The sequence below is a fragment of the Eretmochelys imbricata genome, chromosome 7 (assembly GCF_965152235.1).
Source record: "Eretmochelys imbricata isolate rEreImb1 chromosome 7, rEreImb1.hap1, whole genome shotgun sequence".
Classification (NCBI taxonomy): Eukaryota; Metazoa; Chordata; order Testudines; family Cheloniidae; genus Eretmochelys; species Eretmochelys imbricata.
In genome coordinates, this window is record NC_135578.1 from 55,555,589 (window position 1) to 55,699,767 (window position 144,179).

At 48.1% G+C, this 144,179-nt stretch overlaps 1 protein-coding gene across 5 annotated transcripts; it reads left to right on the forward strand.

Annotated features, from left to right (window-relative positions):
- The first annotated feature begins 14,205 nt into the window (after positions 1-14,205).
- On the forward strand, positions 14,206-113,993 carry PAX2 (paired box 2). 5 transcript variants are annotated; one of them, XM_077821371.1, is made up of 11 exons: positions 14,206-14,308; positions 17,740-17,908; positions 19,067-19,264; positions 55,498-55,583; positions 57,561-57,680; positions 66,351-66,434; positions 82,115-82,290; positions 84,037-84,163; positions 103,697-103,798; positions 112,272-112,358; positions 113,872-113,993. In XM_077821371.1, exons 1-11 carry the CDS (start codon positions 14,266-14,268, stop codon positions 113,991-113,993), a joined length of 1,314 nt encoding a protein of 437 aa, XP_077677497.1. In that variant the 5' UTR covers positions 14,206-14,265. The 5 variants fall into 5 exon arrangements, with proteins under 5 accessions (XP_077677497.1, XP_077677498.1, XP_077677494.1 ...); XM_077821368.1 differs by having other exon boundaries at positions 14,266-14,308; positions 113,853-113,929; XM_077821372.1 differs by lacking the exon at positions 66,351-66,434 and having other exon boundaries at positions 113,853-113,929.
- The last annotated feature ends 30,186 nt before the right edge of the window (positions 113,994-144,179 follow it).

Consider the following 144,179-nt stretch of genomic DNA (forward strand, 5'->3'; position numbering starts at 1 on the left):
ATCCGGGGTGCGCGTGTGTGTTGGGGGGAGGTATTTGGAATTATTTAACTATCTCCCAGTGGAGGCATGTTTCAAAGCAGCGATTCTGCTTTGCTCGGAGCAGGATTCTGCCCGGGTGAGGGAGCTGGTGAATTTCACTAGACAATAACACAAAGTAGCCTTTGTGATGATGACTTCGGAAAATAATCATTCCTGCCATCATTGACTTCTTATTGTCTCCTATTTTAATATTTAAAGGGCAACTTTTTTCTTTGCTTGAAGCTACAATCGATTATTTTTAACTGTGATGAGACCAGCGTCTCATTCCACCCCTGTATTTTATACAATCATCTACTTCGCTGCAATTGGTCCCCCTGTATCTGGTGTTAACATTTTCCTAAAGACTTTAGGGAAAAAACAACAACTCAGCCTCATTGTGGGGGAAAACAATCCCAAGCTTTTAAATACTGTTTGCCCAGTACTGTCGGCCCTGACAAGACAATAATAACAGGGGAAGCTTTTTAAAACCAATTTAGCAAATGCAGAAATGCAATTTTAATGAAGAATCGATAGGAGAATGGTTCATTTTCCCTGGGACTCCTTGTTGGAGCTGAGAGAGATTTTCAATCAATGCAAGGATGGAGGGGGGAAGCGAAAGAGAGAAAGAAAAACATTCGCTCAGGGGTGTATTTACCCCTGGGGATTTTTCTTCACCGCGCTTAGGCTTTGAAACCGTGAGGTCTTTAGCAGGGCTTCCAACATGGGACAATCGGATATAGATAGATAGGTAGACGGGTGATTTAAAACCTCTCGCTGAAACACACAGCCAAAACTCCATCATATCACACAGAGACTTTACAAAACTGCCTGCATATGTACCCAAAGTGAGCTTCTCCCGCTAAACGAGCGAGCCCCGGGATGTCTGGAGACTGAAGGGGCAGGGTAGCCCCTCAGGCCAGCCTCCAGAGTTGGCCATCTGTTTAGATGAGCTGCATTGAACCCCGTCCTCCTTGTCCACTTCCCAGCCTCCCCACCCCCTTTCTCTCCGGCCGGGAAACCTGCCTGGCACCACGCCGCCTTCCCTTCGCTTGCACCCAGTTCTCTCCCCTCCCCCGCTGGCCCAGCACCTCCCTGTAAACTTCCAGGAAGTTCCTCCGCAGCCCTGCCTCACCTCGCGCCCCTGTCCCTGCCCAGCCCCGCTGCCGGGGTCAGGTGAGTCCCGCTGCACTTTGAGAAGCGGCAGCGCTGCATTGGCGTCGGTTGTTATTTGTCCCCCCCCCCCCCCCCCCCCGCGCCTGCCCCGGCTCAGTGGAGCGGCGGCTCTCTCTCCGGGGCTGGCTCTTTCCGTGTGTGCGCGGGGCGGCTGGGTGCGCGCTCTTATCGAAACCGTTTAGTTGTGGGTGGTTGCGCCTAGATCCTGCGAGTCCGCGGGGGAAAGCGGGACACCCAAGCGGGGAGGAGGCGCAGCAAGCCAAGGCCGCGGCGGATCTCCTGGGCTGCAGCCGTCCCGGGGAGACGGACCATTAGGCAAAGGATCCATGGCTCAGAGCTCAGGGAGAGCAGGTAAGGGGGCGGGGGCGAGAGGGTGCAGTGAGGGGGCGAGCCCTGAATATTCAGGAGGGAGGGGATGAGCCAGTCACCCCAACTCCCTCCCTTGGCAGGAGGCAGCCGCCTCACCGCCTGGGCCTCCTCTCCTCCACCAGGTCCCCCAACGCTTCCATCCCACCTGCTAAATACCCCTCCCCCCGCACACTTCCTACAGCCTCCGCGCTTCAGACCACGTCAGGCTTGGTTTCTCACCTTGCTTAGAGTGGGTGCTTTGCAGGCAACCCCCAAGAGAACGTCCAGATGGGTGTGAGAGACATACACGCCTCCACTGTGTCTGTGTGTGTGACATGCATGCACTTTGTGTGTGTGTGTGAGAGAGAGAGAGAGATGCATGCGTTGTGTGTGGCTGGCACACATGCACTCCGTGTGTGTGACATGTATGTACTGTGTGTGTGTGTGATGCGTGCACGCTGTGTGTGTCTGTGACATGCATTGTGTGTGTGTGACTGTGCGTGCAAAATGCATGGATTGTGTATGGCTGGCATGCATTCACTCTGTGTGTGTGTGTGTGACATGCATGCACTGTTTGTGTGACATGCACTCTGTGTGTGTGAGTCTGTGACATGCAGTGTGTGTGTGCTTGTGTGTGTGTGCTCAGCACACTGTCTGGGCTCCTGGTATTTACCCTCGCTCGCTCTCCCCTTCCCAGTCTAGCTGGCTGCGTCTGTAGCAAACTGAACCCCCGCCCTACCCAGTAAATAATTTTACTTCTGAAACTTCTACTTTTCCTAGCACGAGTTTTGTCCCGTCTGGAGAAGGTTAAAGTCATTGTATCCATCTCCTCTCGGACGCTTTTCCCGTGGGCTGCTTGGTGCGTGTGTTGGGTTTCCCGCGTGTGTTGAAGGTTGTTTGCGCCTTGCCAGTGGGAGTGTGGGGTGTGAGGAGCGAGCAGTTCTCGCGTGTGTGTGTTGTGAGCCCTGAGTGTGCTGAGCTTCTTGTGAGTCAGTGCATTGGTTTGGGGGAGCGGCATTGGAGAGTCCAGGTCTCAGCGCTGGGATCTGGAGCTCGGAACAGGGATTGAGAGGTTTACACTGGGAGCTAATGATTTGGCTTCAATTAGCTACTTCACATCCACCTTCTGCCCCCAAACCATGCCGTGACAGGGAAATTTTCTTTTCCCATTGACGGGGTTTTTTTGTTTTTGTTTTTTGTTTGTTTGTTTATTTTATTTATTTTTTTATTTTTTACTGATTTGCAAACAAAGCTTCAAACCACCCCTTCTGTGCAGGAGAATTTCCTCGGGGCTCCTGACCGGCTGATCACGGGCTAGGCGCACAATTGTGCAGTTTGATTCTTTCAAATTACATCTAGAGCTGGGGGTTTTAATTTCATTGTGAAAAACAGAACCCGAGTTGAGGTTTATGTGACAAACCTTGCTGTGCGCCAGAGCTGACTCGTTTGCTGTCTTAGCGTCTAGCTGCTGCTAAGAGCCAGGATTTGGGAGGGGGGGGTTGGGGGGGTTGGGGGGGGGGAGGATTCCATGTTACGTTTGGTAACTAATGTTTGTTGCTATGATTTTCTTTTGCCATTTCTGATCGAGTCATAAAATGCAATATCCACGAGCTAGGAACCTGGGAATGCGGGCGCGCATGTATACAGATCTAGGCAGAGAGATAGAGAGATACATCTACATATATACATACATATGCACACACCCCTCTGGCAGGTCTAGTACAGATATATGAGTAGGATTATATATATCCATAATATAGGTACGTTCATTGTGCATATATAGTGGATTTGATTGTGAATATATACCCTGTGTTCCTTTTCCCTTCTGTGTTTTTAAAGGGTCTGCCGAAGTCCCTTTGCATCTGAGGTTTAAGTAGGGAGATCAATAGCAAACAGTTGTAATGATCTAATTAATTATGGCAAAATTAAAAGCGAGTAGAAAATCAATCTCTGATGGTGTTGAAGATGGAATTAAATTGATAGTCCATCTGTTCACCTCCTAGACCGTATAAATATGCAACCCAAGGACGGAGCTAATGGGATCAGGCTGCCTGGGAGACTTTCTCTCTCTCTCTCTCAATCTCAATCTCTCTCTTCTTTTTTACTTCTCTCCTTTCTGAAGTGCAAACCTGTAAAATCAGCCTCCGCTGCGCTTTCCCCTCTGCTCTGTGTTGACACCGCACATTAGAGACTCGCAAAAGTGGCTTTTGCCCCACCACCAAAACCAGGACCAACGGCCACCGTCCCTGAGTGTAAAAAAATAAATCTCGATTTTCAGGGTGAAAGCACGTGCAATAATATGAATTTTCTCGTTCGCTCCCCTTTATTAAGACAGGCGGCTGGGTTTTTGTTATTATTGTGTATTATTTCTTTATTTAGCTATTAGTACCCAGGTTTCTCGGGAACCTCGCGCTCTGTTTTAAGGGTCCTTTTGACTGGCTCAGCTTTGAGAAAAGTGATCAGTTCCTTTAGCACTATTAGTCTGAAATGGCATGTGAGTGCTTCCCTGGAGGGAGGCGAGGCTGGCAGGAAGGGACTATGCAGATAGTTGTTGTCTGATTTTGTTCTGGCCATATGGAGTAACCTGGAAATGTAGCCAGTTAGGGGGCTTCACAACCCATAACTGCCCCGTCACCCACCCTCTCCCACCTCCACCACATACCTGCACCTGTCCCAGCTCCGCCATCCTCCGCCAAAGGGGCCGCTCGCCTGGCTGGGAACTTCTTGTGGCTTCCTACAGCTACACAAATATTCACAACATTTGTTTTGTTTCGCATTAGCAGCGTCATTTCAAAGAAAGGAAACCCGATGTCACGGCTACATTACAGAGCGAGCATCGAAGTCCTACGACACAATCCCGTATGCTCTACGTTTACCCGTTTCTTTTAAAAAATAATAAAGCCACTATTCCCCCCCCCCCGCATTTCCCCTCCGATTTGTATATGTGGAGAGCGTAGCACCAGGAGAGAGAGCAACCAACCCACCTAGGATGGATTGCCAGCTTGGAGGAGTTTGGTAGCTTCCTGGCCTCCTTTTAATTATGAAAAATGAAACCTTGGGGCTGCCGTTCACTTTGAAATTAACCGAACAAAACCGATGATGTTTATTCCCCGGGTTAGAGTTGCGTGGCGTGGGGAAGGAGAGGGGGTGTAGTTTAAATAAGTGCAGGCTAAATATAAATAAAATAACGAGGGGAATTTACAGGCCCTGTTCTAATCGCGTGTGTATACACACACACACTCACAAAATATTCACCACTGAGCTATCTCACTAAAGTGTACTAATTTAACTACACGGGAGGCTTAGAGACTCATCCTGAAGGCTCCACTTCGGGAATTCTCTCTCCTTTTCATCACCCCCCCCCCCCCAGTTTTCTTTCTTTCCCTTCCGTTCTTCTGTGTCCCCCTTTCTAACACCCGGCTTGTTTCCCACCGGCCAGGGCTTTATACTGGCTCCCCAAACCTTTGCCTCGCCTGAGATCTCATTCTGGTTTTGGCTGGGAGATCCTTGTACTTATTTTTAAGCTCAGGATCTGAATGCTTCTCAGGACATGCCTCGAGGAGGGGGGAAAGGGGTCTGGCTGCTATTTGAGGACAGTTTCCTTCTAACTTCGCCGTCCCCACTCACTTACCCACCCACCCAGAGAGGTACCCTGGAGGCGCTATCACCAATCGGATTTATTAATTGGTGTATTGAAAAGGATTGATTGGCATTTCCTAATGGAAAGTACAACCTAGTTTTCTGCCGGACGCTGCGCTCCCGGCTATCCCTTAATAAAGGAGCCCTGGAGGCGAAAGGTAGATTTTCATTTAAAGTGGCCCCGACCTCAATGTCACCGAGTAGATACATTTTAAACACACAAACACACACTCTAAATTAGTGCTAATTTAATTAGAAACCAAACCTTGGCATACATGTGTATTCGCCCCCAAAGAATGAATGCCACAGTCTTCCCCCTCAGCCTGGTCAATTAAAGATTTCTTTCGGTTAATCACAATTCATATAATTTTTTAAATTATTGATTCTGTATATTGTTAACAAAATCCACAGGGGCTGTTTTGTTTGCCCACTTTGGGGCGGCAAACCTGCGTGTCAGAAATTAACTGATCCCCTGCTGGTTGTTTCTCTCCCTCCCTCCCTCCCTCCCTCCCTCCCTCCCTCTCAGAGAAAGGATACGCTTACAAAGAAAAGTTTGCATAGAAGTAGAAGGTTGTAATTCTGAACTTACAGGTAGTGAACGAGTCGGGAGCGGCAGATTTGGGAGTCCGGCCGGTCAGGATCACACACACACACGCACACACGCACACACAAACACACACAGCGAGAGGCTTATCGATTGGTGACGTTTTGTTTGTAAACCTCAGAGAGAGGAGAACGGAGGGAAGGGAGCAGGGTGGCAAAGGAGAGGAGCGGCAGGCGAGGTGGGCAAAACCTTCCGCAGCTCAGTGGAGATCCTTTCTTCCTTTGCCTGGCTCTCTCTAGCCCGGGTGGTTTTTCCCCCGATGTCTCTCTCGCTTCTCTGATCCTGCAGAGGCAAAGGGGGGATGGAAAGGGTTGCTACCTGCTTACAGTTTAGATCTGGGGAGCCGGAGTCTGTCCCCCTCATCCTTCCCTGCCTGCTTTCATCCAGTCACTCCTTTTGGGGGGGGGGGTTCGTTTCTCTTTCCTCTCTCTCTTTCCCCTTCCCCCCCCGCTCTGTAAATTCTCCTTCCCTTTCCCAGTGGCTCTGATTAAATCCGTTCTCGCCTGCTTCTCTCGACTCCCCTCTCTCACAGTCCTGTCCTCGGAGTCGCTAGAACTGCGAGCCCGTTAGCAGCTGATGCTAAAGATGAATGACTCTCGCTGCCACTCTTTTTAATTAGGCGTCAGACTCGGGCTTTCGCTCTGACCGGTGGTGGGAATCGTCACCTTCAAAACAATAAAGACGATCGAAAATCGCCATTTCTCGCTGCTTTCCCAGAAGGAAAGTGGGGGCTCCCCCAGAAACTTACGGCCCGTTTGTGCCCGGACCCTGAAAATGCCCCCATATGCAAATACACTCCCTAGACCGGAGCCCCTGACTGCTCCTGGCAAATTTCCCCAAGCCCTCTCCTCACCTGCGTCTCCCTCACTGGGGAGGGGGATCCCTTTGTTGGTTCGTTTTCATTCTTTGTTCAGTGGCGAAACTGGGCCTTCCTTCCCCAAAGAAACTCCCCCTCAGATCCCCTCTGGTTATAAACCCAGCCAGTTCCGAAACGGGACCGGGGGGGCGGGGGAGAAAAAGTGTGGCGGGGGGGTGGGGGAGCGGCAGGGTTACAAAGAGACTGGAAAGAGCTGCTAGAAATGCCATATTTTGAAACTTTCTTTCTTTCTGATGGATTCATTTACCTAAAGAATTGGCCTTTACGTAGCTCTGAAAGAAAGAAAGAAAGAAAGAAAGAAAGAAAGAAAGAAAGAAAGAAAGAAAGAAAGAAAGAAAGAAAGAAAGAAAGAAAGAAAGAAAGAAAGAAAGAAAGAAAGAAAGAAAGAGCAGTTACTGGGAAATATGTTACTTTCTTACGAGTGTGAAGAAGTCTCCACCAAACTTGCTCGCCTGGCCCTGTAACATGGGGAGCCGACTGTGGCGCCGGACGCAGTCGCTGCCTTTCTGTCCTCAGGTCTCTTTGTGCGATGATTTTTGGAAATGAATTCCAGGCAGTCATTACCCACCTCGGCCCCTGGGACTGCTGGAATTACCCTTTCCAGGGACTTTAATGGGAGAGCGAAGGGGTTTTCGCTGATCCGCAGCACTTTTCGCTCTCTCCCCGTTTTATGGGTGCATTATAGTGGGGTTATAGAAATGGGTTTGTGTGTGAGAGAACTGTAAATCCGAGCATTTGCAAATGCCCCTAAGGCAAACTAGCCTTGGACAGGCAGAGAGAGAACCAGAGACGAAGGGGAGAGAGGGAGGGTCTCCCCTTAACGCTGATTAGAAGGAGACTTTAAAAAGCGTCTAATTCAGTCATCTGGAGTTTTATGGAGAAATTAGAGGAGGACAAAAAATACCTCCAGCAGGGGAAAAAATCCCAGGCCCTACCCCTACCTCCTGCCCGGAGCAAAGGGAAACCCAGCACAGGCTGACTTTATGGCTCCCAGAGCTCCATACCAAAACCAAGATACATTTGGACCCAGTTTGTCTGGGACAGCCGAGCAGCGTCCACCTCTCTCTCTCCCCGCACATACTTATAAGAAGCACCCTCCGTCCTCCCTATATCCCCAGGGGAAGGAGAAATGAACTAGGATTTCAAATATTTTGATATTCAGGGGAAATATAAGAGATCCGGCAGGGTTTTATCCCTACATCTCCATATGCCACAGCTTTGGGACTGTGGGTATGCTGTCTGCCTCTGCATGCATGTTTGCTGTATGTATGTGCAGCAAGGGGTCTGTCTAGATGCATGCAAGTTTGCAATCTGTTTGCAGGTATGTCTGGTATCTGTAAACATTTCACCGTAGTCATGATAAGTACACACAAGATCACAGTCAGCACCCCTCTCACATGCATGTGATGTCTGCATGCATGTTTGCCATCCGTTCGTGTGCCGGTGTATTGGTGGTGTGTCTGCAGGAAAGTTTGCAGTCCATCTGCGTGCATGCACCGTGACGAAGGGCACACATGCATGAATATTTACAGTCCGTCTGTACACACGTGTGTTTGGTGGTGTATGTGCATGATGCTATTATCTGCAGACTGTATGTTGATGGACGTTTGCAGCCTGTGTGTCTGCGCGTTGGTGGTGTGCCTGCATGCATGTATCTCTGCTCTCTAGATGCACGCTCAGTAGGGGCTTATATCCATGCACGCAAGTTTGCACTAAGGCTGTTCGTATGTCCATGGCCTGGGAGGCTACTTGCTGTGTTTTTTCAGCCCTGGCCAGGGTCTGCCTCCAGCTCTGGCCGGCCCAGTGCGTTAAGAGGTGGCTTTGTTGCAGAAGTGTCTCTCCACAATGTTGGCTCCCCCCACCCCCGCCCAATGAGGCTGTAAAAGGTCTCCGGCTTGTCTCGTTTTTGTGGCAAACGCTCTCTTGTAAAGAGGAGAGGTTAAAGTGTCGGTTACTGAATAAAAAGCAGCACACGTGGGCTATTACCATTCAGGGCAAACAAATGCAGAGAGGGGAAAGCCAACGGTAGCAGCGGCAGGCAGAGCAAAGGAGCAGAGCAAAGCCCCTTCCTTCCTTTTCTGCCCAGTGCCAGGATGCCCAAGGAGCCTGTCCCCCAGACATGGAACCCACCCATGAGTCACAAAAGAGAGAAAGAGAGAGGGGGTCTTAGATGGGAGGGGGGAAGAAAAAGAAAGAAAGTAGCTTTAGGGGGAATGTGCTGTGGAGTGTGAAATTGCAGCCCATGGTGCTCCATATTGTACCAGAAGCTCTCCAAAAAACTCATCCTCCAACGTGACCAGAGGTGCTTAGAGAGAGGGGGGCTCGGAGACACAAGGGGGAAGGGCCGAGACAAATATTGGGCGTTTTTAATTGTTCGTTTGAAGCTAACATTATTTCAAAAGGGAAGGGGAAAAAGCAGTGGCCTCTTGTCTCCCCGATGCATCGATTTCGGGGTCTGAATGAGAGAGCGCCAGGGACTTTAACCAGCACCCCCCCCCATTCCTTTCCCAGGGCCCCTTCTCTGCTCCAGCTTCCCTGAAGTCCGGAGTCCTCCCTTTGAGCCGCCCTTAAATTTCGGAATTTCTTGAATGCAATCCTCTCCCTACCCCCACCCCCCAAAAAAAATCCCCCGAGGGCAGCTCCCTAGTTGCGTTGTTGCAAAGAAAGAGGAGAAAGCAGATAAACGAAAAGTTTTGGGTTTGGGAGTTCTCACACACCCCTCCCCAGCGTGTGTGAGGGGGATACGGGCCGGCGTGGGGGGTATCAAGGACAGATCCAAGGTGTATCCCCATCCCTACCCCTCTCAAATCAGACTCTAACTCGGGGGATCAAATCCAAGTAGCCACACAATGGTTCCATAAACCCTCAAACACCTCACCTTGAGGCAACCCCCTTCCTCCAAATTGACTCTCTCCCCAGAAGCAACCTACAGGATCGGGTTTTCTTCTTCCTTGGGAATAAGGTTCTTGACCCTCCTTTTCCCACTTGGGGTGAAAGGAGTTTGCAGAGTTTGGGAAGGGAGGGAGGGTAGTCAGGGTGGATTTTAATGTAAAATCATAAAGCGTGTGTGTGTGCGTAGGCCCCCCGAAATAAATCATCTAGCAACGAAGGGTATTTACAATGACTCATTTCACAAGCCTGCAAAAACAAAAGTTGATTTTGTGGCGCTCGGGAGTTCGCAACATTTTTCGATAACATAAATATGAGAATTGTCCCCACAACAAGCCGATTCCGTAGCAGTAGATTCGGCGCCTTTCCAACCCTAGAGCCGTATATACAACGACGAGACAACATGGGTGCGGGCTATGGGTTTGGATGTAAGGATCCCAGTCAAAACTATTTTTTAAAATAGGCCCGAATCCTCAAGAGAACTGGACAAAAAGGCTCGGGTCATGAGTCCCACCCTCCTCGCTTTCAGATTCGCAAATCGCTTCCGCTCCCCACTTTTGCGGGACGGGGAAGAAGCGGTTGTCCAAACTAACGTTTCATTAACTCCCTTCCAAGAGAGACTACAAACCTGCCACCCTTGAGGAACAGCCCCAGAGCATTCAGCGAGAATTTGAGGGGAGCTGAGCAGGGCATTGGGGGGTGTGCGGGAAGGGGGGGGATGAGTGGGATCAATAGGAAAGATTTGGGCTTGATCAGTCGGCGAAAAGCAGCTAATGAAGCAAATCCAAAGATCGGTATCACTTCAACTCCTCCAAAAGTTTATTTTTCTTGAAATTTCCGCAGAGAGGCGGTCGCCTCTTTTGAAGTGTAAATGTTTCTAGCTGGGGGGGGGGGGTTGGGTTAGGGGAAGGGGAGAGACTCTCTTTGGAATAAAAAAAAAGAAAGAAAGAGACAGAAAGGTTCATTTAAAGTCGGACGGGGAAAAGCACCCAACCCTGACTGAATGGGAGCCCGGTTGGGGGGGGGGTTCACCTAAAAAGAAGAGTGAGAGCTCTCAACAGACCCTACAGTTCTGCATTGTTCCTGATCTCGAATTATTAAACGTGCGCGGGGAATATTCTCATAGATCCTCGTGGATATTCCACCCTCCCCCCGCAAATAGAAATTGTTCTGTGGATTTGAATGTTGACAAAGCAATTCTTCCAGGAAGCCGGGGGAGGGAAGGGGCACCAGGTGACGATGCGATATGGGCAGGGGTGTGTGTGTGGGGGGGGGGGAGAGCTCTCTGAGATTATCTCCTCCCCTCTTGGGGAAGCAAAAGACTTCCTTGTCCAGATGGGAAAATTGACCCGATTTAACTGGATCAAACACTGGTTTCGTTAAACTGGGCGAGCCACTGGCGCCGACGCGGCTCCGGAGTCATTGCTGGTTCCTGGACCCCTTTCTTAATGCGGGGACTGTAGTAGGGGAACAAGGTCAAAGTGACAACTCCCGCAGGCTCGGGGGGAAATTCGTCTGCTCCCCCCCCCGGCCCCACCCGAGGAAAGTTGCTGTGTCCTTAACACACAGCCAGGAGTGATAACGCCCCAAGAGCATCTGCGTCGCGGAAGCTCCCACAAAGGACTCCCCGAAGCGCTAATGTCTCACAGCAGCGGAGGCCTTTGGGGCGCGGTGATCAAGGAAAGGAGCTATCAGACAGGGAGCCAGCGGGCTAAAACTAGGACAGTTACTGGGTCTCCCAGTCCCCAATGCAAACCGAAGTTATTGGAGGGGGGAAGAGTTCATGGCAAATGTCTTTGTAATTGTGTGTTTATCAGTCTCCCTCCCTCCACCCCTTTCCCTTTCCTTCTGCCCAGCGCTGGCCGGTGAGTGTCAGAGGTTTGTCAGCCATTTGCTAATATTTGCTGCGGCTACTGGGTGGCAGATTAAGTTCAAATCCGGTTAGTCTGAAACTTTTCCCCTGCGATAGAAGTTGATGTGTATCAATTTGGAGCCGTAGACAAAAAGCAAACCGGAGAGCGCCATCTACAGGCAGTGGGAGGGAAAGGAACGCCCTCCCCCTTCCCGCACACCTTACACGCGGGTTGATTCTGGGCAGTGAGGCCCGCTTCACCTGCAGCCGTCCAGTCCTGAACGCTGCCCCCTTCCTCCTCCCTGCCCGCCTCCCCCACATGCTCCGTGCGTGAGCGGGGAAAGGATTCCTCTTTGATCTGCCACCTCAGCCGGGCGAGTGGAGAAAGGCAGCTAGCAAAGTAGGAGGCAATGAAAAGAGGGGAGGTTTAGGGTGGATGGCAGGGGTGGGGGTTCAGCATGGGGAGGAGTGAGTTTGCCGGTGGCAGACTAGGGCTATGTGAGCTGCAGAGGGGAGAAATGAATTCTACAGAAAGGGACACAGATGCCCCCCTCCCCCAAACCAGAAGCAATAATGCTCAGTACGGAGTATTTCCCTACGCACACACAGGGGCTCTGAACCAGAACCGCTCACAAGCCTCTTCCAAACTTTGCACCTGGTGGAAATTCAGTCCTGGGATTTTTCTCCAAAAATCAGGGAGGGAAATCACAGTCATGCCGGGCTTGATAACAATAATAATGAGCATTCATAAAAATTAGCATTAACTGTAACAGCAATAATAATTATTATTACTGATCCGACTACAAATACTCCAAACCCCCATTAAAAACAGAAGAAAAACATAGCCTTCGGAGGGGGTGTTTGGATATTTTGGTTTCCGCTGGTTTAACCTTTTTCTTTCTTTTTTTTTTTTTAAATGTACACACTGGAAAGAGGTATTGTTGTCTTTCTCTGCATTTAACCATATATAGTGTCGGAAAGATTTTTAAATCAGGCTTTGCAAACTCAGGGGAAAGAGAGAGATAAAACATCAGCTGAAGTGCCAACATGATTTATGAGATGGTGGAAAATATTTCATAAAGATCTCTGGGAGATTCTTTACTTAACCAGTTAGAAAACAAAGGGGGTATTTTGTGACAGATAAGCAAAGGGGTGGGGAAGGAGGGACCAAGAAAGGAAGAGGGGAAACGAACAGCGTTTCATATGATGATAATAAACACATATGGAAACAAACATTGAGCTCACTGCAAATTGCCCCATTTTCACGTGTGTGAATTTATTTATCCCGAGGTAGGCGTTTCTCTTCTGCTCTCTTGTTAGGTCAAAGCCGTCTCTTTTACTTCTCGACCCGTTTCCGAAATACTTTGTAAATCCTCTGCCTGAAAGGAAAAAAAATAAACAAATAGTGGGGTGGGGGGAGACTCGGGATTGTTTTATTTTCCTTATTTTGACACGCGCGCGCGCAAAACCAGAGAAACTTTGTAACCCCCGGATTTGTCATCTCTCAGTCCCAAATATGCCACTTCAAAGCGATACTACAGCAGGTTTTTTTGTGGGTTTGTGTGTGTGTGTGTGTGTGGTTTTTTTGAAGTTAAACACCGAGAAAGCTTTGATGTGGATCAAATCCCAGCCGCTTTAGCTCGAGAGATCTCCTGGATCCGGAAGGCGGAAAGCACTTTCATCGGCGGGTGAGGGTGCAAAAAAAAAAAAAAAGAAAAAGAAAAAGAAAAGAAAAAAGAAAAAAAAGAAAGAAAGAAAGAAAAAAGAAAAAGAAAAAAGGCCGATGAAACTGACAAGCGCCGTGTATGCGTGGGGGAGAGAATGTGCTTAAATAGGGGAGTTGGAGGCGCCGGAAACAAAGCAGGGAATCAGGCAGTTTAAGCTCAGCGCACCCTCCCGTGTCCCCTCAATTTCTGATCCCCGTCCCCGCTGCAGCCCTTATCTGGAGTTTGTCTTATCCGCTAGTTTCGTTTTTCTCTGTAGTTTTGTCCCCCCCCTCCCCGCCCCCCAGCTCCCCGGCACTCCCCCCTCCCCCTCTCCTCTGCCCGAGTGACAGAAGCACGGACCTCCTCGCCCGGGCTCCGTCTCCGCGCGCTGGCGAATCAGAGAGTGTTGGAATCTATTGCCTTTGTCTGACAAGTCATCCATCTCCCGGCAAAGGGGGAGGGCGAGGAGGGGTGGGGGTGGGGGGTGGGGGGGGAGAGATCTGGAGGGGGCTTTGCAGCTTTTAGAGAGACACACGCGGGGAGAGGAGGCTCCATTCTCCAGCCAAAGCTCCTCGCAAACACATCCCACCTTGCCAGAAAGTCTGCCAGGAGCGGGACCCTCTGCCTGGGGAGCAGAAGGAGGCGAGGGGACGCAGGGAGGGGGCTGCCGGTGCTCAGAGATCCCGGGGATTTCTACTCCACTTTGAACTTAAATGAACTAGCCCCAGACTTGGCGGAGGAAGAGGAAGGAAGCCGCATCATCCTCTGCCGCTGCTGCTTCACCACCACCATCATCATCCTCACCTTGCTTCAGACGCGCCCAAGCCTCCAGCCCCTTGCTGACCCGGCTGCCAGGGATGATCTGACCCGAGCGCTCCAGCCATGACATCCACCTGCCCCCCGGCCGCTGCCTCTCGCTGCCCGCTGGGACCCTGCTGACCAGAACCATCAGGCTCCGCTTGCTCTGCCCCAGCTCGAGCCAGCTCCCCGTCCACGGCCCCCGGAAAGTTCTCCGCTCCCCGGGCAGGGCCGAGCGCCCGCCCCCCGCCTCCCCTCGCCCTGCTGGCTGCTTTTTTGTTTTCTCCCCTAAGTCTTGAAGTTGAGTTTTAGAGGCGACACGGCGGCTTCAGCCGACTTCTTCCCCTTCCTTTGCCTCCCCATGGATATGCACTGCAAGGCAGACCCCTTCTCAGCAATGCACCGTGAGTACCGGAGCCCAGCTCCTTCTCCTGCATCCCTCCATGCCTCCTTCCCCAACCCTTCTTCCTCACCTGATCCTCTTTCCAGGCCATCCTCCCAGCCGTCTGCCGCCTCCCCCAGCCAAGGTGGGCTCCGAAACCCCTGCCTTGCTTTGCCATCACCGGCCACAGATGCTCCCTATCTCCTTCGGGGCTAAGATCCCCACCAAAGGGGATCCCGGAGCCTGGGAACCCCCTAAACTTACTGGAGGGAATTAGTGTGTGTGTGAACGGGAACAACAACAACAACAAAATCAGGTCTTGCTCCAAATCCACTTTGCAAATTTGTGCCTCCGAGGGGGAGTAGTTGATTCCGACGCGTGTGTCCACTTGTATTTTCGATCGTTTATATTTTATTCTGCGACGTGGGTCAAAGCTTTATTTTTTTAAATTTTAATACATATATATGTGTGGAACCACAGTTCTCCCTGTCATTTTTTGTTCTTTAAACTGAAGAGGGGGTAAATGTCATTTTTAAATGACTGGGAAGGTGATTGTTTGTTTTAAGGATGAATTAGAGGAAGAAAGAGGACAATTATATTGTTTGGAAATCCGGCATTTTCGAGGGTTATTAAGAAGTCACAATCCCCCTCTTTTTCTTTTTAATTTATTTATTTACCAGATCCCTCGGGTGCATTTTAAATGCATTATTGACATACAAGAAAGTGGATTTCTGATATGTTTTCAGTCTAGAATCTCATTTCAATCAAAGGAGGGGGGAAAGGAAAAAACAACAACCCATGACAATTATTGTAATAATGAAATTGCAATTCATTTGAGCTAACCGCAGGCAGGGAAAATAATTCAGGGATTTAAAAAGACAGAAGTAAAAATAAAAATCTGAGCTAGAGACCATACTGAGTCAGGAAATGAATAATTAAGAACAATTTGTAACTTTCCACGGCGAAACTTTTCAAGACGCTGCCCTGCCAGCTGTTAAAAATAACACAATATTTAAAGGATACACAGTACAATATCTGGGGTTTTAAAAAATGATTTGCAAGAAGAAAAAGAGCAAACATATAAAGCCCACGAAGAGGGTTGGATGCACCTTTATTTCTTTTTCAAAATTGCTTCTTTCTGAGAGATTTTGTTAGGCGAAAAAAATATTGTTTCCCAAGTATATTCACTGAAAATACGCCCAGCGTTTGGAAATATTTTGTTTGCACGGCGGCGGCTTTCTTTTTAATTGATTGCAATACCTTTGCATTTAATTTAATTTGGAAAATGTATTTAATCGATAAAAATATTTCACAACCCAGCGGATGATTTAAAGAAAAGCCAGGCAGATCTGGGAACGTTTTATTTTTGCTGCCGAATTTTGAAAAGAAAGCGTGATTCAGTTTGGGCCCTATATATAATCCATATATGAGCGGGCAATTATAACACACATAAGCGCTGATTTCCTCACGCGCTCACACATGTATACAGACTCCAGACTGTGTTCTGTTCAAAGGGACAGATGTGTGTGTATATATAGAGAGAAAATAAGGTTTGAAAGGGACCGATCTAAACTAAAACAAGCCCGGGGATGGGGGGAACCACTGGGTGCAATAATTTGAATTATTAATTTTTTAATCTTTTTTGCATCTGCTGCCTTTTAATATTCTGTAATGCGAGTTATCCAAGGTGCCTTGAATTATTTATCAGCGAGGTGTGGAAGAAACGGCTGGCTTGTAACTTTAGAGGCAACATGTGCAAAAGGTGGTCTGGACGCATGGAGACAAAACCCACCCGCACCATTCCTGAAAGACCCAAAGGATCCCGGGGGTGGAGGGCAGGAAGAAATGCCCCACTACCACCACCCAACAATCCCAAGTATTTTTTTTTTTTCACAAAGGGGTTTTAAAAAAATCTAATCGGGCCGAAAAGAGCGGTCTAAAGAAACCATCCCGGGGTTAGGCTCATGGCATTTTGGAGGGTGTTTCTTGGGTGTTGATGGGGGGCACGGGGGGGCGGTTGTGAGAGATGAAAAAACTCTGTTTGTGAAGAAGGACTTGGATCGATCGCAGGGCAATGAGAGTTCCCACTAAGTTCAGAGCCAATGAGTCAGTGTCAAAAGCAGGAGAGAAAAAAAACCCAGCAAAAATATAAACAGATCATTTTTCAGCCAACTGCAAAACCAGCTGAAGATCTCTGCAGCAGGTTAGCTCTGGGTGAAAGGAAGGCTCTAAACACAGTAGACACACACTCCCCAGTTCTATCGCTACAGACACCCAGGGATCGTGGCAAATGAAGATATACCTTCTCTAAATATTTATGGGCACACACACATATCTACGAATGCGCATTTGGAGCTCTCGCGCACACACTTAGGTGCGAGCGTCACAAATACAGCTCGTATTTTGCTAATATCCGAATGAAGAGATTTCCTCATTCCTGGCAGCCGCTTCCTGCCTGAAACATTTAGCAGGTGCAAAGCCCCATCCTTCCCATATTCATCCAAATGATTACTGAAAAAAGGCAACTCGGGCACCCCATGGAAGACCGAGCTGGGGTTTTCTCTGAAGAGGGGCGAATGGGGAATTTTTATTTCCCCTTGAACAGAATCCTTGTTTAAAAAAAAAATCAAGGCGAGTTTTTTTTTCTGGCGGATTTTCCCCCCCTAAAAGACCGAAAGCTTATGAGAGAGAGAGAGAGAGAGAGAGAGAGAGAGAGAGAGAGAGAGAGAGGTTTTGTTTATATAAACTGTAATCGTTTGCGGGACACAAAGACAGCTTTCTTTCTTTCTTTCTTTCTTTCTTCTTCTTTCTTTCTTTCTTTCTTTCTTTCTTTCTTTCTTTCTTTCTTTCCCTTTCACCTTTAATTCAGAGCTATCCGAAAATAAATGGAGAAAACGAGCTATACCAGGTAAAAATTCTCCGGGGTGAGGGGTGCGGAAATAAAAGCAGCAGGCAATGTGATAGAAAATCATGGCACAGGAATGAAGTGAGAGGGGAAGGAGCAGCTGCAGGAAGAGGGCTCTGCCTGGAGCCTCTAGAAGGGAAACTCAAGCGTTTGGGAGAAAATCTCTTCCCAACTCGCCGAACCGGCACGAGCCTGGGGATCTATGCTCGTCCCCAGAATAATGACCCTGACATTCTGCTGCTCCATCAGAGATCCTGGGAATAAAGGGGCACAATCGCCGCAGGAAAGTAGCTGGGTGTGTGGAGAGAGGAAAGTGACATTCGTAGGAAATTCACTCCTCTGGGTTAGGGTGTGTTTAAGAGTCTTTCTTTCTTGCTTTCTTGCTTTCTTCCTTTCTTTCTTGTCCTTCCCCACACCCTTCTCCCCCTCCGTCGCCTCCATTCATAGCTAGTCACTGGAGATGTTGCCCGCGGGTCGCTAACTATCCCCGACTAACGGTCTGTTTCTGGGGTGCGTGGGTTGTTGTGTTTTTTATTCTCTCTCCCCAGCAGGGCATGGGGGAGTGAACCAGCTCGGGGGGGTGTTTGTGAACGGCAGGCCCCTACCTGACGTGGTGAGACAAAGGATAGTCGAGCTGGCTCACCAGGGAGTGCGACCCTGTGACATCTCCAGGCAGCTGCGGGTCAGCCACGGTTGTGTCAGCAAGATCTTGGGCAGGTAAGGCTCGGGCGAGCAGCGGGTGCATCCCCTCCCCTCCTCCAAACTGCCTCCTCTCCCGTCCCCCTAGGTCCCCCTCTGCGCCCCCAGGTTGTCACGCAGCCCGAAAGGGGAGAAGAGCAATTTGCAGGACAAACAGCCCCCCTCCCCACACCCAGCCACCTCTCCCTCCCCTTTGCCTGGGAAATAACCTGAAGCAGGAACATTTTGTGAGTAGGAAAGAAAAGGGAAAAAATCCCCACCCCACCCCCACTCTGCCGAGCAGCCTTAAAAAAACGGTCGCAACCAAATTTGGTGTGAAATCTCCCGGGAGGCAGCTCGGGTGGGGGAACCTGCCTCAGCCCGGCCTTGGGGTTCAGGAAACAGGCTGCCTGTGCCGGAACCTCCCGGCCATCCTCCGACCTGCCCTTTGCACAAGCGGTGTCCAAACCGTGCCGAGCTAGTGGCCATGCGGGGACGTGGGGGTGCCAGGGCCAGAGATGAGCCGAGAGGGCGGGGAGCCCCGAAATCCCCGCTGCGCACCCAGGCCAAGCAAACCGCTCTCCGCCTCCTGCGGCACAGCCAGGCCCTTCCAGCGGGGGAGAGAAAATATGAGGGCTGGGGTGAGAATGGGGGGGCCAGGGAAGGAGGAGAAAACATCAGCGAAAAGGGCGGGGGGTAAGCTCAGCGATCGGCTGTGTCCCTGGGCCCCTCACTGGCCCCCATCCCTCTGCATTTTATCCGGGGGGCGGTTTCCGTTTTGTTTCCCCATCGCTGGCTGGGCCTGGAGTTCGGGTGGAAAAAGGAGCCGCCTCCCTCCCCCCCCCCACAACACACCCCGCTGCCCAAGGGCACAGCCCCACCTCCCCTGCCCCCGGGCTCCCCAGCACACCCCGCTGCCGCACAAGGGCACAGCCCCACCTCCACTCTCCAGGTCCCCCCGCCCCAGGGCAGCCGCCCAGGAGGCAGGCAATGGCGCCCCGAAGCCGTGCGCCCCCAGGCCCCAGGCGGGGGAGGCTCCGCTCGGCAGCAAGGGCAGATAGAGTTGCGGGGCGCGGGGGCGGCACGGGGCCGCGGGCCGTGGGGAGGACATGGCATGGCAGCCGGTGGCCAGGTGCGGGTGAGCTCGGGCAGGGGAGCGCAGGCCCCGGGCACTGACCGCGCTCTGCTCTGGAGCAGGTATTACGAGACGGGCAGCATCAAGCCCGGCGTGATCGGCGGCTCCAAGCCCAAAGTGGCGACCCCCAAAGTAGTGGATAAAATCGCCGAGTACAAGAGACAAAACCCGACCATGTTCGCCTGGGAGATCCGGGACCGGCTCCTGGCCGAGGGCATCTGCGACAACGACACGGTGCCCAGCGTCTCCTCCATCAACAGGTAAGGGCGCCCCTCGGCCCGGCACCCAGCGCCCTGCCCCAGGGGCCGGCCATGCGCTCGCTGCCCCCGGGCCAGTCCCCGCTCCCCTGCGCCCAGCCCGACCCACCTTTCCCACAGCTCCCCTCCCCCCACGGCCACTTCCCTTTTATGGCCCCCATAAAGCTGTCCCAGCCGGCAGCCAGCCAGTTCCTTTCGCCTACGGGTTACCCGGGCCGGGGGGCTCTAACATTCCCCCCTCCAAGGCACCCGCCGCCTCTGCGGCCCTGGAGTTCCCCGCTCCCCCAGGCCCGGGGTGACCGGGCTAGTCCCTGGAGGCAGCGCGCCCCATCCGTGCCCCTGCCCCCGCGGCGAAGCCCCAGCCCGGGGCTTTCCGCTCCTGGGGCCTGCTGGTGCTGGAAGCCTGCTCGGAGACGGCGCGCGGGGGCGGCCGCCGGAGGGGACCGGCTGGGCAGGGAGCTGGGTGAAATGACTGGGTGAAAGTGCGCGTCGCGGGGTGTTGCATGGCAGGGCTGGGAGTGCGAGGGTAGGCACCTGGCAGGAGACTTCCTTCCTTCCTTCTGTCCTGCTTCTCTAGCGCTCTTTGCCTCGTGTCAATGGATGCCAGTGTTTTCAGTAATTAAGACTGTGAGATTAAAAGCGCCCATATCTAAAGACAATCACAGCCCGCACTCCTGAGCCATTAAACCACCAAATGTTTGTTTATCTTAAACAAACAGACTTAGCTTCCCAAATGCGAGGCTCCTTCCCCCCACCCCCAGGGGCAGCTGCTAAGCCAGCAAGGACGCCTCTTCCGAAGGCAGGGAAGAGCTCCACGAGGCGTCTGGCTGCTGTTTCGAACCTGCACAGATCACAGCCCCTTGCAGAAGTTTTGATTGCAGCGGGATGGATGTAAAACAAACCACCCACCCCTCCCCACCCCTTAGGGAAAGAATCCCTTCTTTGGTGGCAAAAAGGATATATTCCAGGTGACAAAATGGGGAATGCTGCAAGATGTTGTGATGCATATAATCATGTATAAACAACACACACGCATGAGAGTCACACATTGGCATCACACAGGTAGACACTTACAGGCGCATATACAAATATCACACCGACCCAGGTAGAATAACACAAAGATACAAACACACACAAGACTGTAGGTACTTACCCACACATATGCCACACTATTAGAAATATTGTAACACATATAGTCAGGCACTTACAAAAACATACACATTTATGCACTCGGATACAAATACCACTCCAATAGAATAATATATATATATATATACAGTCTACACACTCACAAAAATACACACACTACATGGAGTATATATACACATACCTTAGAGACACATGCACACTGACCAGCATGGTAGTATCTGGTGAGTGCATACATGCATATGCCTGTATATTTACACTTAGGTGTAGCCAGGATGTTGAAAAACCCTGTATGTTCACACCAACATCAGGAAAAATAAACACTGGGGAAACACTACAGTATTTTTTGTCTTGTGCTATCCATGGGAGATTTATCAAAATAAGTCTGATAACCCACGCAGCATATATATCCCAAATTCACATCCTATATAAACAGCTTTACATATTTTGCAAATGATATGGAATTATTCCACATCATCTTGAAAACAGCAGGTAGAATTAGCTGGTAGAATGTACCTTGGCTAAAGAAGATTCCCTCAGACACACAGTCTCTGTAATATACTGCTAGGCTACCCCAGGAAATTATCCCTGTGTGTGCCATCTGTATTAAAATGGTTATTAAGTTATGAACAGGGTAACATAATACTGATCGAGTAATTATACACCCTCCTAAAAAACCTCCAGGTCCCTGTTACTCTCTCAGTCAGGTATTGAAATAATAAGAGTTTGACATTCAGACACCTTACAAGGCAGCTGTGGAAGGACAGCCAGATATCCCTGAAAGGAATTAAGCCAATGCCCCAGAAGTCCAGAGGAAGGGTTTTAGGTTCTTTGAAGGAACAGCACATTCTTTCAGAGAGGAGCAAAGATGCAGTCTGCTTAGCTGGAACATGCATGCTGGGTTAACTAGCCAAAAGCAAATTGACATCCAATAGCCACTGAAGGCAGGGACTTGTAACCTATTTGGGAAGAGTAGCACATTGCAGCGGGCCGCACGGTGTCGTATTCATGCACAAGACCAGAGCCACATGCTTTCCAGGTCTAATCATACCTTTGCTGCTGATTTATTGTGCTGCCTTGATGTTACTGTGCCTTAGTTTCCTCGCTTCTAAAATGAAGATAATAATACTGACATATCTCAGAGGGGTCGGGGACATTGTTCGTTAGCTAACTACAACTCTTTGGGGATGTATATTGATTTATAAATGGTAAATATTATTATATCAGATAGGCCCAACTGTGATGCCCCAATTCTCACCACTGTGATATTTCAGTGTGAGATTGCCAAGGAAGAATGGGATCTTTTCAGTTTCTGCTGATTAAGACTCTCTTCAATCTCTTTCATAATGCAGGCCCAACCTCCTTCTTGTTCACCTATTAACTTTGTGTGGGGCTCCCAGAATCCCAGACTTGCAAGGAAATGATTCCTTTAGTGGCTGCGGACAATGATACAAAAAGCACCATTTTAGGATGTGTGCTGGGGAGGAACACAGCAGTGTGTTGTGAGAGAACCACAGCAGAACAGGAAATAGAAAGAATACAAGGGCCCAATCCTGCTGCCATTAACAATGCAAGTTTCACCATTCACTTCAGTGGGAACAACACTGAGAAGATAGTAGAAAGAGACAGGACTGCGTTTACAATTAAAATGCAAATTCTCATTCTCTTCCATTGTCGAAACAAACATTTTGAAATAATCAGATCATGTAGACATCGCATATGTGTGATAAATTCCCGAGTCATGTGACAAACTGCATTTATCATGCACCTGTGTCCACCTCACCTGCTCTCTGATCACCAATTTGGCCCTCCCTGGATTTACTCTAACATTCCAACTCCCTGAGCGGCTTCAGACAGACGCCATTTCTTAAAACCAGCCTGACACAAAAAACATTTAATTTCCCCTGCAATGTGGAATTTACCCCCAAAACTGTATTGGCCCAAAGTCCACCGCGGGCAGTTTTCAGACGTGCACTAATGACAAGTTTAAAGTCCAGTGTCTAGGGGCTCTAGAAATTAGATCTTTGCAGAAATGGCAGAAGCCCGGTTTTCTAGCAGGAAATGAGAATAGCGTTTGTCTCTGGAAAGACCAAATATATTAGACTTTAAAGCCATGTGTGACATTTGTATGTATTAAAAAAAAGCTATTCTAGGGCATTTTAAGAGGTTCTGAAAATGTATTAATTACATTTTGATTTTGCTCTTTCTGAATTCTGTACAGCTGGACTAAGACTAACAAAGGCACATGAGTTTCTAGGTGCAAGGATACAAAAAATAGTCAACGTGAAATTTTTAAAATCTTCCTAAAACCGTTTTAAATAGATTTTCTGTTAAATTTGTGGCACCTACAGAATACATGTTGGACTGTAAAAGTCTGATCAGCATGCATTTGGGACAACACTTATAACTCACTCTCGGCTGGGCCACTTGTGACTAACACAATCATCCCAAACTTGTGCCGATGTAACCCCTATGCTGCAACACTGTATTTTAGCTCCTCATACAGAGTATATTGAAAAACCTATCGTAACCCTCAAGACATCAGCAAAAATCATTTGCCTACCAGTTGGTGGTCTTCTGTTAACGGTGGCGAATAAATATACACAATGCTTTAGTCAATGGACAAAATAGACTTCAATTGGTAGTCTCAAGATGGGTGGTTGTCTAATATGGGAGATTTCCAGTACACATTTCATATATTAAATAAAATAAATTAGTGCAGGTTTAATGTATTATATACCTATAAGTCAGATATTGTATATGTATCATTGAGAAGCAATTAAGTGGCATAAAGTTCTAATTCCATCAGCATAGCAAACAATGAATGTTGATCTCAAATGACTAGAGAGATTTTCCATTATCACATGGAAGCAGGCTGGTTATCTCTGATCACTTAAATATGGACTATTTAAATTGGGTTTGCGTCCGCATTGCTGTTAGCAGTACAGTGGCGTTTCTAGTATGAATTGGGGTGTCAGATATCACTTCCCACTGGGACGAGGCTATCTGATGTCAATAGGGGTGTTGGCTTTGTTTTGCTGCTCTTGGAGAACCTTAAGAACCCAGGTTGTGCATGTTATGATAACCCACTGAGATCTGTACGAGTTATGCTGTGTGCTTTAGTAGGAACAGCACATCATGGAACCATGTTCAGAGTTCCGTAATTAAGGATTCAACCCCCATTCTATTTTTTTACCTACCTCTAACACTCAATATATTGTACAGTCTCCCAAGTGTGGACCCGGCCCACAGACAAAGTGCCCCTCCATTCCAGTACTGAGGTAGCTTTCAGTACTGTTAGATTTGCAGTTTGGGAGAAACAGGCATGATCCCTATCTGAGGAATGCAGGAGTCACAGGCTTGTGGAATAATATTATAGTCAGTTTGCATGCTTATGGTTACTCTTTGGACTGTGTGTTTCTCTGATTCGTATAGCAGGGTGTGCAGTTCGCTGGACATGATAAACCTCAGCTGGGTTGTCACATGCTAGGTGGCAGGATAAAGCTTTTTCAGTCCCTCCCAAGAATCTGTGTCCCTAGTATATGTTCACTTCTAGAATTATGTGATTGGTTTTGGAAAATGTTTTCTGTTACGTTATTTAATAATTGGCCAATGATTCCTAGTTAGTGTAGATCTTCACACTGCCTCCTTTTATGAGGTTCTTTTATAAATACAAATGGAAAGACAGACACTGATTCAGGTGATATCATCCCTGGAACTGTGTTTGTTGTATTGTGAAATATTGAGCATGTGGCTATAAACCATCAGTGTCCACAGGCAGCCTTGTCTAGCAATCGGAGCAGGGGATTTAATGTCTGAAGACTTTGATTCTCTTGCCGAAGCTGCCACTGACTCAATATGTAATCTTGGGGAATTCACTTCATCTCTCTGTGCATTAGTTTCACCCTCTGTAAAATGGAAATGAGATACTTAGTTACCTTTGTAAGCCACTGTTGAGCAGTCTTTGCCTAAAAGATCCTATATACCTCAAAGTAGAATTATTACAGATCCAATCCTGGAGCACTGCCGATTTACATCAGTCAAGGATTGATCCATCCATCCATCCATCCATCCATCCATCCATCCATCCATCCATCATTTTATCTATCTGTCTAATCTCTATACACACCCATCTCTCTCTTCCTCTATAGGACGCAACTTTTGTAATTCAATCTGTGAGTTTTCCCAAAAAAATCCCGTACCCATCTTTGTCACTTGTGGCTGAGTCCTGGAGTCTCTGCCACCTTCCTCATCCCGCTAAGTAGATGTGAAATCTGGAGGATGGATAATGATTTTTCTGAGGACTCTGGATTGCTGAGAGCATCAGTAATGTGAGTGAGGTCAATAACGACCGAAAGTAACAACTACTGGATGGTCTATATTAAACGAGTTGGTGCCTCTCAGTCCAGTTCCTAGTCAGCAGTCCACATCACATAAACATAGTGCCATAGCTGGTGCTAATCTGCCACTTTCTTGGTTGTTTTAGCAGAGCGGCCAGGGATTAACCCGCCCAGGTACAACGAACAAGCCTCTGACTCGAGGTGGGTTCTTGTAATCCAGTGACGGAGGGCAGGGGTGGGGAATGCTTGCCCTAATGCTGTATCTGCTGTCTGGATAAATAGGGGCCGTGGCTCTCAGGTCTCTTAATCTGGCACCTCTCCTCACACACAAAAGTAACTCTTTCTGGATCCCAGCAAGGGGCCGGCACCTTTTATGATCTCCCCATTGACCTAATGCTGGATACCAGGTTTCCATTCAATTTCCCACCCCAGGGAGAGCAGCTCCTATTCCCAATTGCTTTCAACTGAGCGGAGAATGTGATTGGGTCATGTAGGACTTCATTACCTCCTCCTTTTAAACCCAGATTCCCCTAGTCACACACAAACCCAGTGTTACCTCCTTTCCATCATTGCAAATAAAGGACAGGCCCATAAAACTGAGGTCATACACAATGTTGCTTCAGTTAAAGGAGTATATTTTTGCTTGTGGCACCATTACTTGTCGTATTCCTCACATCTGGCCATTGGCAGTTTGTATCGTGATGCATGGACTGAGTTAATCATATTCCCTCTGATTTTCCTATCTGGCCCAATGAAGGGCTGGAAAGGAGAGATCTTAGCTCTTGGCATTTATCTTTCCTGCTCTGCAATACTGTATGTTCAGAGACTGCATGTACCTTTTGCCTTTTAAAAGTCCACCCTTTCAGTCTAGGATGGACTAGGGTGTAGTACAGCAGCCATTTGTTATACGCAAAAACTTGCACAAGCTTAACTCGCAACAACAGTGCATTGTCGTTGTGAGTTAAGCTTGTGCAAGTTTTTGTGTATGGTGAATGGCTGCTGTACTATACCCTAGAGGCAGCTGCATTTCAGTGTTGGGTGAATGAGTCCTATGCCGTCAAACCTCATTTATCAGAACCTCTGTTATCCAAAAAACTCATTTGACTTTGGGGGAATGAGTAAAGTAATAAGTAGCTTGGCTAAGAGACAAATAAATAGGGGGACAAGATAATGATCTGCAAATATCTGAAGGGTTCAGACCCTCTGAGGGAGAAAAGGAGGTATTCAGGCTTGTACAAAGTGGTATACTAGGAGTAAAGGGATTAAATTAAGAAAGGAAACATTTAAATTAGTAGCAGAAGGAATTTCCTGGTAGTGAGATCTATTAGGCTGTGGAATTGTCTCTCACAGGAATTCTTCACTGTTTAGGAATATTTAAAACTAGATGGGATAAAAACCAGAGAAAATGTAGGGGACACTCCTGCCTTGGCTAGAGAAATGGACTGGATGATTTAATAGTCCATCTGTAACCTTTATAATAGGATAATATGATTGATTCAAAAGGAAGTCATGTAGCAAACACATGGAAAAGCCCCTGCTTCTCCATAACCCCATCTAATCAAATGACTTTCATGTTATAGCAAAAAAAAATCCAGGACTTAACTTTGAAAACATTTAAACTAGGCCAGATCTTGGCCTGAATTAAATTGGCATTGACTCCAAGGGAGGTGTGTCAGTGCTCAATCTGAGGGTCTGGCAGGCAGGGTTCAGTCAGCAAAGTACATGGGCATCCTTCTTGATGCGAGGGGCCACTTAAACATAAGTGCTCAGCATCGGCCTAACTGTGCCCTCACTGAGGTCAATGGGAGTTGACATCAATAGGAGCTGAGTTAGGCCAAGGATGAATGCTGTAGAAGACCCCACCCAGAGTATGGATGATTAGGGCTACTCAGAAAGGTTCTGCTTGGCTTTGTCAATCCATCATTGTTGAAACTGAAAAAGCTGATTAGAATGTGGGGGGGGGGAGAGGGGATCTCACCCATCCCCAATTCCTTTGTCATATGCTATCAATCTACAGGCAGATTTGTCAAGCCCAGGTGCTCAGAAATCATGAGTCAGGGCCCAAAAGTCATGAGAGTGGCTTAAAAATCCTGAGTTTAAAAAATAATAATAATCCATTTGGGGGGTGTTTTTATTTGCCTTCTGGTTTCAGAGCCGTTGGGTCACACTTGGGTCACTTTTTCCAGCTTCTCTCAGGGCAGGTCTACACTTAAAACACTGCAGTTGCCCTGCTCTAACGCGCCAGTGAAGATGCTAGCTATGTCGGCAGGGGAAGCCCTCCCCTCTGCATAGCGCTGTGTACACCAGGGGTTAGCTTGATATAACTAAAAAGAAAAGGAGTCCTTGTGGCACCTTAGAGACTAACCAATTTATTTGAGCATGAGCTTTCGTGAGCTACAGCTCACTTCATCAGATGCATACCGTGGAAACTGCAGCAGACTTTATAAAGTCTGCTGCAGTTTCCACGGTATGCATCTGATGAAGTGAGCTGTAGCTCACGAAAGCTCATGCTCAAATAAATTGGTTAGTCTCTAAGGTGCCACAAGGACTCCTTTTCTTTTTGCGAATACAGACTAACACGGCTGTTACTCTGAAACTTGATATAACTGTATCACTAAAGGGTGTGGGGGTTTCCTGAGCTATTTAGTTTTGCCGATGTACGTTTATAGCGTAAACCTGGCCTGTGCAACCACAAGGGCTAGCAACTCACTATTTTTTAAAAACTGAGAGCTGAGCATCTCATGTAATCAACTGACCCCAGGAGCTGGGGCTTTAAGAAGAACAGCAAATACCATGGCACCTCTGATAAAACACTACAGGGAGCGATTTTTCAGAGGCAACCTCCCATTTTCACAGTGCAAATATCTGGGAGCACGTTTCATACCATGTAGACAGCCATCTTCCTGATTGCAACCTGCAAATCAGATCACAGGGCACCCAAGTGCTTCAGAATATGCCTGGAAACATTCGCACCCAGGAAATTTATGCTTGCAATTATTTCTGGGCTCCCAAATGTGGGTACCGACTCAGAGGCTGTTACTGTTGTTATTTATCGTTTGAATTGAATCCCATTCACAGATCAAGACCCCATTGTGCTAGGCACTGTGCAAACTCTGCATTTGCGTGGGTCTGAGTTGAGGCTGTTCTGGAAAATCAGCAAGTGGACCTCAACATTCCTCTCGCTGGCAGTCCAGAAAAAGTCTAGCATTTTAAGGGTTAAACAAATATACATGGCTAGCTTCCGGTCAGATCTGCAGAATAAGGGAGCTGTTTGTGGCTAGGGCTCTCCCACGAAAGCATCATCAGCATCGGCCTATAAGGAAGAGCAAAACTGGAGGGGTCCCGACCATTCCTGTTCCCCTAGGGCACATCTTAGAAAAAGATCAAAGGTGGACATTGGCTAGTGCTACAAAATAAATAAATAAATGGGGTCCTAACTGTGCTGAGAACTCAATAAAACAATCACATCAAATACGAGGCGGTATAAATCCACGTCTGCACAGGTAACCCACTCAATTGCTTTTATTATGGCTCAGCCTGGCTCCATTTATTACTATCCGCGGTCTGGGTGAAGGATGCTGGCGTGGAGGGTGGTCTCTTTGTGCAATCCTATCCCCGGAGCTGCAACAATCAGCCCACAGAGAGGTGGGTTTCAATGGGCGACCAGGACGGATCCATCTGTCTGCATGAAAACCAATCAATAACCCTGTAACTAGACCCCTTGTCACTGGGAAATGGACAACACAATAGTTCAATATCGGGGCCATGGAGGAGATTAGCTGTTGTTGGGGGTGAGGGAGAAAAAAGAAAAAGATCATGTGTGATGTGTGGACAGCACATGTGCGTGTGTCCCTATAGATATGTGTGAGGAAGAGTGAATGAGTGTGTGTGTGTGTATGCCTGCGCATGCAGATGGGTACATTAGTGTATATGTATATGTAAACTGTGGGTGAGTTTTTGGGGGTGTATGTCTGTTCTGTGAGCGGCATTGTGAGTATAGTGGACGTGTGTATAGGGACTGCATGTGGAGTGTGTTTGTGTTGATTGGATTATATGCGTGTATCTAAGTGTCTGTACGCAGGGAACATATAGTCATTGGGAGGTATATATACATACGTATGGGGAGAGGGAGTGCAAGTAAATTGACAGAAGTAAATACCTTGGCTATGTATGCTTGTGGGGAGTGTATATGTGGCTGGATGAGTGTATTCCTTGGGGCTTTCAGTGTATGTGTGTGTCTGAGGGTGGAGAATGTATGACTGATGTTGTAGGTAGTGTATGTGTGTGCAAAGCAAGAGGGAAGTATAACATGCTTGCAGGTATAACCCTGAGCTCGCAGGCTGTTACACAGAACATGCCATTCAGGAACATCGCCAATGAAATCTACCCAAAGCTCCGAGTGAAATTGGGGAAAACCAGAGAAAGTAGGTTCTCATCTCATGTAATCCCCCTGTCCAAAGACCAGAAATTTAACATTGCCTGCTCCTCTCATCCAATAGCAATGCCCTTCCCATAATCTCACTGGCTGTGGGCAGCACCTTCTCTCCAGGGCCCTTAGCAAGCCCCCCAACACACACACACACACACACACACACACTGGGGTTTGCCTCCATTAGTTGTGCTCTCTCTGGAGTCAATCATAGTCTTTACCTTGCACTCTCCCTGCCTTGTTCCTGGCCCCCACCTGAGCAGCTTTTCTTAATTTCTAAGGCTAAATTCCCTTCCCTCTCTGTAGACTGCAGGGCACAGGGTTAAACTTTCATCTCTGGCGGGGGAGCAAATCCCACCAAGGTTCGATGTGGGCCCAGGCCAAAACCCCAGAGCCAAACAGCCTCCAGCTTTGGCTGAGGGGGAAGGTGTCCAAACTTTGTTGATCAGGCTCACCTCTGATCAAGCTATAGAAGGAAAAGTGAATAATGCAACAAAAAAAGGGGAAGAAGGGACAAAATAAACAAGCGAGGCACAAAATGTGTTAACTTATTCCGTAGCAAGTTTGCTCGACACAAAATCCTGACTCTCTGATTTCAGTTGTTTAGCTTATTCTGTCAACAACAACAAAATCCCCCCCCCTTTAATTAGAAGGATTAGCAGCTAGAACTGCTCAGAAAAAATTACTGAAACAGTTCTCCGTCAGAAATGCCATTGCTATGCGATTGATTTTTTTCCAAACTTGTATTGATTTGGGTGAAATTTTGTTTACTTCCAATTTTTTCAAAACATTTTAGCATTTTCAGAATGAAAAGTTCCATTTGTTTGTTTTTGTTTTGAAAACATTTTTCCATTGGCAATGTACTTCCTTTTATATTGGGAAAAAATAAAAAAGGACTGAACTCAAAACGAAACGTTCTGATTGACCCAAACCAACAATTTTTCAGAATTTTGTTTTGTAAAAAAATTCAAAATTTTGGCTTTTTGTCCCAAACTCCGATGGAAAAACCCTTCAAAATGTCACCATTTTTTGTAGAATAGAAAACCCATTTTCTGACTGGTTCCATTAACATCCCAGTCCTTTGTTTGCTACAAAGAGCTGTAATTTTTGTGATGAACAATTAACAGACCTACTGTTTCCTTTGGCTGGGGCTGAGATACAATGCAGGGTGACCTCACGCAAGGTCTAACTGATTCTCCTATGTGGGGCGGGAAAGAATTTTTCCCCAGGTCAGACTGGCAGAGACCTTGGGGTGGGGTGTTTGCCTTCCTCTGCCACATGGAGTGCGGATCACTTGCCAGGATTATCTGGGTATGTCTCCATTTCTCTGCCATAGTAGGGCCTCAAGCACCACTGCACCTCCGTCCCTCCTATTGTCTCTCTGTGGCACATAATAGTCTAGTCTCCTGTGGGCTGTAATATTTCGGTCTAATTTTAGTTGTGGGGTTTAGCTTGAGGGCGATGGGTGGTGGTAGTGGCCTGTGAGATATGGGAAGTCAGATTAGAGTTTAGATCATCTGGTGGGCCCTCTTGGCCTTATACTCTAAACTGATGTCCATTTCCAAGCTCTTTCTTTCAATTGCCATGGAACCTTCAGACATTAACATTTGGATGCCTTTTAAAGGGACCATCACCTTATAAAGAGCCATTGCTCTTCTAACAGATTTTTAAAGGATCGTTTCTGGCCAGTCTGCCTTTAGAAAACACTGCAGCCCAATGCAGCTGCATAATACTGTTTATGGCTAATATTTCCAAAGCATGGTGCCTGAAGCTAGGCTCTCAAATTCACATTTAGTTGCCTGAATACAGCTATAGAAGCCCAGCTTTAATTCTACACGACTGAAAGTGTTGACCTTTATTTATAAAACGACTGGGGAGGAAAATGATATAGGGGGGATGTGGAGGGGATTATTTTTGCGTGAAGAAGGATTTGTCGGGGGAGGAGAGAGTGTGTTTGTGTATGCACTGCCTACACAGGGACCACGCCTGTGGCAGTGGAGGGAGACTGGAATAGGAACAATGTGATGTAGGCCCTCCTCCCACTGATCAAACAGCAAATCAAAAGTTTGAAATAGACAAAGCATGTGGGGTTCTGTCCCTTTAAGAGCCGCTAAATTGAACGTTGGGGGTCTGACGGTTCTGTAGCAGGTGGGAGAAAGCAAAGGTGGCTGCTGGGTGGGACGGGCTGAGAGAAGAAAGAAGCATCTCATGAAGTCAAGGGGGTAGGAACAGAGTGAAAGACTGAGCAAGATTCGGCCAGATTATTATCACTGAACATAAATCTGGGGTGTCTGTACATAGCATTGCTGTGGCCACCATCCAGTTCCTCTCAGGGATGCGTGAGATGCGGAGAGGGAATGTACAGTATTGGCAGATGGAATGTTGGTGCCTGAGGGTTCCCAGGCAGCTGTAAGTGGCAGGGCTGGTGGGGACAGTGACCCTGCAGCTCACAGGGTGTGTGTGCAGGGAAACGATCCCTGAGCCGGGTAGGCAGGGGCCAAAGTGATCCTTGGGAATGCAAAGGGTAAAGAAGCCCTGGAGAGCAAGAGTGGAAGGAAGAGGCGGGGGCATTCAGGCTAATCATCTGTATAACTCAAAAGACCACCTTTGCCAAAGAGAAAGTGCTGACTGCACCACTCGTACATGCCACTGCGTACTTAGATGCACGCCGACTGATCTGTGTCAGTGTGTCCGTGTGATCTGTGTCAGGCTGACCTGTGGCGTGGGAACACAACAGACACATGCATTTTTGAGGGCTCACCCTGGGGCCTGTAATGTTTGATCAGATGTTCTTCCCTGTAATGGATATTTAGGTGAGGCATGACCTCTACACCACGACGTGTAAGAGAAAGGGTGCGTGTGGGTCTACGAGGAAATGTGTCTGTCTGGGCGTGTTATGTTTGTAACTAGAATGTGACTGTATGTATGAGGGGTCCATATGAGGAATGGGGAGGGTCATATCTGTGAGACTGTATCATGCGTCTGTGGGCATATGCTAGGAGTCTGTGTTCATGTGGCATGGGCATAGATACGTGCTAGGAGGATGGTTTTGTGGGGATCTGTTTGTGTTTCTGTCTGAGTATGTGTGTGATATCCTGTCACTTGGGCAGCAGTGTGAATGTACTTGAGGAGTTGGTTAGTGTCTGTTGTGCCACAGTTGTGTGTTTGGGGACAGCACATGCATAGCAGTGTACAGTTAGTGCTGGCGGTGTTTGAGGTAGTCTCTGTGTGCGTTCGGGGACAGTGTGTGTTGTAATATGGAAATCACATCACATATATGTGTGAGGGGGGTAGTGGGTATAATGCAAGTGTGTATGTGTAGTAGTGTGTGCATTGCAGTGTGTGTACGTGGTGACATTGCCTGGGTGAATCTGCGCATGCTACTGGGCATGGTAGTGTGTGCATGTGAGAGAGACTGTATGGGTGTGCATGTGCTGAGATTGTATGGGTGAGCGGGTATGTATGCAGCCGTGAGCATGGTCGAGTGTGTGCATATTGAGATGAAGTGGATGGATAAGTGTGTATAGCCCAGCCGCTATGTATTTGTGGGATATTGTGCATGAGGGAGTGTGCGTGAGTGGTAGGGCCTAGGACAGAGTGGGCATGTTAAGGCATTATGTTCGGAAGAGTGTATATGTGTGGTAAGGAATTCTTGTGTTGGTGGATTATTTGTGTATGAGGGGGAGTGTCTTGGTGTTTGCAGGGAGGGTACGAATGGGGGTAGGGGTGGTACAAGATATATCAGACTCAGCCCCCACTCTCCCCTCTCCTCTCACACTTTCCTCCTCATTACCCAGGTTATCTTGTTTGGGTTAAGAGGCCAGTCTCAATAGACTATAATTGAAGAGCGAAGAGAAACTGATAAGATAAGGAAAGGACATCATTCCTCAAGGGACCAATAGAGGTTTCATATTCCCCCTTTCTCTGCTGCGTCCCTAACACTCTCTGTCTGTCCACAGGCCCAGTTTAATCACTCTGCGTGTCTGCAAGTCAGAGAGAAAGACGTGGACGTGTCTGTGTGTGGGGTGGTGGGGTGGCTGCAAAGCCCCATCCATCACAGAATTGGGGCAGGAAAAGAGGAAGCGGGAGGGAACAGTCAAGAATATCTGTGGCAGGTGATAAAAGGCGATTGGACAGGTGTAGTACTCCTGGCTCCAGGAGGAGGCAGGGATGCGACAAGTGTGATTCTCTCCTGATGCTGGAGTGGGGCAGGGAGTATAGGTTCACACAGTACTTAGGACAGGTGGAAATCCTTGACCCTTTACCTCTGTGTCTTACTCTGTCAGGGGAAGGTACTGAGCAAGAGCAAAAAATCAGCTATCTGGCTGTTTCTCTACATTTCTAATGGGCCCATCACCGTGGTTTTTAGGATCATTCTTCTAGAATGCCTTCCATCAGAGGATTTCAAAGCACTTTACAAACATTGATGAATTTCACCTCACAGTGCCCCTCTGAATTAGGGAAGTGCAATTATTCCATTTACTAGAGAGGGAGGCAGTAACTGGACTCCAATCTGGATTAGATTTAGGTTAGGGTTTGAGTTTCAGGCAAGAGGCTGAATCAGCCCTATGGGGTTGGGAATAGATTTGATGTGCTGAAATCTCACAAGCTGTTCTGATCCAAAATGTCAGAAATCTCACGATGGAAGCTGCTCTAGAAATATCTAGAACCCAAACCACTGAGCCAGGCTCAGATCCAGAGATCTGGATCCAAGATCCCCTGAAATGCAAAGGGCTTTGGATATGAGAGTCCTTGTTTTGGCTCATTTCTCTTTTAAAAAAGCACCTGGGGAAACGGACTCAGAGAGCAACTCAGTCACACAGCTAGTGTGCGGCAGAACTGGGAATATAACCCTGATCCCCTGACAACCAGCACTGTGCTTTAACCACTAGACCATGCTCCTTCCAAGCCACCTTGAACTTGTCTTGGTATCTAGGGGCTGCTGAGCCTCTGAGGGCTGCAGTTTACCAAGCTGTCAGGAGTGTGCTCACTGGACCGCCTCACCAGAGACAGCCTTCCTCACACACGCTAAAAAAGTTGAAAAGAAATTCATTTCATGGACGGTGGTTGCTTAAAAAAGGCGACTCCAGCATATGTATGTGATAAATGTTAACCGTGCATTAATCGCATTAAAGAGGGCCCTATAAACTTTTCATTTCTAATTAAATTCCGGCCGGTGATTCTGGTGAAGCCGGCACACACTGGGCCTTTGTTTATGTGGAAAATTAAAATGCAAATATAATGGAATTTATTTCCATTACCCGAGTGATATTCTGCGTTCCTCTGTTTAACAGCCTCAACATTATTTTCAACCAGGTCTCTCCCCCTGCCCACCCACCCCCATGCTGCTCCTCCTGAGTGGGGTGAGGGGTGTGTGTGTGTGTTTAATAGGAGGGAGGACTAAGGATAGAGTTGCATGTTCAAGGTCAAATGCAGAAGAGAGGCAGGGAGAGTAGAGGCGGAAGGGAAAAAGAGAGTGGGAGAGAATGAAGAGGAGAGAGGGAGGTAGCAGAGACAGTCACAAGGACTTAGCTAATGCAAGGAGGAGTTGCCCTGTGAAAAACTTCGTAGGGAAATATCAGCCAGACTTACTGGCCTGCTGAGTCCGTACACTGCAGATGGCTCCAGAGCAGGGTATAGGCCATCTCCCGGTGGGCTACCTCGGTGAAGGAAGAAATCCGAGAGCTCCCTCAAACAGTTTCCAGCCCTCTAATGCCCCTGTGATGACTTTGCTTCTAGGCCAAACCCTGATGGCACCAAAATGAATGGAAAACCTCAGTGTCAAACGCACTGGCAGTATGTAGCAAATAGACAAACAAAATAAAAGCCCTCATCATCGACATAAAAATAAACCATGGAGATCACTCACTGATTTCCATGGGACCCGGATTTCAGCCCTGTCTGAGGCCAAGTTGTCATGGGACAATGGATCATAATATGTCTACAAAAGCGAAAACACATTGCACGCACACACACACGCATATATCTACATTCACATATATTGCATCTTTTAAAACATACTAATATATATACACATATAACACAGGCTTGCTGACACAGAGACGGACACATGCATTCTTGCATATACCTATAGTCCTCTACACAAATTCATACATATAGTTGTATATGTGTGCAACAATCACACAATCACTCATGCCATGTAACACACGCACGAACACGTATGCATTCATACATGTACACACAGAGAAATACATATGTACATGCACACACTGGGCCTAGAGACATGTACAGGCAGCCATACGGACCCACATATACACAAGACATACACACAGTCATGCAGATGCACACAATTAAGTGACTTCACAATATTCAGTGAAGCAAGCAGCTGCAAGCCATGTCCTTTCTCACACACAATCCTATTTGTACACACATATGCAAGCTCTGTAGTCTGAGCACAGCCCAATAAAGAGGACAAGTTGGGTGCTGAGGAGACATTTATACTTCATGTGAGCACCTTAAAGAATCATCTAGTGTAAATTAGCCAACCCCAGCAGAGACATGGAAACAGGAGAAGGACACATTCACTCACAGCACTGAAACGAGGCCATTAGTCAGTCAAACAACAACACAAGCCCTGTCATCATTATTCAATACACAGGAGTGCTGAGATGCACACTAACTCAATCACGGAGACACACAATTACAAAATCATCCCGATCAAATCAATGAAACAGACATGCAGTCATACAAAGCGCACACCTGGGGATTAATACACAATAATGGCCGCCCAGCTGCCTAACGCGGAGCACAGCCATTCAAACACACAGTTCCAAACCGTGTGGGCTACATTTTAAAGGGAATCCTGAAGTGTGACCACAAAAGCCGACATAAGCACAGGGGCCTGTGGGTGAAAATTAGTGCCCTTGCAAAAGAAATACAAACAGTGACAGAGAGCCTGAGCCAGAAAGGTGTTGAGCACACACAACACAAACATATCACAGCTACACCGCTACATGACACAAAAACCATCCCTCGCAACACAGTAACACAGACATCCCCATGCCACTGTCTCCCCCATGCACCACATCGGAATGCAACGGGGCACCCCCACAAAACATGGTCACAATGACACAAGCCTACACTCCAACACAACAGCAGACCTCCCTCAAGCTCATCAGTGCTCCCCAACGCTAACACAACCGCACGGGTGCCCTGGCCAGCGCACACCAGTGCAACCACGTAACACAGAGTCAGCACATCCAGTCTTTGCAAGTCCTACGTGATCTTAGTGAGAGTGAGAGAAGGGAACCAGCCTCTGAGTCACTTTTCAGGCACTGGACACATCAGCTGTAACCAGTTTTTGTGCATAAAATGATTTTGCTGTTATTGGAGATGACAACAAGGACAGGGGAGGAGCGGATGCTGTCGGCTGTGTGCGTGTGTGTAGGAATTCCCCTTCCTCTACCAAACGCTTCTGTTCATAGCCATTAAAAAGCCCAGCTCCCAATGCTGGGTGTTCAGTGGGTATTGATTCAGTCTGCAAGCAATTTTAATATTTCTTCAGGGACTTTCCAGCAGCAGCACAAGTCATTAATTCACCCTCCCAAATTGCTTATTCAATAGCGGGAACATGGCTCCTGAATAAAGTCCCAGAATTTATGTGACTCGCCTGAGTCAGGAGGTCAAACAACTGTTATGGAGCGAAGTTAAAAATCCAAATAAAATATTGACACTTTTTTGGGGCGCTGGGGAGGCATGGGGGGAGGGGAAGCAAAGGTATTTAAAATAGGGCTGTGGTGCAATGCCCCCAGGATAAAGAATAGAAGGAGACTGAAGACAAGTTGCAGTTTGTAAAATCAATGGGATTTATTGCCTATCCGTTTGGCATTTAATAACTCTTTGATTGCCATCTCCCCTTGCCCTGCACATACGCATAGGGAGATAAACACCCGTACAAAGCTAGGAACACACACACACACACACACAAGTGAACACATACACACATTCACTGGTTTGTGAGTGCATATGCACACAGAGATGATGATTATTATAATGCAATTACATTAGCACCTAGAGGCCCCAGTCAAGATCAGGGCTCCATTGTGCAAGGTGCTGCACACGTGCAGTGAGATTCAGACCATGCCCCAAAGATATTTGTCTAAATAGACGAAAGGTGGGAGGGGAACCAGAGGTGAAGTGATTTGCTCAAGGTCACACAATGGATCACCGGCAGAGCTGCACCTCCTGATTCCCAGTTCCGAGCCCTGTCCACTAGGCCATGCTGCCTCTCAGAGCTGTGAAGGGTACATACAAACACAGAGATTAATGCAGAAGATCCCCCCTCACAACAGAGACACAAACACACACCATCTATAAACCAGTAAATATAAGCACATCCAGATGCATCACACAAGCGCACACATATACAGCTATATATGCACACAGAGAGAGATGTACACAAATATATAAACGCATACACTGCCATTATCCCTATTCATAAAACACAGAGGCAGATTCAATGCAGAGGTAGAAACATACATACAGATTGACACACAAACACAAATGGATGTGTATACAAATGCATATACAGATACAAATTAAATCTCTGTACATACAGATGTATATACACACAAATACACCCAGATGTTCATGCAAACACATGAAATGATTCAAATACATATTTTATTTATTGCTATTTCTGTTCCTCTAGATGCACATGTAGCTATAGATATATTGTATATACATATATGAACACGATGGACCAGATCCTCAGCTGGTATAAATTGGAGGAGTTCTGTTGGTTTCAGTTTACACTACTAAGGATGTGGCCATTATACTGAGCCTGCAAAACACACAGTGATATAAATCCGTAAGCACATACCCCTATAGAAACATAAGCATGTATAAACACAACAACAGATATGCACGAAGTTTCATAGCCCTGTAAATAGAGAGCACATGATGGTGTGGATGATACAAAGGGTAATCTTTTCAGCCAGAGTTCAGGATGGGTGCATTGCTCATGAATAAAACCGGTTGAAATTTTCTAGATTTTGATTTTTAATGAAATTTTTCATTACAGTTTTGAATTTTTGATGAATTCCCTCCAAAATCCCTCTAACAGTTTGACAGTTTTTTTCACGATTTGGTGGGTTTTGACCAGATGCAAAGGTGTTTTTTTTTTAATTTCAAAAATCTCATGAAAAATTTCAAGAGTTTGATGGAAAAATATATTAAAAAGTGAAAATTTTGGCAAAAAAAAAAAAAAGAAGTTTTCTTTGTATTTCCCAACCCGCTCTGCTCATGGTTGATTTTGCAATTCCTCTTTTAAAAGTGCAGGTAAAATCTTCATGCCACCCCAGACCTTCAAGTATTCTCTTTAAACCACATATTTTGCAGAAAAAAACAAATGTAGAAATAGCTTAGGGTGGTTTTACAGATGTCTTTGCCCCTGTTCTTTTATATGTCTTTACTTACAAATCTATCTTCTCAAGGCCTGTCTACATGCTAAATGGACTAACTAACAAAATAACTAAATCAGTTCTCATTCACACCCGTAGTTATTTCAGTTCAATTCTGTGAGCAAACACTCATTTCTGAATAAGAGCTCCCCATTTGGAAATAACTGCATTAGGTAAAAATGACCTAATCCAGGTCCTCTACAATGTCATGATTTTAAGAAGCAACTTCTTGTGACCTGTCGGGACTCAGAAACAAGTGCTGTATCCCACAGGCAATGGGGACATTTTCAGCTCTTTAGTAGTAAAAAGTTTACAAGTCAGATCTTCATCAGGGAGCCACTGCAGTCAAGATTTACACCTGTGAAGACTTAGACCCACTGAGCAGCCGGTCCATTATTTCTAGCCCTGGTGGCTTGTGACATATCAGACCTGATACCTGTTACAAGTCCAGCATTGAGTATTGCCTTTGTCATGCGTCTCAGACCAACGTCATGTTGGGGGAGAAATGCCACATTTTGGAGGAAGAAGGGGGGGAAGGAAACATTTTGGAGTATGTAATGGGGTGGCCTGGAGCTGACCAGCCCAGTCTAATTAGCCCTGCCCCCATATCTTGGGGGAAGTGTGGGGCTTAATTAATAGGAACTCCCCTATTCCAGCTGGGTGCTGGGAAAATGATTTCCCTATAAAGAGCAGCAGGAAGGTGCAAACCAGAGTAGCTGCTAGAAGTGTGTAAATCCTAATAAGGAAGCCTGTGGTACTGGGGGGAAATAAGAAAGGCTTTGCTGGGAGTGAGTAGGATGTAGGAGGGATCCAGAGGTGAGCAACAAGGATAATCAAAGGGATGGAGTGCAAGCCATATGAGCAAAGGCTGAAGGAACTGGGTATGTTTAGTTTGGAAAAGATGAGATTAAGGAGGAACATGATAGCAGTCTTCAAATACTTGAAAGGCTGCCATAAAAAAGATGGAGAAAAGTTGTGCCCTCTTGCCACAGAGGGCAGGACAACAGAAAATGGGTCCAAACTAAGCACTAGAATGGGTTACCAAGGGAGGTGGCAGAATCTCCATCCTTAGAAGTTTTTTAAGGCCCTGCTTGACAAAGCCCTGGCTGGGATGATTTAGCTGGTGTTGGTCCTGCTTTGAGTAGGGGATTGGACTAGATGACCTCCTGAGGTTTCTTCCAACCCTAATATTCTATGAGTCTATGATTCTACAGCACAGCAGATTTAGACTATACCTCAGGAAAAACTTCCTAGCTGTAAGAACAGTAGGACAATGGACCAAGCTGCCCAGGGAGGCTGTGGAAGCTCCTTCCCTGGAGGTTTTCAAAAGGAGGCTGGGCAGTCATCTGTCTTGGATGGTTTAGACCAGGGGCAGGCAAACTCTTTGGCCCGAGGGCCACATCTGGGTATGGAAATTGTATGGTGGGCCATGAATGCTCTTGAAGTTGGGGTGTGGGAGGGGGTAAGGGCTCTGGCTGGGGGGACAGGCTCTGGGGTGGGGCCAGAAATGAAGAGTTCAAGGTGTGGGATGGGGCTCTGGGCTGGGGCAGGGATGCGGGTGGGAGGGTGAGGGCTCTGGCTGGGGGTGTGGGCTCTAGGGTTTGGAGGGGGGACTGAGGGGTTTGGAGGGTTGGAAGTGGATCAGGGCTGGGGCAAGGGGTTGGGCTGTGGGAGGGGGTCAGGGGTGCAGGCTCTGGGCAGCGCTTACCTCAAGCAGCACATGTCCCCCCTCTGGTTCCTATGCAGAGGCATGGCCAGACGGCTCTGTGTGCTGCCCCATCTGCAGGTGCTGTTTGCTGGCCAATGAGAGTTGTGGGGGTAGTGCTTGGGGCGGGGGCAGTGTGCAGAGCCCCCTGGCTGCCCCTATGCATAGGAGCCAGAGGGGGGGACGTGCTGCTGCTTCCAGGAGCCATGCAGAGAAAGCCCCCAACCCCACTCCCCGGCAGGAGCTCGAGGGCTGGATTAAAACGTCTGAAGGGCCGGATGAAGCCCCCTGGGCAGTACTTTGCCCATCCCTGGTTTAGAACCAACAAATCCTGCATCTTGGCCTCAATGACTCTTGTGATCCCTTCTAATCCTATGGCTCTATGAGGCGAGAACCCTGAGCCTTCCTGGAAAAGGCTCAAGGCTGGGAGGGCCTGGGAGACTACCAGTAGAAGCACAGACTTGATGTAGCTCCCAGAACTTTATTTTTAGGAGTGAGTTTGTTTTAATAAATCCAGCCCTAAGGAGGAGTATTGCTGAACAAGGAGAGAGAGAGAGAACCCTGAAGAAGGGAAACTGAGGCAGGACTGCTGTATTGTGAGGCCATAAGGGGGTGCTCAGGAGTTGGCCAGCCCTGTCACAAGGCGGGTTATTTTTATTTAAGTATGGCAACTGTTTGAAAGGTGTTCAGAAGTTTGGCATTTTAGAAGTAGTTTTTGGTAAGATGGCTGTGTTGGCAGAATGCAGTCTTGGACTGCAAACTCCTAGGGCAGGGACTATATTTGTACAATGGCTAGCACAATAGGGCCCAGATCCAAATTGGGCCCTCTAGCTTCTACTGCAACTGGAACAAGATGTGTTATAAACAATAGCACAGTTGTCCAAGGTGCAAGTTGTTATATGGTTCTGCAAATTAGCAGAAGGATGCATTATATGGGCTTTTAAAAAAAATACAGAAATGTATGCTCACAAACGTGCACAAATATCAGACCTTCTATATTAAGATTCCATTTAGAGCTAGCACATAACATCCAAGTCATTTATTAACCTTTTATCACCATGTTACAGACTTGAATTTCAAGTATTCTAGAGGGTTATAAGGACATATGTATAAACTGCTCTTGATGATTATAAGACATCCTGTTAGAAACAACCTATGGGCCTCTTGGACTCTGACAACTGAGCATTTAGTAAAGCATCTATTATCTGCAGTGTTGGTCCCAGGATATTAGAGGCAAGGTGGGCTTCTTATTGGACCGACTTCTGTTGATGAGGGAGACAAGTTGGACTCAGACCTGAAGAAGAGTTCTGTGTAGTTCAAAAGCTTGTCTTCTAACAACAGAAGTTGATCCAATAAGAGAGATTATCTCACCCACCTTCTCTGTTTAACTCTTTATAAAGGGGATCTTAATACAAAGTGTGACCCAAATGTCTAACTCTAGATAGACCCAGAGATCATGGAAATGTAGGGCTGGAAGAGGTCATCAAGTCCAGCCCCCTGCGGTGAGGCAGGGCTAAGTAATCCCAGACAACCCTGACAGGTGTTTGGGTTTTTTAATTTTTTTTAACAGTGATGAGAATTCCAACAACCTCCCTTGGGTGCCTATTTTGAGAGTTTAGCTATCCTTAGAGTTGGAAAGTTTTCCCTAATATCTAACCTAAATTTCCCTTGCTGCAGAGTAAGCCCATTACTACATGTCTTACCCTCCGTGGACATGAAGGAAAAATGGATCCCCATCCTCTTTATAGCTGCTCTGACCATATCTAATTACTGTGATCAGGTGTCCCTCTCTTCTCTCTCCCCACCCCCCATTCCCTTTTCTCAAAACTAAACATGCCCAGGTTTTTTAACCTTTACTCAAATATCAGGTTGTTCTCCTCTGGATTCTTTCCAACTTGTCCAAATCTTTCCTAAAGTGTGGTGCCCAGAACTGGACACAGTACTCCAGCTGAGGTGTCATCAGTGTTGAGTAGTGTGGGACAGTTACATTACCTCCTCTGTCTTACATATACCCCCCCACCCCACTCCCCCCCCATTAACACACAAGCCCTCCCAGCTAGGGGTCCTCTGCAAATATTATAAGTATACTCTGTACTCTACTATCAAAGTCATTAATGAAAATATTTAAAGGTACCAGATCCAGGACCCACCTCTGTGAGACCCCCCCCCCATTATATAATCCCTCCAGTTTGATAGCAAACCACTGATGACTAGACTACTCTTTGAGTACTGTCTTTCAACCAGTTGTATACACACTTCATAGTAATTTCATCTGGATCTCATTTTCCTGAATGTCATTTGGGAGTGTGTCAAAAGCCTTACTAAAATCAAGACTTATCACATCCATTGCTTTTCCCCATCCACCGGACTAGTAACCCTGTCAAAGAAGAAAATTAGGTTGGTTTGGCATGAATTGTTCTTGATAAATCCATGCTGGCTATTCCTTATAACCCTGTTATCCTCTAGGTCAGTGGGTCTGAAACTTGTTCCACCGCTTGTGCAGGGAAAGCCCCTGGTGGGCTGGGGCAGTTTGTTTACCTGCCACGTCCGCAGGTTCGGCCGATCGCGGCTCCCAGTGGCTGCGGGTCGCTGCTCCAGGCCAATGGGAGCTGCTGGAAGCGGCGCGGGCCGAGGGACGTACTGGCTGCCACTTCTAGCAGCTCCCATTGGCCTGGAGCAGCGAACCGCGGCCACTGGGAGTCGCGATCGGCCGAACCTGCGGACGTGGCAGGTAAACAAACTGGCGCAGACGCGGCAGGTAAACAGACCGGCCTGGCCCTGCACAAGTGGCGGAACAAGTTTGGGAACCACTGCTCTAGGTGCTACAAATTGTTTATTAATTTGTTGCAGTATCTTTCCAGTTGTTGAAGTTAGGCTGGCTGGTCTATAATTCCCCAGGTCCTCTTTGTTCCCCTTTTTTAAAGATAGGTATGGTGTGCCCTATCTCAGTCCCTGGGACCTCACCCATCCACCATGAGCTCTCAAGGATAATTGTTAATGATTCCAAGCTGGCTCAAGCTAATTCCTTAATTACCCTAGGATGAATTTCATCAGGCCCTGCTGACTTGGATACATTTCACTTATCTAAATATTCTTTAACCTGCTCTTCCCCTATTTTAGTTTGTGTCTCCCCTCCCCCCAGTTGTTAATATTAATTGTTGCATATCTAGTCATCACTAACCTTTCTAGTGAAGACTGAAGCAAAATAGGCATTAAACAACACAGCCTTCTTGATGCCATCAGTTTATTAGCTCTCCTTCCCTGCTAAGTAGAGGGCCTACACTTTCTTCATTGTTCTTTTGTTCCTAATATATTAAGAACCTCTTCTTATTGCCTTTATGTCCCTTGCTAGGTATAACTTATTTTGTGCCTTAGCCTTTCTGACTTTGTTCCTACAGGCTTGTGCCATTCTTTTGTAAACATGTATGCACAGATACACACGCACCCATATACACTACATAAAACATACACTGGTTTTTCTCCCTATGTATTTCCATACACAAACACAGTGCATACTTCTCAACCTTCATTCCTACCGATGATTTCAATGGAGTGAGGCAGATTTCCATCAGCTCAGGATCTCTCCCACAGTTTAAAAAAAACCCAAACTAGTGCTGGTTAGAACTCAGAATTTCTGTTCTGTGGGAAATTCTGACATTTCAAAATTTGTTTTTTTCATTCTGAATCTGAATTTTTTTAAGTTTCCTGCCAAATGAAATTTTAAAATTTTTGGTTCAATCAAGATATTCTGTTTTAAGACTATCAAAATGTTTCCTTCTGTTTTTGACTTTTTAAGTATAATATAAAAATTTGAACTGACTTGGTTTTGAAATGAAGAATTGAAATGTTTTGTTCTGACAACAAGGTTGAGATCTTATCTAGATGCTTCATCTCAGTTTGGTTTTTTTCCCCAAAAAGCCTTAGGTTGAAAGCAACACATTCTGCATCAAACTTCTATTTTGATTTTGACAATGGCATTTTCTCACAGAAAAACATTTCATCAGAAAATCTTTGACCAAATCGATCAATACTCAGACACGCTCCTTTACATACACACAGAGATACAACCAAATACAGAGATGGAGGTTACAAAACCAGCACATGATCCAACATGCAAAAATACATCAACATTTATAATATATCCACTGCCATCTATTTATTACCTGCAGTGTTCCAAACCATAAGCATTCAAAAGTCACAAAATTGGCTTAGAAATCATGAGATTTTGAATAATAAAAATTAATTTGGGGTTCTCTATCTTTGCTGTCTGGTTTGAGCCAGTAGGGTACAATTATGTCACATTTTCAAGTTTTTCTTTACAACCATGAGGGCTGGACGTGTCTTTTCCTTTAATAATAATAAAAAAAACACCTCAGATTCACACAATCAGTCGCTTCCAGGGGCTGGGGCTTTATAGAAAACACCGAATCACGTGAGACTCCGAATAGAATTGCAAGAGTCGGTAGCACTTACCTGCTTCTTCCTCGTTCAGGACTCCCTTCGTAGCATGCACCTGTCTATTGTTAATCAAAATGAAATGTCCATGAGGAATTCAGCACTTTAAATGTGAACTTATTAACTGGAAATGGGTTGAAAGCAAAAATATTCAGGTAATGTTCCAAGGCTCCATACCAAGGCATTTGATTTTGGAATGCCTCAGAACATCTGCAAGTCTTCTAAACTCACCTGCTGGCACAGCTACTGTCTGACACTTCCAGGCTGTCAGACTCTCCCAAAAGGATTGACTCGTCATTCCTCAGAGACAAATCAGGAGCCAGCAAAGCCCATGTCATTTTTAAATATTTCCTCAGTTTCCTTTCTAGTAGGGATGCCAACCACTCAGCCTCATGGCTGAATGCAGCCTGCTTCCCATACTTTTGTGGCTTGCACAGCATTCTGTATGTTGTGAATATGGCCATTTACTTTTGTTTAATAGAAGTTTTCAGCATTCATGTTTGCAAAGAAAACTTCTCAAATGGAAACTGAATGTAATCAAAGCACTGACTGCCTGAGTCTGCAGCCAGCCTGAAATAATCACTTTGAGATGTGTGAACTCCCCTGCCCTCTATTGATCTCTCGAGTGTATCACCTCAAACCTAATCACAACACTAAATTAAACACAACATTTAAAAAAAATTTAACCGTTTACTATTTCACTGCTGGTACTGCTCACCAGGCAGTCGTGAGCTGAAGAGAAGGAAATGTAGACCAAAGAGCAGGGAAAATGTAGAGAGATGGGAGAGAGAGAAAACCAGCAAAAGGAACAGAGGGCAGAAACAGAGGGATTGAAAGGAGAGCATACTTTCCCACTGAGCAATACTAAAGGTACCAACCAAGCCAATAATAAGTAACGAGAGTAATTAAAAGTTAAGTTCCTGTACAAAAACAAAATATTCTATCCTGGGTCTTTGTGTAAACTACTGATTGACCCCAGTGGGAATTCTGGGGTGGGTTGATGGACAGGGGTGGTCCTAAATGTACGTCCCAGCCCATACCTAAAATAATTAACCCATCCTTCTCCCCAGAGTGATTTTGACACCCTGCTTTGTCATCTGTCTTTCCCAGTAGTATCCCCCCGCATTGCCTGGATTCTCTAGCTATTCGGTGTGCCAAGTCCTGGATGCTTTATAATATCCCAATGCAAATAGAGGGGCTGCTGGGCTAGTGATTCCAAGGGCTTGGTGTAGGGTGGGTCCCTTTCCCAGCTCCTGGCACAGAATTCACAGAAAATTAACCCAAAGCAAAACTACTCTGTAGGGCCAAGTAGAGCCAGGGGTATGGCCAGATAGGACCAGATCCTTGCTGGTGTAAATCAGCATAGATCCATTGACTTCAGTTAGTGGAGTTATGCCTGTGTTTACAGCTAAGCATCTGGCCTATTGAGTGTATAAATACAAACATACCATGACCTGTCAGATAAAATAAAAAAAAAAATAAAAAAAAAGTTGATGGCAGTTATGGTAGCGAGAGCCTGTTTCCCATAATATAACACAGCTGTCTATTCAGCCAGACTAGCGGCTACATGGTGCAACCTTTACGTGGCTTATGCCATGTCTCCACTACGGGTGCTGTAGCGCAGAGGCTTCCTATGTGGATGGAAGGGGGTTCTCCATCAATGTGGACAGGCTTGACAAAGCCCTGGCTGGGATGATTAATCGGGGATCGGTCCTGCTTTGAGCAGGGGGTTGGACTAGATGACCTCCTGAGGTCCCTTCCAACCCTGATATTCTATGATTCTATGAATGTGGTTAATACACCTCTCCAAGTGGTTGTAGCTAGGTTGATAGAATAATTTTTCCATTGACCAAGTTGCATCTAAATCAGGGGTTAGATCATCTTCACTATGCGGCTCAGGGGGGTGAATTTTCCCCCACCCCTGAGCAATGTAGCTAAATTGATCTAAATGTGAAGTGTTGCCCAAGTCTTATGCTAACTAGACCCACTAAAGCCAATGGGATGCACTTGGATCACTGCTCGCCCACATGAGTTAGAGCCCTCACAATCCAGCCCTACAGAATTGCTCCCCCCCCACCCCCGATCTGGCTGCTGCTCTTCCTTTCCTCCACCTGTCTTCTCTACTTGGGGACCACATAGCAGAGCCGGGATGGCCAAGGAGCTGCTACAAGCTGATGTTAATGCTCTGCTCAAATTAAATGAAATAAAACCGGATGGTGTCATCACGGGTCACCAATTTAAAACAACAAAACTCCAGCCCCTCTAAGCCCTTCAGATGGTAAAACTGCCGAGGATTCTGCCTGTCTCCGGCATGCCAGGAGCCTTCTCAGTCTGGGGAAAATCTCGTCAGAGACTTGTGGGGGAAGGGAAGGGAAGGGATTGGGCTTCTCTCTTGCACATGGGTTGGGTTGAGGCTAAGTTGGGAGAGACTGGTTCCTTTTTCCCAGATCTTCAGTTGGTGTAAATCAGCATAGTTCCATTGAAGTCGGTGGGGTGACAGTGAATTACACCAGTCAGGGATCTGGCACCCAGAGCTTATCTACAAATTATTGTTTGCCAAGCCAGGGTGTGACTCTACAGCACACCAGCTTGCCATGTAGCAACGTTCTGTGTGGACACCGCCACAGTGCAGCATCTCAGAGTGCAGTTCGGTGCATGACTACTTGCAAGTGAAGTAGGACATGCTGCATGGCGGGACTTTCGCTGTCCATGTGGAATGCTGCACAGCAAGCTGGTGGGTGTAGATTCACACCTTGGCTTGCCGCACAGTAACTCACTGTGTAGACGTGCCCCTAGTGTGCAAAGCCGGACAGGCAGCACAGTTTGACTGATGTGCACAAGGAGAAGGTATGAAACTTGGGTGTGTTGATCAGAGACCACTACTGAATTCCTTCCCCACCCTCAATCACCTCAAAGCTTCAGAAAAATACATCCCCTCTGCCTGTCCTCCCAGATCTAGTAGTTACCCATTCCATGCTTACCACCACAGTATCTGAGCTCCCTTCTTGTCTCTCCCCACCTCAGCAGTAGGAAGAGGTGTATTTGTTTTTCATTGTCAGGGAAAGTTTGGGTGAATACACGGGTCTTGTGTTTCCTCCACAATCTGAACCCAGGGCAGGGTGTGCCATAGCCTCAGGCCAGCTACCAACTGTGTCTGCTGCTCCTATCAGCATCAACCACTGTTCCTTGGATCATGGGTGTCACGGTACATCTTAGCAGCAATGGGAGAGACTATTAACCATGTCACACCATGGTGGAAAATACACTATGGCTATAGTACTTGGCCATGCTGCCATCTGGGCCCTCTTCTGTATTGCCCATGATGCAGTGGTGCAGACACATGCTAATTAAGCACTGAGACGAGGTAGGGTGCATGTTCCTCAGCCATTAACTCCTTCCTGGGGTGTGTTGTGGAGAATGAGGCCGAAGGCATCGCAACTTTAACCTCCCGAGAAGTGCTATAAATGCCCAGTAACCCACACCTTGAGGGCTTCTAATGGGCTGAATAATATTTTACATACATACTTTAAAAAATCAAAAATACTTTGTGCGCTCTGTTGAATGTATCCTTCTGGCCTGAAAAATAGAGCATGGCGGAAGGGTCTGATGAAATGGGGGGGGACTTATTCGAGTCAGCAGCTCTGTAGAGACCTTTCTTTGGGTGGACGGGCACTCTACTCCTCTGCTGCCCCCAGGGGATGCTACTTAGTTCTGGTAGGACCACAGGAATTGCCAAACTGGATCAGAACAGGGATCCATCTAATACAGTATCCTGTCTATGACAGTGGCCAGGACCAGAAAATTTGTCCATAGGGAAATTTCTCTCCTAAGCCCAATTGTCTAGTGGTTGCTTTATGCATAGAAGCACAAGGATCTATCTTTTCTGTCATCTTACCCTGACTAACATAACTGTGGATGTTTTCATTGTCTGTGTAAAAGTGCAAAGCATTTCTGAGTTCTTCTGTGAAGGAAAAGTCCTTACGGTCTACTTCCATAGAGCAGGGTCTCTGAGTGATGGCGATGGCTTAGTCTGCTGTGCGCTGTGTTGTACACGCACCACACTGTTACGCCCACCCTGGTAATAAATGGGGGAGGGAGAATGTGTTTGGTTCATCCATTTTAAATCACCTGAAGGAAGGACGTGCGAGAGCTACGGTGACATAACATGGCCACACTGCATGGCGTGCGGATTTTAGAATATAAATAGCCTAGTAAATTACTTATTTAGGCCTCAGTTCATGCAAGGTGCAGAGCACTGGCCTCTCAAGCCCTTGTTTAAAATAAATAATACTAATAATCCATAGTTGAGCACCTAAATAAGTAAATTAATAAGCCGCTGAGCGTCTTTACTTCCCATGCAAGTAAATGGGAACGGTGGGTGCTCACTGCTGCAGTAACTCAGGCTATTTATGTAAATGCCTACATGAATGTAGGTGCCTAGCTTTTGGCATCCAACTTTGGAAACATTGACCTTCAGTTTTGTAAAGAAAAAGACTCTGAAGCATACTGCAGAATGCGGCACAAGCTGCAGAAACCCTGAAATTCTGGACTCCACAGTTTTCTCCTGTGGCCAGCGCTGTGTCAGTTTCTGGCAAGATTTGACTGTGTGTGTGTTTTCCACCGAGGCACTTACCCATTTCCTTTCACAAACCATCCCAAGCAGCAGTAAGATAGAAGTCCTAGGGCCTATCAGGCTGGGAAGTGAGAACATGTAATGATGTCACAAAAGGAGGTAGGGCCTTTCTTACAGTCGATCACAATCTTGGATTCTCACTGAACAGAAGGAATTTTTCAATCACTTGTTTATCGGGGGGAAGGGGGGACGGGAAATGCTCTGCAGACAAAGCATAAGTGCTACACTTGAGTGAGGATTATGGCCATGCGGCTGAACTTCACATTTTATCAATCGTTTTTGTTGTGTAGCCCCAATCAGATAAGCCAGCTTAGCCGATTTATGCTTAATAACAGGAGAGGTGAATTTTTGTAACTCTCTGAACTAAAAAATTAGCCAAAGGGACGTTCCAAAAATAAATTTAACCTCAACTTTAAACTTAAACTTTCCAAAAAAAATAATCACCTCTGGGCAGAGGCCACGCATGGAAAATTTCAGTCCAAACGATGAATGTTTCAGGAAGTTATGAGCATTTGAAAACGGGGTTGGTTTCAGTGGAAACTGTTTTGCAATATAAACTATAGAGGGTGATACCAGGAATCAACTACAATAACTCACAGGTTCCTGAAAGAGACACTATTTCACAGTGTGATGTCATGTCCTATAATGATGTAATATACCATCACTTAACATAATATTGCATATTAAACTCAGTTGGCAAAATGAATTTCAGTTTCTTTATTGCCATCAAATGTTTTTAAATGTCCCAAAATTTAAAGCTTCAGAAGCTTATATATTAAATCTTGTGCATATTCTACTAAACTTGAAGGAGCCGTGTTTTCAAAGACCAGTGTCAGAGTTGCACCTGTGCAATTTGCACACTCACTGCTTGTGCAAAAGTCTCCCATTGGAAAATGAAAATGGGAATTTACAATAACTACCAATTTGCCCATGTACTGGTAGCCAGTTTGCCCTCAGTTAAACACAAATGACGTTACTACATCAGTCATTGACTATGAGGGGGTGAAACCAGGGATGGCTCTAGCCCAATGAGACACTGTCTCAATAAAAGAACTTTGAAAGGATTCACATGTACTGCAAGGAAGTTAACTGCATTGGCTGGGTGACAACCACTGATTTGAGTCATTGAGAATTGTGGCTTCTCCCCATTTTGGAAGGACTCAGGGAGTAGTTGTGCAAGAAGGTCAAAAGCGTGGCTGTTTCCAGCTTCTTGGCTAGGGAATGTCAATGTGTCAGCAGCAGCAGCAAGAGGTGAACTGGACTTCTGCTCTCCCGTAGCAGTAAGCCAGAAGGCTCAGGTTTCAGGGACACCTAGGGATCACATGTGGAAGAAGTTTCAAAGTTCAGAAAAACCCTGGTGTGTGAGGGTTGCATTGTTATGCTGTGTGGGTTGCTGCTATGGCCAGGATTGGGTCAACTCTGTTCAGCTTTCATCGGCTGTTTCCCTGGGGACCATGCTTCAGGTGTTCTTGTTCACAGCGGGCTTACTTTACCTCTTAAAGTGACAGAAGTAGTAGTTAGTAGGGCTGGGCAAAATTTCTTCATACAAAAATGCTGATTTGACAACACCAAACCATTTTGTGAATTTGTGTCCCGTCCCCCCCACAAAAAAGTGAAAAAAGGATACATTTCTTTATGTCATTTTCTAAGTGGAAGGTGTCAATGTTTAGGTTCAAGACAACTTTTTGCTTTCAAATGTATTTCAATTTTATTAAAGGAACAATCAAAAATGTTAAAAAATGCTCCAAATCAAAACAAAACATTTTGTTTGAGCCATATTTTTTTTTACACTTTTCAAATGCACTGAAAATTATGGAAAAAATCGTTCAACCCGAGATGATATTTTCCTCCTGATTTTCCAGAATTGGCAGAAAACTGGAAAAAAATGAGTTCTTCACCCAGCACTAGTTGTTAGGGTGACTATTTAACTCCATCCACAGATAGACTGCAAGGTAATGGAATGGCCACATCCTATATTCCAATTCAGAGTTCTAGTCAATCCCATCCAAAAGCTCCATTCTTTCTTTTCCAACAGCGTCGTACTGCAATATGAGGGTTCTTTCAGGGTTCCAGGCTGTTTTTAGCCATAGGAAATGTCTTCCATTCTGACACCTCTACTGGGTTTATCCCTGGTATGCCAATAATTACTACGTATGTAGCGTTGTTATAGCCATGTTGGTCCCAGGATATTAGACAGACAAGGTGGATGAGGTCATATCTTTTAGTGGACCAACTTCTGTTAGTGAGAGAGACAAGCTTTGGAGCGGACACAGAGCTCTTCTCCAGGTCCTTCAGCACTGTGTCAGCTTGAAAGTTTGTCTCTCTTACCAATACCACCTTGTCTCTCTAAGAACTACTTGGATCAGATTTATTGGTGGGTTGCAAAAACACAACCTCAGTGCTTCTACCCACTTCCTCGTGAGCCTGTGACACAAAACCAGCTTCATTCTTGAGATAGGAATGTTTTCTACAGAGCCGGTCACCTCCAGGTCACTGACTGAACTCTGGTCCTGGTTGGTAGTGACCAAAAATGATCAGCTGCTGGTGAGTCTAGATCCAGTTCCTAATGGACACATCTCAGCAACCACCATCCCAACTGGGCCTACCTGGCAACCTTGTAATGGCACTCCCAGTGGAAAGTCCAAGGTGTGGGTGGATATGGAGACTGAGCTTCCCTTCTCACCCCTGCATGGGTTGGTGGGACATCGCGGGGGAATCTTGCATGGCTATTGTTCCTGTTTTGTGGATAAGGAGGCCTTTTGGCCCCTGGACTGTCAGTCCAAAATCTTTCACCGTGCTGAATTCACTAAAACCTCCCAGAGAGTGACATGAATATTACATGTCCAACCAAGCTATGAAGGATGGTGTGGTAGGGAGGGAAGGGTGTAGTTCTCTGGAGGCCTGAGTTCAATTCTCAGCTCTGCCATTGGCTTTCAGTGTGATTTTGGGTAAATCACTTTGTCTGTTTGTGGCTCAGTTTCCCCTCTGAGAATGGGGCTATAGCTTCCCTGCCTTCCAGGGGTGCTGTGAGGTTAAATATGCTAATGTTGTGAGGTACCCAGGTAATATGGTGGTGAGGGAGGGAGATAAGTTTCCCTGTAGGACAGCTTCCCACCCTGTGAGATCAGAGTTACTTCACTGGTATGTTAAATGCCTCATCCGCTCTTTCCCTCTGCCCAGCTTTCATCAAGACTCTCTGGAGCAAGGTGAAAATCTTGGGAATCAAACTGAATAGAAAACCAACCATGTAATACCAAGAGTTGGTGAACAGAGCTTATGAGAGAGGCTGCCCTCAAATCAGAGGGGCTATGTCTTGTAACAGCAGGCCAGGATATTTCCGTTTTAAATTTAATTTGTTTATATTTCTCACTTCAAAAAAGTCCTGCTGGCATCCCTGTGAATGGAAGCATTTCAGGTCACCTTAGTATGAATGAGGGCCTCTGATGTCACTCCAATGCTCTTCTAACTGTATTTAGGGTAAGACTCAAAAGAAATTGTTTTCACCTGTACAGAATAACTTTGTATAGTATGAGGTCATCTCAAAATATGAATGGGGATGTCTGATGTCATCTCCCTGCTAATAGGACTTTTTATGGTATGTCATCTAAGGCTGCAGGGGAATTCTTCTAACTCGCTCATTTCAATATAGTACAATACAATGTAACACAGTATAATGTGTAAGTTAACTCAGACCCCACCTGCGTCCCCCCCCCCCCCACCCGGGGCAGAATTTGAATGGATGGATAGATGAACAGATACACATTTATACTAAGCATACATACATTATATCACTCTATTGATTTTTAAAAAGTTCCAGGTCTGCCTGGCTGTAATGAGATTTTTTGAACTTTGTGTTGCGATCAATGAGAGGAATATTATTGGCCTGGAGAATTGATATACCCGCTCTGTGTGGCTTGTTCTGCTCCCAGCCTGCCCTTGCCCCCTAGGTGTACGATTCCATCAGACACTTAACCTCTTTTACAGTGTCATCAGGCTAAAAGGAATCTAATAGTGACACGGGACTTGTGCTCAGCTCTCTGGCACTATTGCTTTCCTGTCACAAATAATTTATAGCTTTCTATTTCCAGCCCTGTGCCTGCACCCCAGCCCCACTTTCTGCTCTCTCTGGGCTGGACGGAATCAATAAACTCACACAAGCACAGTGGCACTTCAGGGTGCTTCGAGGGAATGGGGGAGAGGGGAGAAAGAAAGAAATTACAATACCTGCCCCTTCATGAGGTGAGCTCCTCAGCTGGTGTAAATCAGCATAGCTTCAGGATCTGGCCCCATATGTACAAGGTCCTCAAATACCTCCTGATCAGATCCTCAATTGGTGTAAATCAGCACAGATCCATTGACATAAGTGGAGCTATACCAGCTGGGCCTCTTCAGATACAAACCTTTACATTACCTGCGTCCACATACATCCTCTGCAACACCTGCCCCTTCCAGTACACTTCAGGCTCCATCACCTGCAACGCCTAAACATCCTGATGCTTCTCAGGTGCTCAGCCCCACAATACCATTTTCTGGCCTGGGAACAGCCCCCATAATCTCGGCCTTACCTACACTATCCTGGCCCTGGCCCGGCCTCCCCCTAGCCCACACTGGGCCGTGGAACATGCCTTTTCTCTTTGAAGTCTGGCCAGCTTGTTCTGTAGAAGAGCTCTGCCACGTATGCACCTCCCACCTTAGGTGGAGCAGGGGAGGATGCCAGGCACCTTCAGTTGTTTGCTCTCACTTTTAGGAGGGACTTTAGGGCACGATTTAAAGTGAATTTAATACAGGATTGACAGTCCTGGAAACCAATCCCTGAACAGCATGGGCAGCCCTCGCGCAGCCCCCCACCCCATGGGTCAGCCCTGACCTGGAAAGACCCCCATTTAGGGTCTGAGGGGGATTCAGCCTTCATGGCCTCTCCAATTCTTGGTGGCTTTGCTGAGCTTGCCAGCAAGAGGGCTAATAGCACAGGCTAGGAACCTCTCCAGCCCTTTTCACCAGCAGCCATCAGGAGGTAACAATTTTCTTTCATCACTGACCTCAGCTGGATTTGAACTAGTGATCTAGTGGCGAAAAACTTCATGTAACAAGGACCGGAACATAAACTCAGCTTTAACTTTCCATCTTCATTCTGGGATGTCTCCTCTGCTCTGTCACATTCCCCAACACAACTTCTCTATGCTTCTGAGTTATGTTCATTCACTGCCCGATAAATGCCGAAGCCACATACTTGTGGGAGCTTTGTCTTTGCTTATGATCTATATCCCACTGCCAGTTCCTTCGACTGCACTGTGCCCCCAGTCACTCACTTATCCAGGGAAATGCCCTTGGTAATACTTAATTGGTTAATAAGTGCTTTACTTTATTAAAAAAAAAACAAAGTGCTTTGTATTTCTAGTCTCTTGCTCTCTTGGGTCAGAGCTTCTTGATCATGTAGTATGATGTTGACACCCAGATGGGTCATAATTACACATTATTGGGTTCAACACAGGGGAAAGTGGGTGAAATTCTATGATCTGTGACATACAGGAGGTCAGACTAGATGAATTAATGGTTCCTTCTGCCCTTTAACTCTATGAATCTATGTCCTTGGGCCCTTCACACGTATTTCCCTCTCAGTCACACTACAGATCAGATCTGCACCACTCACACATTAAACAGTGATCCTGCGAGTTGCTAAGGCTGCTGGAGTCTGGCAACTGAGCTGGGTTCGTCCAGCCTCTCACAGCATCACCGGGAATAATGGTCCTGAACAGTCAGTACATCAATGATAACATAGTTGCTGACACACAAGACAGGCTGCTACTCCTGGTGCTCGTTCTGAGCTGTGTTAGCTCTGCAGTGAAAACTCCCATCCGAGAAGGACTCAGAGGGACTCTCATTGACATGGCTGGCGAAACCCCCATGACCATGTTGTGGCCATGCTGAGTCAGAAGAAGCCATTGCACAGGGTTATTTCCTGCTCCGGGCTGCGCATTGACAGTAGATTGGGCCTCCTGTTTGGCAGTTGGGGTTGGTGAGGGCCGTGCCAGCATTTGATGGGCTCTGAGGGGCTGGAGGAGCTGTGGAAGGAACTGAGTTCTGACCCAGTTTCACTCTTTTACAGGATTATCAGAACCAAAGTTCAGCAGCCTTTCCACCCGACACCAGATGGGACTGGGACTGGAGTGACTGCACCTGGACACACGATCGGTAAGAAGGCCGCGGAGGGGCCGGCACAGTCAGGGATGGGGCAGGTGGATCTAGACATAAGGGAATAAGGATGCGGGGGGGGAGAAGCGAAGAAAGACAGATACTAGGGCAGACTAGCGTGAGAGAGGCACCAAACAGCCAGCACAGCTAAAGGCAGAGGGACGAATTCTCCACCGGCCTCACTCCAGTGGGGTCAGTGGGTTATGTCCAACTCAGAATGCGACTCAGCAGGTAGACGGGGTTGGAATCTCATACAGTATTGAGTCACTCTTTATCCTTCTACCTCCCTTTGTCTGTCCTCTCTCTCCTTTCCCTCCCTGTATATAAAGCGTCCAAGCACATTTCTCCCTGTCCTTCCGTTTTCCTGCCTCCTTCACACTCTTCCTCTTCTTTCACCTCTCTGTTTATCCATCTCTCCCATCCCTGGAATGAGCCCATTTCTCAGAGACAAGGATACGCATGTAGCAGGAAAAGACATTCCCGAGAGCTGGCCACTGAGTCCAGCAGTGCCGGTATTTCACTGAGATGTTAATGGGAGATGGTTTGACTATGATGTGTGCAGGATTCTGAGCCTGTAATAATGTCTGCAGAGAGTTTGCTAGTCTATAGTGTTACCAAGTCTGTGCTAAGGGCGTCAAAGGCATTTTTTACTGTTGGCTCTGTGGTCTTGTCTGTATGTTCTGCTCCTGCGGGTACAGGGTCGGGTTGCTAATCTGTGCTGGAAGAACAGTGCTGTATGCTGGGGAAGTTGTGAAATGTGATGGCCTGTCTAGAGAGGGGTTGGTGGGTGTTTGTTCCTGGAAATCAAGCACCATACGGGGATCTCTTGGGAAGTGCTGGGGTCTATACTGGACGGGGCTGGTGGGTTCTGTTCTGTACTGGAAGAAAAGTGCTGTGTCCTGCAATGTGATAGAATGCCTTGGCCTGTATGGAATGGTGTTGTGGGTACTGTCACTGGAAGTGTAATGCCATATTGGGCTGTACTGGTCTATACTAGATAGGGCTGGCAGAGTCTGTACTGTACTGAAAGGCTCCGAAAGACTCCTATTGCACAGAGGGGTGTTGATCACACCAGTACAATGTTTGTGGGGGGTGGGGGCAGAGGTGTGCAGGGGAGGTTGCACAAGGGAGCACCGATGTATATCTGGGCTGGGCTGCTAATTGCTAGGACGCATACAGAAAGTGGTGGCATGCCTCCTGGAACGCAGAGTACTACCCTGCACACCTGCCCTCTTTCTTCTGAATGAGTTTTCTGAGCGGATACTGGGCTATACTGGAAACTGTTGAGAGATGATGGCCATGATTGGGTTGCAGTGGGAGACTTCTAGCCTATACTGGAAGATGGTCCGTACTGGGATGCACCACAATGGTGTTAATCTGTACTGGGATACGTACTGTGAGCTCTTGATCTGCACTGGGAGATTGTAGAAGGTGTTGGCTTGTACTGAGATGCACTGAAATGCTGTGCACCAGTGCTCGGCTGTATCCTGGAGGGGAGGCTGCACTGGGAGGATGTCTGGGATGTGATGCGACAGGTACCTCTTGAACGGGGCATACTGGGAGAGAACGCTGTACACTGGGCTTTCCTGGGAGGCACTTGGCTGAACCTGGACAGACTGGGTGGCCATTAGCTTGTGTGGCACATGCAGACCTTGCATGGGACTCCACTGGAAGGCATTTGGGGAGCTTTTGTTGCTCTAGACTGGGATCTACTGGCAGGTTGTAGCTGCTTGACGGTATGCACTGGGGTCTGTGGAGCTACTGTATGGTGAGATATGTGGCAAGACTGAGAGGCAGCAAGAGGCCGTGTCAGTCTATGGAATATCAGTCTATGGCTCCTTTGCTGACACGAACTGGGGTCTGTTTGGTGCCAGGGGCTTTCCTAGGAGAGCGCGGGGAGGGGTAGCTTTCGTCTGGGTGCTCCCTGAGTGCTGTGCTGCTCTCCTCATGGCCCTTTTCCCTTTTCCTTTTGTCCAGTTCCCAATACAGCATCCCCTCCCGTCTCCAGTGCCTCCAATGATCCAGTGGGTTCTTACTCCATTAACGGGATCCTGGGCATTCCTCGGTCGAATGGCGAGAAGAGGAAACGTGATGAAGGTAGGGGGAGGGGAGAGGCTCATCCTCCCCTTTTATATTCTTTGTCCCCATGCACAGGCTCCGATTTCAAACCAGGCCTTGCAGCTGCTCCAGGGCTAGATCAGTTTTAGCAGCAGCGGCCGATTCCCCGCACCGCCCTGCTGGCTTGGAATGTTCTTCTTCCGAGGCCTTTCGTGACAGGCTACATTCTCCAGACATCTGCTCGGCGGGCTGAGCAGCCGCTTCCATTCCTGGAGCTGATCCCAAGCCCATTCTCCGCTGGAAAGGGCTGGAACCCAACTCCCCAGGTGCCAGCAGGTGCCCGCGCTTTGAACTGCAGGGAAACCAGGTCATTCTGACTCACTTGCTTCCTAACCTGACGCCATCTCGGCTCAGCACCTGCAGTGGGGTGGGAGGAAATGTGACTCTCAGATTCTCCGTGCAAGCAGCCCTTTCTCTACAACGTGCCATCAGCCACGTATTTACAGTGACATTAAGGGCCCCAGTTTCAGCTGGCCTCCTTCATTGCGTCAAACAGACTTACTTGCACAGTACAGGAGATCTACTAAGTATTTGGCCCTGGGGTTGGCCACAGTACAGGAGACCTACCAAGTATTTGGCCCTACTATTAGGCCACAGTACAGGAGACCTACCAAGTATATGACCCCCACCCTCAAACCCACAGAAATTAGGGATTAAGATTGCTCCTTCTCTTCTCCCCTTCCCACACCGGGGTGGATTAATGGCTAAATAGATCTTGGAATGAGCAAAAAGCTGGAAAGCCAAGCCCACCCGCTGGTGTGTTTCCAGGTGGGCAGTGTAAGGAGTGGGAGTGGAGTCTCAGCATTCGGGGGGGAAGGAGGGGGGAAGGCTTGCATACTTGTTGCCTTAAATCTGCTCTTGTATTTGGATGCACTCAAAATTGGGGAGGGACTGTTCAAAGTGTGAGGCCTGAGTTGTTTGACCCATTCAATTGTGCCTTAATTGAGTGGTTATCAACCTTTCCAGACTACTGTACCCCGTCAGGAGTCTGATTTCAGCCCTGGGCGGAGGGCTCAGGCTTTGGTATGTATCTTAGCTTTGTAGGGCCCCTGCTTGCCACTCCTAATGCCAGCCCTGCACTTGAGACTCCTCTAAACCCATCCCATGACTCCCTGTTGACACATCAGGTGGAGAAATGCTGGCATAGTAGATAGAGCAGTATAAACAAGTTGTCTGAATGAAATTTCAGTTTGTACTGACTTTGCTAGTGCTTTCTATGTAGACTGTTGTAAAAGTAGGCGAATATCTAGATGAGTTGATGTACCCCCTGGAAGACCTCTGCAGACCCCAGGGATATGTGTATCCCTGATTGAGAACCACTGCCTTAATCTGTCACTTCCCACTCTTGTCTGTTGTGTGGATGGTGCCTCCTAGCAGTAGGAGACTGACTTGCCTACAACCCCCAGGCCAAATGGGGGTAAGTTAATGGGAGGGAGCCCGTGTTATCTGGTGGGCTGGGGGGAGGTGGAGGCTATATCTCAGCTGAAGAAGAAGAGCTGTATGGGGGGTTGTGCCAGCTACTTCCATGGCTTCGGTTCTCATAGGGTTCACGCACTTCTGAGTTTCACTTTGAGTTTCAGGTTCAAATGAACCCGGTAACCCCTAGCAAAACTTCGCTCCGGCAGCCTCATCCTGTCAGGTTACTGGTGAAAACCAGGGACCGCGTCATTTGGAACGCAGAGATTCAGACGCCATTAAAGCAAATGGGAAAACTCCCGCTGACTCCACTGGGAGTTGGATCAGGACCCAGGTGCAGATGCAGTCCCCAGACTGATGGCAGTGAGGTCCTGGGACAATCCCACTATGGAAAGGGGTGGACATTAAGGGAGAGGTTAAGAACTACTGTCTCAAAGTTTGGGAGTGCTAGGATCCAGGGTTTTGGTTTTGACCCGTCGCTACTGGAATGCAAACCCTCCGGTAGTTTTCATGGTTACACCTAAAGCATAAATTGAGCTGGATTCACTTGAAATTGAGGGACCAGGTTCCCCTATAGATTTGCAAACCTCTAGGTACACCACGGCTGTGTTTGGCATTGTCAGGAAAACCCAGATTTGATAAGTTTCACCTGCAGTGGAGTTTTGCGGTGATCTGGCTCTTGGCAGGATCCCTTAGTACTCGGTATAATGCCAAGCAGATCATCTGGCATCAGTACTTTGCTCTTCCCAAACATCCCAAACATTATCCATGACAGACTGATCCACTCCCTAGATTTCAGTACAAGAATCTGAGCTGTTTGGCGCAGTACAATGAAAGTACCAAAAAAAAAAAAAAAAAAAAAGGATCTGAAACCCAGACATACAGGGCAGCTTTTACTGGTTGTTCTGATTCCTCCCAGATTTGATTTATTAAGGAAAGGAGATTCTCTGCAGTCCCTGCTTCCAGCCAGAAGCCGGGTGAGTCGTCGGACGTTCCCTGTGTGATGCTGAGCACCCTCAGCTTTCAGACCAGCCAGTGGCTGCTGCATCTTGTAGCGTGTGTTCCGTGCCTTCGAGGAATCTGCCCTTATATGTCTCCATCCTGCCCTCCCAAGGATACCCCGGCATCATGCCCCACCAACCAACAGTACTAACTGGAGGTCCCTCTGCTTCAGATCTCTTTTCCTGGCAGGAGCTCTCCCAAGGTGGTGTGTCTGCATCCAGCACCTTTCTCTTGTTCTCCAGCAGCGCTCTCCTAGTCTGGCAGGCTCCAGTTTGTCTTAGCTGCAAGGTGGAACGGGGTGGGAGGCATGGGAGACTGGAGGGGGTGATTGTTGGCAAGCCGCTGGTATTTTGTACTGTAAGGAATCATCTTCCCGGTGTGTTCCGTGGGTGCTGAATGATGTCCATACCCGTGATCTACTTGCATCTGTTCCTGGCTGGGGCTTGCTTCTTGCATTTAAAGAGCAAGAGTTTGCTTTTGAAGGCAGATCTGCAGTCCCAGCCATGCTAGGGGGCAGGGAACAGCCCTGCCAATTCCTCCTCCCATCTATGGGGTAAGTGGGAGTGCTCTCTCGGGAAGTCCCAGTCAGAGCAGAGGGGACAAGCCAGGCTGCCCCTGGTTCTGAAAATGTCGTTAGCAGCACGCGGGGCGGCTTGGAGGGGAAAGAGAGCAGAGAGGAGCCTCCGCCCTTGTCCCCTGCTCCGCTCCCGCTCATCCTTGCGGCAGCTGGTGCCTGCATTAGACAGCGGTGCAGATGATTAAGAAGAGGGGAGATAATTATGTGTCAGGATGATGTAGCCAAACTCCCGAGTCAGGCAGAGGTAGCCAGACGGCTGCATGCATTGGGCTATGTGAGGGACACTGACAGCCAGGTGTCCCTGTAGGGGAGGACTTTCAGGGGGCTGATGGGGGGCTAGGTGGAGGGGATCGCTTCGGGCTGTGGGAAGGGATGCTGTGTGCCCACTAATCAGAGTCAGGAAGGGGACAGTCCCTAAAGGCTGCGTAGGGATTGCAGGGTCTGTCCCCCTATGAGTACTTAGCACTTCTTGTCATTCCAGCCCCTTGTAGACATTCACAGGTGAATCCTAAGACTTTTTGGGGGTGCGGGGTGTGTGTGTCTACACTGCAATAAAAAACCTGAGACTCAGAGCCCAGGCCAGCTGACTTGGCCTCAGGCTGCGGGGTTATAAAATTGCAGTGTAGACGTTCGGTCTTGGGTTAGATCCTGGGCTCTGAAACCCACCCCTCTTGCAGGGTCCCAGAGGCCAGGCAGTCAGCTGACCCGGGCCAGCCATGGCCATGCCGTAGGGCAGATGTATCCATTGTTACCACCCAGCCGTCCCCAAGGAACCGGGCACAGAGAGGGGAATGGACCTGCTCAAGGCCACAGAGAGCCTTGTCCCCATATCACAGCCACAGTAGGATCCCTGACCCTTACTCCTGTGGTCCCTGCCTTAGGCTGAGCCCCTCTCCCTGCTGCGCGCAGCAGGTCCAGCCGGGTATGGCAGCACTATGGCCGTGGGAGGGAAGACACGAAGGCCCCCAGTGACACGGTGGTGAGAGCGATTGGCTATTCCCCTCCTCCTCTCTCCCTCCTTTCAACAGGGTCAGAAGGGGCACGTGAGAGAATGGGGAGACCCTGTTCAGACCCACCGATTCTAATAAAGAAATGAGTTCCACTCAGCTGCGATGGTGAGGGGGATTATATACAAACTAGATAGCTAGGTGGACACGTACGGGGATGGATGGGTAGGTTCATATGGGGGAGATGGATGAATGAATAATCAAAGCACCATTCCCAGTGCCCTCTTGTACCCCTTGGCCTCTTCAGGCTCCCAGGAGGACTTTTGCTCCATACGATAGGCGAGACCACTGTGATCGTTAGAAAACCATCATGATTAAAGGCAGCTCTTTCTCTCAAGAGCAGGGCGTGGGCAGATTTCTTTTATAGATCCAAATTCTCATTTTGGATTCCCGTTCCGGTGTTGATAATTCCTCCGCTGTAACAACGGCAGCGTTTATTCGTAGTGGCCCGCGACAATCATAGCAGTATTTGCTGGTGTTACTGGCAATCAGATCTGCGGTGCTGACAATGGCAGCGATATTATCCACAAGTACTGTCAGCATTAGCAGGGATCATATCGGCGGCATGTTATTGGCAGGAGCAGCCGTAATGTGTCTAGTATTATTATTATCAGCAGTAATAAAACCCACAGGGCTGTTAGCGTTATCAGCACTACTATCAGCAGTGGTTTTGTGGGAGAGGAGGTGGACGGGTGGTTGTTAGTATAAGTGGCAATAATACCCAGAGTGCTTCCAGTGTGATATCCCCAGGAGGAGAGAGGCTGAATGCAGTTCAGTGTTTTCCTTCTCTTTTGTAGTCTGACGTTTGGATGATTGGAATGATATACATCTAAGTGTGGGGCACAGGGCTGTGTCATCACAGGGGGTGCAATTGTGCTGTTCCAGGCGGGGCGGTTCTGTCATTGCAGGGGGTGCAATTGTGTGGTTCAAAGTGGAACGGCTACGTCATTGCAGGGGGTGCAATTTTGTTGTTCAAGGTGGGTTGTGTCATTGCAGGTGGTGTGATTGTGTTGTTCAAGGTGCGCCCTGTCATTGCAGGTGGTGTGATTATGTTGTTCAAGGTGTGTCCTGTCATTGCGGTGGGAGGGAGGGTGTGATTGTGGTGTTCAAGGTGCGTCCTGTCATTGCGGCAGGGGGTGTGTGATTGTGATATTCAAGGTGCGTCCTGTCATTGCGGCGGGGGGGGTGTGTGATTGTGATATTCAAGGTGCGTCCTGTCATTGCATGTGGTATGATTGTGGTGTTCAAGGTGCGTCCTGTCATTTCAGGATGTGACTAACATCCATCACATGTGGTTCTTCCTCTCCCCAGGGGGAGAATCGTCGGTGTGGCGGAGTGGTTTGGTTTTGGAAAAGGATTTGTTTTGTTCAGTTGGGTCGGTTAGTTTGGTGACTGTTTTTTTTCTCATTAACATGGCTCCGTGTTTATGTGAGCAAAGGCCTCTTGAAGATATGCGCCTCGCTTTTAGAGTGGAAAGCAGGGAGGTTTGGGCTGGCCCTTAGCTCCTAGGGGAGTTCAGTCCACAGTCCAGAACTGGCAATCGCTGCACAGATGGGCTTTACCCTTATTGTTGAATTCCTCGGGGTCAAAGGAGTGGAATTGTCGACCACCATCTCCATCCAGGAGCTCTGGACTCTTACATACCCCAGGCCCATGCCGTGAAGATAAGGATGGAGACTTTTGCACAAGGACAGGTGTGATGTGAGTGCAGAAGCCTGTGCTTGTGATGTGCTTGAGCAGACTTGCTGCAGCTGGTTGTGTCATTGACGTTGTGGTACAATTGTATTGTTCGAGGCCACATGGTTATCTCACTAGCAGTGGTATGATTGTCACTGCAGGTGATTTGCTTGTGTCATTGCTGGCAGCATGGCCGTGGTGCTCATGTTGGGGGGCTCTACCATTACTGCTGGTGGGACGGTATAGCTGCATCATTGCTTGCAATTTTGCAGTATTGCAGCTGAAGCAATTGTGTTGTTCAAGGAGGCATGATTGAATCATTCCTAATGGTGTGTTTGTGTCACTGCAGGCAGTGAGGTTGTTCCATTGTAGGCATCATCAGTACATCATTGCGGGCAGTATTGTTGGGTCATTTCCATTGAGGATGTTGTGTCATTGCAACAGATGTTGTCATTGATTGCAGGTGGTAGGGTTGTACCATCTGGTTGTGTTATTGCAGTGCTGAGATGTTGTCATTTCAGGCAGTGTTATCATGTTGTACCATGTTTATTTTGGGGAGTGTAGTTGTGTTGCTCCATCTTCCATGATTATGGCATTACAGGTAGCGTATTTATGTTGTCTGTAGTGGGATTATCCCATTATCGGTAGTGTGGTTGCTTTTTGCTGGTTGTAGCAGCAAGAAGAGGAGTGTTTGTGTCATTACAGGGATACGCCTTTGTGCTTTTAAATGCAGTGCTGCAAACAAGGTGCTTGTATTACGCCATGGGAGTGTATCGCTGCATCTGATGTGTGTTGGTGTGAGTGCAGTTGGATGAGTTTGTGTCATTCCGTGTGGTTGTGTAAAAGACACCTGAGTGTGCGGGGTCGCTGCAGGTAAAGCCTGGCAACATTGTCTGTGGTGTTGTTGTGTTGTTTCATGCTGTGCTTCAGTGTCACCCCAGAGGGGTGTTCACATTATTCTGTACGATTGCCCTGTTGCAGGTGAATGATTGTGTTTGTGGCACTGCAGATGGGTGTAGTTGTGTTGCCCCATGCGATAGCCATGTGTTCTTATTGTCGTAGGTGGGTGTTGGATGTGTCACTTTTGGCAAATCTGGTTGTGTGTGTGAGGTGTGGTTGTGTTGTTTCGTGCTGTGATTTTATCCCCCTTGCCCTACAATTGTGTTGTTTCAGGCAGCGTGGCTGTGCCTGCCCATGGCCGTGTTGTATCCCTGTAAGCAGCAGTGTCTGTGCTGAACCTACAGCATGGCTGTGTCAATGCAGGCAGGTGTAGTTAACAGCTCCCTCATGCACCAGATGAAGTTGTAGCTCCAAGAGGCAGTTTATTGTCTGTGAAGCCCCCATAGTCCTGACGTTGGTGAGACTCCCAACAGCAAGAGATTAGAATGTAGAAATGAGCGACACCTGCCAGCTGCCCCGCACCTCTCTGAGCGAACTGCGGAAGGATGGCCAGAGAGGGCAGAGCGTGCGTGGAAGAAGAGAGGAGGAAGAGGTGATGGCAGAACAAGGCATAAGCAGCACAGCACTGATGAAAAAGGGCAGAATTAGCAGGTGCCAGCGTGACTGTGCCAGAAATATGGGTTGTGATTGCATGAGATCTGTCTGTAAGCAAAAGAGACAGCTCTGAAGCCAGCCTGAGTGTGTGTGTGTGTGTGCGTGTGCGCTAGGGATGGTGGGGAGGTGTGTGACGGATGTGCCTCTGCTGAGCAGAATTGTAGGTAAGACAGAGTTAAAAGAAGGCTGGTTAGGCAGAACACATGCAAAGCTGGAGTTGCTGTTTAGTTTGCCATGGATCAGTAATACTGAGGACAAGCGGATCTGTCCTGGAGTGTGTTTGTGTGTGTGTGTGTACCTCTCTGCATTTGTATTTGTGGCTCCAAGAACATATGTGTATTTGTTTGTTATGTTTGTGTGTGTTAGTGTGACTGGTTTCCACTTGTCTGTACATCTGTCCTTGGCAGAGTGGAACGTGTGTATTTGGATTTTTGAGCATGTTGTGCGAGCAGTGTGCATATTAATTTGTGCATTGTGAGAAATGGCATGTTGTACATCTCTGTGAATGCTGTGTATTTCTGTGAACACTGCATCTGTGTGCATATTTTGAGTGTATTTGTGTGAACAGTGTGAAGTTTTGTAGATTTGTGTGAGTATTGTGCATTGTTGTGTGTAGCTGGATTCACGTTAGTGTTGTGTATGAATATATATTTTGTGAATGGGGTGTGCTTGTGTGTATATTTTTATGTATGTGGGTAGGTGCTGTGTATGTGTATGTATTTGTATGTATATTAGCTATAGGTGTACTTGTGCAAGAGTTGGGCATTTGTGTGCATAGTTTGTGTGAGTGTTGTGTATTTGTGTGTTAACATCAGTGGATGTGCGTTCAGGTTGACAAGTTGCTGTCAGAGCCTTGTGCACGTTAAGGTATTACCCTAAAGAGAGCAGGCATTCTTTGTTGCCGTGAGCTGCAAGATATACACAGTGCTTGAAGGGGCGAGGGGGCTGCAAGGGGTTGCAACCCTAGCAAAAAGAGAAATTTAACAATCAAGCCAGCTTGCTGATGGGCTTTAGCTCAATCTTATCACAGCTGCAGCTCCCGGATTTTAACAGACCCCCCATTTTTCAGACCACTTCCAGCCCTCTGTATACAGAAAGCTGGAGCTGGGGGTAGCAACTGGCTGTTCTGGAGTTGTGTTGGGTAGAGCCCAGGAGACCTGGACACAGGGGATTGCACGTGTCTATGGTGGAAGAACTCTGGAGATCCCCTCTGTCTGTGTCTCTGAAGGTGAGTTACTTTAGCTACCCAGTTCCCATTGACATGTCCAATGGGAATTACGCAGCTAAAACTCCTCGCAATGCTTCAGAAAAGCACCTTCCCGGGTCCACCTTGTGTGTCCTCTCTGTGTGTTTCATCCCAGATCTCTTGGTGGACATCCATCTCTTGGGGTCTCAGGGTCTTTCTGCCTGTTGCAGTCCAGGTATTCACTGGTGCTGTCTGCATGCAAAGAGGTGGATGTTTGAATCTGTTCTGGACTTTAAGTGGGATGGGGGTCAGGGGTAACATGGTGGTTGGAGTCAGGGCTAAGAAGGTGAGGAGGGATGGGGGAGCACAGTGGTGGAAATGGGTGGTAGCATGGCAATGGGGTAACAGGGCAATGGGGCGCCAGGAGATATTGTGACAAGGATCAGCAGTAACAAGGCAGTGCAATGCAGGGGTGATGTTGTGTTGGGGATCAGGGGTTATATGGTAATACGTGGCAGGATGATGCAATGAGATCAGGAGTAACATGGCAATGGGGGACCGGGGTAACATGGCAATGGGGCGCTGGGTGGTGATGTGACAAGGATTAGTGGTAACATGGCAATAGGGTGCAAGGGGGAGGCTGCGATGGGGCACAGGGCTAACATAATGATCGGCATGGGTGATGTTGTAACATGGCAATGGGGCACAGGGCTAACATGGCAATGGGGTGCAGGGGTGATGTTGTAACATGGCAATGCGGCACAGGGGTGAAGTTGTGATGGGATCAGGGGAACATGGCAGTGGGGATCGGGATGATATGGCAATGGGAATCAGAGGTTATGTTGCAATGAGGCAAATGAGAACATGGGGTAACATGGCGATGCCCCAGTTTGATGTAACATTACAGTACAGTCGGGGTAACAGCACGGAAGGTCAGTTTGACGTGGCAAAGGAGAACAGGAGTAACACAGTGATGAAGCTCCTAGGTAGCAAAACTGGATCTGTGTAACATGCCAATAGGAGCCAAGTCTATGTAGTGACAGGCCCAAGTCACAGTGATGGGGATCTGTTGTAGCGTGGGATTATAGAATCAGGGTAGCCTAATGACTCGGATCCATGGTGTTAGAGCAGGGCTGGGCAAACTTTTTGGCCCGAGGGCCACATCGCGATTGCAAAACTGTATGGAGGGCCTGGTAGGGAAGGCTGTGTCTCCCCAAACAGCCTGGCCCCCACCCCCATTCGCCCCCTCCCACTTCCTACCCCCGACTGCCCCCCTCAGAACTCCCGACCCATCCAACCCCCTCTGCTCCTTGTCCCCTGACCGCCCCCTCCTGGGACCCCCCACCCCTAAACACCCCCCCAGGACTCCACCCCCTATCCAACCCCCCCTGCTCCCTGTCCCCTGACTGTCCCGAACCCTATCCACATCCCCACCCTCTGACAGGCCCCCTGGGACTCCCACATCTATCTAACCCCCCCGTCTCCTGTCCCCTGACTGCCCTGACCCCTATCCACACCCCCACCCTCCGGGATCCCACCCCCTATCCAACCCTCCCTGTTCCCCATCCCCTGACTGCCCCCCGGAACCTCCTGCCCCTTATCCAACCCCCTCCCCGCCCCTTTACCATGCCGCTCAGAGCGGCAGGACGGAGACAGGTGAGGCTGTGGGGTGGGGGGACAGCGGGGGAGGGGCCGGGGTGAGATTCTGTGTTAGAGAATCGGGGTAGCCGAGTGACTCGGATTGGTGGTGTTAGAGAATTGGGGTAGCCGAGTGACTCGGATTGGCTGTTATCACAGTGATGGGGGTTCAGTTGTATCATCGCGGTAGCATTGGGGTAGCATTGTAATGGGACTGGTAGCTTCTCAGTGATGGGGAGCAGCAATACTATGGGCGAGGTGGGGAATCAGGAGTAACGGGGTTAACACCGTGATAACACCGGGGGTATCACCATGATGGAGGTCGTGTACCTTGATGATGGGGCAGGTAGGGGCACTAGTACCAGCTGCTGGCAAAACAAACAACCTACCGGGCAATAAAACAAAAACAAAGGCAACTTGGAAGCACCTGACAGCGCCAATTCATCACAGCCCAAGTTTTTTTTTTTTTTTTTCATGTTCCCATTATATTTGTTTGTAAAAGTGGAAATCAATTTTGAAGGTAATTTTCTGGAAAGAATGGAAGGGAGGTGGGAGGGCCGGATAAGGCAGAGATGGCAAAAGGGAAAAAAAAATTTAGGCCAGGCACAGCCCAGGGGCAGCTCTTGGCAAGGTGAAAGAAAATTGCATATTCAATCTCCATCCATGAATCTCCCTCACTGCTGCCCGCCTCCTGCTCGAAAACAATGAAGGCTTTCTCCCCTACGCCATGCAGCGCCCAAGTACCCGCGCTCACTTTAACTTCAGGGTCATTAATTCACCTGATTATTGCAGGAGACGAGAGGGCTGCAGCAGCATCCGTTCTAAAGCCCTCCCTTAAAAACAATCATCCTTTGATTAGTCGGGGGTGGGGTGAGATAATGTGTTGTCTTGGACTAGAGCTGTACATGTTTGAAATGGGGCGTGAGGTGCAGCGGGCAAGCTGTCCGGGTTCTGGCCAGGATGGTTGGAGCGCGCAAGCCTGGTGGCACACCTTTGTTGTGGTGGGACTGCAAATTAAAAGTACCATGTTCCACTTTGCAGCTATCTTTTGGGGAGGGGAGGTGCACGGCAGTGTGTGTGTGTTGGGGGGTGGTGGTATGTGATCGCTGCTTCTTCAGCAGCCCAGCCGCAGTGTCACCGGGCGAGGTGACATTTGAATTTACAATTCTGCTGAGAAAAGCCATTAATTCACAAATTAACATTTCTCCCTCTCTCTCTAGCTCTCTCTCCCCCCCCCTCTCTCTATCTCACATGGATGTGCAAGCAATTGAAAAGACAAAGGAAATAGCCTTAAGGAAGAGACTTTACTGCTAGTCTGTCTGTGCAGAGATTGCTACCACTGCTTCTAGACAGATAAACCAATTACCTGAGCTGCTCTGTGCATGGCAGCCTGCTATTACTTCCCTTTGTAGAGCTGAATCCTTTGCCGGATTACGCTCTGTGTATCTCATTAATGTAAACCAGCAAGACAGTGGGTACTGCCCCCTTCATTCTTTGCAGCTGGAGGGGGTAGGATGGGGAGTGAGGGGCAGGTAGGATGTATCTGGCAGCGGGTAGGGTCTGGGCCTCTGACTTTGCCGGCCTGGAGAAGGCTGAGTCTTGGGAGTGTATGTGAACAGCTATGGTCAGCCTATCACAGCCTCAGTCTCTGACTTGGACAGTCCCACCACACAAGAGACTGGGCTTGGCAGAAGTCAACTTTTATTTTTTTTATAATTTCAATGGATAACTTCAATGTTTCTTTTTAAGCATTTTTTTCAATTTTGATCTATTTAAATTTCCACAGTTGCAGAAAATCGGGGAGGGGGGCAGATAATAATTATTTAATGACCATCAACATCACGTCAAAGTATACAAAGGAAATAGCCTTGACCTCTAAGAAGTTTGCAAGCAGCATTTCGCTTACTTTGCCTAGCTGTAGATTTCAGTTATCAGTGGAAATAATGTTTCATCAGTTTGCGCGTGTACAGTGACGTCAATGTCCATAGACCTTCACCAGTGAAAATGGAGCCCTTCCAAGCCTATATGTAACATACAATGGCAAAGGCTATTTACGTGAGTCCACTATCACTCTCTCGTCCCTGCAGGTCACACTCATTTGTGTGCACATTGTCACCCTTGCCTGCACACTTTCACACCTGTTGTGCATGCAATGCACACACACATGCGCCCACTCACGCTGGCACCCATGCTGCTTCTCTCGCACAAATGCTGGGGTGACCGTTACATTTTGAAGTCATGTCACTCCTCCCTACAGAAACTTTGCACCCTAGCCCAGCAGTCATGTCCCCTTGGGGGCGATGAATCTAGGAGCACACTGAGTTAGCTCAGCCCTTTATTTTCCTGTTCACACATATAGCTGTGTTTGGGGCAGAGGACCGCCCTGCAATATGGTTTCTGTAGAGGCCTGCATATCTTTCCATGCTCTCCAACCTCTAAAGTCATGTACACAGAACTGGATGGAGCTCATGGCCAACAGTCCCCCTCTGCACCCTCGTAGGGCTTGGTAAATTTTAGTTCCCGTCATTTCTGTAGAGGGTGGAGATGGGGGGTGGGGGGAGTTCAGAGATCTCCAAGCTGGGGAAAGGGGACCAGGGATGTTCAGTCCCCAGAGGGAGGTGAATATTGAAAGCATAATCTCCAGCTGGGGTGTCCTCAGAGTCATGGGATATGCATCTCTCTCCGCCTTCTCCCTGTGTGCGGAGAGCGTGCTGCGGGTCCCCCACTCTCTTTGACTTCGCTCTTGAAATGTGGCTGAAAACTCATCTCCTTTCTGGAGAGCTCCTGCCTCTCCCACATCCCTGTGCGTCCCCCGTTCCCCCCCTCACTGTGCATGGCACATAGGCGGGGAACGGCATCCCACGGCCAGGCGCTGGAAGACGGATCGCAATCAGCGAGGGAATCGGCAGGCAGCGCCGGTAATTCAAACCGTCCTGACCGTTCAGTGAACCCGAACCTGCTGACCTTGACAGCAGTAGACAACGGCGGCCTCAGAAATCCCAACCTTTATGGAGGCGTCGGTGGAGGATGGCTCGTGTTCTCTCTCCTCGACCACATCCAAGCGGCTCTGGGGCCTGACAGTCAATCCCCTGTGTGCCGATTCGCTCCTAATTTGGCCGTCTCTGTGCTCCCAAGCCAACGGTGGAGATGACGTAACATTAAGAGTTGTTTGTTGCCCGCAGATGGAAACCACCCCTCCAGAGGCAAGTCTTCGTCTGCTAAGGGAACACACTGAGCACCTTGTTCTTGGTCTGAGCCAGGGGAAATCCCCCGAAGTTGGGGATTTTAGAAAGGTTGTCCTTATTTGAAAGAAGAGCAGGAGCTCTTTGCTTGTCTGGGGACGGCATCAGATCCTCCAGCTGCATTTCCACTTGATCCCAGGGGAAGGTGGGGAGATCTCACCTAGCGATTAGTCCACTATGAGTGAAGCAGAGGGGGGAAGGTGATTGGAGATGGGGAGAGAGAGAAGGCGCTCTGGCTGAATTGTGCCACAGGAACTTGCATTCAAGAAAACACAGTTTATGAAGTTTTAATTCACCTCTCAGGGAACATTGGATCCCCTCCAAACTCCGGCATTGCTGCCAAATGGCTCCTAGAACAGACGCGCCCACTGGCTGGGTCAGCCTGCCGAGGCTGGGATGAGGTTATGATCCTGTGCATCGAGGACGTCTCCAGTAGTTGTAGGACCCTGGGGATGAATTACCTGCCTGTCTAATCTGCCTATAATTCCTTGAACCCCATTCTCATCTCTAGGAAAGCTCCTTGGCACTGCTCTGGCAGCTTCAAGTGGGTCCCAATGTAATTTTTGCCCACTTTAAGGCTGCCATAGTGGTGTAAAGGGAGGGGTCTTAGTGTCAAGGAGAATAAAGGCCTCAGTAATTGCCTATGTCCACCTTCCTATTGATCTCTCTCGCTCTCCCTCCATGTAGCTCTCTGCCGAGATCGGTCGTGGCCAGCTCCATGGGCTGTATGGGTTAGTTCTTCCCCTTCCCCCAAGCCGGGCGGGAAGGAAAGAGCCTGCGGGGGCTGAGAGTGCGGAGGGTGTTGTTTGGTTCAGGGAGGCAGCCAGGCCGGGCTGAGGAGCTTCCCTTCTCCCCCTCGTGCTGTGTTTCTCAGCAGCTCACAGGTGTCATACAGCTGCCGAGGCAGAGAATTTCCATGGGCGCAGCTGGTGGGCCGAGCAAGGGGGTCTGCATGTCTCCCTGGGACAGGCTCCTAATGAAGTGTCTTCACTAGGCACTTAATTAAACTTTAACGTGACACCAATTGCACATGAAACAAGCACCAGGCTCTGGAGGACCTGCTAACCCTCCCGGAGACGCTTCTCCACAATCAATGCCATTGCAGGAGGTGGTGCAACATTTCCATAACCGGGCTCCCAGAGGGGTGAAGGCTTTTGTGGCTGGGGGGAACACTGGGCTGGGGGGGAGAAGGCAGGAAGTTCTAGAGAGGTGGGCCCCAAGCACAGAGTTTGACCCTGCATTCAGATCTGAACATTCCCATATTTTGGAAGGATTTGGTTGAGTCCCATCTGCTTTCACCTCTATGACACTGGGTGCATCTTAGCCTCCCAGTGGGAGAAATAAATATCCTGTAGGGCCTTAAAGGTCTTTCGGGTTCTTTTCTGCCCTGCTCCCTTTTGTGTATCTGGAACTGTTTTGCTAATGATGAGCAGGCCTCATATTGCTTTAAGGGACTGTTTTTCATCACTTTCATTTTACATTGATATGGCACCTTTCATTTAGGAGGATCCCAAAGTGCTTTCCCAGCTAGTTACAGGAGTTATAGGGAACTAGGGTACAGTGACACTCTGTTTATATGGTGCTGAAGTAGAGTGCACATCCCAGATAGTTGCAGTGTTTTATAGCATTGCATGCATGCAGTATTTCAGTGTGTTGCACTTTTCAGTGACCTTTCTGTCACAGTTCAGTTGCTTAGTGAGAGAAAAAAACAGGCTGTTTTGGAAAGTTTCACTGTATAGGAACCACTTTAGTCCTCGCTGAAATGCAGCTAAGTCTGGGGTGGAGCACAGATGTTACTGAACAGTGCAGAGCAATGACACAGCAGTTTAGGAAGGAGACTGCTGTATCCAATTGAAACTGCACAGGGGATTTAGCTAGGCAGTGTGTAATCACTCAGGTTGGAATTTGTCAGGCCAGCCAGGTTAATGTCTGCACTCTTGCAAAAAGTGCCATGGGAATTTTAACAACTCAGAGTGATCAGAGCCTTTGTTTTATGGCACATCAAAAAGATGGCAGCCTCTAACAACACCCCCTCTGGGGCACTGGTTCACTGCTGACTCAGCAGAGTGTCCAATAAAATGATTCACTGGCACCTGACTCAGGACTGGAGTGTGCGTTTGCCCCTGCTGGTGTGTACGTGGGGGAAGGGGAGAATAATGGGAATGGGGCAAAAGGACGGGGACGTGTGGGTTCTGAGGTGACCCAGGGTAGGATGATGTAGGGGGAATGGGGTCTGGGATTGAGAGAGAACAGAACGGAACAGAAAGGGGAGACGAAGTAAGGAGTATTTTATTGGGAGGAGAGGATGGGTGAGACCAATAAAATCTGGGGAGTGCATAGAGCTGCCTGGGGCTTGAGTCAGGTCAATTGAGCTCAGGCAGCCAATAGCTAAATCAGGCACCAGCGCCCTGACTGGGAACCCGAGCCTCTCAAGAAGCAGGGAGATGGGGTGGCAAGGGTACCACCGTCCCCTCCTCATCTTTATTGGTTCCGGTAATGGTGTTGATTTGCATGTCAGGCAAAGCGCTGCTTGGGGAAAAAAAATCCCCTCTGAGCGTGGCGGTGTCAGCACTCGCTGTTGTTCGACAGTGTAAAATTAAATTAATAAAGCCCCCAACACAGGAAAACATAACAGGAAATTAATGGCCTTTACTGTCGATCTGATGCAGTCATTTGCAACCCTGCTTTCCGCACCAAAGGCTTCATAAATGCAAGCAGTTTCTCTAAACAAGCATAGTTAGGGCTGCATGCAGTGTAATTTTTTGCCTTGCTTGTGTCCTTTTGAGCTAACAAAAGCCACCATTTTTAATAAACTCACCAAGGGATCCGCAGCAGGTCCAGCACCACGACACACAGGCTCAAGATCTGAAGGGAAAGAGCTGTACCCCATGACAAAGCCAAGTAGGTCTTCTGTCCTGAGAGACAGAGCTGCAGTAGCCCTGTTTGCTCTGCATTAGCTGGGCAGCAGCATTCTCCCTGCCGGCTCCATGCTAGAGGAAATGTATGCACCACCTGGGGAGAGGACTGGAGGGCCAGATCCTCAGCTGGCATAAATCAGCATCGCTCCATTGAAATGAATGGAGCTACACTGACTGATACCAGTCAGGGGTCTGGCCCATTGTGTAGTACCATTGCTACTGCTCCATTGATATAAACAAGGGAAGTACGCACACCGAGGACCACTGCATTTCTATCTTCTAAAGGGTCAAACCGAACACAGTTAGCAGGAGTTACTGGACCCTCATTCTGTTTTCTGTTACACTGGTATAAACCCAGAGTGACTCCACTGAGGTAACTGGAGTCATTGCAGGTTTACTACAGCAGAATTGAGAGCAGAATTTGCCCCGGGGGCTCCAATACGGCACAGAGAGCCATCAAGCTGCACTGGATACACATAAGCCAGCCACCAGTACACCCTACATTGAAATAGCACAGCCACAACCGCCAACACTACACACCAGCACGTGCGTGCTCGTTCAAACACAGCCATGTAGCATGGTTATACATGTGGCACATGTGCATACGGCAGTTGTGTGCACGCTGACACAAAAGTGCCTTTACTCATGCACACTGCAGCTGTATTCAGTGCAGATGAGCATGCTCTCTCACAGCCTCAGGCATACAACCAGACACAGAGACCGTGCTCAATACCTGTGGTGTCCCGCAAACCCTGTGCTGAATTTGAATTTGTACATTTGCAAATTGCATTGAATGCATTTTATTTGTGTATGCACACACCCACTTCATTAAATGCACATTTGCATGCTCCACAGGAATCCAATGCACATTTGCACACAGACCTTAATACATATGCATTTGCACACGTAAACACAGCATTAACTGCATGCTCTTTGCATGCACAGACTTCATCCAATGCACATTTGCACACTCACACAATATTAAATGCACCTTAGCCCCCACAATTAAGAGTATTTTTGCACCTCCTGTATTAAATGCCCAATGCACATACCATATTATCCATTCTGTACCCATGCACATTTGTGTATATGCAGTCTTCCTCACTCATAGATTCATAATCCTAGCTGTATATTGCCAGAACACACAACCAGAACACACAACCTTGCTGCCCTTTGTCCCTCCACCTGTCCAGATACACAGCAAATGTGCTTAATTTGTATGCTGATTGGTGACAGAGATCCCTGGTTACAAACTGACATAGGTTTGTTGACCTGGCGTTTGCATAAAGAGGTTCAGACACATAGGTTTACCCGATGCATATGGACATGGGGGTTTGAACACATATTTGGTTCTTTTGAAGGCTAATATCCTTTTACCAAGGATAGGTAAAAGGATACCAACCCCCCCCCACCCACTATCCCTGCTTCCCTGCGAAACCTCCCACTACTGCAATATTCTTAACACACCCCTTCTCCACTTCATTACCCTCCCCAGCTTCCTGGCACCCTTCAAACATTGCTCCCATCCCCGTGAGCTCCTTCCCAGCTGAATTGTCAGCATACCTGAATCCCTGCCCTTCCCTTCCACCCCGTCTGCACCAATATCCTCAGTCAAAGCCCTGTGTGTTCTGGCAGCCCTGCTCGACATGGAATTGATTCACCCAGAGACGGTGATACCCTAAATGTAGGGCAGAGCCCTCTGGGGGGAGCTATGACCCCCATATTTCAGCCTCCCCTGCTGGATGGGCCCAGAGAACGGCACAGATAATATGCTTTCTGCCCCCTGCCATGGGTAAAGGCCTCCTCGGTGTCACAAAAGCTTAGTATTGATATAAGCATAGAGGGGCCAAACTGAGGTGTCTGGAAATGCAGGAGCTGTCAGACTGGATCAGGCTCCAGGCCCACCTCATCCAATATCCTGTCAGTGGCCAGCACCAGATGCATCAGAGGGAAGTGGAAGAACCCTGCAGTGAGCAGAGGTGGAGTGATATGCCCTGCTGTGTTTCTTCCTGGCGTCCCATATCAAAGACTAGCTTGAACCCTGAGCAGGAGGTTTAATCTCCCTTCCAGAGCTGGGGCTTTGGTTCCTCTCCAGGAGAGCTGCCCTAGGGCTTTGGAGCAAAGCTCCGTGGGCCTGTGTTGAATGCAGTGAGAGCAAGGGGGTGTGCAGGGCTGGCTGCCGTGAATGACAAGCGTTGCGTATTGATCGCGTTCTGAACTCGGCCCAGCCGATGGAAGGTAATTAATGACTCCATTTGCCTCAGTACCGAGGAGAACAATTGAGTTTGAAACTGCAACAACTGGCACTGCTGTGAAAGCCCCCTCAGGGGATGTCCAGGAAAGATACCTGACAGGCCCTGGCTGCACTGGGACCTGGCAACACATCAGAGGGGAGAAAAGAGAAGGGGAAAAGGAGGAAGGGAAAGAGCAGTGTTGCTGTAAGGGGAGAGATGTGTGTGTGTGTGTGGTTAGAACAGAGCTGAGGCAGCCGTCAGACAGAGGGCCAGGACAGGGAGACCGGACAGCAAGTGTGAAAAATTGGGACAGGGTGGAGGGTAATAGGTACCTGGATAAGACAAAGTCCCAAATATTGGGACTGTCCCTATAAAATCAGGACATCTGGTCACCCTAGGCAGGGTAGCACTGGGACAGACAGGTGGGAGGGGACCACCCCGAGGCTGACAAAGCTGGGGAAGAGGGACAGCGTTTCTGTCGCAGCTTCGCTTACCCAGATGCATTCCCCCTGCACTTCTGATGAGTGTTGCTGTGTCACCAGGCAGGTGTCCGCAGGTCAGATACATCCATTTTTGTTACGAGTGTGAATATTATTGGTAATGCCACCATGCTAGGCGCTACACAAACACACAGTGAGAGAGTCCCTGCTCCAAAGAGAGCACAGTGTGAGTGTTATGTCATTTGTATGGATGTTCTCATGAGAGACGTAAGTGTTTCTGTGTCACCTGCAGGGCTGTTTCTCTGATACAGGGGTGTCCCTGTGTCACCTGTAACATGGAAACACATTGAACTGTAGGGCTGTTTCTGTGACACCCATGGGGATGTTTCTGTGTCGCCTGGCAGCGTGTTTCCATGTTACCTGTATGGCTGTTTCTGTGACACCCATGGGGATGTTTCTGTGTCGCCTGGCAGCGTGTTTCCATGTTACCTGTATGTCTGTTTCTGTGACACCCATGGGGATGTTTCTGTGTCGCCTGGCAGCGTGTTTCCATGTTACGTGTAGGGCTGTTTCTGCGATACCCATGGGTGTGTTTCTGTGTCACTTGGCAGTGTGTTTCCGTGTTACCAGTTGGGGTGTTTCTGTCACACACACAGGGGTGTTGATGTGTCTCTTGTCAGGCGGTTATGCCAGTTGTGCAATTTTTTTCAGGTTCTCCTGGCAGCCCGTTGGGAGCAGATGTGGTTCCCATTATGTGTGTAGGATTGATTCTGATTGTACTTACACCATTCACACACTGTTGTAAGAAAGATTGTGACTGTGGTCTGTGGTCCACCTCTCAAGCTGTTCGTGCAGGCCTTCCTAATCCAACATGGGGGCCCTGTGTCACTGGGCTGGTGGGGTCCCTGGGCCAGGCACGAATGGGGGGTTCTCTTGCCAATCCCAAAAGTGTTGCCAAGTTACCTGTCTGGGCACTTTCTTGCCTGTCACCTGTCCAATAAGCCTGTCTGCAGCCTCACTTCACCATAATAACGCCCTGCTCTGTCATTCCTTCCTTTCTACCAAACCTAACAGTGGTCCCTCCATAGCTGAACTCTGTCTCCTCTCAGAATCTCCCGGCTTCCCGTGAGCCTTCCCCATGACCCTCGCCCTCCTCCAGGAGCCCTCCCACACACAGAAGCTCCTCTCCTCCCGTGAGCTCTTCTCTTTGCCCTTCCTCATTCTGAACAGCCCCAGGCTCTTTCTCCAGCATCCTCTACTCCTGAGCCATCCCTCGGACCTCCCTCTTACGTCTCACTCTCTACAGTCTCCCCTGGCCCATCACGATGCCCATTCTCCACAGTATCTCCTCCCCTTTCCCACCCCATACTCTTTCCCCCAAATCCTCCCTTCACTCTGACCCAGGGTCCTCTGTCATCATCCATCCCTTCTTCATAGTGTCTCTCTCCTCTGTTTCTCTCCCACCCATGATGTTGTTAACCCTGGGGATTTTATAACAATTCTCATGAAATTTGATGTTTTCCCTATGGCCCCAGCTCCTGGAGTCATGTGATTAGGTGAGAATCTCAGCTCCCTTTTTTAAAAAACAGAAGTAAGTTTCTAGCCCTTGTGGTTGCAATTGAAAAGGAAACCTGACAGGGTCTGACGGCAGCAGGCAAACACAAATAATTATAGAACCTCCTTTACGTTCACTTTATTTTTGAAGGCCAAACTCATAATGGTGGAACTCTGTGAGCTGGCGACACTCCACCTGGAAACCCCCAAACCTTTGACCTTCCCTGCTCATAAGCCACCTCTCAGGGGCAGTGTAGGGAGCTCAAAGCACTGCACTGTAGCCCTGCTTCCTTGTGTGTATAATAAAAACACCTACCTCCTGGCAGTGGTAGATCTCAAAGCATGTGGCAAGTTTTTGAATGTATTTGTCCTGTGAAGCAGGGAGGTGGTATGATCTCCATTTTACAGATGGAAACTGAGACAAAGCAAGGCTTGATAACTTACCCCAGGTCATACAGAGCAGGGAATTAAACCCAGTTCTCCCAAGCCTTAGGCTACAGAACCATCCTTCTTACCCCGAGGGAGAGTTTAGGAGATGACCCTAGGCCAGACCAGCCTTCGCGCCTCCCTCCTGCACTGTATTCCTCATCTTTCGTACATTTTAAGGTTAGCATGGGCCATTCTGATTGCCTACTCTGACCTCCGGTTTAGCCCAGGTCAGAGATCCTCACCCAGCGATTGTTGCACCAAGTCCATAACTCCTCTTTGAGCTAGAGCATTCCCTGTGTCTCTTTCTCTTTATAACTTTCCTTATGTCCCTGGCTCAAATCCATTTCCCATCTAGTCCCTCCTCCTCTCTCTTGCTTTGGCCCTTCCCTCCCTTCCTCCCTCCCCCCATTCTCATCCTTTGCCCCGTCTCTCAGGGACTGTGCAGGCCCTGTCTTATCACCAGGTCTTGAGTTTACCAACAAAAATAATAAATAAATAAATTAAATAAATAAAAAGGTCAGTGAGCAGAGCAGCAATAACCCCTAAAAACAGTACTATCAGTGGGACATGATTGATCAATTGAATTCCATAGCGGCTGAAAAATGTGGGATTAAGTAGTGTATTATACGCACAATGAGTTGAGGCATGATGTTCATTTCAAGTTCATTTCGCCAGCCCTCTGCCACCAGATCAGGCAATCAATAGAGGCAGCAGATATCATATATCACCTCTCTCCGTGCTGGGGAGAGAGCACCATAATCTCTCGCAAATTTAGAGTGACAGATTTGTCAAGATCTGAAGGGCCCCTGAATAAATGAAGGAAAAGAGACTCCTGCAGCAACTTAAGAAAGCTCCTATACACACAAGCCTGGCCAGTGCCCGTGCACATACACACAGAGACGTTGGAAAAACACAAGCGCAGAACCATAGCAGATACACAGATGTACATGCAAAAAGCACATGCACACAAAAGCATGTAAACTGCCAAGCAGAGAAACAGAGAGGGTGAAATCTGGCCCCACAGAAGTCAGTGGGAGCTTTGCCACCTAGATACGCCACGGATATGCAGACACACTGGCATGCAAACACACAAATAACTGAAATAACAGGTACACATATTGATGCAAGCCCTCATAGGCCTAGAATCACACATTTGTACCAGTACACACAGCACCCAGGTGGAGAGACACACACAGTGACATACAAGGTACCACACTCGTGCAGACATGCCCACTGACTCAGACACACCCCAAGAGATACACATCCTTCTCTCCAGAGAGATGGGGGTCTCTAGAGATGCAGACAGGTTGGGGCACACACATACATCAACACACACATGCTCCTCTTTCTCAGTATGGATCCAGATTTTCCAAAGAGCTCCACACTGGCTTTCCTTGGGATCTGAACTGGCAGCCTGCATTTTCAAAAGAGCCTAACCGCTGCTTCGGCAACTGGAGAGATGATTTTCAAGCCCATTGAAAGCCACTGAGACTTGTGCTCCTTAATACCTGAGGTACTTTTGAACATCGCCCCCTGACATAACAGCCAGTTCACCCAAAGCTCACCGCACCCAGCACGCCTAGCTCTTCAACAGTCAAGTCTTGCACACTGAAATCCTTGCTTTGCCTGAATAAAGACTTCAGGACATAGCCCCATGGAATAAGATCAGAGAGAGGGGAAAAGGGCTTAGTGCCAGGAAATGCTGCCCCCCTCCCAGGTTGAGGAGGGAGAGAAAGAAAGGGCTGTTGCAGGGGAAGGCTGCCAGCTGGGACAAATCAATATGTAATATTTTCTATGGTCGTGCAAGTGGCACTGTACTAGGTTACTGTATATAATGTACTATTGATTATATCATATCGTATAATCACCTATAAAGGGATATATCTTACAGCCAGGAGGGAACAGGCTGGGCTATTCCTCTGGGCCACTGCAGTCTGGTCTCAGGTTGGGGTAGGAACTATGCCAGGGAGGCAATCGCTCCAGGGCGGGAGGGTCAGACAAGAGACAGCAGGGCTCTAGGGGGCAAGGTGCCCATTGGGGCACCGTCCCTGCCACAAGCAGGCCACCATGACACGCAGCAGGGGGAGGCCAAAGTGGGTGCTTGCACCCTGCACCATGTCCTGAGGGATGAGTTTCACTTGGGAGCCTCACAGATTGGGCGACTCAGAGAGAGCCTGGCATCCGGGGAGATGGCACAATCTCTGGAATGGGGGTGTAACAGAGAGGCCTGCCAGAGAGGGGTTAACAAACAGAGCTGAACGCAGACAGAGGGGGGGAAGGGGAAGTGAAAGAGGGAGATCCTGACCTTGGGCGGAGGGGGGTTAGAACATAGACTGGCCTCAAGCGGTAAGGGGCTTAGAATGCGGACGGACTCGCCTCAGGCGGGATGTGGGGTTAGAACACGGATGGACTCGCCTCCCTTCGGGCGGGATGTGGGCTTAGAACGCAGACGGACTCGCCTCTGGCGGGAAGTGGGGTTAGAACACCAACGGTCTCGCCTCTAGCAGGATGTGGGGTTAGAACGCGGACAGTCTCGTCTCTGGCGGGAAGGGGGGTTAGAACGCGGATGGACTCGCCTCCCTTCGGGCGGGATGTGGGCTTAGAACGCAGACGGACTCGCCTCTAGCGGGATGTGGGGTTAGTACGCGGACGGACTCACCTCCCTTCGGGCAGGATGTGAGCTTAGAACGCGGACGGACTCGCCTCTGGCGGGAAGGGGGGTTAAAACGCCAACGGACTCGCCTCCCTTCGGGCGCGATGTGGGCTAAGAACGCAGATGGACTCGCCTCAGGCGGGAAGTGGGGTTAGAACGCAGACGGAGTTGCTTCTAGCGGGAACAGGGATTAGAACGTGGACGGACTCGCCTCAGGCGGGATGTGGGGTTAGAACGCAGATGGACTCGCTTCTAGCGGGAACAGGGATTAGAACGCGGATGGACTCGCCTCTGGCGGGAAGGGTGGTTAGAACAGGGACGGACTCTTTTTGGATGGAACAGGCTGTTATAATACAGACAAACTTGCCACATCTTTTGATGCCGCACCACAGCACTCCCTAAATTCCAGATGTTTTTGGCATGCTGTGATTTGGCTACATGTCTCCACCCCTCAGGCCCGTCATTTTGGCATGAGTTGCATCTCTGGTGGTCCCTAGCAATGCTAATCCCTGCGCTTTGCTCCCATTTTACGCTCCGCAATGGAGATTTGGCGATTTTTAACACTGCAAATCAGTGGAACTGAAACTCATCTCCGAGCTGAGTGCCATTCTCCATGGCCCCAAGCGTGCTGGGTGGGAGTACAGTAATGTTCCCCATGGAAGCCAGGGGTGAGGGCAGGGCACAGGAGCTCACCCCCAAGGCCTCTCAGCCTTCCCTTCCCACAGGCGCAGCTCCCTTGGAGTGGGGGGGGGGGAGCAGCAGGAGTGCTTCTTTCCTAGCCCTTTTGGGCCTTGCACTGCATCACGTGCTGATCTGAGCCAACAAACACCTCTCCTGAGGGACTGGGTGGAGCTAACTCCCTGTTCTCTCTGTCTGTGTCCCACAGATGTGTCTGAGGGCTCGGTTCCCAACGGAGACTCCCAGAGCAGCGTGGACAGTTTGCGGAAGCACCTTCGTGCCGACACTTTCACCCAGCAACAGCTGGAAGCTTTAGATCGAGTCTTTGAACGTCCTTCTTACCCTGATGTCTTTCAAACATCGGAGCACATCAAATCTGAGCAGGTGGGGGCTTTGCCTGGCAACATGGGTGCAAATGGGTTCTAATCAGGCACGCGGGGGACATGGCAGGGAGTGAGCTCCTTCACTCACCCATGCACCATTGACACCCACACCAGCTGCATGTATGCCTATCTTGGCACTTATGTATGTGTACACATACCACTTCATGGACAAATGCATGCTTATGCATCTCTCTCTGCTTGGACACACATGTACAGCTCTCTCCACATGGACACGTACATGCACCCCTCTGCATATCCACATGCACACGTCATTGTATGGAAACATGTGCAACTTCAGAATGTACCAGTAACCAGGGAGCTACGAGCTTGTTCCAAAACCCATGGGCTTCTCTCTCACGGCCCAGCTCTGCTTTGTGCTTCAGCAGCGCCTGCCCCACACTCCGCCTTTTATCCTGAAAGCTGTTTGTCTTAATAAAATGAAAATCAAAAGTCTTTTTAAACCGCCCCAAGCCATAAACCAACAAAGGAAGGGAAGGAGAAGCTGGCTGTAGACTCCCTTCATCCCCGAGTCCCTGGCTTTATTACAATGAATAACCTTTATTTACTTTCATTAGACTATTAAACACCGACACAGTCATTTTTCCCCCTGAAACTCTGAGCAGGGCCCATAAAGCAAATCCAAAGCCTAATTGAGTTCATTTTAATTTCTCTCCGATCACAGTGAATTACTCTGGTGATAAATCAGGGGGCAGGCTCACCCCCAGTAGAAGGCCTAATTTGCAGCTAATTACAAAACTGATTTCTACAGGAAGATCAATACGAGAAGGAATTGGAAATGACTAGGCAATCGTGGCCGGACGGGGACAGGAGGGGGCAGAGAGGGGGCAACTTGCAGGCAGCATATGAGCGGGTAGATGGGTTGGAGAAGCGGATGGAAAAAAACAGAGCAGAAAGAGCAGAAAATCAGTTTTAATTTAACGTAATATTAATCAGAGCAACTTTTCTTGTGTTTTTGTAGTCCCTCTGGTTTCTCTGGCTCTGCGTCTGGTCTGGAGGCTGCCACAATAAAAAGGCAATTACCAGAGCCTTTCGGACAGGACACCCTTTCAGATTCAGTGGCTCTCCCCCTCCTACCCTTCTGTTAGCCATGTGGCTCTCCCCCCTCCCCAATTTCATACCCCGATGCACAAAGTGACAGAGGTGGGGGATGAGGCTTCTTTGTTTCTCAAGAGCCAGGAAAGAGGTGGGGGGAATCTCCGAGCAAACTGAGCTCAGATACAATGGCCACCGGCCTACAAGGCCCTATTTGCAGCAGAAATGCCCCGGCATCCCTGTCATTTCACTCTAACATCCTGCCCCAACCATGGGGACGTATGTGTTAGCCATGCCCTTATGTCTCCTTCACCAGAGAGGCTGCCACATCCCTTCTTGCTCCCCCTTGAGCTTCTACCCACAAACTTTCCCCCTCGCCCACAGGCTGAAATTTTGGCCACACCAGAGGGAATGGGCCACATTCTGTGCTCGGCCGCAGCAGAATAACTCCCATTGTTGGTCCCTCTCCATCACTGCTACCCAGATGGGGAAGGAGCCACTGCTCACAGCAGAAGTGAGGGTCTCGTCCACAGCTCCCTGCCCCCCGCCACCTTTTTCCTTCATCTGCTCTGTTTCCTCCTCCTTTCCCATCTGTGCAGGGTTTGGCGTCGCTCCTCTTCCGCCCCCCATCTGTATGCTGTTCCCTTCCTCTCGGTGCATCAGTAGTGAGCTGTCTCTCTCCTCTCTTCCCCAGGGTAATGAGTACTCCCTCCCAGCTCTGACCCCTGGTCTTGATGAAGTCAAGTCAAGTCTATCTGCCTCTGCTAACCCAGACCTGGGGACCAACGTCTCAGGACCCCAGACGTACCCCGTGGTGACCGGTAAGCTTCCTGCCCAAATGGCACTCCTAAGACTTTCATTTATTCCCAAGTCATCACCATTAGCTTCTGCTTTTTCTCCCGATGCAAGATGCAGCTCTGTGGCTAACACCGGAATAGACAGAGAGAGCAAGGGGGCCTGGGGAATATAAGAGGTAAAGACAAGGTTAAAATTCACAGCATTGGCAGCCGGGGGTATCATAGAATCATAGAATACCAGGGTTGGAAGGGACCTCAGGAGATCATCTAGTCCAACCCCCTGCTCAGAGCAGAACCAATCCCCAATTTTTGCCCTGATCCCAAATGGCCCCTTCAAGGATTGAACTCACAACCCTGGGTTTAGCAGGCCAATTCTCAAACTACTGAGCTATCCCTCCCCCCATACATACAGGTGTGCCCAGGTGTGTCTCAGGGACAGGTCTGCCCAGCTGTGAATTGGGATAGGACAGGCAGACAGAGAAGAGAACCTGTGTTGCTATGTCCTAGATTTCTCCTTCATGTTTGGAACAACAGACTCATTGCTCACACCTGGACTTCTCGGGGAGAACTAGCTATTTAGGTTTGTATTTGGCCCTAACATTTGGAAGGGATACTTGCAAGCTAGGACTCTCCTTTGCAAGCGAGGGCTGCTAAACTATCCTGGCTAAGTTCCCCCACCCCTCAGCACATGTGCCTCCTACAGCATCTGTCAAAATAGCTCAGCTCCCAGCTTCCCCTCTCCCTTATAGCAGGCACATTAAAATCAGGTGTTAGTGGGAAGCCAGAGGGAGGAAATGAAACCAAATGTGAGACAGCTGGGGGACCAGGGCACAAAGGAGCAAGGGACAATTTCTGAGCCAGCAGGCTCTTTCATTGTTGCATCCTCATGCTGTGGATGGCTCAGAAGATGCTAGTGCTGGGGGTGGCACCCTTGTGCCGGAGTTAGACTGTCTAGGTCCATAGCAATGTAAGATGAGGAACGGCTAAGGGATGGCTTGATTAGTCTATACGTATCTACATGGGAAACAAGTACTCAATTAAGGGCTCTTCAGTCTAACAGAGAGAGATCTAACACCATCCAATGGCTGGAAGATGAAGCTAGACAAACTCAGGCTAGCAATAAGGCGTAAATGTTTGATAGTGAGGGTAACTAATCATAGGAACGATATACCAAGGGGCATGTTGGATTCCCCATCGCTAGCCATTTTTAAGTCATGGTGGGATGTTTTTCTAACAGATCTGCTCTAGGTATTATTTTTGGGGCAGTTCTCTGGCCTGTGCTATACAGGAGCTCCCAATCGCCCAGGTATCTATGAATAGAACAAGCCAGGGTCTCAGGTCCTATCAGTAAGAGAAGTAGCTGACTCACGGCCATAGAACTGGCCTCAAATCGTCCAACAGGAAAGGGGGCTGGCCCCAACTTCTCCTGGAGGCCTGTAGCCTGGTGCAGCTGCTTGCAGATAGACCTGGGGAAGTCTATCATGGGGGAAAGGCTATGTGCTAGAGAAAACTCCGTTAGGTGAAGCATTTGAGGCTCTGAGAGAAAGGGGCAGTTCCCCAGGAGACAGGAAGACTGAGAATGGCGGAAGATGCGGAGGTATCTCATGACTGAGTGAGGAATAGGGGAAGTACAGGGAGATGCAATGACCTCAAGCACAATGGCACTAAGGACTGGTGGTAATGACAAAGGAAGCAAGGTGGAGCTGAGCCACCTTCCTCACTAGGGAAGCAGCTGGCTGGGATCTCAGGCTGGGCCCAGACACTCTTGCTGATCATTCAGAGGAAATGCACCAGTGAGCCATGGGACATAGCCTGTCTTTAAGGGCCAGCGCACTGCTCTCCAGCCTTCAGAGGCAGCTGAGCCAGTGGGTGGATGGCTCTAGTACCCCAAATCTCCAAGGTTACATTTGCCTAGGTGATTTGTTTGGGGGGTAGTCCCCTGAAATGGAAAAAGCTCTGTGGCCAGTCAGGGGACAGTTCCAGGGGGACCATATGCCCTCACTCATCCTTTGTAGGAGACTCCCACATTTCCTTGCAGCAGTCTTGCCTAGTAGCCCACTGGGTCAGTGTGGCTGGTGGCTGAATTGGGTATGGCTCCTAGGCAGCCGGCATGGCTGGCTCCAGCATCACTCAGCTTCCCCCAGAGTAGTCACTGACCACAGGGATTTTGTAGGATGCCATGTTAGGATCTGGAGACCTCTGACCGCCAGGTGGGATCCAGCAGCATAAGTGAGTGTCACCCATAGATACATGGGCTATTTGGCCAGAGGCCTGGAAAGGTTTACTGGGCACTGGGGCAAGGTCAGGGTCTCAGTTTGAGGGAGCCAAGCGATGCGAGTCCTGAGACTTCCTGGGGAATAGGTTTTGGTTTGGCTGATATCGGAGCCTGACCTGGGGTATGTAGGAGGCTGACCCAGCCCAGCACTACAGAGCTACTTAGACAGCTGGAATTTGTGGGACAACTGTGCCTCTCCTCCTTCCTTCTCAGATATATATGGCTGGAGATGCACCTCTGGGCACAGACCAGCTGAGGGGGCCGGACACACCTCTAACAGAGGGTGCTTCCCTGACAAAGAGCACAGGATCTGGGGGACCTGACCTTGCTCACCTATAGGGCAGCGCCAGAGGAATAGGGCACCCTTATCTCTCTCACAAGAGGCACCTCTCTAAGCCGGGGGGCAGGATCAGACACAGCACATCCCCTCTTCTTCCTTCCACTGGCCTGTGATGAGGGAGGGGAACAAAGATTCATGGCTGTTAAGGCCAGAAGGAACCATCAGATGATCTAGTCTGACCTCCTGCACAGCACAGGCCAGAGAAAGTCATCCACTGTGGGACTTGAGCAGAATCCCAGTAGGCCTGAGACTCTGCACACGTTTTGGATCTGACCCTCAGGAATGGATTGGAGGAGAGGGGGCTGTAAAAGAGGCCCTGAGCTGCTGCAGAAACTGAGCTCAGTGCCTCCCCCAGCCATCCACCCACCCTGCACCGTGGAACACTCCCAGCTCAGCTTGGGAACATCCCCGCCTGATCCATCTGGATCTGAGAGTGAGAAAAAGTTCATTTCAGGCCCAGCTTGACATTCCCAGGTGGCAACTTAGCACTAACATCTCAATCTGTATGCGACATTTCAATCAGGCACAGAGTAACAAAAGCAGAACCATTAACGTTGGGAGCTGTTTGCCAGCAGTAATGACGGGGAAATTCAGATACTGGAAATGAAAAGAGGATAAAACCCAACCCAGGAGGCGCGGGGAGGGGCAGAGAACAAGGGGTGGGGGATTATTCCTCTGCACTTAGGCCGGGATCCAACGTTTGGATTAATGGCGCCATTACCCGAGAAAGGGCTGCAGATAATGCTCATTCTTAAAATGTTTTTCCTGGCAATTAAACGGCTGCAGTTATTGATCTTCATTGATTTGATGTCCCCCCTGATTTGCATAAGCCATTAAAGATGAATGGTTCACAATGTGTTTGTTATGGGGACAGGCAGAGTTTTCTGGAGGGGCTGTCAAGGTGAGGAGCGGCGCATCACTTCCTGATCATCCACTGGCCAAGAGCTATGGGGGGGCAGGACCATGAGGGGTACTCTGTGGCAAAGCAGGTTCCCCTCCAGTAAAGGGACACTGGATGTGCCTGCCTGAAGTTCAGGGCTTTGGCTGCTCAGGGTGCTTGGAGGAGGCAGTGTGACATAGTGGATGCAGCACTGGACTGGGACTTAGGAAAACTGGGTTCTGTTCCTGGCTGTTTCTAACTTGGACTGAAATTCTGGCCCCGCTGCAGTTTTGCCATTGACTTCAGTGGAGCCAGAATTTCACTCTTGGTGTGTAACATTGGGCAAGTCATGTGACATTTCAGTGTCTCCGTTTACCAGTTTGTTGCGTGGGGATGACCATCACAACTGAGCGCTAGGATGAGGGCCAAGTCTTATAAGGCTGGGAGATGAGATAAAGGGGCTTTGAGGTCACCCATACCTAAGGGACCCTTTTCTTCTGTACTGTTGGGGGTCTCTGTGACTCCCAGGAGCGCGCCATCTCAGCTTGTGGAAAGGACGATGCCTCTGAACACTGGACATGCTACACTCTGAGACTGTAGAGTCCTGCCTATTGTCCAAGCTCTGGACAGTTTAGGAGGGGGCTGGATGGGGGGAGAGGCTCTCCAGGGGCTCCAGCCAGCTTAGGCCAGAAGGAAGGGCTCTCTCTGAAGTCTCCAGAAAGAATAATATGGTGAGTGGCTTTACTTTGGCAGGGGTTGATAGTGTCTTTTCTGTCTGTGAAATCGGATTGGGAGGTGTGTAAATTAAATATTGCAGCCTGTAACCCCAGAGGGATTGCAGAGCATGGCTTGTGTTCCTCTGGTGTCCCATGCAAGGGCAGGTTCACCAGTGGGCTCCTTGATCCACAGAGTGCTCTAGGGAAATACTGAGAGCAAAGGGAAGTGTGTGGTGCTGAAAGTCAGGGCCACTGATCACCGACACTACATGATGTTATTGGAAGCAAAGAAGACAGGGACCTCCCCACCATGAAGGGAAGAATCTGCCAAGAGCACTAGCAGCATATCCCAGTGCATATTCCAAGAGCAGCTGCAGTGGTGTGGTTACAAAAGGCAGAACCTTGCTTAGCAAGGCCAACACTGAGGACTAACCTCCAAACAGTGAATCTGGAACACCTTCGATGATCTGTTTGCCCCGTCACCTCCTGAAGAGTCACCACCTGATGTCATTGGTTCACAGTGGAGTGGGCGGACCACCCTTACGCTTCCTCTGGAACATCGGCTGGCCGTTTCCTTCCCAAGCTGATGCCGTGCAGTTGTGTAGTGTGCTGCTGCTGTCCCCCAGGTGCCAGAGGATGGCCTCAGAACCGCTAGCAGCCACATTTCCTTCAGCTCATCTCCTGCGTGTGTAGGGGGATAGGGCAGGCTCCTTCATGCCAGCGAGCTGAGTGCTCGGGAGATGAAACTTGGGGCAAATCCCAGATCCTTGGGAACCGAACTGCTTTCTCAGAAACCAAGGCCAAGCTTGGGGGCTTCAAGTTAGGCAGCTGCAGCCATATCTGAGAACCTAAGAAAGAGCGAGGACTGATTTTTAGAGGTGTTTTACACTGAAGCCAGTAGGAGCTGCAGGTGCTCAGCACCTCTGAAAATTGGGCCCCTGACCTAACTAGGAAGTAAGGTGCCTAATGTTGAGCCACCCACATGTGCCAATTTCTTTAGATTTCAAGGCCAGAAGGGACATTTTTGATCATTTAGTCTGACCTCCTGCATAACATAGGCCAGAGAATGTTTCCCAGTGATCCCTGCATCCAGCCCATATCTTGTGACTGAGCTAGAGCATTTATTTTAGCAAGAATTCCCATCTTGATTTAAAGACTTCAAGTGATGGAGAATCCATCACGTCCCTTGGTCATTTTGGCCCTTCTGTGTGTTTTGATAGTCCCCATAGACATGTGAGTGGGGAGGGTATGTAGTACTGGGAAAGCAAAGAGCAACACTAATGCGACAATATATACAGTGTGAGCTGATTTTCAGAGGTGCTCAGGGCTTGCAGTTCCCATAGACTTCTATAGGAGTGCAGCACCCCAAAAGTCTGAGAAATAATAACTCAGGAGCAGCCAAAGTGAAATGGTACAGAAAGTTCTTTACCTGTGGGTGACAACCAATAAGAATATTGTCCTCCTTGGGGTTGTACACTATTCATGGGATTGATAACATAGTTGGAGCCTAACCCAAGTTTTGGGTCTCAATGCATGTGGATGGAGGAGTTGAGACCATGGGTGCAAGGACAGCCTGTCTCCCTTCTTTGTAACTACCAACCCAGAAGCAACAATTCTAAAAGCCAGTGGGCAGGGAGAAGTGATGAGTGTGCACCTGGAGGGGGAATGTAAACCCAAAAAACTTCAGCAGGTTGTTCTCATCCATCATCAGGGGCTTCACAGATCCCCATTCTTGGAAACTGACAAGTAGTTATCACACAGAAGGGAGCAGAGGAAAGCTGCATGTTTCCACAAGTGCTGGTAATGGGATGTGGAACTTTTCAATGAAATAAGGAGGCTTAAAAAGGCTCTAATTCTACCAAAACAAAAATTAAGGGCCCTCCTTTACATCCACCATATGGAGGAAAGTCTCCCCTTTTGGAATATGCACCTGAGAACAGAAGAGAATAATGAGATGGAATTCTCAAGTGGCTTTCAGTAATAGCTTGGTATCAGGATGGAGGTCCTTCAGTTCAATCAAGGAGGGTTAACCAACAGGATGGCCATCAGGAGGTGTGAGAAGGCCAATCTTGAGGAAAATAAAACCCAGTGAACACTCACAATTGGCTTGCAAGCTTATTTGAGAACATTCTATTTCGCAGGAGGCTGTATCTGAAGATGGCCCTTTGAGAAAAGTTTGTCTGTAGGCAAGGAAAAGAAAAAATTTCCCTCAGTTCGCTCCTAGAAAGGTGCAGTATCAGCTAAATGAACCTTAACTGCAGCCACCTGCAGTCCAGACTAAGCTATGATCCAAGCAAAGGGGCAAACAGGTACTTTAAAACACGTTGTGATCAACTGAAATGGAAAAGCACCTCCATTTGTCTTCTGACATGGAGAATTCCGAGATACTGCAGTGATCTGGTTAGCATGTATGGACAGAAGCAGGATAGTCTTCACATCATGGTTCTCACCAGCAAAGCCACCAAGTGCCAGGGCTCTCATGGAAAACCCTTCTCTCTCCCTGAGAAAGAAGGCCTGACCTTAGAGGAACAAATAGCATCCAGAGTGTCAAGGCCTGAGAACTAATCCATGATGTGCCCAAGCAGAGGCTACCAGAAATGTGCAAGTGCCCTAAAGTCTCACCTTCCTCAAGACCTTGTGCATCAGAGGAAAGGGAAAGAGGATTTCCTCATGGAGAAAGGATGGAATGAGTGTAATAAAGAACCTGATCCTGTTCCTTTCTGGAGCAAAACCACATGCATTTGAACTAGTTCCTGGAAGCACAGCAATGTGCTTGTGATGGTCCACATTTAAGAAAATAGAATTCACCACCTGTTGCAATGGTGACCTCCTCTATAGCAAACACCTTCAGCTGCTGTCTTTGCCACTCAAGCAAGCTGCAGTGAAACAGTTTAACAGTGAACTCCAGTTAGAAATAATCTCTCCAGTGGCACGGTGAGAGCCCCAGTGCTTTGGTGGACTGAACAAAGAACTTGAGACAGGGATTAAAATGAGGCAGAACACTCCCCCTCCTCTCCCTGGCTTGGGATAGAAGCAACCTCCCCTGCTCCTTGCTTGGGTTGGTGAGAATTCCCCTCTTGCTCCAATCTACTGTAACCACTGACTCTAGGGAACAATTCTGCTCAGGGATTGAGTTCCTCTGCAGTTAACTGCTGGTAGTTAGGAATTTGCTTCATAGATGGCAAAGGCTGGAGAAAGACAGACCTTTGAGCTTTTACAGGTCACTCTCTTGGCTGGAACTTCTTACACCAAACGCTCAGTCCTGCATACCCAGTGCCTCCACTGAATGGCAGTCACCAAGAGGCAAATGACAAATACACATGGTGCTGCTGCAAGCCCTGAGAAGATCACTTGTTACTGGGAATGATTCTGCTCTTCCAGCAGAATGGAGATACTTTCTGTTAGAAAGGACAGACTGCAGCATGGAAATATGTCAAATTAGGTCAAGTGCAGATTAAGGAGGAAAGGGAAAACTGCATTGAGGATGAATATCCGCAACTGTATCCTTCCAAGATACCTGTTTAGATTTTGGAGAGCCAAGATGTAGCGTAAGCTCCTTCTCTATTTGGGATCAGACGATAGCAATAGATCTCACGGCACATCTGCAGACAAGGAGTGACTTTCCAGCACCAGGAGAGATGTTATCTCCTTATCTTATCAGAAGAGGTGGGAAAGCAAAAGGCATCACTCCGCTCAATGACTTCCAGGACCAAATGGCCCAAGGTGATGGTTGGCCAGACAGCTTAGCAATAGCAGGGAGAGGACAGGAATCAGAGGAGCTAGTTCCAAGCTTTCAGGGGAAGGTTCATTGAGGATAATTGTGAAGGCACAGAGGAGGGAATAGACAAGGATTTTGAAGAGGAAGGACTTAGTGAATCTCAGGCTTGAATGAGCGTGAAAGGCAGATGGGCATGAAAAGCTGGATGTGGCTGCACCTGCAAGAAATGATGCCACATTTAAATTAATATTTAAGTTAGTTTGGTGCTTGAGATAGAGTGAATTGACATTCCTAGATCTGTTTGGCCTCAGTGCAGGTACGACCTTGCAATTGTGCCTCAACCCTGAACACAAGGGGCCACCTCTAGGAAAGAAGATTATGTAGTCCCCATGCCCCCTCAGTCCTAGGCTTTTCTTAAGAGGCTGCCAATGAGCGCCTCTTGTGATGGCGATTTCTGTGACATGGACCCACCAATCTATTTTACATCAAAGTCAGTCAACAGCTATCATTAAATGGCAGTGAGTTTTCAGCTCCACCAACCTGGGCTATATTCAGGCAGGCCATCTGCCAGTAGAGTGGGAGCTGCTCCTGCATGCTTTCAGAGAGCTGGATAGTGTGTGGAAGGCTCTGGCCTTCTCTCATCAGTGTAGAATTGGGGAGGGACTCTCCAGGAAAATTCATTGTGCCTCAGTATCAATAGAAGAATATCTCTACAGAGGAAAGACTGCACATGCCTAGGATGGCCCTGGAGTATACTGGAAACTGACATGTCTCCTGCTCTGACAGTATTTCTGAGCATACTTTGAAGGCACCTTCATTTAGTTGGCCACATTTAAGCCCCAGTGCAGCAGAGCACTTAAACACATGCTTCACTTTAAGCATGTGAATATTCTCATGTGAATGCAACATCCCAATGAACTAGGAGTCAACAAATGAGGCTGCACTGAATTAATGCGTTTGCCAAATTTACCAGGCACATCCTTCGTTGTCCAGGTTTTAACAGTTGTATCTGCAGATAAATGTTCCTAGAGCCATGTAGACTTGACTTCAATGGGGCTACACCAGTTGATTAACGTTAAGCGTGTTCTGACAGAATGCATGCATCCACCCAATATACTGGAAGCTTCATGCTGTACTGTATTTGAGGACTACAGAGCCTCAATTTTTCCAGCAGGTGAGGAGGTGGAGGTAACATGTCAGTTGATTTATAGAGCTATTTTCGACCCCAAAAATGTAGATTTTGTAAAATACAGTTTTAAAAAGGAAGGTGCAAGGGCATTACAAAACCTGATATAAACATCAATAAAATCACAACAGCTTTGACTTTCAAGAAAAACCAGGTTTGGGGTTGTTCCTTTGCATATGTATTTCAGCAATTCCCTGCACTGCTGAGAACTCAAAGGACAGCATTGGGCTAAGGCTTGGAAAATGGTGAATGAATCGGAGCAGAAACAGAAACTAGCTTTGCACGGTCCGCTGTCCACCCAGAGTGCAGTGCAAACAGAAAGCAAGAGCAGTGGCCCTGAAAAGCAGATTAGGGTCTTCGCATCCTTTCCATTGTTATAACCAAGGGAATGTTAGCAACACAGGGAAAGGGGGAGAGAGTTTTAAATACAGTATGATTTTTAGCTGGAACATAACAAAAGGAAGGTCAAGGAATGAGGAGTGGAAACAGCCACAGTGCGAGATACAGTATGTCACACCTGCAGGACTCATAAGACCTCTGGAGCCAGATCCTGACTATGGAAATTGGCACAGCTCTGTTGACTTTGGTGGAATTTCACCAATTTACAGCAACTCAGGATCTGGCCCTGCCAGTTTGCACTGGACAATCTGTTCTAAGTGAGGGGGAGTTGCCATGGGGAAGAAGGCTGGTTCGATGGTTAGGGCATTAGCATAGGACTTGTGAGAGCTGGGTTCAAGATCTGCACTGCTACAGATTTCCTGTGTGACCTTGGGTGAGTTACTTAGCCTCTCTGTGCCTCAGTTCTGTGACATGGACCCACCAATCTATTTTACATCAGAGTCAGTCAACAGCTATCATAATAGCTGATAATAGTGCTCCCTACCTCACAGGGGCAGTATGAGGATAAATGCACTAAAGATCAGGAAGTGCTCAAATACAATAGGAATGGGGGCCAGATAAGGACGTTAGATAGACCAGGGAAATGCTGAGGGACTCATAAATATTGGTAAGACAGTGTACAGGAGTGCATTAAAAGGGTGTGCCTAGTGACCCCTTGAGTGGGGACATGCCATCCAGGAATTCCCTTCCTTGTTTTGTGTAAAGAAAAGAAACCCTGAATGCAGCTTGTTTGTCCTCCAGGAAATCAGCACTGAAAAACAAGCAGCTTATCCCTCCTGAAAACCAACCCGCTTCCCCCACTCCCCCATCAGCCACAGAGAGGGCAATAAATGCCGAGATGAGTCTCCGAAGGAACCCAAAGCTGTGAATCTTCCTCTCGCTGTCTGGCCAAAATCGCGGGGGGAATTTAGGCCAGAGATCACCAATTCCACCTGCCCGCCAGGATAACAGAGGAGAGTGTTAGGAGGGAAGGAAAACAGCCATAACTCAGCCAGTGCAGGGGGGAGAGAAGTGCTGAAAGTGGGGAAGATATTTAGTTCTCTGCTGTTCTGTCACAGATGAGTGTCCTAGTAGCTACACCCCCTCACACCCTGGCCCCCCAAAACTTTCCCCAACATGACTCTGGGCAGCATCAGGACACTGAGTGCCCTTTACAATGTGTAGGGAGCCTAGGATGAAGCTCTCCACTTCTTCGGAGGGGTCACAAGCTGTTCCATTTCTGATTCAATTGCTGGTCAATTTCCATAGTAATAAGACATTGACAGATACCGCCGGGGTTCCCTAATGCAATCTTATCGAGGGACACCCCTCCCAGTGAGAAAGAGACAAGCCAGCGTGTTGCAGCACCACGGCGTCAGACTGATGCCACTGCCAGGATGTGTGTGCGTGGGGGGAGATGTGGGGAGAGGTCTGCCTTCCTTTACCTGAAATACCACAACATTAAAGAGCTACAGTGAAAATCAATGGAAAGGGCCGACGATCCAGACTGAATCTGCAACTGAAATTTGGGATGGGTTAAAATGAAAAATGGGTGTCTCTTCTAGGTGCTTAGGTGTGTGTGTGAGAGAGAGAGAGAGAGAGAGATTCTTAGGAGGATGGGATCGATTGATCAATCTTGTCTACATGGCACACTGAGTAGCTGTACTTCACTACCTGGGTAGCTCTACCAGTGGTAGAAATGGGGAAAGCTATGTTGCAGACAAACATAGGTGCTTTTACTCAGGACATGGTTAGATAACATGGTGGTAGACGTGTGTATGTGTTGTCCACCAGTGGAGTTGTGTTGCCAGTGAGTTACAACTATGCCGTTTCCTAGTGTAGAGTGACAGACAGATGCTCATCTTTGGCCCTCTGATGATTCACTCTTTGCCCACCAGAGGAAGGTCTTTGGTATATCTGCATCCCTGTTGCCCATGCCGTGTTGCTCTCCACCCCTATATCCCCCTCCATTGAGTACGAGGTGCTGCCTTTGAAAGGTGTGAGGAATTTTTCTTCCTAAGCCCTGATGTGTGCAAGTGGGGTCTGGGATCATCTCCACTGCAAGTCTGGCAGGGGCTTTAACCACCTCAAAACACTGGGACAAATAGCTTCTGGTCCCTTAACCCTACCCAGCTTTGCAAGGCAAGGCCTGGTGCTGTTGTTCCCATTGCGAGGGCTTTAGTCAGCCTTTCAAGCTGAAATCCTCTCTGTGGTGGCTGGGCAGAGAGGAAATCCAGGGGCTGGATCAGATTGGCCTAATGCTGCAGCAGCTTAAGCAGTCTGTTTTACCAGAGATTATGGTTTCACTTACACAGAGCGCCTGAAAAATGTTGCGGTTTAGAAGGGATTAGAGCTGAAAATTCAATGCTTTAAAAGAGAAATAAAGCAGAGGGGGGACTGGAAAAACTCCATGTGCCTGGGGGCTGTGCAAACAGGATTAACCTCTGCCCATACCACCCCTCACTCCTGCCCACCCACGATTCCCTCCACCAGCCCTGCTCTCTGCCCCCCTCTCCTTCTGGGTGCCAGCCATGCCTGCTGTGCTACGCTGGGATATAGAGACCTGCAAATGCCTGACGCTAATCTGTCCTGGGTTGGTTATTGAACCCCAGTTTGGAAGGGCAGCTTCTCTCCAGTTATGTGAGAGATGCTCAGCTTCTATGCTGCTGAGTTGCCATGCAAATCTCCAGGCTACAAAGGTAGGGAGTGATCACGCTTGACCACAGTGCACTTGGTACAGGTACCTGGGCACTAATTCACCACATTTGTCATTTTGCACTGAAATGTGTCATATACTTGTGTCCTCACTGCAGACAAACTTATTGCAAAGAGGTCCCAGTGCTCAGGGTTCCTTGCTGTCCATAAAGGTTCCAGAGCCCTGGAGGAGACCATACATAGCAAATTTGCCTTTTTGACTACCAGCAAACCTATTTGAGACAGATGTGCTGGAGGCAGACATGTTGGGGATCGTATGGTGCACTCAGAATAAGCAGCACTCAGAGATAGAAACTCTCCCCTCTCTCACCACTTAGACAGGTGCTATAACCTAGCATCGATTCGGGCACCTGAAGTTGATGAGGCCCATCCAGGTGATGAGAGAGTCTGAAAGACTTTGCCATCTATCACATGCCTAACTGTACAAACCAAGGTCACCCAAGCTGACTCACCTATATGCCCCTGGCAATACCTGCCATGATGGCAGAGTGATTCCATTCATTGACATGAGGGTAGATGGTTTGCCATGTCAAACTTGGATTGGGCCTGAGCCCATCATACAGTCTTCTCTTCCAGATTTTCTGACACTTGCCTCATTCTTGAGGGCACAAACGACCATGGGTGCTAGGCTATAGCCACATTTTAGATCTTTGAGCTGGGTGAGTCCCTGACAGAGACACCTAGGTTGGGAGCCCAGGGTATCAGTCTGGTAACCTACCTCCCTGAGAACTAGGTTCTACCTGGGTCTTCACTGAGTACTCTGTTGGTCAATTTGACCTGGCCCATTTCTGCCACATCTGGGTTTCCCATTCAGAAGTTTCTCAATGGAGATATACCATACTCCACCAAGGAACCCTAGCTTGGGTCTGAGATGACACAGCAGTGACTTCTCCTAGGGAAAAGGGTTTTGGCAACACATCGCCATCCACCCTGACCCCACAGAGAGGATGGAGGAGCAGGAAGGACAGTCCAGAAGCTTCAGAGCATCCTTCTCCCATCCCTGCCTCCTGCACTGCTTCCCTCCACACCCCATCCTCTCCTGATTGCCTCTTCTTGCATCCCACTCCCCGCACCCTCCTATGCGTCCCTCTCGCATTTGGAAAGTGCCCAGTGCAAACAGTGCCACCTCTACCTTCTACTTCCTATGTTGTTGTTATTCCCTCTAACGCGCAGGTGGGCAAAGTACAGACCGCGGGCCACATCCAGCCCACGGGCCCGTCCTGCCTGGCCCTTGAGCTCCTGGCCAGGGAGGCTAGCCTCCGGCCGCTCCCCTGCTGTCCCCGCTACCCTGCAGCCACACCAGCAGTGCGGCTGGCTCCGGCCGGGCGGCGGGGCTGCGAGCTCCTGCTGCTCTGAGCTGCATGGTAAGGGGGTGGGGAGCGCGGGGGTTGGATAAGGGACAGGAGGTCCCAGGGGGCAGTCAGGGGACAGGGAACAGGAGGGGTTGGATAGGGGGTGGGGTCCCGCGGGATGGTTAGGGGGCGGGGGTGTGGATAAGGGTCAGGGCAGTCACAGGACAGGGAGCAGGGGTGGTTGGATAGGGGGTGGGGTTCCAGGGAGTCAGTTAGGGGCGGGGGTCCCGGGAGGGGGCAGTCAGAGGATAAGGAGTGGGGGGGTTGGATGGGTTGGAGGATTGAGGGGGGCAGATAGGGGGTGGGGGCCAGGCTGATTGGGGACGGACAGCCTTCCTTACCCAGCCCTCCATACAGTTTCATACCGCGATGTGGCCCTCGGGCCAAAAAGTTTGCCCACCCCTGCTCTAATGTCTCCCTTTTCATCAATGTTTGCATTGTTAAAATCTCTATTCCTCATTTTCTGGCTCTTTTGAAGACCTCCCAGTAGGAGACCAGAGAGCAAAACAGTATTGTGAGCTCTCTTGGTCCAAGCTTTAATGCAGCCTCATGGTGCTTCTGAGTTCTGTGTCTCTCCAAGCCCAAGCTATCTCCAGCAATGCTCCTCTAGTTGCACATTGGACAAGCAGCCTCTGGAGCAGAGCACGGTGAAATGTTTCAGGAGATGCAGGTTCCTTCAGTATCTCTCTGCCTTCAGGCCAGGCAGGGAACTGTAGATGGGAGAAAGCTCAAGGTTCCGCTCTCTAGCTCAGAGCCACAGTTGAGTCGAGGGCTCCGTTTTGATCACTCAGGAGGTTCCTGGGTTGCGGGAATGGCCTGGCAATGTGGGCTTGTCAGAAATCAGACAGCAATCTGACTTTGTCATTGACCTGTGAGCTCAGGTGGGTGATGAGCAGTGTTCCCTCTATTTTTTTACATCCATGTGCAGAATGAATTTTGTTCTGTGCACCAGTCTGGAGATGATGTGTGGTGGGGGTGGGGCTGAGGGGTTCAGAGTGTGGGAGGGGGCTCAGGGTTGGGGCAGAAGATTGGGGTGTGTGGGGGTGAGGGCTCTGGCTGGGGGTGCAGGCTCTGGAGTGGGGCTGGGGATGAGGTGATTGGGGTGCTGGAGGCGGCTCAGGTCTGGGACAGAGGGTTGGGGGGTGTGTGGGGGTCTGAAGGGGGTGTACCTAGATCTGGGTGTGCCTAGATCTGGTGTGATTTGTGGGGAGGTGCGGGCTCTGTGGTGCAGCTGGGAGTGAGGGGTTCAGGGCTGGGGAAGAGGTTTGGGGTGTGGGAGAGGGTGCGGGCTCCGGCTGGGGGTGTGGGCTCTGTGGTGAGGCCAGGGATGAGGGGTTTGGGATGCAGGCTGCCCTGAGGCTGTGGCAGTGAGAGAGGACTCCCCCCAGCCTTCTCTCGCCACAGCAGCTCGGGGCCAGGTAAGAGGTGCCTCTCCCCGGCCATGGCAGCTCCGGCAGGCCTGGGCTGGGCCAGACCAGGAGAGGGGTTCCTCTCCCCAGCAGGTCTGGCGGGCCTGGGCTGGGCCGGGCCGGGGGAGAGAAGGGGCTCCTCTCCCTGGCAGCTCCAGCGGGCCTGGGCTGGGCTGGGCTGGGCCAGGCAACAGGCTCCCGCAGCTCTGATGGCGTTGGGCTGGGCTGGGCCGGGCCGGGCTGGGTTGGCAGACGGGCTCCTCTCCCCGGAAACTCCAGTGGCGCTGGGTTGCGCTGGGCTGGGCCGGGCCGGTGGATGGGCTCCTGTCCCCGGCAGCTTCTGCAGGCTTGCGCTGGGTCAAGCTGAGGAAGGGGCTCCTCTCCCTGGCAGCTCTGGCGAGCCTGGGCTGGGCTGGGTGAGGGGTGCCTCTCCCTGCCTGCATAGTGGCCATGCAGCTTACAGGGAACTTAGGTGATGAGCCTGTTTGCGCACTGACACTGGAAGCAGTTTGTATGCAGGGCATGCTCAGGGCTCCACTGCAGAACCCTTATTCCCCTTGCCGTTCTCTTTATTTGAGTAGTCCCACTGATGTCAGTGAGTGTTCACCACCCTGAAAAAAGGTTCCTCAATGGGGCCATTGATGTTTTTTGAGAGGCAACCAAAACACCATCTAAAGAACTAGGCAGCTTTATCCCCCGTGACCCCAGAGTGTCACAGGTTCTACCAATCTACAACCAAGTGAAACCCCAGCAAAGTAAAGCAGGGCCCCTATGTGATGTCAGCAGAGAAACCCACGGAGAAATGCTGATGTGTAATCTGGTCTGATTCCACCACAGCCAAGATGGTGGCACCGTCTGCATCACCACACTGACCGAGATGGAGGAGAGCTGTCACCTTCTTTTTCCAGGTTGGCACTGTTGAAGGAGTCTTAGGGAATTAGGTGTCCAACTCCCACTGTATTTTCCACATGTGGGTGTGAATGTAGGCTGGGGGCTGTGCTTACATCTGGGTATGAATGTGAGGGTGGGGATGCCTATACTTGGATGTGAATCTGAAGGGGGTGTACCTAGATCTGAGTGTGCCTAGATCTGGGTGTGAATCTGAAGCGGGTGTACCTAGATCTGGGTGTGCCTAGATCTGGGTGTGAATCTGAAGGGGGTGTACCTAGATCTGGGTGTGCCTAGATCTGGGTGTGAATCTGAAGGGGGTGTACCTAGATCTGAGTGTGCCTAGATCTGGGTGTGAATCTGAAGGGGGTGTACCTAGATCTGTGTGTGCCTAGATCTGGGTGTGAATCTGAAGGGGGTGTACCTAGATCTGGGTGTGCATCTGAAGGGGGTGTACCTAGATCTGGGTGTGAATCTGAAGGGGGTGTACCTAGATCTGGGTGTGCCTAGATCTGGTGTGATTTGTGTGCATGTGCCTGCGTGCCCACATCTGAGTAGGAATGTCAGTGTGTATGTCCTTCACCTGCCACGGCAGCATTTTAGTACAGGGATGTCAAGCCTAGAGTTCTCCACCATTTTTCAGTGACATTTTTCCCCACTTGACACCTGCTATAATGTGCCAGGCTGCTCAGCCTGGGAAAGCCCAGTGAGTCCGAAGCCTGGATGCTCCAGTGTACACACAATTCTCCCCCGAGGGAGAGGATGAAAAAAAGAACAACCCACACATGACAGATGCTAGTTATATTGCTTAATCATAGAATATCAGGGTTGGAAGGGACCCCTGAAGGTCATCTAGTCCAACCCCGTGCTCAAAGCAGGACCAATCCCCAACTAAATCATCCCAGCCAGGGCTTTGTCAAGCCTGACCTTAAAAACTTCTAAGGAAGGAGATTCCACCACCTCCCTAGGTAACACATTCCAGTGTTTCACCACCCTCCTAGTGAAAAAGTTTTTCCTAATATCCAACCTAAACCTCCCCCACTGCAACTTGAGACCATTACTCCTCGTTCTGTCATCAGCTACCACTGAGAACAGTCTAGATCCATCCTCTTTGGAACCCTCTTTCAGGTAGTTGAAAGCAGCTATCAAATCCCCCATCAGTCTTCTCTTCCGCAGACTAAACAATCCCAGTTCCCTCAGCCTATCCTCATAAGTCATGTGTTCCAGTCCCCTAATCATTTTTGTTGCCCTCCGCTGGACGTTTTCCAATTTTTCCACATCCTTCTTGTAGTGTGGGGCCCAAAAGTGGACACAGTACTCCAGATGAGGCCTCACCAATATCGAATAGAGAGGAACAATCATGTCCCTCGATCTGCTGGCAATGCCCCTACTTATATATCCCAAAATGCCATTGGCCTTCTTGGCAACAAGGGCACACTGTTGACTCATATCCAGCTTCTCGTCCACTGTGACCCCTAGGTACTTTTCTGCCGAACTGCTGCCTAGCCATTCGGTCCCTAGTCTGTAGCGGTGCATTGGATTCTTCTGTCCTAAGTGCAGGACTCTGCACTTGTCCTTGTTGAACCTCATCAGATTTCTTTTGGCCCAATCCTCTAATTTGTCTAGGTCCCTCTGTATCCTATCCCTACCCTCCAGTGTATCTACCTCTCCTCCCAGTTTAGTGTCATCTGCAAAGTTGCTGAGGGTGCAATCCACACCATCCTCCAGATCATTTATGAAGATATTGAACAAAACCGGCCCGAGGACCAACCCTTGGGGCACTCCACTTGATACCGGCTGCCAACTAGACATGCAGCCATTGATCACTACCCGTTGAGCCTGACAATCTAGCCAACTTTCTATCCACCTTAAAGTCCATTCATCCAGCCCATACTTCTTTAACTTGCTGGCAAGAATACTGTGGGAGACCATGTCAAAAGCTTTGCTAAAGTCAAGGAACAACACGTCCACTGCTTTCCCCTCATCCACAGAGCCAGTTATCTCGTCATAATGCATGACTGGAAATCACTAGGGTACCACTAGGGTACCACCGTGATGAGGGTGGGATAAGAACCTATAGAATAGAAGAGAATAGAATGGCATGATGCACTCTTAGGCATCACCTCTGGGGGATGGACAGAGTGCAGCAGAACCAACACACCAATTCCCACCATCAAGGGTGAGGCGAGACGGCAATGGGTGAGGACCCTCTCAAGGGACAGACCAAGGTTTGCATTTCTTCTTATTTTAACCAGTCTGGTTCACCAATCACTAATCAAAGCCCAAAAGCTGTGACACTGATTCTACCCACCACACCCTAGAGAGAACTCACCCTCTGCTGGGAAGTAGGGTTCATTTCCTCTGAGTGCCGGGTGTAAGGCTGGTTCCAAGACCCAGTCCACAGATTTCACTTCTCCCATAAGCTGAGCTGAAACAGTGGGCCTGGTTTTCCTTACATTTACATACACCAGTGCTACTGTGTTGACTTCCGGGGAGGTTGCTGGTCCTGATTCACATGGGCACAGATGAAGGAGAATTGGGACCCAGATCTCCAAACAGAACAGAGAATGGATTTAACAAGGCAGCAGCCAACGGCACAAGCTCCATGGCAAGCTACAGCTCAGTAGAGGAATCTGGAGGGCTGGTGTGGGCTGCGGGCTCAGTAGGTAGCAGAGGAGGTTGAGCTGGTAAGATCCCAGCAGCTGTGGGGAAAGGACTGTCTTAATTTATTTAGAGGGATTTTTATTTTGGTTTTGGCTTGAAACTCCCAGCAGCTTCTGAGATGATTTTACTTCATTTAAATGCAATGAGCACTCACAGCAAAATTCCCTTCTTGCTGGCCCGCTTTCAGGCGAACCAATGAGGACATGCCTCTGGCAGCAAGCAAGGACCCCACAGCTGCACTTAGGGTGAAAAATAAACCCCTATCATCTACTGGCCTATGCCCCTCTCCTCCTGCACCCATCCCCATGCCCATCCCCTGGAGCGGAAGGCGTCCTTGACTCTGGGGCTTGCAAAAGAACCAGTGAAACTTGTATCTGTGACAGAAGTAAAGAGGGAATCAAATTAAAACCCCAGGTCCTATTTTTTATTTGTATGACAGCAGCACCTAGAGGGGCCCCATTGTGCTAGGTATTGTGCACGTGTGGGAAGAGAGTCCCTGCCCCAAAGAGCTTATAGCCTAGACGGACAAATAGTGGGAGGGGAAACAGAGACACAGAGAAGTGAAGTGACTTGCCCAAGGATGCACAGTGGCAGAGCTAGGAATGGAAGATAGGTCTCCTGACAGCTCTAGGCACTGGACCATGCCACCTCTCTCTGCCTGCATCACGTGCAGGAGCTCAGCTACTCCAGTGATGAATGTGGTAGAACTTCCTATGCAGCTTAGATTTGCTTCGATTAGGTTAAATAGATCCAAGCTGCCCAAGAGGCTTTGGTGTGTACTATGGGACGAAATGAATAACTCTGAGCCTTGAAGAGGCTCCTTTTCAGTGCCCTCTTTGCAGCTTGGACTCAAAAGCATCAAGGTCTCCAAAACAAAATCTTCCAATGAAAAGGAAAGTCAGAGGTCCCAGGCAGAGTGGTTTGCCCAAGAGGCTCCTGGCCACTTGGTGTGGACAAAGGAGACACCAGTTCTGTGCTGAAGGATCTCAGTTCAAGACACTGCTCATCCTCTGTCCCCACTTCCTTCTCTCTCCAGGTCGTGACATGGCGAGCACCACCTTGCCCGGTTACCCACCCCATGTCCCACCGACTGGACAGGGCAGCTACCCAACCTCAACTCTCGCAGGAATGGTACCTGGTAAGTCAATGACAAAAGCATTTGTGTTGTGCTTAGCCAGTGTATAGGCCTTGATCATTCTGCTCAGGCACTGGAGTGTTCTGCTAACGCTCTAAATCCCTTCCCATCAGTGTCTCTGCTGCCCTTAAAGCCCTGCCTGCTACCCATGGCTCACAGTCAAACATAATGCACTACCCACTGCCCATGAAAACTGATTCATCACAGCTAAGGGCAACTAGCTATCTATAACCTATGGTAATTAATTAATCTTAATATTCATTAACAATCATAGTTAACTTCCAACTGTCCATGTAAATTATTATCCACTATTCATGGCTCATAATAATTAACTACCCACCTGCCTAGGGTAACGAGCTATCTTTTTTCCAAGCCCAGGACAGCTAAGGACCAGATGCCAATGGTAACTTAATATCTACAGCCATGGGTGGCTACAGTGCTACAACCTAGACTCACTAAGAACCCGTTGCCCACATACCAGGAATAAGTAGCACAGTTCAAGGAAAACTACTTATTATAACAACCCAAGGGCTAACCAGCCACCCCCAGTCTGACTGCTCTTATCCACAGCCACTAACCACAGAATAAGGATATCTAGCTACCTGCTCCATGCATCCGAGAGACAAATGGCTCTCTGCTACCCATTGGCTAGGGATAAATATCTTCACTCAGCACATGCATGCCTAACTTGTACTGCCTGCTGCTCACAGAAAGGCCAACTAGCCACTGCCCAGACCCCAGGAATAGCTAGCTAAGGGGCTGATCTGGTAAACGTTATTGAGCATACTGCTAGTCATTGGGGCTAGTCACAACATTGAGCACTATCACTGACAATAAATGTGTGCAGGTCTGAGCTCTAATACCCTTAATTGACTAATCCCTGATTATATCCCTAGAGGTACTGGCTAGTAGTAGTACTCTTCTCTGCCTAGGGCTAACAAACTACCCACTGCTCTAAGATAACTGGGGATATACTTGTAAGATTATAGGATCAGGAAAAGTGATAGGGTCAGATTCTGGCTCCCACTCCAGCCCCTTGCACCACTCCAGCCCCTTTGCACCACTACAGCAGCGCAAGGGGGCTGCAAAGTTTGCCCTGCCAGCTATCTGTGTGTTGAAATGTCCAAGTAGTTCAGAGCCAGCATCATTCAGAACAGCCCCAAACCTGCTCTAAGTTGTGCCAAGGGCTGGCTTGGCCCCCAGCTGGTTCGAGAGCGAGGGGAACACAAAGGTGATGTATAGCAGTCAAAAACCAGTCATAATGGGTGAATTCAGGTAACCACATATTTAAAGCTTATAACCAGTTTATGCTTAAAGCAGTGTTGCCGTGCCTTCTCTGCTATTTTAATCCAAATTAAGAACACACCTCTTTCTGCAGTGTAGACATATGCTTAGTAACCCACAGGAGTTTATTTAAGAAGTAATTCTCCTTGAGGCACTCGATACTAGTGACTACTGTATAATGAAGTTCATCATCTCCATTGCAGAGATCATACCAAAAACTAGCTTTGGGACAGTCCGCTTTAGAAAATGTGCATTTGACAACAATGAGGAAGCTAGTCAGAGAGACCCTTAAGTCAAGGGTAAGGGAATTCAGCTCATTCATATGACAACAGAGTTGACACCCAGAGCATGCAGACACCCAAACAAAGAATGGAAGCAGGAAGGTAAGGGGAAAAAAACAGGCTAGTTAAATTACAATGTGTAAAACAGGTTTCAGAGTAGCAGCCATGTTAATCTGTATCCGCAAAAAGAAAAGGAGGTCTTGTGGCACCTTAGAGACTAACAAATTTATTTGAGCATAAGCTTTCATGAGCTACAACTCACTTCATCGGAAATTATTCAAGCCAAATAGGTGTCCTTCTGAAAATGAAAATCCAACCATGTTGGGGCTTAAGCCAATCTGAGGGTTAGGAAGAAATTTTTCCTGGGACCTACTTGGACATGCCTCTCTATGAAGTGCCAGGTGCTGGCCACTTGCAGTCACAGGATACTGGACTGGATGGATGGACCACTGGTCTGGCAATTCCTGTATTCCAGTCCAACTGGAGCCAACATAACTGTGTTCCATAGAACATAAGATAGATGTTGATAGGCCTAATGGGGAATGTGAAGTGAAAACATCCAGAGACTTAGATACAAATAGCAGGAACTCTTTAAGTGTATCAGAAACAGGCAGTGTGTAAGAGAAGGTTCCCTGCTGACCAATCGGAGAACATCTTTGTGGTATGTAATCAAATGTGCCGAAATGCCAGAGAGCTGCATCGTTCAGGTGCTTTGAACATCCACTCCACTGCAGGGATCTTGAGGCTAGGTCCTCACCACTGGAGCCTCTTTGGGTCCTCCCTGATTTACTGCTTCCTTGTTAAGCTGCCATGATGCAGATGTCAGAGCACAGATGTGACTCTGTGGTTGGACATGAAGTGCAGATGTATGGCCTAAACTTAGAAATGAATCATAAGAGACAACATAGACTTCTGTGAAGAAAGGTTCAGATTCAGTGGATTTCATTCAGGATCCAAAGGGACACACATGGAATTTCTGTCCTGCAGGAAATTCCAACATTTTAAAATTTGTTTTTATCTCAAATTGGGACAAAAAATCAAAATATTGAAATATTTGGTGGAACAAAATATTCCAAAATATTTTGATGCAGTAACATTGAAACAAAGCATTTTGATAATACCAAATTCTTAGTTTCAATAATATATGTCAAAGCAAAATAAAACAAAAGAAGAAAGTTAAACGAAAGAAGAAAGTTAAAATGAAATGAGAAAGTTGAAACAAAACAAGGAAGTCTAAACGAAATACTCAATTTTGAATCATTGTGAAACTTGTCTGTTGAAAATTTCATTGAAATCTACACATTCCTGTGAAATATTTCAAATTAGTTGAAGCAGCATTTTGAGAAGGAAAACTATTCCATCTAAAAATTTTTGACCAGCTCTAGCCAAATGTATCTCTGTTACATCAGTAAAACCCTGCTGACATCAATGGGTTTGCACTGGTATAACAGAAGGGAGTTTGTCCCCCTTAAAGACACAGAGGCATGTGCAAAATGGGTAATCTGGGGTGCACATATCCCTTTGGCTCATGCAGATGCTGCCTTAAGATATGTCCTGCATTCACAGTCACCTGTTTGCACACATTTCACAGCTGCAACTTAGGCTCACTGGCTCTAGAGATGGATGGAAGCTACTAGGTCACTGAGTGCATCTTCCTGCAAAGGGCAGGAATTGGTCAGTCAAAGGAGGATTAATCAGACATTACTTTAATGTTATGCTGGATCTGAGCATGTTCCAGGCTTGGGAGGCTTGTGCTCAAGTGACAGGACACCTTCGATCCCTGTCTCCCTTCCCCCTCTTTCTTAGAGAAGCTGTCAGCCCCAACCTCAATCCCTTTGCCTGCTGGAGTCACTCTGCAAACCCTCTAGAGGACTCTCCAAAAGGAGAAGGGGTTCAGAGAGAGCAGCATGGAGCCTGCAGAGGGCTGGTAGCAGCAACGGGGGGAGCATTAAACAGAATCCAATGCTGATGAGGAAATTACACTTGTTTCATTAGCAATCGGGAAAGGCAATAGCTCAGTTCTTCTTGGTCACAGTTGAGCTCAAAAGCTCATTATCCTGCTGCATGCATGCTTTCACTCCTCGTCAATAAACACCATTTCCAGTGGCTGCCCTCCATCCTCCCCAGCTCCCCATGGCTGCACCAAGGTGGGGCTCTTTCTCCACTACTTAACCTGTGGTTCAGGATCACAGTAACAGTTTAGGATGACAACAGAGGAGAGAGAGCGAGAGAAGCCTTGAAATATCAGAATTTTGCTCTCCCCTGCAGCCATACTGAGACATGGGCTAGCCAGCTCAGAGCAGAAATGCCTGTCTGGTTGGCCTTTTCCTTCTCTCTGAGCTAGGTTTCTCCCTGGCACAACTCTGCTGAGCAGCTCACTTCAGTGGTGTTACAGCAGGGCCACGCTCTCCCTCTGTGTAGTCTCCCTCTGCCTGCCCCCCATGGCATCCCATGTTCTCTCTAGCAGGGATGTTGTGACTATCCCCCATCTATCCATCAGGGTTTCCAGGGCTGGATGTTTCTGGGTTGGAAGCACATTCAGTGGTTGCCATTATAAAGTCAACATTTGCCAACAGCTCCCACTTGGTAGAATCTGAGAATCTGAACTATTCCCCTATATTTAGGATCTGGTCTACACTAGAAAATTAGGGCATTTTAACTACATCAGTCAAGAGTGTGAAAAATCCACCTCCCTGAGCAGCACTGTTAAGCCGACCTAAGTCCCCATGTAGACAGCACTAGGTTGATGGAAGAATTCTTCCATTGACTTAGCTACCACATCTCAAGGAGGTGGATTACCAATATTGACGGGAAACCCCTCCCATCGGCGTAGGTAGTGTCTACACTGAAGAGCTACAACAGTACAGCTGTTACATTTCAAGTGCAGACAAGCCCTCAGAGTAAGAACTACTGTAACTGCAGTACCTCAGATCCCAGAGATGGGAGGATGGAAGAGGGGTATAGCTCTTGACAAAAGTTGACCTTTTTATGGTGACTACTTTATGCTATTATTCTGAATTGCTTAGAAAACCCAATAGAACCTTATCAAGGGTAAATCATTGTAGCTGTGTTGACTCCATGGACTCAGTTTCCACCAGCAGAGAATATGGCCCATTGGCTCTAATGCTCCCGAGAAGGAAGCACTGGCAGAGATTAGAAAATAATGAATTGAAATCTCTTTGATAATTGTGTCCGAGGCATTCCATGTACTTTGCTTTATTGCCTTTAACCTCCATGCTATGGATCTCTATTAGAAGGTCTGGATGCTTTCTACACTGATTGTTTCTCTACCAAGGACTCTGGTCCCTACAGAGAATAGCTGGCAAGTTATTATCAGACTCTACAGACCAGGCACCATGGCCACTTTGTTCTTTTCCCACTGTCAAAGTTCAGACCTATGTTTAATGTCATTTGAGTGCATTACATAGGCTCTCGGCTGGCATTGCTCTTTCCCAGCCTGCCTGCAGTTTCATTAAAGAGAGGTGATGATCAGACAAGTATCTATTTTAAAATGCCATCTCCTTACTCAACAGATTCATAGATTTTAAGATCAGAAGGGACCATTATGATCACCCATAGAATCATAGAATCATAGAATCATAGAATATCAGGGTTGGAAGGGACCCCTGAAGGTCATCTAGTCCAACCCCCTGCTTGAAGCAGGACCAATTCCCAGTTAAATCATCCCAGCCAGGGCTTTGTCAAGCCTGACCTTAAAAACTTCCAAGGAAGGAGATTCCACCACCTCCCTAGGCAACGCATTCCAGTGTTTCACCACCCTCTTAGTGAAAAAGTTTTTCCTAATATCCAATCTAAACCTCCCCCACTGCAACTTGAGACCATTACTCCTCGTTCTGTCATCTGCTACCATTGAGAACAGTCTAGAGCCATCCTCTTTGGAACCCCCTTTCAGGTAGTTGAAAGCAGCTATCAAATCCCCCCTCATTCTTCTCTTCTGCAGGCTAAACAATCCCAGCTCCCTCAGCCTCTCCTCATAAGTCATGTGTTCTAGACCCCTAATCATTTTTGTTGCCCTTCGCTGGACTCTCTCCAATTTATCCACATCCTTCTTGTAGTGTGGGGCCCAAAACTGGACACAGTACTCCAGATGAGGCCTCACCAATGTCGAATAGAGGGGGACGATCACGTCCCTCGATCTGCTCGCTATGCCCCTACTTATACATCCCAAAATGCCATTGGCCTTCTTGGCAACAAGGGCACACTGCTGACTCATATCCAGCTTCTCGTCCACTGTCACCCCTAGGTCCTTTTCCGCAGAACTGCTGCCTAGCCATTCGGTCCCTAGTCTGTAGCGGTGCATTGGATTCTTCCGTCCTAAGTGCAGGACCCTGCACTTATCCTTATTGAACCTCATCAGATTTCTTTTGGCCCAATCCTCCAATTTGTCTAGGTCCTTCTGTATCCTATCCCTCCCCTCCAGCGTATCTACCACTCCTCCCAGTTTAGTATCGTCCGCAAATTTGCTGAGAGTGCAATCCACACCATCCTCCAGATCATTTATGAAGATATTGAACAAAACCGGCCCCAGGACCGACCCCTGGGGCACTCCACTTGACACCGGCTGCCAACTAGACATGGAGCCATTGATCACTACCCGTTGAGCCCGACAATCTAGCCAGCTTTCTACCCACCCTATAGTGCATTCATCCAGCCCATACTTCCTTAACTTGCTGACAAGAATACTGTGGGAGACCGTGTCAAAAGCTTTGCTAAAGTCAAGAAACAATACATCCACTGCTTTCCCTTCATCCACAGAACCAGTAATCTCATCATAAAAGGTGATTAGATTAGTCAGGCATGACCTTCCCTTGGTGAATCCATGCTGGCTGTTCCTGATCACTTTCCTCTCATGCAAGTACTTCAAGATTGATTCTTTGAGGACCTGCTCCATGATTTTTCCAGGGACTGAGGTGAGGCTGACTGGCCTGTAGTTCCCAGGATCCTCCTTCTTCCCTTTTTTAAAGATTGGCACTACATTAGCCTTTTTCCAGTCATCCGGGACTTCCCCGGTTCGCCACGAGTTTTCAAAGATAATGGCCAATGGCTCTGCAATCACAGCCGCCAATTCCTTCAGCACTCTCGGATGCAACTCGTCCGGCCCCATGGACTTGTGCACGTCCAGCTTTTCTAAATAGTCCCTAACCACCTCTATCTCCACAGAGGGCTGGCCATCTCTTCCCCATTTTGTGATGCCCAGCGTAGCAGTCTGGGAGCTGACCTTGTTAGTGAAAACAGAGGCAAAAAAAGCATTGAGTACATTAGCTTTTTCCACATCCTCTGTCACTAGGTTGCCTCCCTCATTCAGTAAGGGGCCCACACTTTCCTTGGCTTTCTTCTTGTTGCCAACATACCTGAAGAAACCCTTCTTGTTACTCTTGACATCTCTCGCTAGCTGCAGCTCCAGGTGCGATTTGGCCCTCCTGATTTCATTCCTACATGCCCGAGCAATATTTTTATACTCTTCCCTGGTCATATGTCCAACCTTCCACTTCTTGTAAGCTTCTTTTTTATGTTTAAGACCCAGTCTGACTTCAACATATGTCTTCCAGTCATATCTTCTCAGTTGCAAATTCATGAGCCCTGAAGAGCCCATATAGCTACGGGAGGTGCACTGGGTGCTCTTCTGAGGCGAAGCTGTAAAATTTGGATCCTGGTCCAGATTTCCAGCATTTCACAGAGTTCATAGTCATGTTGGTTTGGGCCCATCTTAGGCAAAGATGAAGAGACAAAGAGAACCCAGTTCACCTTTCAAACCCAAGCAGCATCCATTGCACTAGCAATTGGAAAAAGCACCTTTTGACTTGTAACCTGAGCAAGTTTTGTATGGAAGTCGTAGAATCATAGGACTGGAATGGACCTTGAGAGGTCATCTAGTCCAGTGCCCTGCACTCATGGCAGGACTAAGTATTATCTAGACCATTCCTGACAGGCGTTTGTCTAACCTGCTCTTAAAAATCTCCAATGATGAAGATTCCACAACCTCCCTAGACAATTTATTCCAGTGCTTAAGCACCCTGACAGTTAGGAATTTTTTCCTAATGTCCAACCTAAACCTCCCTTGCTGCAATTTAAGCCCATTGCTTCTTGTTCTATCCTCAGAGGTTAAGAAGAACAACTCTTCTCCCTCCTCCTTGTTACAACTTTTTATGTACTTGAGAGAGTCATTGAGAGAATGTCAATGGGGCGCCCATCACATCCGAGCCACTCTTGTGGCTTGGATGATGCTATGGAGGGGGGAGGAAAGAAAGGGCTGTGCATGCATATTCCACTCTGCAGTTCATATATAGCATTTCCCCTCACCTCCCTGTGAAGTGCTTCTGATGACCACCACCCATGATTTCCTCCTTAATAAACTTCCCCATTTCACAACCCCCAGCATCCTACTAAGAACAAAACTGACCAACGTGAGTTGCTGTTGGCAGTGTTGCCAATTCCTGTGGTTTTATCATGAGTCTTGCAATATTTGGTGTTTCTTTTAAAGGCCCAGCTCCTGGAGCCATGGGATTAGGTGTGGCTCTTGGCTTTCATTTAAAAAAAAAAAAAGCAAGTTCCTATCCCTCATGGTTGCAGAGCGAAGCTTGAAAATATGACCCCCCTGTGCACCTGCAGATCTGGAAACCAGGTGACAAAGAAAAAGAAACCAATATTTTAAACATTTTAGAAAGATCTTGTGATTTTGAGGGCATGACTCATACTTTTTGACTGTCCAGGGTCAGCAGCATTGCACTGAACATTAAAGAATTGTATATCCTTAAATTGTACTTCCAGGTGGGTAAAGAAACTACATAAACTGGTATGGCCTGGGTCAGACGGACCTAAGCACCAGCTTGGGGGAAGGGTAGAGACATCTCTTTCCCACTGTGTTTCACTTCCCACTTTGTTCCTTGCAGGGAGCGAGTTCTCGGGGAACCCTTACAGTCACCCTCAGTACACGACCTACAACGAGGCCTGGCGATTCAGCAACCCAGCGTTACTAAGTGAGTACCTGCCTGCCCACACACACACACACCCGCCTCGCGCTCCTTCTGTGCGTCTCTTTGTTTTCTTTTCTTTGTTTGTTCGTTTGTTTTCTGAAATGGTCTGCAAGTATCTGGCCAGGCTAAAGGTCTTTCCCTCACTTTTCAGTCTGGCCTCTCAGTGGGTATTTTCATGACATCTATTTTTTCTCCAGCCTGAGGCTGCTCCAAAACTCTACTTCAGATGGGGTCAGAAATCCATTTCAGGTTCTCCTTTCTCCATGGGTTGCACCCACAGTCCATCCCAGATTAGGTCAGAAATCCACTTCAGGTTCTTCTTTCCCCATGGGCTGCACCATTCCAAGGGTGGTCAGCAAGTTCTCCACCCAGGAGCAATGCCCACAATGCCTGGGTCAGTTTGGCTGAGTTTGTCGGTGGCTGGTGTAGTCTGTCCAGCAGGGCTGGAGCCCCACTGAACCTAATGTTCACAGAAAAACTAAAATTTGTCCCGGGTGGCGGGGGGAGAAAAGCCCTAAAACTCTGACCTCTCACACAGCATTTCCTTGTATGGGAACTGGAGATTTATTGTATGTAAAATAAATAAGCTGTGATTATTAACTACATATTCACTAAGGTTTAACAACTGGGTAATAGATACACATTTTATTCCAGTGTTGTTAAACCTCAGCAAATGTGGTCTTAATAATCAATCACTGTTTAACTCCCATCCAATAACCGCCCGGAAGGCTTCTGTTCCAAGTGTGACCAAAATCCCAAGCAATGAAACACAGGACAATTGTTTTGTTTCTCCCCCAGCTGCGTTTGGAGATGGCTCGCAGCTCCATATCACATCTGTTCAGTCAATCCAGCCCCTAGAGGCCTACTGCAGATGAATTGCTGCAGCTCAGGTACGGGGTGCTGCCAGAGTGATACTCACACACTGACCTCTCAGCCCCTGTGCAGAAGGGCAACAGCAACAGGTCCCAAATGTTTTGCCTGCACGCCCCCATTTGGAGACTTATTGATTCCTGCAATGCCAGACAGCAGCAAAGCAACCAAAGAATCCAGGGCCAGGTGCTCATTCTGCAGGGCCTCCACAGGGCCCCAGCAGAAATAGGTGTGCATGCAAGGTGCATGCAAGATCAAGCAGAGGGCGCCATTTGGCAGAGGCGTCATCATATTCAACTGGGATCGCAGTCTCATCTGCTGATGGCACAAACCCAAGTGGGGGCGGGGCCCAGAGCATGGGAACCGCTGGTCTACAGGAACGAGGATTTCCCAGCCCTGGAGAGACCAGCTCTGTTGGGAGCATGATGTGTGGCAATGTATCTTCAGAGAAATACAGCAGTTGGGTGGAAGTGTTGGCCCACCTGCTCCTGGCCACAGGTCTTCCCTTTGGTCCTTCTCCTTTTGTTCTTTACTTTTGTTTCATTTTCTTTTCTTCTTTTTTTTATTTTTATTTTTTTACTGTTTGTCCTTTCAACCAGTCCATTCTTCTCCTGTGTTAACTTTCAGGTTCCCCTTATTATTATAGTGCCACATCCCGAGGCGCTGCACCTCCCACTGCTGCCGCTGCCTATGACCGCCACTAGTTACCATGGAAACCACATGAAACTGCAGGGCGACAGCTTAGGCCTTCATATTGTACCTGTCTGATCAACTTTCTCCATCCCTGGGAAGAGTGAAGAGAACTTCTCCGTCCCCCTCCACGCCCAGCTATCCTTTCCCTTCCCCGCAGAACGTGTTGGATTGAAGCGCTCACGACATCGGACTGAGAAATACGCGTCCCCTGCACTCTGTCCCTCGCCCCAACCTAACTACTTCCATGGGCAGCCGGAAAGGCCTGTGGCCAGCTCACCTGCTGCTGCAGTCCGTCAAACAATCCCAGGCACAGTTCAGCCACGCAAGGCCTCCCTGACTTTGAAGACTGAGGGGAATTCCAGCAATGCAACCTGCCACCCTCGTTTATACAGGACCCTGTTCTCCAGGGAGTGGTAGAGGCAGGGTGAAGCGGGGAGGAAGCCACCTGCAACAAAGTGTTCCCTCGAGAAACTTTCTTCTGTGGTAGAAGCTTCAAAATGCTAACCGACAAGCCTGTTTCAGAGGCCTGAGGGAATGGTCTGGCTAGCATGGGGATGGCAGCACAGAGAGGCAACCCATCTGGCAGTGAAGGAAAGGCCCAAGTGCAACACTCTCCGTTCCCCCCCCACCTCCCGGGTCTCTCTGTGTGCTCCATCCCCACTCTTCCCTTCATGCCTTGGCTTCCTTCAAGGTTCCATTTGAAGGACACACCCGGCATGCTGTGACCTCACAGGGCGGAGTTGGGTTGAAACACACACAAACACGATTTCTGTGACACACAATCAGCTCAGACAGGAGGATGGAGCGACATCAACCAACTGACCGATGAAATGAAGAAATATATAAATAGATATATAAATATAACTGTGTTTTTATGCTTTGTCATGAAGGTCTGTAAAAAGGAAAAAAATGAACAAATCCCCAATTTTCTAAAAAAAAAAAAAATCAACAAAAAAACAAAATAAAAAAAACCCTACAAAAATAAACCCAAATCCCCTCGCCCGAATGGCACACAAGTTCCTCTGATGTTTGATGCTCCCCATTCACTCTTGGGTTTCATTTCCTTTCTGTTTTGCACTAGAATGTGATGGTGGAGAGGATTGGAAGCCAGCTCTGCCCCATCACCTCCTCTTTTCCTAATCCCAATCCCATTCTCTGGGGAGCAGTGTGGACAATTCACATCTGGCAAAAAAGAAAATTACCAAACAAAACAGCCAACTAAACGCACCCCATGGGAAGTCAGCTTTTTCTGTGTCCATTGTCATCAAACAAAGAAAACAAACCCAGTCTCTTGCTCTAACTGCGCTTGTGGTAGAAAGGAACGTGTGGGGTTTCATGCAGGTCCATTAGATCTCCCTTCAGCCAGAAGTTCTGAGACAGACAAATTCAGAATTGGCTGGGATTGTTGCTTGGTTCCCTGCCACTTGGTTCCCATGTGCTTAACCTTGCACCTACTCCCTTCACCCATACCTGCCTCAGTCAGCCTTAACTCCCACACCTTAATGCCTGTGCCCTACACCGGTCCCCGAAAACCTACACCTTAATCTCTATAGCCCCATTACATGTTCTACTCTCAATTCCCAAGCCCCTACAGCCTTGCTATCTATGCCCTATCCCACTCCCACGGTCCCTTTACCCTAATCCCTACACTTAGTTATCTGTGTTGTGCACCCTAACATCTATCCCCTATACCCTCATCCTTGCACCCTCAATCCTATATTTCACACCGTAATATTCACTCCCTGATTCCTGAATGCTCTTTTAATGATTCTGTAGTGATTCTCTGCTCTCTTTGGTTCCCCAGTGATTCCCAAGCACTGTTTTTCGAAAGGCTGATTGTCAGCGGAAATGCTTATTACTCCTGTATTGCTGACAACTTCAGCTGCTCCTGTTCTTTGGACTGACACTCCCAAAAAGCTAGTCAAAGAAAACATGAAGGCTAGAGCTGGTTTCATGGGCAGCAAGAGGTAGATTCTCATTGCTGGTTTAGAGAGGATTGGGATAAGATGAGTGCGCCACTGTCCATGAATAAAGGCCGGATAGTGTCAACCCATTGAGGGTAGAAATGTGAACCATGGAGTAATTTCTGAAACTAGCATTTGTATAAAGCCCAGGGTTCCCAGCCCCTGAATGAAATGTGCGCATGGACTCAGCTTTGTCTCCAGGGTTAGCCTGAAGGCAAGAAAAGTCCATCATCAGCAACTGGCTGTAATGGTCCCAAAGACCCCACTCACCCAGAGCTCTTTTCAGCACTTGCACATCTCAGGCTGACTATATGGACGCGTTTTCTGCAATGGGATGGCCCAGAATGCTAAGAGGGAGTGTTTTTGTTTACACAGAAGATAAGGGCCCAAAATCTGTTCTGGTAAATCTTGAGTAACTCCAGTGAAGTCAACAGAGTTACTCCACTCCACTAAGTCAATGGCGTTGCTCCAGATTCATTACTGTGAACCCACTGAAGTCAATCGTTATTGGAATTTATCCAGATTTATGTCAATGTGACTGGGTTGAGAATTTTGCCTATTGTCTCAGTCTATCTCAAATGAAAAAAGAGACAACGGTTAATCATTTTTAAAAACTCACCCTCATCATCCCCTCGGTTTGTCCCCCACATACTAGATAAATGCTGGGCCATAAGCCATGATGTCCCCATTTGATTCTCTCAACAGTACCTTTGTTCTCCTTGTCCAAAATCCAGCTTCACTCAGCATGCAGTCAAGGCCAGAGGTATCTAATGCCAACCATGACAACTAGAATCACCCAAGGGGCTTGAAAACATGAGACTGACACACCTCACACTGGACAACCTGCAGTTCAGGAAGACTGTTCCAAAGCAGCTAGCTGCTGAGAAAAGTCCACTCTTATGATGGCATGTCACAGAGAGACAAGATAGGCTGAGAAGGCAGGATTTGGTTGGCTCAGTCATGGCTGGCTTAATTTGATGCTCAGAGAGCCAAATTCATAGTTGGTTTAACTCCACTGATGCAAGGGGATTTCCCCCACTCATTGATTTGGCCTGGAAAGTTTAGAAGAACAGCAAGTGGGTTTGATCAGGAAAACAGAAGGACAAAGTAATATGCAGAGGACCAGGCAGTCTTATCCTCTTCCATCACCTCCCCCCGTAAAGCCCCATGCGAATGTACTGAATTACATTTGCCAAAGAGTTTCTTGTGTTGGTTGTTTTGAGTTACAGTCGATGGATGCATTGTAAAGCAGTATTATAGCTAAAGTCTAGTAGCTGACACGGGGATTTATGTGGTGATATTATGCAGAAGAAAACCATCAATATTCATATAGATTCCATTAGATTGGACTATGCAGGAAACACAGAAATTCTACCAATTATTTAAAATTATGTTATTTGCAAAAACAATTGCTGCTTTGTAGGAAGATAATGTGTGTAATGTGAAGGCAATTCCTCTTGTATATAAGTTCATCTCCATCTTCATCATGGTAGTTATTAAAACAGCCTCGTCTCATCCTGTACATAAGGAACGCGCTGTCTGTACTGTGCAAGTCTTGTTGTGCTCACTGAAAACAAAACTATCTGTTCAATAAAGCACAGCACAAACCCAGAACCTGAGGGAACAGCCAAATTGTGGAAGGGCTCCTTCCCCAGGAGCCTGGGAGTTGGTTTATTTTAGGTGGATTTTTTTTTCATTTTTCTTAAAAAAAAAATACAACAAAAAACAAACAAAAAATAAAGTTTGGAAGGAAAAAAATCACTATGCAAAATCCAGCTAAATCTGTCGCTGTGTTTCACGTCTCTCCTCCATTCTGCTTTCTTTCCTTCCCTCGCTCTCCTTTATTTTCCTCTCCCTCCTTTCATTTCTTCTCTTTATCTCCCTCCTCAACACTCTTTATTTCTTCCTCCATTACGCCTTCATTTCTAGCCCACCATCACTTCTGGAGGGGGGATTGGTGTTTCCAGTGGTCAGAGAAGATGACAGAGATAGGACTCCTGAGTTTTCTTCTTGGCTCTGGGTAAACATTGTCAAGCCACATCATCTCTCTGCACCTCTGTCCCCTGCCTGTCAAATGAGTATGATAATACTTCCCTACTTTACAGAGGTGGGGTGAGGCTGAATTTGTTACATTCGCCAACTGCTTTGAGGTCCTTGGATAGATAGCTCAACAGAAGTGTAAAGTATTATTAGCAACAGAAATGATTTCCACTGCACTTCCCTCTCCTTTTCCTTTCCCCTTTCGCTCTCTCGCTCCTCTTTATTGTCATTCTTTTCTTTACTCTTCTTGCTTGCTCTCCTTGTCTTTTCCATTCATTCTTTGCTCCCTCGCCACGTTTTCTTTTTCTAACGGACCGAGCAGAAAGGTGGCACAGCCCCTTTTTTTTCTCTTTCGGGGGAAAGAATCCCACAAGCTGTCGCAAATGACGTGCTTTGCTGGAAGGAACAGGAAGTGTGGCATTTGGAACCAGGTGGCACTTGAGGCCTGTTCTCTGAATTCCTGTGTCCTCTCATTAACTGACCTCTTGTTTAGCGGCCTTGCTGGGATGTGGGGGTAATGGGGGAGGGAAGGGGAGGAGGGACAATTCCATTAAAGCGACACCTTTTATGACCTGTAAATGTGGGGTTTTTTTACCTCAGGGTGCTGAAAGGGGCCATGTCTGCATGCTTTCTGACCCATCAATAGTGCTGAGTCAAATACAGAGCAAAGCTTCAGAACTAATCCCAACATGAATGTTAGGATATTACACAAACAAAACCCAAACAACACTGCATCCATCTCTCCTTGCGAGTGTTATTCTGGATACATTTCCCCCCCTCCCCCCCCCCCGCAAAGGAATCTTGTTTTACTGAACTGTTGGAAAAAAAAAAGACTTTTTTCACCCAAAGGATATGCAGTCCCCTAGGGAAAGAAACAACAGCCAGACCCGTCCTGCTCGGGATCGACTGGATGAGAGTTTCTGTAGGACCCACCCATGCTACTGCAATGTGATCCTCGCTCAGGTCTGGGAAGGTGACAAGATTTGAAAGGCAGGAAAAAGGGATCAAATAACAATTCTAGAACTGACAACACAATCAAACCAGAACCAGAACTAGCGGCGGCCACTGGGAGGATGCTGGGTGGGAGAGGAGGGCATCGTCAGGCGTAGGGTCATACCTGTTCTAGGCTGTTGCAGCCATTCTTGGCTTTTCCTCATTGCTTCAATTCTGTTTGAATCTTTTCTTCTTTCTTCTTCCTCCTCTTCTCTTTTGTGTGTGTGTGTGTGTGTGTGCGCGCACATGAGAAATAAAAACAATTTTTTTTTGTATGTCACCCTGGTGGCTCCTGGCTTTTTTCTCTTTCTCTCTCTCCAGTAGATTCACCCCGGGATTTCTGGGTTGTCACACTCCCCGCACCTACACCTTTGGGCACCCTGTAAACAATAAACACCACTACTTCTAACTGTCACACTGCCTGATAGAAGGCACCATATGCATTCTAGCAATGTGTCCTGCCTCTGTGAGCTTCCACTAACCTAGCTTCCCAGCCCTGTGAAGTGCCAGCAGAACTCCCTCTTCCATTGATCTCTCTCAATGGACTCCCAATGATACACTTACATTTGGTGTCTCCCAAGCAGTCCAGATGTTATTGGGTTAGCCATTGCGTTACAGTGACCTAGGGCAGCGGTCCCATTTCACCCCTCTCCCGCCTCCTTGTATTCTCATTTGGGGGTTAGCATCACTTGCTCAAGGTGTCTTCCGGGCGTATTTTAACCTTCCAGAGTTAGTCCCAATTCTCAACCAAAGTGATTGGACAGAGTGGGTGTACTTTGCAAAGCCTCAACAGAAAGCAGGGTGATTGACAGCTGTCAGAGCTGACGCCTGCCACTCTGCTACACTAACAGACATATGCTTTCTTTCCATGAGTGGAATCCCTGTAACCAGGTGCTTTATCGCACCCTCCTCTCTATTCTGAATCATCCTGGTCAGTTGAGGGGCAAAACCTAATGCAACATCATTAATAGCCCAGTTACCAGCCTTAGTATTCATCCTCTGCATAAGAAATAGCTGTATGTTATTTTAAGGAGCACCATAAACAGGCCAGATCCTGACCTATTTACTCAATGTTTCCTCAAGCATCAGGTCAACATGAAGTCCAAGGAAGTTTAACTTAGTATGGGCCCAGTGAAACCCTAGCAAGGTGCTCGCAATTTGGCCAAACTAAGTTTGTATCCACATTTTTCATGCTTCTTTAAATTGTTTTTACACAAAATCAATGGGCCAGATCCTCAGCAGATGTAAATTTGCATAGTTCCATTGACATCAAGAGACCAGATCCCCAGTTTATGTAAAGCAGCATAGCTCCTCTGAAGTCTGGACAGAAATGCTTCCATGAAATTGTTTTGGATTTGGTTTTTGTAATCAAAACGGTTCAAATTAAATTTTGCTTTCTCCAGAACATTTTTTCTTTTGGAGAATGCCGATTTGTCAAAATTGACGAAGTTGCAACAGAACCACTTAGTGGACTGCTTCAGAGCCAGAGACCCCAGTGCCTCCAGCCAGCATTCATGGCAGCTCCCCAAGGCAGGCAGGCCCAGAGCCACCAGTCCCTTTCACAAAGAATGTTGAAATGTTGGGGTTTTGTTCCAAATGAGAATGAGACCAAATTTTGAAATATCAATATCTTCTATAAAATGAAACTACCTTTCTCTGCACAGCTGCAGGTGTTAGGAATCTGCCCAGGCATAGGTGAAGGAACTAGGGGCGCGGGGGGTGCTGCTGCATCCCCCGGCTTGAAGTGGCTTCCATCATATGCAGGTTTTACAGTTTGGTTCAGTGGCTCTCAGCACCCCCACTATACAAATTGTTCCAGCACCCTTGCACCCAGGACAGCAATGGGCTGATGTGTGAGAACTGGGAAGTGAACCGGATTACAAACAAAGGAAATTGACCAACCTACATTCACTGTCAGAGATGAGTATCTGACTAAGAATCAACAACCAGTGTCACTGGTGGAAAGGAAAATGGATTTTCAAATTTCATTCTGTTTTAATAATAGCTACATAGAATTTTAAGGCCAATCTGTTCGTCTAGTCTAATCTCCTGCGTAGCACAGGCCAGAAAATTTCACTCTAATTCCGGCCTTTAGGCCTGTAATTTGTGAACTATAACATAGTTTGAGAAAGACATCCAGTCTCAGGAGCTGTTATAGCCTGGAAAAAAGAAATAGTAGAAAGCACCAGATTCTGCCATCCCCTACTAATCCTACTGCAGCCCACAGCCATTCTCAAGGGCAAGGTACTATGCAATATGAGTAAGGGCATCAGAATCTGAGCCTCAACAAGGAAAGGGATGAAATAAGGGATTGCACAACAATGGCCGAAACAATGTACTCCTTTTTATAGCTACTGGGATAAGAAAAAGAGGCATTGGAAGTATTCTGACATGACGAAGGCCCTATAAAAAGAGATTTGAATAAGAAGCAGGTAACAGAACGCTTGGAATCCATGAGCGTGTATGGTCCCAGCCAACCTGTCCTGATGTATGTATCTGAAGATACTGAGTTAGCTAATGAATTCTGTCCCTCTGGCAATCAGTTCTGAAAAACCATGGCGACTGGGGAGGATGGAAGAAAAACAAATATGGTACCCATCTTCTAAAGAAAAGAAGAATGATCCTGCTAATTAACAGCTCACGTGTCTACATATTAGTCCTTCTATCCGGAGTAAAATACTGGGGAAATATGGGGGTGAGGGGAAGACTCATGGAACAGCTAGAGGCTAATGGAGACATGGACAATAAACTGCACAGATTTGTAAAGAACAAAAACTAGACTGCATTGGCATGGCAGCTGGGGGCAGTGTCTGGCCAAATAACTTCCCATGATTCAGCACAGAGGAGCTGCCCCTGCCCCTGTGATGTATCATGGGAAGTTTGTCAAACCCAGGATTGCCAAGCCCAAGAGGAAGAGCTGCTGAGGAGGGCCACAGCATAGTGAGAGGAGCGGAGGATGGAGGGGGACAGACTCCTCAGCAGCTCTGCCTCTCCCCGCCGTGGGCCCCTTCTTTCCCCCACCCAGTCTTCTGTCCCACTCACATTGTCCATCCACATTCTACGTGATTTTGCCATGCACATGGTCCCCATGTTTCTGCCCCTTTCCTCTCCCACTCTCCTGTCCACTCAGAGTTCCCCCTGCATCCACCATGGGTTCCTGAGGGGTTTTTTTTCACTACAAAAAAATGCAGTTTGGGGTTGACCAAAATTGTTCATGAATTCGGGTTGAATTTGGCAAATAGCTTCAGCTGGAGAAAAAAATTGGGGAAAATTCTGAAAAAGTCACAATATTTTGTTTCGACATTTTCTGAATGAGATGGTGTGACTTTTCACCTCTCAATTTAGCCAGATTTAACGACAAACAAAAATGGTTAAAAATATTGAAAACAAAACATTTGGTTTCATGTGAAACAAAATGTTTCTTCAGCCTGAAACGATACCTTTTGGGGAAAGAGTTATTATTATTTTGGTGAGAAATAAAGGAAAAATTGCTGTTTCGTGTCAAATAGAAAAAAATTGTTTTTAGATATTTTGGTTTGACCATGAAACCAAAAAAAAAAAAAAAATCAATGATTCGCCCAGCTCTAACTAAGAGTCCTACGTCACAGTATCCCTCCAGTCCCCTGGCTGGGTTCTGATGACTAGCCCACACTCTCAACCCCTGAACAAGGAATAAGACCTAGAAATCCAGATTCCCAGCATGCTAGAGTAGCAAATAGTTGTGTGTAAGTCACACCCCTGGCTAAGTGTGTAAGTCACATCTCCCTAAGTGGCTTGTGCACAAAAAGGATAACAGCCTACTACTGCTATCAGCTAACAGCGTTATTCCTGTAGTTCAAGTAGTAATGGCTCTGTTGTTAAGCTGAAAGGCCTAGACTGATGCCCTATGGGCAGGACCATTAAACTTGCACATGATGGCGATTTTTTATTTATTTTTGTGGTCTATGAAGTTCCATACAAAAAATGAAATTAAAATTAGGCTGTAAAACCAAGCACTCAAAAGTAAGCAGATGGCAGAATGAACAAGAGTGGATAGAAACCTAGACAATATCCTGTAAAGAACAGTGCAGCATTGGCAGGGAGATCAATTAAACCACTCTGTAGTTCTTTGCCATCTTTAACTTCAATGATTCTGTCAATAATGCAGCTCTGGATTACCTGAATTAGCAGGGAGAGAGGGATTAGCTGCCCTCAGGCTTGGGTCTCCACTGCCATGCATCTTTGTGCAGTCATGTACATCAATGCAAATGGATGCAAACGGCTAACAAAGCTGTGCTACACCGACTTAGCAGTCACTTTGCCCTGATGTAAATGACTGTGAAGGATCAGGCCATCTCTCTCCCTCTAGCACCCCTGATGCTCAGCTGATTCTAATTCAATTTCTCTGCCTATTGTTTATTTCACCGCTCCCCTGTGAAGTGTCAAATGCTGATGTTCCATCAGCCTCGAACTGTCGTTTATATTTGTCATTCAGTCCTTGTTAAAAAATAAAACAGGACTGCGCCTGCCTTGGCGCGCTCTGCCTGGGAATTCCCTGTGGTAAAATTAGTCCATTTAGATGGAAAGTTTTGTGTCACTCCCCTGTCTAAACTGGCAGATCTGGCTCTTTTGCAAAAACCAATAAACTGTGAACCTTGATGCATCTGTCAATCAAACGCATCTTTTGCGAGCAAAGCCAGATGACAACAAAAGCTGAGCAGGCTCTTCCTATTGGCTCTTCTCATTTAGGCATATCAGGAGGCACCTGTCACTCCTCCGGTTCAGCCCTGTGCTCAGAGGGACTCTCTTCATGGAGCCTTGAATCCTTATTGGCGGCTGGGGCTTGGGAAGAGGGAGCGGGGAGTTTGCCTTTTTCAGTTTCAATAAAATCCGCAGCTCGTCCCTTTCCTCCTGGCCCTGGGAAAGGCCTGGGACCCCCATCAGTTTTGTTCTGTACATCATTTCTCATGTAGTGAATTAAAGCCGCGACCCCTCGGCGCAGGCAGATATCCCGATGACTGGAAAGGCGTTGCAAGACTGTTTGATCTGGCAGATTATGCCATCGGGATTCTGGGAGATGAGCCACAGCAGAGCCTGGGTGGGAGGTGACACCACCAAAGTCCTTCCCTACACTTTTCTGAGCACCCCACCAAGGTCCAATTGCCCATCCAATGGAAGACACAGGGTCCTGCCAGCCAGGACCCTGGAGAAAGGAACTGTGCAAGACCCCGGATGTGAGAGGGAAGGGGTGTTTAAGACGACACAGGAAGGAGAGGTTGGGTAGCAAGCAGCAATAATCTACTCCACGCTCTCCGTGGAAGTTAGAGCAGTGGGGCGGAGGTTGTTCCTCATGGAGGCTGGAGTCCAGGGAACTTCACACCCTGCCCACTGAAGCTATCACCTGTTTAGAGGGGATTTCAAATGACATCCAAACAGGCACCGTGAGGCTGGGCAGTGCTTGGGTCTGCCAGCAATGAGTGGCCTGGTATGGCCATAGGACTTAGTCATGGTTCGTGTGAAACTCACACTCTACGACAGAAAAATGGGGAGCCATGACCCAGCCTCCTCTCCACTTATGGTCCTGCTTTCTCTCCACTATGGCCCCACCTCTTCCCCACTGTTCTTTTGGCATTATGCTTCCAGGAGAAGAGCAAACATGAGCACTCCGCAGAGTTCAGGGCCTGCTGGTGTGGGGCAGTCCCCAGGCAGCTGCAGGAGCAGAGGAAGCCTCCTTGATCCCTACATCACCCCCCATGCAGCTGCAGATGGGCCACTCGCAGCTGTGTTGCCAGTTCTGATGGTGAGTCTAGTGATGTCTGATATTTCTCTTAGAGCCCCAGCTCCCGGCGTCTGGTAGTTACGTGGGAATCTCAAGTATTTAGACAAAAAGTTTGTAGCTCTCCTTAAAGGTTTCAAAACTAGATGGCAAATAAAAAGATCCCCACATTTGTTAGTTTGAATCTAATCTCAGAGTTTGTTTGCATGCCTGCGTCCTGATTTTTGGACAGGCGGAGTTGGCTGCGCTGTCACAGTCTGGGCCATAGCGTGGCAGAAGGGCAATAGGTAGTTGAGGGCTTTCAGTATCAAGGGCACCCAACAGACGTCTGATGCTGCTGATCCCTTTCTGCCATCACTGAGTAAGGTTAAGTTTACTATACAGACCTTACAGCAGCACAGCTGTACCGCTGTAAGGTCTCCCGGACAGCCACTCGATGCCAGTGGGAGAGAGCTCTCCGGCCGGCGTAATTAAACCACCCCCAACAAGCGGCAGTAGCTACGTTGGCAGGACAGTGTCTCCCACCGACGTAGCGCTGTCCACACTGGCACTTTTGTCAGTCAGGGGTGTGTTTTTTCCCATCCCTGATTGACAAAAGTGCTCGTGTAGACAAAGCCCATCCCTTCCGTGCTGGGATCTTAGGCAGTGCAACAATCATGGCACTGATTGCACCTTGTTGTTGTTTGCTTTCAAACCTGTAACTAACTCATCTCTGCTTCCTTCCTGTTTAGTCTGCTATTGCAGATTCTCAGCAGCCAGCCCCTTTGAACTGCTCCCACCAGTTTCTGCTATAAGATTCTGTACTTTTCTCTGCTGCCCACAACAAAGATGTCTGGCACACGGTTCCTGGAAGCTTCTTTAGCCCTCAGCAAAGATGGCAACAGCAGCCCCTGCTCTGGAGCCTCTAGCACAGTTTGGGTGAAAGTTCTGAGAGTGTCCGAACTGGAATGTTCTCCTCACACTAACTCCTTGCCTTCCCAGGCAGCTTGTTCCCCCCGCCATGCTGCCATCTGACTGCAGATCCGCCTCTCAAGCCACCCCACAAACCCAGCCCCGCTCACTTTCTATTTTCTCTTTCCTTCTGTTATGTTTCCATCCCCCCTTTGTCTCTTGTACTGTCTAGTGGGTGCTGCTGCAATTTGCTTAGCACAGCTGCAGCTAGCCACTTCTCTCAGAAATTGATTGTGTGGAAGCGTTGCTAACTCGTACGCTTTGATCACAGGACTTGTAATATCTGGCACTTTAAACCTAGTTCCTGGAATCCTGGGATTAGGGGAGAATCTCAGCTTTTAGCCCTCCAGGTTGTAGAGAAAAGCTTGAGAATGTAAATGTGACCTACAAGCACAAAACCCGCAAGGCAAAGGGAAAAAAAACATTAAAAAAAAGCTCATAATTTTTAAGCTGCTCTCAGGATTTGGGGAGTCTGACTCTTGATGTTTGGATGCTTGGACTTGGCAATATAACGCTTCTAGAACATATGACTTCAGGCAAGTGAGACATGCACCAGCTGAGACACTGGCTAGTTTCTGTGCTAGATTGCGCCAGCTAACACTCACATGGAAGCTTGCTGGCGTGGCTCGTGAAATCAAGCTGCAAACTGTGCATCATGGTTCATTGGTCAAGCTCTGGAAAAGAGCTTGGAGAAAGTCAGCCCTTTTAGCAACCAGCACTGGGGTACTGGATGAGCCTAGAAAGTGGTGAAGTTACAGGTGCCAGGCATGGAAAACAATGTGCAATCTATGTGGATTCTTATTCATATTACAGGTTTCAGAGTAACAGCCGTGTTAGTCTGTATTCGCAAAAAGAAAAGGAGTACTTGTGGCACCTTAGAGGCTAACCAATTTATTTGGTTAGTCTCTAAGGTGCCACAAGTACTCCTATTCATATTACAGTAGCACCTGGAGACACCAGCTGAGATCAGGGCTCCATGTGCTAGGTGCTGTACAAACACAGCATGAGAGATAGTCCCTGCCCCAGAGATTTTATACACTAAATCAACATGATGGAGAGGGGAAGTGACTCAACCAAGGTTATTCAGCAGGGCAGTGGCAGTTCCAGGACTAGAACATAGCTCTCCAGACTCCCACAGTGGTGCCCTAGCCACTAGGTAATGCTGCCCCTTTATAAAGCCACACAAGTCTCCAGAAGAAAGACTAGATCTCTGACCACTCGCAGAAAGTCCAGAGGGTCACACCTTCTGGACATTTGGAAAGGAGCACAGTCTGGGGCAGCTCCCTCTTAAGCATATAAAGAAGTGATCCGATTTTCATAAGAGGTCAGGACATTGGGTGCACGTTGGGTACTGAGCCCTTTTCACAACCCAGCCATAGGTGTCAACATGGGAGTTGCAGGGTGCTTTGGAAAATCTGGCCCTTCTTTTGGTGCCTAAATGAGAGCTGGGCATTTGGCTCCCCCCAAAACTCTGTCCTTGAATCCTTATGAAAAATCTGCCCCTAGTTCTCCAGCCAGCTGGGGTATACGGGACATTTCTCATGCTCCACCCAAGCTCTTTTTTGATTCTGTAAGTTCCTGGGATGGGTTGTGTATCCCACACAGGTAATGCAAGAGTTAACTGGAGGTCACAGGCAATTAGTGCACCTGGTTGCACCTGGAGAGAGGGCCTGGCCCAACTGGAGAGGAAGCCCAGCTGGGGGAGGAGCTGGTGGTGAGTATAAAGGGAGGGGATTGGCAAGGATGCTACAGTCCTGCTAGCTGCTAGGATGTGAAGGAAGGACCCAGAGAGAGGTGAATGTACAGCAGGCCCACAGAGGAGCTGTAGGAAAGAATCTAGACTCAGAGGCAGGTCAAGATAGGAAGGAGTCCAGGGACACAGTGAAGAGTCTGAGGGAGCAGGGCTTAGCTGCTTGCCATGGGGTCCCTGGGCTGCTCCCCTAGAAAAGGTGGTGCAGAAATACCCTGACACAAGGGGAAGATAGACTATTGTGTTTGGAGCTAGGCCCTGGAGCTGTAACCCCACACAGGAGTGGGAGGCAAGCCCTACAGAGCCTGGAAAGGGGTGAAGAGTTCAGCTGATCTGAGTTCAGTTTATTGCCTTCTTTGTTACCCCAGAAGGGGTGGGTCTAAAAGTGTCCAGCTGGAGGGCTGAGTCAGAAGAAGGAGCAGACCACTGCATGGCTGAAGAGGTTGTCAGCTGGGGGTGGTGAATGAGGAGAACTGGCCATGAGAGGGAGTGCCAATGGTGTCACCTTTCTGTTGTTCCTAAAACACTTAAGCTTGTACAACATTGTGTACAATGCTATACAATACTATCTGTTTCCTTGTGCTCCCATCTGCCTGCTATCCCTTGTCTTACTAAGATGGTAGCTAGCAGTGAGTGATGGTCCCAGGATATTAGAGAGACAAGGTGGGTGAAGTAATATCTGTGATTGGATCAACTTTGGGAGTGAGACATTCTTTGGAGCTCCCCACAGCTCTTCTTCAGGTCTCAAGCTCTGTGTAGCTTGAAAGCTTGTTTCTCTCCAACAAAAGTTGGTCCTGTAAAAGATATCACCTCACCTGCCTTGTCTCTCACTAAGCTTGTAAATTGTCTGGGGCCAGGGACCATCTCTTTGTTCAGCCTGTACAGGGCCGAGCACCGTGTGGTCTGGTCTATGACTGGGGCTCTGGGCAATACCATAGTAGAAATAGCCACTTTTCACTTGGTGGAGAAGCTCCAAACCAAAAGTCCTGATCCTGTGGCTGGATAGAGCCCTAGTGAAGTCCTCCACTTTTATTGCTTGAGAACAACTTTTCTGATTTTAGTCCCTTTCAAAATAAGGCTTTCCTGGCCTGAGAATCCACATGAGACGCTTTTGAGCCAAAAGAGGTGGGGGCTAGGGACACCCCGGGGTTGGGGGGTATTACTGGCAGAAAGGCAGACCCTTAACTATGCAGCTGCCACTAGGGTCTCCATAATCATCCAGGGTGTCTTTCTGGTTTTTATCTCTGGGTTTGGATTGCATGTTTGGACCTGTTGGTGGTTCATGTGTTTTACTATTTCTTACGTATTTTGCTTGGCTGATATAGCAAAAGCCAAAAATCAATGCTGTTGTGATTTGATTTGAGACCTCTTTGCCCCCAAGGCCAATAATAGATGTCACCTCCTGTGTTGGAGGAGAGGGAGATGCAGGGCATTTGGGGGTGGGGGTTGCAGGGGGGGGGAGGAGGAGGAGGAGGCGGCTTGCATGGTTAAATGACAGGTCTGGAATTTCTCAGCTTTCTGCTCAAGCCAAAAGTGAATGGGGTGGCAGGGTATGTTTTGACCAATGTAGAACCAGCTACCCCTGTGGAGGTGTCAAACATCACCCAAGGAGCTGGATTTGTGTAGCCCTTGAGCTAAGAGGATAGAGAAGAAAGAGCTCCTTGTGCCAGCTTGCCCAGCCACCCAGAACAAAGTGCAATCAAGTTGGGAGTATATTTGTATCAGCTCTACAAGGCCTGCTCCAAAACTAATTGAAGTCTTTCCACGGGGCTTTGGATCACGCCAAAGGGTTGTGAAAACTTTCACGCACTCATAATTTTCCCAAATGTTGTCCTGCTAGAGTCATGCTCTCCCCACCCCATGTGATTCCTATTGTTGACAAAAGTCCCTGGTGGCCCTTCTGTGTTATCTGATCCAGGGGAGGATAGACCTTTGAGGTTGGGGGAAATTCCACGGATTTCCCCCTATGGTAATAACTCACAAATGGCTGAACTCAAATGGCCAGATTTAGCAGGTTTTCTGGTGCTCTTCATCTGGTGTTGTACAAAGCACTTTCATGATGGAGAAGAATGTCGTTGCCCCCATGTTACAGATGGGAACTGTGGCACAGAAGTGAAGGGACTTGCGCAAGGTCACATGACTGGTTTGAGATGAAGATGACAGCCAGGAATTTGGGCCCAGCTTTAAGTGGGTATAGCTCCTAGAGACTTGTGCCTGCTTACGCCAGGGGCTATATTGGGTCTGAGGTGTGGGTGCAGGCATATGGAAGCATACATTTGTTCATTAGGTCTTTGTTTGGAGGTCAGAAGAAGCTCAGGGGATTGCCATGTAATGGTGGAGCCTTCCTTGTGGAAAGGAGGAGGCTACTTCCATGAAGCCCTTCTGACTGTCTGCTTTGCTCTGTGTGGGAGGGAGGTGCATGGTGTTTTGAGGAAAAATTACAGGTGGCCAAGTGTCCCCCTCTCCTTCCACTCCCATCAATATTCTCTTCCCTTGCCCATGAAGCATGCAATGTGTCAGACTCCATAAAAGCCAGAGATGTGGCTTCTGGCTTTTAAATAAGTAAATAATTCAAAGAAAGAGAGGTAAAGATATGGATGGAGTTGGAGTTAGGATGAGCTGCAGTGGAAAGGGGCTGGAAAAGATCCACAATGACCCCTCATCTATAGTAGCGTGTGAGCTACTGAGTACAAAACGCAAACTGGAGTTATCCCCTGATGCTAGCCCCAGCCTTTGCCAGCTCCCATCAGGGTGGATTCTCCGTTACTTGCAGTATTGATGTACAATTGGGTGTCTTTCTAAAAGACAAGCTCTACACAAGAACATAAGAACGGCCATTCTGGGTCAGACCAAAGGTCCATCCAACCCAGTATCCTGTCTACCGACAGTGGCCAATGCCAGGTGCCCCAGAGGGAGTGAACCTAACAGGTAATGATCAAATGATCTCTCTCCTGCCATCCAGCTCCAGCCTCTGACAAACAGAGGCTAGGGACACCATTCCTTACCCATCCTGGCTAATAGCCATTAATGGACTTAACCTCCATGAATTTATCCAGTTCTCTTTTAAACCTTGTTATAGTCCTAGCCTTCACAACCTCCTCAGGCAAGGAGTTCCACAGGTTGACTGTGCGCGGAGTGAAGAACTACTTCCTTTTATTGTTTTAAACCTGCTGCCCATTAATTTCATTTGGTGGCCCCTAGTTCTTACGTTATGGGAACAAGTAAATAACTTTTCCTTATTCGCTTTCTCCACACCACTCATGATTTTATAGACCTCTATCATATCCCCCCTTAGTCTCCTCTTTTCCAAGCTGAAAAGTCCTAGCCTCTTTAATCTCTCCTCATATGGGACCTCTTCCAAACTCCTAATCATTTTAGTTGCCCTTTTCTGAACCTTTTCTAATGCCAGCTTATCTTTTTTGAGGAGGGGACCACATCTGTACGCAGTATTCAAGATGTGGGCGTACCATGGATTTATATAAGGGCAATAAGATATTCTCAGTCTTATTCTCTATCCCCTTTTTTAATGATTCCTAACATCCCGTTTCCTTTTTTGACTGCCACTGCACACTGCGTGGACGTCTTCAGAGAACTATTCACAATGGCTCCAAGATCTTTCTCCTGATTAGTTGTAGCTAGATTAGCCCCATCATATCGTATGTATAGTTGGGGTTATTTTTTCCAATGTGCATTACTTTACATTTATCCACATTAAATTTCATTTGCCATTTTGTTGCCCAATCGCTTAGTTTTGTGAGATCCTTTTGAAGTTCTTCACAGTCTGCTTTGGTCTTAACTATCTTGAGCAGTTTAGTATCGTCTGCAAACTTTGCCACCTCACTGTTTACCCCTTTCTCCGGATCATTTATGAATAAGTTGAATAGGATTGGTCCTAGGACTGACCCTTGGGGAACGCCACTAGTTACCCCTCTCCATTCTGAAAATTTACCATTTATTCCTACCCTTTGTTCCCTGTCTTTTTACCGGTTCTCAATCCATGAAAGGATCTTCCCTCTTATCCCATGACAACTTAATTTACGTAAGAGCCTTTGGTGAGAGACCTTGTCAAAGGCTTTCTGGAAATCTAAGTACATTATGTCCACTGGATCCCCCTTGTCCACATGCTTGTTGACCCTTTCAAAGAACTCTAATAGATTAGTAAGACATGATCTCCCTTTACAGAAACCATGTTGACTTTGCGCAACAGTTTATGTTCTTCCAGGTGTCTGACAATTCTATTCTTTACTATTGCCTCAACTAACTTGCCCGATACTGACATTAGACTTACCGGTCTGTAATTGCCAGGATCACCTCTAGAGCCCTTCTTAAATATTGGTGTTACATTAGCTATCTTCCAGTCACTGGGTACAGTAGCTGATTTAAAGGACGGTTACAAACCATAGTTAATAGTTCCGCAGTTTCACATTTGAGTTCTTTCAGAACTCTTGGGTGAATGCCATCTGGTCCCGGTGACTTGTTACTGTTCAGTTTCTCAATTCCAAAACCTCCTCTAGTGACACTTCAATCAGTGGCAATTCCTCAGATTTGTCACCTACAAAAAACAGCTCAGGTTTGGGAATCTCCCTAACATCCTCAGGTGGGAAGACTGAAGCAAAGAATTCATTTAGTTTCTCTGCAATAACTTTATCGTCTTTAAGTGCTCCTTTTGTATCTCAATTGTCCAGGGGGCTCACTGGTTGTTTAGCAGGCTTCCTGCTTCTGATGTATGTAAAAAACATTTTATCACCTTTTGAGTTTTGGCTAGCTGTTCTTCAAACTCCTTTTTGGCTTTTCTTATTACATTTTTACATTTAATTTGGCAGTGTTTATGCTCCTTTCTATTTACCTCACTAGGATTTGACTTCCACTTTTTAAAAGATGCCTTTTTATCTCTCACTGCTTCTTTTACATGGTTGTTAAGCCACAGTGGCTCTTTTTTAGTTTTTACTGTGTTTTTTAATTTGGGGTATACATTTAAGTTGAGCCTCTATTATTGTGTCTTTGAAAAGTGTCCATGCAGCTTGCAGGGATTTCACTCTAGTCACTGTACCTTTTAATTTCTGTTTAACCTCCTCAATTTTTGCATAGTTCCCCTTTCTGAAATTAAATGCCACAGTGTTGGGCTGTTGAGGTGTTCTTCCCACCACAGGAATGTTAAATGTTTTTATATTATGGTCACTATTTTCAAGCGGTCCTGGTATAGTTACCTCTTGGACCAGATCCTGCGCTCCACTCAGGACTAGCTCAAGAGTTGCCTGTCCCCTGTGGGTTCCTGTACCAGCTGCTCCAAGAAACAGTCATTTAAAGTATCGAGAAATTTTGTCTCTGCATTTCGTCCTCAGGTGACATGTACCCAGTCAATATGGGGGTAATTGAAATCCCCCACTATTATTGAGTTTTTTATTTTGATAGCCTCTGTAATCTCCCTTAGCATTTCATCGTCACTATTACTGTCCTGGTCAGGTGGTCGATAACAGATCCCTACTGTTATATTCTTATTAGAGCATGGAATTACTATCCATAGAGATTCTATGGAACATGTGGATTCATTTAAGATTTTTATTTCATTTGATTCTACATTTTCTTTCACATATAGTGCCACTCCTCCCGCACGACCTGTTCTGTCCTTCCAATATATTTTGTACCCCGGAATGATTGTGTCCCATTGATTGTCCTCACTCCACCAGGTTTCTGTGATGCCTATTATATCAATATCCTCCTTTAACACGAGGCATTCTAGTTCACCCATCTTATTATTTAGACTTCTAGCATTTGTGTACAAGCACCTTTAAAAACTTCTGTTTATTTGTCTGCCTTTTTCTGATGTGTCAGATTCTTTATGTGAATGTTTCTCATCTGATCTGGCCCATACTTTATCCTCTTCCATCCTCTCCTCCTGACTAAAATCTAGTGAATCTCTATCAATAGACTGTCCTCTAAGAGAAGTCTCTGTCCGATCCACGTGCGCCTCTGCAGCAATCGGCTTTCCCCCATCTCTTAACATTAAAATGGTTGCAGAGCAGTTTTTAAACTAAGTGCCAGCCATCTGGATCCACTTTGGTTTAGATGGAGCCCATCCTTCCTGTATAGGCTCCCCCACCCAAAAGTTTCCCCAGTTCATAATAAATCTAAACCCCTCCTCTCTACACCATCATCTCATCCACGTCTCATCCAGGCTCTGCCGGCCAACCTGGCCCTGCGCGTGGAACTGGTAGCATTTCTGAGAATGCCACCGTAGGGGTCCCGGATTTCAGTCTCTTTCCTAGCCGCCTACATTTGGCCTCCAGGACGTCTCCCCTACCCTTCCCTATGTCATTGGTACCTACATGTACCATGATCACTGGCTCCTCCCCAGCACTACACGCAAGTCTATCTAGATGCCTCGAGAGATCTGCAACCTTCTCACCAGGCAGGCAAGTCACCATGGTTCTCCCAGTCATCACAAACCCAGCTATCTATGTTTCTAATGATCGAATCTCCCATTACTAACACCTGCCTTTTCCTAATGACTGGAGTTCCCTCCCCTGGAGAGGTAACCTCAGTGCGAGAGGATACCCCAACATCATCTGGAAGGAGGGTCCCAACTATGGGAAAGTTTCCCTCTGTTCCTGTTGACTGCTCTCCTTCTCTGGGCCTTTCATCCTCCTTAACAGTGCAGGGGCTGTCTGACCGGAGGTGGGACAAATCTACAGTGTCCCAGAAAGCCTCATCAACATACCTCTCTGCCTCCCTTAGCTCCTCCAGTTCTGCCACCCTGGCCTCCAAAGCCCATATACAGTCTCTAAAGACCAGGAGCCCCTTGCACCAAATGCACACACACGCCACCCGCTCACAGGGCAGGTAATCATACATGCTGCATTGAGTGCAATAAACAGGATAGCCCCCACTCTGCTGCTGGGCTTCTGCCTGCATTTTCTCCTACAGTTACCTAGGTTAATGATAGGGAGCTCTAGCTCAAGCAGAAGTCCTGGTTTGATGTAGAAGTTACTGGGGGAGGTTCTCTGGCCTATGTTATGCAGGAGGTCAGGCTTGATGATCAGAATGGGCCCTTTGGGTCTTAATCTATTCATGTGTCCTGCTGTATTGCTGCCTGTTTCATTGCCCTTCCCTGGACCTTTTCAATCTCTGTTGTGCTAAGCTTAAAGTGAGCTAACCAAAACAGGGTACAGTCCTCCAGTTGTGGGCAACCATCCATCGGTGTAAGCTCAGGATAATCTGTGTATTATCTCCTCCACCAAGCATCCCATTTACTTTAGCTGCCACTGCACCCTGGGCAGAAAGGTTATCTGAACCATCCACAATGACTCCAGGGGGTCCCTTTTCAAAGTATCCTGAAAGTTCAGGGGCCATCAGTGTCTACAAGGACTTCACCTCAGTTTTGCCTCAGAGCCATTCCCTTACCTCTAGCCGTGCCGCATTTCATCAGCCATTGAACTGGTTAAGCTATCTGCATAGCCCAAAGTCTCAGGGACATTCCCTGGCCAAGGAGGACTTATTTGACAAGCAGTACATGGTGCCTTATTCTCTAGAGGCTGAGCCTGCAGCCTCCTTAGCATTCCCAGGCCTGGCAAGTCACCAGAGCACAAGGAGACATTCAATGAATTTAAAGGGTAGCAAAATTCAAAACTGATCAAACTTTTTCATATAACACAACTAGACTGTGAAACTCACTGCCACAGGATGCCCTTGAGGACAAGAAGTTACCAGGACTAAAAAGGGATTGAATATGGATAACAAGAATATCCAGAATTGCCAGAATTAATGCCAACAAACTTTGGCAGGATATTAAATCTTATGCTTTAGGGCTTAGGTCAATCTCTAGCTATTAGCGATGAGGAAGTGTCCTAATGCAGAAGGCAGGTTATTCCACATCAGCCTACTCTGGGGGTTCTTGCACCTTCCTCTGAAGCATCTGGTTCTGGCTACTGTTGGAGACAGAATAGTGGGCTAGATGGGCCTCAGGTCTCATCCCACCTGGCAATTCCTATATTCCTAAATCCACAGTGTGAGGGAATGGGTGGAGATCTCACCAGCCCTCTTTCATTAAATGCTAACAACAATCAGTTCTCCAGCCCATGCAGATTGTGTTGAATAATTTGTTAATCTTCTGTCCTATTATCTTTGGCTATTTGTCCCTCATACTCTAGTTTCAATGTGCAGCTTACTTGGTATCTGTGCTATTAAAGCACAGATTTTAATGGATTTTTTTTTCAACCCTAAAACTGACATTCATCTCCATTTCAAATTATAGGTTTTACTCACCACTTTAAGAACATAAGAACGGCCATACTGGATGAGACCGAAGATACATCTAGCCCAGTATCCTGTCTTCTGACAGCAGCCAATTCCAGGTGCCCCAGAGGGAATTAACAGAAAGAGGCAATCACCAAGTGATCCATTCCCTGCCACCCACTCCCAGCCTCTGGCAAACGGCACCATCCCTGCCCATCTTGGCTAATAGCCATTGATTTCTTAAAGGGACTTTTATTATGTATCTCATAAAAAATAGATGTTTATGACCCAATGGACCAAATTCTCATGTGGCTTAAATAGCTGTATTTCCATTGACTTCAGTGAAACAACGTCCTTTTACACCCAATGTTCTCCTGGCTGGTTCCATAAAGTCCTCTTTCTCAGAAGGCCTGATTCTCTTTCAACTTCCACCATGTAAATCAGGTATCTGAAGTCAGTGGAGTTATACTCATGTAAAAAGGGAGCTACATGAGATTGGAATCTAGCTTAAACTTTTCAAATTCATTGCCTCTGTTATCCCAGGGCAGATTCATAATCACTTCTTAAGGCCAGAAGGAACCACTGAGATCCTTTAGTCTAACACATGCCACAGGATTTCCCTGCATTAATTCCTGTTTCAATGGCTGTTTTTCTGAGATGTTCTAGTTCAACCACAGCCAATCTTGATTGTAAAAATCTCGAGTGATGGAGAATCCACTTGTGATGTTCCCCTCTGGTGTTATCCAGATGGGTGATCTGCTAGGTCACTCCAGTCCTTGACTCTGGGAGCCAGACTTACCCTGCTCTGCTGTGAGAACCCCCACTCCTGAGTTGTTCACGCACAGCCCCGGGCATGTAAGCTGCTCCTTGGATTGTACAATGGAATGACACAAGCCAATATCTCCGGTCCCAAACACAACCCTAGGAACCTCTGTCTTGCAGTGTCCAGTTATGCCCGCTGGATGCTGCAAGCTTATGAGTTCGTCAATTTAACAAAGAAATTGATATGTACCAGGCTTGTTATCCCAAGGGGAGTCTCTGACACGCTTCAAACCAAACACACTGCTTCAGGTAGAATAAACAGATTTATTAATACAAAGATAAATTTTAAGTGATTATAAATCAAAGCATAACAAGTCAGATTTAATCAAATGAAATAAAAGCAAAACCCATTCTAAGCTGATCTTAACACTTCCAGTGCCCTTACAAACTTAGATGCTTCTCACCACAGGCTGGCTGGTTGCCCTTCAGCCAGGCTCTCCCCTTTAATCAGCGCTTCAGTCACTTGGTGTGGTGTCTATAGATGTAGATGGAAGAGAGGAAGAGCATGGCAAATGTCTCTCCCTTTTATCATGTCCTTTCTTCCCTCTTGGCTTTGCGCCCCACCCCCCACCCCCTTCAGAGTCAGTTGAGCATTACCTCATTGCAGTTCCAAACGGACCAACAGAAGGGGAGTGACTCACTCAAGAGTCCAACAGATCCATTTGTTGCTGCCTATGCCAGCGTCCTTTGTTCCTGTAAGGCTGGGCTGGATTTGTCCTGTGCCTGCCCTGATGACGTGTGAACTGCCTCTCTGCTCTTGGAGAGTTTTTGCCTGGGCTTATTTTAAGCCATGAAGACACATTTTCAGCCTCAAACTATATACATGAAATTATAACCGATAACATCACTATAACAAAAATGCTCAGTGCATCATGAGCCTTCCGAAGACGCCCGAGATGTCAAACTTTGCATTGGATACCATACAATCATTTTACAAGGATGAGCATGGGGGTGCTGGGTGTTCCCCCGAGGTACAGAGCGTAACACCTCCATCTCTTGGTAAGGTGTTCTGGTGCTTAGTTATCCCCACTGTTAACCACTTGGGCCTTATTTCCAGTCTGAACCTGTCTAGGTTCAACTTCCAGCCATTGGATCTTGTTATACCTTTGTCTGCTAGACTGAAGAGCCCTCAACTATCAAATTTCTGTTCCCCACATAAGTACCTATAGGCAATGATCAAGTCACCCCTTAACCTTCTTTAAGATAAATATCGATGATCTGTATTCTGAGATCAAACCTATTTGACCACATTGGATCTCAGCTTCTGTACAAATGGCTGTGTATTATAGAAAACCATTAGGCACGTATTTCTGTTACATGAAATTTGTAACCAGCTAGATTCCACCTTCAGACACCCCAGCCTGGAATGATCCCCTTTCTATATCTCTCTCATTTCCCAAGCTCAGTGTTCTTAACTTATCCTTCCTGTATAACTTGTAACAGGAAAACCTAGTGCCCCATTTGCTATTTATTATTATTGTTAGTACCTAGGCCCCATTGTGAGGTTCTGCACAAACAAATGCCGAGCCCTGAAGAGTTTACAATCTAAGTCCCATCAGCAATAATTGTTGATCTGTCCCCTTTGTAAGACAAGAGCCCCAAGTCTTCCACTGCATCTTGGACCTTCTAGCATTAGTAGAAATGTACCTGTATTTCATCCCAGGAGAGCTTTGTTAGCCCATTGCAGATGAATCCTGGCTGGTGCACTTCCTGTGTAACTTCGATGGTTCACCATCCTCAGTTGGCCCTGGCCACTGGAAATTCAGTGCCTCTCCTGGCTCCACTGGCCAAATGCAGGTCCCAGCAGAGTCCAGACTTTCAGAAGCAAACAGCATTGGCCTAACTGCTCCAATTGCGTCAACAGTAAAACTCCCACTCTCAAACTGACTTCAGCAGGAGCAGAGTAAGGCCAACAATGAGTGCTCTGGAAAGTCCGAGCTCCATTGTGGAGGGGAGAGCTAGGGCTGTGGCAGGGAGGTAGCATGCGGACAAAGGTGAAGATAATGTTTGGGGCTGCTACTGACACCCCAGAGACCTGGCTTCAGCACGGGGGTTTCCAGGCTGTGTCCTTATGTTACGCAAAGGCCTCCCAGCTGTCTGGAAGAGAGACCAGCGACTTGATCTAGATTATTTACCCAACTCGTTCTCTCTCTAGGTCCCAGTTCATTCCCTCATTGCTGAAGTTGGTTTTAACTCTTTGCATGCTGAGCCCATATCTCTCCCCATGTAAGTGTCCTAGAACCCGCGGCCAGAAAAGATACTTGTGGTCACCTAGCCTGACCTGCATAGCACAGATCAGACTGTCACCTGGAGATTCCTGTAGCGAGACCTATATATATGTATGTCCCTGAGCTACAGGAAGATGCCCCCCCACCATGTTAAGTACAGTGACAATTCCCTTATTGTCCAAAACCTGGATGACCTGACATAATGCCAAGGTTGAGATTGTCAAAGGCCAATTCCCATTAAAACTAGTGGCACCCAAATCCCCTTGCTGGCTTTGATAACCGTGGCCAGCAGGGGAGTACTGTGGCTAACCACGCCATGAGGGTAACTCAGGTTGTGCCTTATTAGAGGGATGCCACTGAAGAAGCTGTCTGGGACATGATGGCATTATAAGGGTTAATCTGATTTGCCCTGTGATCCTGCTGGCAGTGCAGAAGTCTGGGGCTAAGCCTGGAGCTACCAGGAAAGTTATTTTGTCTTTGTTATTTGTCCGGCCAGTGGTGTGACTTTTGGCAAGGAGCCATCAGAAGGCAAACAGCCACCCCATTCTCGTATTCACAGCACCAGGCTGGGGCGGGAGAGGGAGCAAAAGATAAATAGAATTTTATTTTCCCCCCCAAAACAACCTCCTCCTTTCCCCTCCTCCTCTTTCTTCCACGCCTCCTCCTCCTCCTCCTCCTCATCTTCCTGTCCTCCACCCCCACCCTGTCCATCTCCCCTCATCCCACTCACCCCACCCCCCACCGCCACTCTCCAGCACTGTCAACCCAAACACATGATAAATTGCCCTGTCAACAGAATTCATTCAGGGACCAATTAATTCCACAGAAATGAACCAGGAGCCATCAGTTGCTGAAAAACTCCAAGTGCAGGGAGCGAGGAAGCTAGCTCTGTGAGTGAGAGAGAGAGAGAGAGGCTTGGGAAGTTAGTCTGACAGAAATTGGTCATTTAATGCTTAAGTGCACCGTAGACAGCCCTGTCATAGCAGCCGCCATGGCAAAAACTCCCCCAGTGCTTTATTTATTAATTATGTGGAGCAGCACGGCGGCCACTTCGCTGTCTCAGTACGGACTCATCAACTTTCCTTCTTGTCACTGGGAAGCGATCCCACAGCATGTGGGCAGAAGGGGTCGTTTCTGCACCCAGCCCCTTCCACTGCCCCAGCGTGATCAACCAAGGGGGCCAGCCAGCAAGACCAGTGCCGGTGCTCTGGGTAGAAGTGCCCTTCCCAGGCAGGGAAGAGTTAAAAGCCATGGGGGTGGGAGGCAAAGTGGCTGGAACGGGAGTTTGGCGATTTGTCCCTTCACTGTGCCTTTAAGGCTAGGAAGGACATGCTTGATGTTTCCCCTTTAAAGAATCTGCACAGGAACTGGAAGAGTCTCCTGACTACAGTCCTAGACAGGAGCATGCAACTGACTTGCAACCCTGTTTGACATTTGTCATGTACTGGTGCCTGCCAGGGGTTTACACATCAGCCATGTGCAACCCCTTATCTCCCATCTTTGGGTGGAAAACTCTGGGGGAAGCCTCCCTTGTTAGAATCTTGAAGTAGTCTAGTCCCTCCCTCACCACATTGACCAGCCCTCAGAGAGCCATTGTCCAGAATCTCTCTAGTGCCATCCATTGCACTACCTCCCTTGGTTGGCACCTTGCCCCATTCTCAACCTGTCTGTAGAGTCGCAGGCCAGGTCCTCAGCTGGCATAAACTGGTGTAGCTTCCATGGAGCAATGCCGATTTACACCAGCTAAGACTGTGGCCCCTAGAGATTTGTGAATTCATATTGCTGCACCTAAAGTCCCTTTTGCCTTGTTCTGTCCTCCTGGTCCACCAGTGTGCCTCGGGAGCAGGTCACCTGTGCTTAGCAAGCAACAGGAATAACCCCTAACCACTTTAGAATGACACTCTACGTTGATTTAGCTTCTTTCATCCCCAAGGATCCCAAAGCATTTCACAAACATCAGTGTGTGCAGGGGTCACTTTAGTCACCCCTGAAACACGGCCACTTCTGGAGGGGAATGTAATGTGTTTAACAGCAAACAGCAGCACTGCTTGGATCACAAGACCATTATGCTGCCTATCCTATTTAGCTATGGTACTTGTAAGGCCCCATTGCCATGGTAACTGAGCACCTCGCTATCTTTAATGTGGTTATTCTCACAGCACCCCTGGGAGCTAGGGACATGTTGTTATCCCCCGTTTCAGAAATGGGGAACTGAGGCACAGAGTAAGTGACATGACCAAGCTCATGCAGGAAGTCTGTGGCAGAACAGTGACCTAAACCCAGGTCTGCCAAGTCCTCAGTTACTGTCCTAACTACTGGATCTTTCCCCCTCTCTTCTGGCCCCCCTGCGTCCACACCCAGCTCTTACTCTACCCTGGGGAGATTTGTTTCCCAAAACCCTGGGATCACTTTTTTCATTTGCTCTCCCCTTCACTTTTTCCAGATTTGTCTCTTTAAAATGTGGTTCTCCAAACTGAACCCGCCTGGCTTGTCTGACATGCAGTGCATAAGGGTGAGTGTACCGAAAATTAGATTTGCCCAAGTACATGAATGATCTTCATGTTGTTCTCAGCTGATGAACAGTCGCCTAGCCCACGAGCTGGGAGCAGAAGCAACTATGCCTTGCTCTCTGCCTGCCCCTAGAGCCTGCTCCTTCCCACCAGCCAAACACGGGGATGGGAGTTAGCAGATCCCCTGCAAGAAAGCTCTCAGTGCTCCCATCCATTCCCTGGACTCAGCAGGTGAAGGGAGAGAAGACCCTGATGTGCTCACCTTGCTTCCTGCCCACAAAGGACCTACCTGAAGGGGAAGCAGAAGAACATATAAAGTCCTAGCAGCTGAAGGAGCCAGAAGACACTGGGTCAGCAGCCCCTACCATAGCCATCTCCCTTCACGTGCCCCTCTGCACCACTTCCCCTTCCCTGTCAGATGCACACCCACCTGTTGTGTAAGTGAGCTCTAGACAGAGCCAGGTCTCTATCACACCACTCCATGTCATCCCCAGCCCTGTTTAAAGCCTTGAGGCCTGCAGTCAGAATTGATCCCCACTCAGCGCATGGTTTGGAGTAATTCTCAATTCTGACATAGTAGCTGTCCTTTATAAAGCACCTTGCCTTTCGGCGGAACCCCCAGCCTTATAACCATATATGGAGAGTGCCTCAACCACCACTGCGCTGCAGCCACCTCTGAGTGGAAAGTGGCAGCTGTTTAGCAGTACTACACAGCAGACAGGGAAGGACAAAAGCCCGTGGAGCTGAAACAATAAGTGGACTTGAGGGAGGCAGGATGTAATTGCTCAGACTGATCAGGATAGTAAGGCTAACACTTCTAGGAACGTAGGTATTGCCAGACCGGATCAGACCTGATGCCCATGTAGTCCAGTATCACTAGCACTAATCAGCACCAGCTGCTTCAGAGGAAGGTGTAAGAACCCACAGAAGCACACATGAAATAATCTGTCCCCCATTAGGTCTCACCCTGGTCTCTAAAGGCTTGTCTACACTACTGCTGTGAAAAAGCCATCCCCTGGAGCCATGTAATTTACATTAATTTAGCGCCGATGTGGACACCACTTTAAGTCAGCGGGAGATGCTCCATCACTGACATAGGTTCTGCCTCTCACTTGAAGTGGAGTAATTATGCCGATGGGCTAAGTTCCCTCTAAGCTGTGCAGGCATGCAGCTGCCTATTAAGTGCCACACAGGCGCTCAGGGCTGAGGCAGGGAGAGATGCCTCTCCCCAAGCCCCGACCCAGCCCAATGCGGAACCTGCTGTGGCCGGGGGACAGGCACCCCTCCCTGGCCCAGCCTGGCCTGGAGCTGCTGCGGCTGGGGGACAGGCCCCCCTCCCTCAGCCCGAAACCAGCCTGGCCCCCGACCTGCTGCGGCTGAGGGACAGGCACCCTTCCCCCTGCCCCACCCGGCCTGGACATGCCACAGCGGGAAGAGGTGCCTTCCCCCCACAGCCCAGGTGCTGCTGCAGGGACAGAGAGCTGGGAGGGAGTCCTCTCCCCACTCTAGCCCCAGGGAGCCCCACTGCACTCCAAACCCCTCATCCCTGGCCCCACCCCAGAGCCTGCACCCCTGGCTGGAGCCCTCACCCTTCCCAACCCTCTGCCCCAGCCATGAGCCCCTCATCCCCAGCCCCGCCCCAGAGCCTGCACCCCCAGCCAGAGCTCTCACCCCTCCAGAACCCCAACCCTCTGCCCTGAGCCCCCTCCCACACTCCAAACCCCCCAGCCCCACCCCAACACATGAATTTTATGTGCCTCAATATGAAGGGGTTGTGTCACACATCCCCTCCATATTGGCGCACATAACAAAATTCATTCTGCACATGGGTGAGACAAATTAGAGGGATCACTGCCAACGGGAAAGCACTCTCCCGTCAGCGTAGCACATCTTCACCTTTGTGCGACAGCAATGCAGCTGTGCCGATGTAGCACAGGAGTGTAGACTAGCCCTAATAGTCAGAGACTGGCTTAAGTCCTCAAGCAGGAGGTTTAATATCCCTTTCAGTATGTTTATCATTAATTTTGATGATAATTCTGGCTATTCTTATCCATATAAATGTCCAATCTCTTTTTGAATCGTGCTAAATTCTTTGCCTCAATGACTTCCTGTGACAGTGAGTTCCACAGCTGAGTGAAAAAGTACAAGGTGTCCTTTCAGTTGTGAGTTTGCTGCCTTTCATTTTCCTTGGCTATCCCCTTGTTCTTGTATTACAAGACTGGGGGCCTCTGTTCTACCTGTCCACCTTCACTAGACCATTCATTAGTTTATATACTTTTATCTTATCCCATTTTATTCATCCCCTTTCTCAGGCAAACAATCCAAATCTCTCTTCCTCCAGAACCCAAATTTTCCTTGAAGGTTATCCACCCAAGTGCTTGCCAAATGCAACGCCGCTTAGCACTTCAGCTGTGACCTGAGCACTGCCCAACGTGGCATGGCCTCTGTTAGTGTGTGAGGAGTTGATCTGGTTGAAAATTTTCTAATGACCATGTTTTTCAACAGGAAATGGTGGTTTTTAATTACACAAATATTTTTGTGAGAAGTTTGCCTTCTACAGGAAATTTTGACACCCTCCCTTCCAAAAAAAACCCCGAACACCAGAAACCTGAAATATTTCGATTTGGAAATGCTGTCATAGTGCTTCATAGGAGAGAAGTTTGGTCTAAGCTTCCCAGCTGTAGCCTACATCTCCCATGGTGCACCATGGCCAGGGAGTTCTCTGATGCACTGCCGCCCTTCTCCAAGAGGGGAAAGTGCGGTGCATCAAGAGAGGTGTAATTAACCAAGAAGCTCATGAGGCACCCCAACCTACAACTCCATGGCACAATTTCTGGACTGAAGTATTTCAGGGTTTGGCTGAAACTTTTCACTATTTAAATTTTCATTTGAAAAAAAAAATCAATTTTCTGTGGAAGATTTAGAGCAGGGGTCGGCAACCTGTGGCCCGCGTGCCAAAGGCAGCACACGAGCTGATTTTCAGTGGTACTCACACTGCCCGGGTCCTGGCCACCGG

Excerpts from the sequence above, each read along its gene's own strand:
- PAX2 (XM_077821371.1), top strand. The coding sequence starts at position 14,266 with ATGGATATGCACTGCAAGGCAGACCCCTTCTCAGCAATGCACC. Across the intron at positions 57,681-66,350 it reads GAAGAGGAAACGTGATGAAG|TCCAGGTATTCACTGGTGCT; the intron begins GTAGGGGGAGGG and ends TGCCTGTTGCAG. Across the intron at positions 82,291-84,036 it reads AGCACATCAAATCTGAGCAG|GGTAATGAGTACTCCCTCCC; the intron begins GTGGGGGCTTTG and ends TCTCTTCCCCAG.